This window comes from Oncorhynchus masou, chromosome 12, assembly GCF_036934945.1.
Source record: "Oncorhynchus masou masou isolate Uvic2021 chromosome 12, UVic_Omas_1.1, whole genome shotgun sequence".
NCBI lineage: Eukaryota > Metazoa > Chordata > Actinopteri > Salmoniformes > Salmonidae > Oncorhynchus > Oncorhynchus masou.
The window spans coordinates 536257-680435 of record NC_088223.1 but is presented as its reverse complement, the minus strand read 5'-3'; the positions used below and the strand labels follow the sequence as shown (position 1 = coordinate 680435).

At 43.5% G+C, this 144179-nt stretch overlaps 5 protein-coding genes across 12 annotated transcripts; 2 read left to right on the top strand and 3 right to left on the bottom strand.

The window, feature by feature from the left end:
- Nucleotides 1-35427: 35427 nt before the first annotated feature.
- Nucleotides 35428-57999, bottom strand: rnmt (RNA (guanine-7-) methyltransferase). 2 transcript variants are annotated; one of them, XM_064979433.1, is made up of 11 exons: nt 57909-57999; nt 56672-56931; nt 56442-56568; nt 55933-56055; nt 55580-55695; nt 55066-55247; nt 51337-51501; nt 49983-50100; nt 44160-44261; nt 43064-43097; nt 35428-36680 (listed from the first exon to the last, which is right to left on the bottom strand). In XM_064979433.1, exons 2-11 carry the CDS (start codon nt 56846-56848, stop codon nt 36643-36645), a joined length of 1182 nt encoding a protein of 393 aa, XP_064835505.1. In that variant the 5' UTR covers nt 56849-56931; nt 57909-57999; the 3' UTR covers nt 35428-36642. The 2 variants fall into 2 exon arrangements, with proteins under 2 accessions (XP_064835505.1, XP_064835502.1); XM_064979430.1 differs by lacking the exon at nt 57909-57999 and adding an exon at nt 57408-57623.
- fam210aa (family with sequence similarity 210 member Aa) lies at nt 57750-60959 on the top strand. 2 transcript variants are annotated; one of them, XM_064979434.1, is made up of 5 exons: nt 57750-57856; nt 58629-58666; nt 58876-59284; nt 59830-59941; nt 60100-60959. In XM_064979434.1, exons 3-5 carry the CDS (start codon nt 58905-58907, stop codon nt 60397-60399), a joined length of 792 nt encoding a protein of 263 aa, XP_064835506.1. In that variant the 5' UTR covers nt 57750-57856; nt 58629-58666; nt 58876-58904; the 3' UTR covers nt 60400-60959. The 2 variants fall into 2 exon arrangements, with proteins under 2 accessions (XP_064835506.1, XP_064835507.1); XM_064979435.1 differs by lacking the exon at nt 57750-57856 and adding an exon at nt 58309-58447.
- Nucleotides 60960-71456: 10497 nt separating this feature from the next.
- Nucleotides 71457-102922, bottom strand: seh1l (SEH1-like (S. cerevisiae)). 2 transcript variants are annotated; one of them, XM_064979428.1, is made up of 10 exons: nt 102847-102922; nt 101112-101224; nt 100890-100940; nt 97905-98051; nt 94148-94359; nt 93641-93739; nt 89259-89399; nt 88745-88905; nt 73894-74035; nt 71457-73356 (listed from the first exon to the last, which is right to left on the bottom strand). In XM_064979428.1, the coding sequence occupies exons 1-10, from the start codon at nt 102899-102901 to the stop codon at nt 73329-73331; spliced, it is 1149 nt and encodes a 382-aa protein (XP_064835500.1). In that variant the 5' UTR covers nt 102902-102922; the 3' UTR covers nt 71457-73328. The 2 variants fall into 2 exon arrangements, with proteins under 2 accessions (XP_064835500.1, XP_064835501.1); XM_064979429.1 differs by lacking the exon at nt 102847-102922 and adding an exon at nt 102726-102822.
- On the top strand, nt 101771-128509 carry ptpn2b (protein tyrosine phosphatase non-receptor type 2b). Of its 2 annotated transcripts, none has more exons than XM_064979426.1 (10): nt 101771-101975; nt 102941-103031; nt 103257-103357; nt 106403-106501; nt 107229-107366; nt 114547-114756; nt 117735-117896; nt 118187-118401; nt 119771-119878; nt 127826-128509. In XM_064979426.1, the coding sequence occupies exons 1-10, from the start codon at nt 101919-101921 to the stop codon at nt 127845-127847; spliced, it is 1203 nt and encodes a 400-aa protein (XP_064835498.1). In that variant the 5' UTR covers nt 101771-101918; the 3' UTR covers nt 127848-128509. The 2 variants fall into 2 exon arrangements, with proteins under 2 accessions (XP_064835498.1, XP_064835499.1); XM_064979427.1 differs by lacking the exon at nt 101771-101975 and adding an exon at nt 102456-102546.
- A 4724-nt stretch (nt 128510-133233) lies between these two features.
- Nucleotides 133234-140200, bottom strand: psmg2 (proteasome (prosome, macropain) assembly chaperone 2). 4 transcript variants are annotated; one of them, XM_064979421.1, is made up of 7 exons: nt 140025-140200; nt 139712-139883; nt 137639-137697; nt 135336-135454; nt 134955-135128; nt 134174-134306; nt 133234-133583 (listed from the first exon to the last, which is right to left on the bottom strand). In XM_064979421.1, the coding sequence occupies exons 1-7, from the start codon at nt 140082-140084 to the stop codon at nt 133503-133505; spliced, it is 798 nt and encodes a 265-aa protein (XP_064835493.1). In that variant the 5' UTR covers nt 140085-140200; the 3' UTR covers nt 133234-133502. The 4 variants fall into 4 exon arrangements, with proteins under 4 accessions (XP_064835493.1, XP_064835495.1, XP_064835496.1 ...); XM_064979423.1 differs by having other exon boundaries at nt 134186-134306; nt 140025-140199; XM_064979424.1 differs by lacking the exons at nt 133234-133583; nt 134174-134306 and adding an exon at nt 134330-134490.
- Between the last annotated feature and the right edge of the window lie 3979 nt (nt 140201-144179).

The window sequence follows — 144179 nt, the reverse complement described above, 5'->3', positions numbered from 1 at the left end:
AGAGCCCCAGTAAGCCAGTGACTCAGCCCCTGTAATAGGGTTAGAAGCAGAGAATCCCAGTGGAAAGAGGGGAACCGGCCAGGCAGAGACAGCAAGGGTGGTTCGTTGCTCCAGAGCCTTTCCGTTCACCTTCCCACTCCTGGGCCAGACTACACTCAATCATATGACCCACTGAAGAGATGAGTCTTCAGTAAAGACTTAAAGGTTGAGACCGAGTTTGCGTCTCTGACATGGGTAGGCAGACCGTTCCATAAAAATGGAGCTCTATAGGAGAAAGCCCTGCCTCCAGCTGTTTGCTTAGAAATTCTAGGGACAATTAGGAGGCCTGCGTCTTGTGACCGTAGCGTACGTGTAGGTATGTACGGCAGGACCAAATCAGAGAGATAGGTAGGAGCAAGCCCATGTAATGCTTTGTAGGTTAGCAGTAAAACCTTGAAATCAGCCCTTGCTTTGACAGGAAGCCAGTGGTTCTAGTCAGGATTCTAGCAGCCGTATTTAGCACTAACTGAAGTCCGTGTAGACCAATTTGGGTTTCCAATCTCTCCAAAAGAATGTGGTGATCGATGGTATCAAAAGCAGCACTAAGGTCTAAGAGCACGAGGACAGATGCAGAGCCTCGGTCCGATGCCATTAAAATGTCATTTACCACCTTCACAAGTGCCGTCTCAGTGCTATGATGGGGTCTAAAACCCGACTGAAGCATTTCGTATACATCGTTTGTCTTCAGGAAGGCAGTGAGTTGCTGTACAACAGCCTTTTCTAAGAATATTGAGAGGAATGGAAGATTCGATATAGGCCGATAGTTTTTTATATTTTCTGGGTCAAGGTTTGGCTTTTTCAAGAGAGGCTTTATTACTGCCACTTTTTGTGAGTTTGGTACACATCTGGTGGATAGAGAGCCGTTTATTATGTTCAACATAGGAAGGCCAAGCACAGGAAGCAGCTCTTTCAGTAGTAACACATATGGAATCATGTAGTAACCAAAAAAGTGTTAACAAATCAAAATATATTTTATATTTGAGCCACCCTTTGCCTCGATGACAGCTTTGCATACTCTTGGCATTCTCTCAACTAGCTTCATGAGGTAGTCGCCTGGAATGCATTTCAATTAACGGGTGTGCCTTCTTAAAAGTTAATTTGTGGAATTTCTTTCCTTCTAAATGTGTTTGAGTCAATCAGCTGTGTTGTGACAAGGTAGGGGTGGTATACAGAAGATAGCCCTATTTAGTAAAAGACCAAGTCCATATTATGGCAAGAACAGCTAAAATAAGCAAAGAGAACAGTTGGTTATCAATATACAGCTTATCTGTTATTTAGAATAACCATGAAGTAGTCTTGGTGTCTCGGAACAGCTGGTAATCAATGTACAGTTTATCGACTACGAGAGCTACACGTTTCCCTGTAGTGCATTCACTTTGAAAAGTGGGTCCAGAACTTTGCGTTGTTCTGCAATTTCCTTCGGGAACTGATCATTTATTCCTATTTTTGACCCCGTGAGTCTTTTACCCAGGCTTTTAAACATTATTTTACCCTTAAAGAATGCAAATTTGGCAACGATTGGGCGCTTGCATCGCTGTCCTCTCTGTCTGAAACAATGTTGGAGTTTGATTTTGTCGACAGTATCGCGTGGGATCTGTAGCGCTTTAACTAGGAAATCTTTCACCACTCTCTGGATCTTCAACCTCATTCTCTTTAATAACAGGTATGTACCAGATTTGCTCGCATAGTCTGTATTTCAAGTAAGGGTTCTCTAAGAAACATGTGCTCTTTTTTAAGTTCTTTAACATCCATTTGTATTTACTGTACCTTTTAGCTTTTTTGTTTCTTTCTCAATTGTCATGGATTTTTAGTCATTCATCTCGAGGCTCGCCTTCAACTCCTTTATTTGTTTACTGACTAGTTAAAGTTTGCTGAATTTATCATTTATCGACTTTAGCAAGTCAGTTTCTACACTTACCGTTCCAGGTGGTGAAAAGCATAAATCGTTTGTCAGTCAAGGTGTCTTGTTTTCTTTTGGGGATTGGTTCTCCATGCTTACTCTCCGACACGTTTTGGTGTTGATTGTATTGATATTGGTCAATACATTCCTCTAGCCTTATCATTAGTTTTGTGTTGTAATAATGATTGAAGGTTATTGCCCATGAGTGTATGAGTATGTGGAGTGAAGTGCTAATATTTAGTCAGATTTACAAATATTGAATTGAATATTATATGTTGAGGCAATCCACTGTCTTCAGTCCGCCATTGTTCCTGCTAGCCTTCCCAGGTAGGCTAAGAGTGTGCAAAGCTGTCATCAAGGCAAAGGGTGGCTATTTGATGAATCTCAAATATAAAATATATTTTGATTTGTTTAACACTTTTTGGATTGCTTTTTGGGTTACTACATGATATAAAATGTGTTATTTCATAGTTTTGATGTCTTCACAAATGTTCTACAATGTAGAAAATAGTAAAAATAAAGAAAAACCCTGGAGTAGGTGTTCTAAAACTTTTGACGAGTGTATATTACATTTTAAATCAAACAAAAGTAATAAAACAGGATTACTGCACATCATCATTCTATGCATAACTTCAGTCAGGGTTTGTTACATTACTTGAAAAGAGGAGGGTTAATATATCAGAGGCCACAAAAGTAAAATGTGTGCTTCATTCAGATGCATGGTTATCTCCAACTATAGAGTTGTGTTGTGAGCTGCAGGTAGTATATGTATTTGTATGTATAATGGATCCCCATTAGCTGCAGGTAGTATTTGTATTTGTTTGTATAATGGATCCCCATTAGCTGCAGCCAAGGCAGCAACTACTCTTCCTGGGGTCCAGCAAAATTAAGGCAGTTTATACTATTTTAAAAACATTACAATACATTCAGACTGTGTGCCCTCAGGCCCCTACTCCACCACTACCACATTTATACAGTACAAAATACATGTCTGTGTGTGTGTATTTTTACCTTTATTTTACTAGGCAAGTCAGTTAAGAACAAATTCTTATTTTCAATGACGGCCTAGGAACAGTGGGTTAACTGCCTGTTTAGGGGCAGAATGACAGATTTGTACCTTGTCAGCTCGGGGGTTTGAACTTGCAACCTTTCAGTTACTAGTCCAACGCTCTAACCACTAGGCTACCCTGCCGCCCCATGTATAGTGTGTCTGTTATCGTGTGTGTGTTTGCATGTGTCTGTGCCTATGTTTGTGTTGCTTAACATTCTCCGCTGTTCCATACGATATTTTTATCTGTTTTTTTAAATCTAATTTTACTGCTTGTGTCAGTTACTTAATGTGGAATAGAGTTCCATGTAGTCATGGCTCTATGTAGTACTGTGCTCCTTCCATAGTCTGTTCTGGACTTGGGGACGGTGAAGAGACCTCTGGTGGCATGTCTTGTGGGGTATGCATGGGTTTCTGAGCTGTTTGTTAGTAGTTCTTCAGGATTATGTACCTGTACAGGAACCAAATCAGCGGAAATTCCAGAGCGCCAACTAATTGTACTCGTTAAAACTCAAACTTTCATTAAAATTCACATGCATACTCAATTCAAGCCACACTCGTTGTGAATATAGCCAAATTGTCAGATTTGTAAAATGCTTTTTGGCGAAAGCATGAGAAGCTATTATCTGATAGCATGCAGCCCCCAGAAACACACAAAGGGGACGTAAACAAAGAAATTAGCGTCGCCGGCGCTACCCAAAATGCAGAAATAAAATATAAAACCTTCATTACCTTTGACGAGATTCTTTGTTGGCACTCCTATAAGTCCCATAAACATCACAATTGGGTCTTTTTTTCGATTAAATCGGTCCATATATACCCAAAATGTCCATTTATGAACACCGAGAAATCCATGGAAAAAGTCACGTTTCCGAACGCGACGTCATTTTATAAAATTCAAAAAGTTGCCTATAAACTTTGACAAAACACTTCAACCTACTTCTGTAATCCAAGTTTAGGTATTAGTAAACGTTAATAAACGATCAAATTGATCACGGAGAGATCTGTATTCAATAGCTAGAAGTTTACAAAACGAAGTCCAGTTCCTCACGGACATTTCTTTCAGTTGCGCACCTGAAGACCGGATGTGCTATTGACTAATCTGACCAAGGATAAAGGGCCCTGGTAATCACAACACTGGCGACATCGTGTGGAAGCTGTAGGAATTGCAAACACAGTTCCATCATTTATGGCAAGCCATAGACAATACAAAGACTGGCGGATGGATTTTTTCTTTGTAGATTTCGTGATCGGGTTTTCTTGCGATTTTGACAACGGAACTCGTTCTGTTATAGTCACAGACACCATTGAACCAGTTCTAGAAACTTCAGCGTGTTTTCTATGCACACATACTAAGTATATGCATATACTATATTCCTGGCATGAGTAGCAGGACATTGAAATGTTGCGCGATTTTTAATAGAATTTTGAAAAAAGTAGCTCGATCTCCAACAGTAGACAGCTCGGTGCATTCAACATGTCAATACCTCTCATAAATACAAGCAGTGATGAAGTCAATCTCTCCTCCACATTGAGCCAGGAGAGATTGACATGCATATTTTTAATATTAGCTCTCTGTGTACATCCAAGGGCCAGCCGTGCTGCCCTGTTCTGAACCAATTGCAATTTTCCTAAGTCCTCTTTGTGGCTCCTGACCACACGACTGAACAGTAGTCCAGGTGCAACAAAACTAGAGTCTGTAGGATCTGCCTTGTTGACAGAGCTGACAGTGTTCTCCCCCTTCCACTTTCCCCTCAAAAGCACCACAAGTGAAATAAGCTTGATTGTGTTATCCTTGATGATTTTCTTAAATTGTATGTGGAGGCACTTATAGTCGGAAGTTCACATACACTTAGGTTGGAGTCATTAAAACTCGTTTTTCAACCACTCCACAAATTTCTTGTTAACAAACTATAGTTTTGGCAAGTCAGTTAGGACATCTACTTTGTGCATGACACAAGTCATTTTTCAAAAAATTGTTTACAGACAGATTATTTGAGTTTGAGTTTATTTTATTTGTACAGGGACAGTGCACATTAATCAACGTTTCAGTAAAAGTGCCGGTTTTAGCCAGCCGGCTAATTTTCAACCGCAGTCCCTGGGAAGGTTATTAAAAACAATTACAATATAGACAATCATTGAGCAGTGAGCACACGCAGAGCAACATAGGGCAAGCAAGACATAGCATACAGACAGAGCAACATAGGACAAGCAAGACATAGCATACAGACAGAGCAACATAGGACAAGCAAGACAGCATACAGACAGAGCAACATAGGACAAGCAAGACATAGTATACAGACAGAACAAAAAGCAGCAAGACAAAATTCATAAATGCAACAAAGTGTTTCCACACCTCACAAGCTACAGACAACAGGCAACATGGAAAGCGGCAGTACACAGCTAGGGATTATGTTCACAAATCTGATTGACCTTTAGCCATGTCTTCATGTATTTTGTGAAAGTGTGATATGTGGTGCAGTTATGTGTGTCTGATGGCAGTGTATTCCAGACATGGGAAGCTCTCACAGAGAAAGTGGATTTACTAAAGGTGCTTTTCCTTAAGGGAACTATACAGTCACCTCTCATGGCAGACCTTGAGGATCTGCTGCCATATGTTTGGGTTTTCTGTTTAACAAAAATATTGAGTGGAGGGGGAGCCAGGCCATTTAGGATCTTGAATACAAGACATGCGTTGGTGTATTGCACAAGATTTTCCCAACTCAGGAGCTCATGCTTTCTGAGGATGTAACAGTGATGATGGCTATTGGGCTTCCTATCAAGCACTTTGACAGCCTGTTTGTAGACAGACTGAATAGGTTTTAATGTTGTACAGCAAGCTTGGGCCCAACTAGTCAAGCAGTATGTTAAGTGGGGGAGTATCATAGATTTGAAGTACAGTTTTGCTACCTCTGTGGTCAAACAATTTTGTATAAATCGGAAATGTGCTATGTTGAATTTGGTTATTTAAATTACCTTTTTCACATGCTTTAAAAAAAAGAGGTTGGAATCAAATATGATGCCAAGGTACTTAAAATAAGATACCACCTGGAGCTTCTCCCCTGACACGTAGACATCTGGAACAGCAGCATCTGTTGCCCTCTTTGTGAAGAAAATGCAAACAGTTTTTTTCTCATTGAGATGCAAACACGAGTCACTGAGCCTCTTTGTAACCTGGACCATTACAGTAGTGAATTCTTGTGCAGCTTGTTGTTTGCTCTTTGCACATATATCACTGTATGATCTGCATACATTTGAACTTCAGACCCAGTACAGACAGAAGGCAGATCATTAATGTACAGGCTGAACAGGAGGGGCCCCAGTATTGACCCTTGGGGCACGCACACATCATAGCTAAGAGTGGGCAACAGCTCATTGCTCACTCTGACACAATGAGTTCTGCTTTCAAGGTATGATTTCATTCATCTCAAGGCATTTGGGGAAAAGTTGAACTTGGACAATTTTGTGAAGAGAATCTCATGGTTAACAGTATCAAAAGCCATCCTTAGGCTATTTTTAGAGCATAATCTTGTTCTTTCATCAATTTCCAAATTTCTCCATTTAACCAAGGAAGAGTGCTCTTTTGGCCAGGTTTGGATTTGATTTTCTTTAGGAAACCATTTATTGTTGTCTGGATTGTGGATAGAAAAACCTGACTATCAGCTTCCACGTCTGTATAGGACAAGAGATCATTCCAGTTAATTCCCTTAATTTTGTTTTCAAAATAATTTAATTCACTCTTCGGTATTCTTAGTTGATCCAGCTTTCTAACAGTAGAGAGGTTAAACCTGCTCTTAGACAGCGTTCTGACTGTAAGTGTCAGATTATGATCAGATAGCCCAATAACCATATTGAATGATGTAGTCACTCTCTCTGGTTTATTACTGAACACCAAATCAATCTGTGTTTTAGAGCAACAAGTCACCCAGGTTGGCCCTTTAACTAGCTGTGTAAGGTCAAAGGTATTAGTGATCCGTTTGAGGGTTTTCCTACAAGACTTGTATTCATAATTAATGTGAAAATCTCCCATTAAGATGATCTCTTTCCCAAAATCACATTCCCTAAGCATGTTATTAAACTGATCAAAAAACACTTTTGGTGGAAGGGGGCCTATACATTCCAATAAGGGTAAAAGACATTTGGGGAGACAGTGTAACGTTCAGGCCGATACATTCTAGTTCATTATCACATGACCACTCAATTTGTTTACATCGGATATGTTCTTTAATGTAAATCATCAGACCCCCTCCTCTTCCTTCAATCCTGTCTCTCCTGAAAACATTGTAGCCAATCGCAATCAAAGCAGCTTAAGGAGAGTTTTTATGGAGCCGTGTCTCTGAAAGGCAGAGGAAGTAAGGTTGGAGTCTGTGAGTAGATGTTGAATTTGATCACTTTTTGGAATGACACTACGAATGTTCAAGTGCCCCCCTATTTGTCCCTTGGGCTTAGTTTGTGCGTCCCAGATGACTCGAGAGTGATTGACACATTGAAAAAAGTGACATTTTCTGTGTTTTCTGACGGTGGGGTTTAGGCCGTTTTGTTTAGTTTTGAGTAGGGTCAGTTCGGTAGCGCAATCAACAATCCCTCCCGCCTGCACTGGATGCGGGGAACTAATTAAAACAGCTTGCGTACCAGAAGCAGAGTCAGGGATCACATATAAAGACTTGGGTATGTTTGAAGAGTCAAAATCTATCCTGGAGCCGGGTGAGTCGAGAGAAATCATGGGACCATAGCATTCACCCACTTCCACAGTGGCGACGATCAGTGGACGAGGCCATCCACTGCTTTCCACACCGGTGAGTATCGCTGGCTCGGTGATGTTAGGCCCAGGGTTGAGTTGCACATCCCCGGAGAGAAGGAGGGTAGAGAACAGGTAGTTTACAATTCACCGTATCACAATTTCAGTTGGTCAGAAGTTTACAAACACAAAATTGACTGTGCCTTTAAACAACTTGGAAAATTCCAGAAATTTTATGTCATGGCTTTAGAAGCTTCTAATAATTAACATCATTTTGAGTCAATTGGAGGTGTACCTGTGGATGTATTTCAAGGCCTACCTTCAAACTCAGTGCCTAACATCATGGGAAAATCAAAAGAAATCAGCCAAGACCTCCACAAGTCTGATTTATCCTTGGGAGCCATTTCCAAATGCCTGAAGGTACCACGTTCGTCTGTACAAATAATAGTATGCAAGTATAAACACCATGGGACCACAAAGCCATAATACCGCTCAGGAAGGAGACTTGTTCTGTCTCCTAGAGATGAGCGTACTTTGGTGCGAAAAGTGCAAATCAATCCCAGAACAACAGCAGAGGTCCTTGTGAAAATGCTGGAGGAAATGTCGTGGAAAATCGGTTCAAATATAACGCTTACAAGGACTTGTGAAATCAATGGGCTTTTAATACAACGTATAGCAAGCCGGAGTGGTCCGCGGAACACACACCGCTTCCCAGAGCCCCGGCTCCTGTATTTATTCACATATAGCATATGGGTCCAACTCATATGCAGATGAACATACTTCCCCTAATTCTTCTGCCTACCATTATCTTTTTAGTTCAGGCTTCCTGCTTGTTCACGCCCAATAACGCCCATATCTGCTTTTCGTCAGATTATAATGGTGGCAAGACCCTTGCTTTGTAGGCTTGCTTTGTCCCTTCACTTAGCTTAATGCGTTCTTTTGTATGTGTGTTATCTAAGATCAGCAGACTATGTGTCTCCTCTGTTTTTAGCGTGTCCAGCTATACTAAAAATACTATACATTCCTCTATTTTATAGGCCTTTGCTTTAGCCCTGCACTTAGCTTAATGCGTTCTTTTGTATGTGTGTTATCTAGGATCAGCAGACTATGTGTCTCCTCTGTCTTTAGTGTGTCCAGTTGTCCTAGGTGCCTATGTGTCGCCTTCTCTTCGTGTGGTCTGTTTTTAATGTTCAGCTGTCCTATACTATCATGGCCTTACTCTGGCCTCCTGTCCTATACAATAGACAATGCATTTTACCAGAATGGCAAATGCACTCTAAGTGTATCTTTCTCTTGTGTTACAGTATTATGTTCCTCCCTATATGTACATCTTTCTCCCACAGAAACAGGTACAAAAGTATCTATATCCACAGTAAAACGAGTCCTATATCAACATAACCTGAAAGGCTGCTCAGCAAGGAAGAAGCCACTGCTCCAAAACCGCCATAAAAAAAGCCAGACAACGTTTTACAACTGCACAAGGGGACGAAGATCATACTTTTTGGAGAAGTGTCCTCTGGTCTGATGAAACAAAAATAGAACTGTTTGGCCATAATGACCATCGTTATGTTTGGAGGAAAAAGGTGGAGGCTTGCAAGTCAAAGAAAACCATCCCAACCGTGAAGCACGGGGTGGCAGCATCATGTTGTGGGGTGCTTTGTTTTAGGAGGGACTGGTGCACTTCACAAAATAGATGGCATCATGAGGAGGAAAATTAAGTGGATATATTGAAGCAACATCTCAAGACATCAGTCAGGAAGTTAAAGCTTAGTCGCAAATGGGTCTTCCAAATGGACAATGACCCCAAGCATACTTCCAAAGTTGTGGCAAAATGGGGCTTAAGGACAACAAAGTCAAGGTATTGGAGTGGCCATCACAAAGCCCTGACCTCAATCCTATAGAAAATTAGTTGGCAGAATTAAAAAGCGTCTGCGAGCAAGGAGGCCTACAAACCTGACTCAGTTACAACAGCTCTGTCAGGGGGAATGGGCCAAAATTCACCCAACCGATTGTGGGATGCTTGTGTAAGGCTGCCCAAAACGTTTGACCCAAGTTTAAAAAAAATGTAAAGGCAATGCTACCAAATACTAATTGAGTGTATGTAAACTTCTGACCCACTCGGAATGTCATGAAATAAATAAAAGCTGAAATAAATCATTCTCTACTATTATTCTGACATTTCAAATTCTTAAAATAAAGTGGTGATCGTAACTGGCCTAAAGCAGGGAATTTTTAGTAGGATTAAATGTCAGGAATTATGAAAAAGTTTAAATGTACTTGCCTAAGGTGTATGTAAACTTCCAACTTCCAGCTGTATGTATTTTACAAATTGTCAAACAAATTCAATCATTATTTATTATAATATTTAGTTGAGATTTAGGGTTTAGTGAATGATTTGTCCCAGATACAATGCTTTTAGTTTTAGAAATATTTAGGACGAATTGTGTCCTTGCCACCCTCTCTGAAACTAACTGCAACTCTTCGTTAAGTATTGTGGTAATTTCAGTCGCTGTAATAGCTGACATGTTTAGTGTTGAGTCATCCACATACATAGACACTCTGGCTTTTGCGGAATGACTTTTGCTTCCCTCCAAGCCTAGGGGCACACATTCTCATAGGCTTAAATTGAAAATATGGCAAACAGGAGTAGCAATATCGTCCACTATTATCCTCATTAATTTTCCATCCAAATTGTCAGACCTTGTCACTGTTGACAGACAACAATGATTGTTTCACCTCTTCCACACCAACTTTACGGAATTGAAAATCACAATGCTTGTTTTTCATAATTTGGTAAGATATACATGGATGTATAGTGTCAGCATTGTTTGCTGGCATGTTATGCAAAAGTTTGCTAATCTTGCCAATTAAAAAAATCATTAAAGTAGTTGGCAATATCAGTTGGTTTTGTGATGAATGAGCCGTCTGATTCAATGAATGATGGAGCTGAGTTTGCCTTTTTTCCCATTCTTTATTTTATTTATCTTTGTTTCATAGTGTAGTTTCTTCTACTTTTTTATTCAGTTTTGTCACATGATTTCTAAATTTGCAATAAGTTGAGTCGCCAGACTTATTTGCCATTCCTTTTGCCTCATCTCTCTCAAACATACCATTTTTCAATTCCTCATCAATCCACTGGGATTGAACCGTTTTTAGTAATTTTCTTAATGGGTGCATGTTTATTAGCAACTGGAATAAACAATTTCATTCAACAGAATTATGAGAACTAGTCTGTCACTATGAACATGGCCATGGACAAATCTAGTGTCAGGTCCTGACCTTAGTTCCTTTTTGATGTCTCTATTTTAGTTTGGTCAGGGCATGAGTTGGGGTGGGCATTCTATGTTTTGGTTCTGTGTGTTATATTTCTAGGTGTTTGGCCTGGTATGGTTCAGAGGCAGCTGTCAATTGTTGTCTCTGATTGAGAACCATACTTAGGCAGCCTGTTTTCCCACTATGAGTTGTGGGTAGTTGTTTTCCGTTTCAGTGTTTGCACCATACGGTACTGTTTCGGTTTTCATTTATTCTCTTGTTATTTTGTATTTAGTGTTCAGTTTATTCAAGGAAATATGAACACTGCGCTTTGGTCTACTCCTTCTTCTTCAGACGAACGTCGTTACATCTAGCTCACAACAGAATGATGCAAAGTACCAGAAACATTAGAAACAGACAGCTCCCTAAAACACATATTAACCTAATAAACAGTATTTGAAGAAAATAAAATGAGTGGCCAATTCAAAATACCCATATCAGTGTATTAAATAGTATGCAAAAAAATCATATTCAATAGTATGTAAATCTGATTAGCAGTAGTTGGCAAGCAAGTCAGAAAGAGGAGTGAATTCTACTAGATCAAATGCCGAAATGAGTATGCAGTTTAAGTATGTAGAACGCTAGTATGGGTATTCAGACACCGCCAGTGTGTGTTATACTATGAGTGTGTCTACAATATGTCTGCATGTGTAGTCTTGCAAAGATGTGTCTGTGTATGAGGGTGTGCTTAAAAACAATTAGATACCTGTGAGTGCAAACAGATGTGGGAGGCAAAGACAGTTGGCAAGAACAGGTCAGTGCGAGAAAAGTCTGCCCCTTCGCCCCCCTCAAGGTACCGTCACTGGTGTAGTGTTGGGGAAAAATCAGAATTAGTTGGTAACATAGGTAAGATGTTTTATATTCATCATATGTTTGTAAGTTACTTCTCATCAGAATGTTGTTTTTGTATAATACTGTGGCGGGGTTGCAGTATCTGTTCTATGTCAAGACTAAGATGCTTGGGCCGGAGAGAGGGGAGAGGTCAAGCGTGTATCTCTTGGCTCCACAATGTCTGTGTGCCAGTCAGTGTGTCTCTGTGATCTTGTCAAGATAGGATGAGTTTGATATATGCCTGTTGATATGGAGGATTGGTTTATGGTTCTGAGTTTGAGAAAGGAGACAAAGCTGAACAATGAATTATGCCGATGCTGTCTTATCCTGTGTGTGTCTTTGCTATAAAGGACCTCAGTTGAAATGTGGAAGGGACTCTCAGAGAATTCATTGATAGACACTGAATTGATCTGAGAGTCACAGGGTTGTGATAGAGCTCATATAATTAAAGATGGACTTTGATAACTAACTCTGACTTGTGTGTGGTTTGCTCTCATGATTTGGTAAATAGAGGAAATTTCCACGACAGTAGCGTCTCATTGCCAGACAGAGAAGTGGCATGCGAGGGCCACTCGGCCTCCTCAGACCAGGCATCCAGGATGAAGAAGACAAAGAGGTCATAGAACTTGGAGGATGTGGCCAAGTAGATCTTATGGGAGAAGATTATCTGCTTCCCCTATGGGACCAGGATGGCATTGAAACACAGAGGCTTCTCTAGAAGCATCCAGGATGCTGGAGGTGGGGGGAGCTGGCACAGATGACTGGAGTCCGGGGGCAGAAGTGCTTGATCTCAGGATACTAAATGGTCTTCACATGGTACAAGGAGTTGGGGTAGAAGATGGAGAGACACAGAACCACCACATCCGACTTACATTGAGGAGTGGGTTTACGGAGGGAGAGACATGGTCTTGCAGTGAGGAGTGGGGTTACGGAGGGTGAGAAATGGTCTTGCAGTGAGGAGTGGGGTTACGGAGGGAGAGAAATGGTCTTGCAGTGAGGAGTGGGGTTACGGAGGGAGAGAAATGGTCTTGCAGTGAGGAGTGGGGTTACGCAGGTTCAGGGAAGGCTAGAAGATGGAGGAGGCGGATGTTTCATTTGAAACTGATGAGTGCAGATTAGACAAGTGACCACTTAGTTTACATTTCCATGAGTAAAAAAGGTCAGCTGATCTCACCTTCAATATGCACAGCGTCCGTCCTTGTGATGGTCTCCGAACTTGTCTAATCTGCACTCATCAGTTTCAAATGAAACATCCGCCTCCTCCATCTTCTAGCCTTCCCTCTTCTTCTTCTTATTCTTCTGTGTTTTTTAAATGCTGGTTGGCAACCAAATGGTGCATTACAGCCACCAACTAGACAAGAGTGTACCGTAATTGCTGGACTATTAAGCACACCTGAATATAAACCGCACTCGCTGAATTATTTAAAAAATATGTATTTTGTACATAAATAAGCCGCACATGTCTATAAGCCGCAGGTGCCTACCGGTACATTGAAACAAATGAACTTTACACAGCCTTTAAACGAAACACGGCTTGTAACAAAAATTAAAGTGGCCTACCAAGAAAGTCATTGGTCACTATCTTCCTCCTGTGCACTGAAACCACTGAAGCCATCTCCTTCGGTGTCGGAGTTGAATAGCCTCAGAATTGCTTCATCCGATGTTGGATCGTTTTCATTGTCGCTCTCGTCACTTTCATCCGGAGGAAAATACCCCGCTGAGCTCATGCTGCCCCTTCAACACGCAGCAGTCCAGCCTATCAAAACTCGTTGACGATAGTGAATTTTTTGACAATACTCCACGCTGTCAGGACCCACTGGCAGACTTGACCATAAGTTGCTCTTCGCATGCGGCCCGTTTTAGTGAAGGATTTCTCCCCACTTTTCATCCAAGCCTCCCACTGAACAAGGAGCGCAACCTTAAATGCACGATTTACACTGATGTCGAGTGGCTGCAAATACTTTGGGCCATCTGCTTTTCTTCCCTCTGAAAGCTTTTGTTGTCTTTTTGCACTGAGTCAGTTCCTCACGCTGCTGTTTCCAACGTCTTATCATCGACTCATTAAGGCCAAGCTCCCGTGCAGCAGCTCTATTTCCTTTTCCAACAGCCTGCTGTCCAGAAGTTATTTTTGGTCATAAGAGACGGTATAGCAGCAACATTATGTACAAAATACACCACCGGTCAAAAGTTTTAGAACACTTACTCATTCAAGGGTTTTTCTTCATTTGACTATTTTCTACATTGTAGAATAATAGTGAAGACATCAAAACTATGAAATAACACATATGGAATCATGTAGTAACTAAACAAGTGTTAAACAAATCAAAATATATGTTATATTTGAGATTCTTCAAATAGACAGCTTTGCACACTCTTGGCATTCTCTCAACTAGCTTCACCTGGAATGCTTTCCAACAGCCTTGAAGGAGCTGCTTTTCCTTAACTCTGTGGTCTGACTCATCCCAAACAATTGAGGTCAGGTGATTGTGGAGGCCCAGTCATCTGATGCAGCACTCCACCACACTCCTTCTTGGTAAAATAGCCCTTACAGAGCCTGGAGGTGTATTGGGTTATTGTCCTGTTGAAAAACAAATGATAGTCCCACTAAGCCAAAACCAGATGGGATGACGTAGTGCAGAATGCTGTGGTAGCCATGTTGGTTAAGTGTGCCTTGACTTCTAAATAAATCACAGTGTCACCAGCAAAACACCCCCACATTATAACACCTTCTCCTCCATGCTTCACAGTGGGAAATACACATGCGGGGATCATTCGTTCACCACACGTGTCTGTTACTTGAACTCTGTGAAGCAGAGGCTGTTAACTCTAATGTACTTATCCTGTGCGGCAGAAGTAACTCTGGGTCTTCCATTCCTGTGGTGGTCCTCATGAGAGACAGTTTCATCATAGCACTTGATTGTTTTTGCGACTGCCCTTGAAGAAACTTTATAAGTTCTTGAAATTTTCCATATTGACTGACCTTCATGTCTTAAAGTAATGATGGACTGTCGTTTCTCTTTGCGTATTTGAGCTGTTCTTGCCATAATAATTGATCTTTTACCAAGAAGGGATATCTTCTGTATACCCTCCCTACCTTGTCACAACACAGCTGTTTGGCTCAAACGCATTAAGAAGGAAATAAATTCCACAAATTAACTTTAAGAAGGAACACCTCTTTTGGTTACTACATGAATCCATGTGTTATTTCATAGTTTTGATGTCTTCACTATTATTCTACAATGTAGAAAATAGTAAAAATGAAGAAAAACCCTTGAATGAGTAAATAAAACGTCAGCCACCCTCTTCGGCGCCATCTAAACCCCATATAGACACGCCTGTCAATATAAGGTCCCACAGTTGACAGTGCATGTTAGAGCAAAAACCAAGCCACGAGGTCGCAGGAATTGTCCGTAGAGCCCAGAGACAGAACTGTGGTTCAGTACGATGCCCTGCGTCACTGCTTCACTGCTCCAGACCACCACAAGGGGAAGTTAAAACACCAATTATGCCTTTGTGTCCCAAGGCGCTAATGTGTCTCTAACTGACAATGAATGGGCGACATAAACCAAATAGAAACTGATAATTGAAAAATGAATTCATTCAATGAATTGAATGATGAGGATGAAGAAGGTGAAGGAATTTAGAACAATAGTGTTAGAATTGCTATTCCTCTGTCCTGCACGCGTACACTGGGAAAAATACACTTATGTTTTTGTTACCTTCCCCAGTTTCTGTGTTGTTGTGGGTTTGTATATATGAGTATGTATTTCAGGAAATGGCTTCCTGGATTCCCACAAGATTGGTTGGCTCCAGGGCAGATTTGAGCTGACCCCGCCCTCTTGTTAAGGGATACAGCTGTCTACAATTGCAGACTCCTTCTCCAGCTGTATAAAAGCCAGTGTTCCTTTACTCAGAGAGAGAGCTGATTGGTGTGTCCTGTGTTAGTTGTTGCTCAGAGAGAGCTTATTGGTATGTCCTATGTTGCTCAGAGAGAGCTTATTGGTTTGTCCTGTGTTGGTTGTTGCTAGGAGGGAGCTTATTGGTATGTCCTGTGTTGGTTGTTTCTCAGACAGTTTAGTTAAATGTAGTAGCAGAATCAGAATTAGTTAGTTAACATTGATAAATAACATGTATTTATATAATATTGCTTATGTGAGATATTTGTCATTAGAATGTCTTCTTTTGGATAATACTGTTTGCAGTTATCCCTTCTCTGCCAGGGCTTAGTCACATTGGGCCCCAGAGAGGAGAGGGGTCAGGCCTGTCTTCTTATGGGAAAGTGTCTAACTATTTACATGTCCCCTCTGAGGTTGCCTTTATCTTGATTTAGTATATGACCTAGGAGGCTCACTGTCTTTTCCGATCTTGTCTAGGAGGGGGTGTATTTGATATATGCCATTGGATGAGAATGTTTTTGGTTCTAAGTGGTACCAAGAACGAGATAAGAACTTAGTTTAGGAGACCAAACTGAACAATAATTTATAGCCAATTCTGTCTAGCTATGTATGTCTTTGCTATAAAGGATCTCAGTTGCCAATATGTAAGGACTCTCAGAGAATTAATTTATGACACTGAATTGATCTGAGAGTCACAGGGCTATGGTGAAGCTCATATAATTACAGATGGACTTTATGATACCGGACTTGTGTGTGGTTTGCTCTCTCATAATTTGGTAATACAGGAAATTTCCACGACATGTTAAGTATTTTGTAGCTGCTGCATCTGAGGTATGTGTGTGCCAATAGGACGCAGTGTTTTTGATTATTGAAGTTGTTTACTTACATTTGTATTCTGTTTCATTTGTTCCCCGGGGGGAAGGGGAAGGCACCTTGGGAGTGCTTAGGCAAGAGGCCTGTGGGCATACATATACCCGTAGTATGTACTCTGTCTATGCACTAGGTAAGACCTGGGCGGACCATCCCCTGTATTTTGGTTAATGCTAGTAAGGTAAGTTGTGGGTAGGTAAGAGAGGGGACTCTAACTTTTACTTTCTTTACTTTGGTTCTGTCCAGACCTTTTCCCTGAATTACCGTGTGAAGGAATAAATTCCCTGTTAATGGTAAAATTCTCTGCCTTACCCACACCTGCAGTCACATACCTCTTTCACTCCATAGAACCCCATTATATTAATCAAATGAATTAAGCTAAATTTAAAATCAATCCCATACACTATGCTTACACAAAAAAAATGTTTTAAATTCTCTAGTACAGCCAATATTACAAAAAGTCAAATGCTTCTCAAAGATGCCTCTGGTGGTCAAACTAGCACTAATGGTAACAATGGCTGACAATTAAATAACAAGTCATAGAATTCTGCGGCAGCAGGCAAGGTGTGCTGCAGTATGACGCAACTTTTACAGGAAGAACCACTATGTTATCCCCCAGGCACATTCTTTCATTTGAGAAGCTGCAACATTTGTCAAGTGGGCAAACAGTATATGCTTGTTTAAGTACACAATAATTCCAACACAATCGGTAGCATTGAACGCTAGCTACGAGTCTTTCCAGAGAGCAAAATATTTTATCTGCACTGAGGAGCGGACATTCAACATGCTTCTGTAACAGTATAACTTTAGACCGTCCCCTCGTCCATACCCAGGCACGAACCAGGGACCCTCTGCACACATCAACAAAAGTCACCCACGAAGCATCGTTACCCATCGCTCCACAAAAGCCACGGCCCTTGCAGAGCAAGGGGAACCACTACTTCAAGTTCTCAGAGCAAGTGACGTCACCGATTGAAACACTATTTAGCGCGCATCGCTAACTAAGCTAGCTGTTTCACATCCGTTACACTCACCCCCCTTTTGACCTCCTCCTTTTCCGCAGCAACCAGTGATCCGGGTCACGGCACCAATGTAACCGTATAACTTTAGACCGTCCCCTCGCCCATGCCTGGGCGCGAACCAGGGACCCTCTGCACACATCGACAACAGTCACCCACGAAGCATCGTTACCCATCGCTCCACAAAAGCCACGGCCCTTGCAGAGCAAGGGGAACTACTACTTCAAGGTCTCAGAGCAAGTGACGTCACCGATTGAAACGCTATTTAGCGCACACCACTGCTAACTAAGCTAGCCATTTCATATCTGTTACACTTCTTCACATTGTCTTTCTCGTTCTTCTCTTTTTGTTGTAGTTATGATACTTGATGTTTATTACATGGGCCACATGTTATAACCTGAAGTTTATATTCAGACATTCTAAGCCTCTAATTGACATTTGTTAATATTTGTATTGCTTTGTAGAATGTTTAGTACTTGCAGTTCACTATTATACAACTTGATGTTAGATGGTTGCTCACCCTGAAAGTTGTCAATGGACTGTAATCAGTTTTCTTTTAAACAGCCACTACAAACTTCAACTAATCTTAGCCACCACAAGCTAACAATCAATGCATCCATAATGGTGCCGGAGGGGATGGCTACTATTTTACGGGCTACTAATCAACTGTGCTATTTTGTTTGTTTTTCGCATTGTTTGTAACTCATTTTGTAGATAATGTTGATGCTATCGTCTCTTATGATCGAAAAGAGCTTCTGGACATCAGAACAGCGATTATACCTCGAACTGGACAAAGATTTTTTTCTTTAATGAGTCCGATGCAAAGGATATCCTGCTTGGACAAGGCCCAAATCCCCATCATCAGCGTGAAGAAAAGGAAGAGGGCAGGGTGCCTTTAAAACTTTTTGCTGACTAGTGTTATTGGCCAATGTGCAATCATTGGAAAACAAACTGGATTATCTACGATTAAGACTCTCCAACCAACGGGACATTAACTGTAATATCTTGTGTTTCAGTGAGACATGTCTGAACGACGACACAGATCATATAGAGCTGGCTGACTTCTCTGTGCATCAGCAGGACAGAGCAGCTACGTCTGGACCAGGGGTGGGGGTGTGGGTGTGTGTCTTTTTGTCAATAACTGCTTGTGCGTGATGTCTAATATTAAAGAAATCTCAAGGTATTGCTCGCCTGAGGTAGAATACCTCATGATAAGCTGTACACCACACTATCTACCAAGAAAGTTCTCATATATATTGTTCATAGCCGTCTATTTACCACCACAAACCGATGCTGGCACTAAGACCGCACTCGTGCTGTGTAAGGCCATAAGCAAACAAGAAAATGCTCATCCATAAGCGGCGCTCCTAGTGGCCTGGGGACTTCAATGCAGGCAAACATATCCGTTTTAACTCATTTCTACCAGCATGCCACATGTGCAACTGAAAAAAAAACAACTCTAGATGACCTTTACTCCACACAAAGAGACACATACAAAGCTTTCCCTCACCCTCCATTTGGCAAATCTGACCAAATCAAATTTTATTTGTCACATACACATGGTTAGCAGATGTTAATGTGAGTGTAGCGAAATGCTTGTGCTTCTAGTTCCGACAATGTAGTAATAACCAACAAGTAATCTAACTAACAATTCCAAAACTACTGTCTTATACACAAGTGTAAGGGGATAAAGAATATGTACATAAAGATATATGAATGAGTGATGGTGCAGAGCAGCATAGGCAAAATACAGTAGATGGTATCAAGTACAGTATATACATATGAGATGAGTATGTAAACAAAGTGGCATAGTTAAAGTGGCTAGTGCTACATGTATTACATAAAGATGCAGTAGATGATATAGAGTACAGTATATACGTATACATATAAGATGAATAATGTAGGGTCTGTAAACATTATATTAGGTAGCATTGTTGAAAGTGGCTAGTGATATATTTTACATAATTTCCCATCAATTCCCATTATTAAAGTGGCTGGAGTTGAGTCAGTGTGTTGGCAGCAGCCACTCAATGTTAGTGGTTGCTGTTTAACAGTCTGATGGCCTTGAGATAGATGCACCTGTACTGACCTCGCCTTCTGGATGATAGCGGGGTGAACAGGCAGTGGCTCGGGTGGTTGTTGACCTTGATGATCTTTATGGCCTTCCTGTAACATCGGGTGGTGTAGGTGTCCTGGAGGGCAGGTAGTTTGCCCCTGGTGATGTGTTGTGCAGACCTCACTACCCTCTGGAGAGCCTTACGGTTGTGGGCGGAGCAGTTGCCGTACCAGGCGGTGATACAGCCCGCCAGGATGCTCTCGATTGTGCATCTGTAGAAGTTTGTGGGTGCTTTTGGTGACAAGCCAAATTTCTTCAGCCTCCTGAGGTTGAAGAGGCGCTGCTGCGCCTTCTTCACGATGCTGTCTGTGTGGGTGGACCAATTCAGTTTGTCTGTGATGTGTATGCCGAGGAACTTAAAACTTACTACCCTCTCCACTACTGTTCCATCGATGTGGATAGGGGGGTGTTCCCTCTGCTGTTTCCTGAAGTCCACAATCATCTCCTTAGTTTTGTTGAGTGTGAGGTTATTTTCCTGACACCACACTCCGAGGGCCCTCACCTCCTCCCTGTAGGCCGTCTCGTCGTTGTTGGTAATCAAGCCTACCACTGTTGTGTCGTCCGCAAACTTGATGATTGAGTTGGAGGCGTGCGTGGCCACGCAGTCATGGGTGAACAGGGAGTACAGGAGATGCCTCAGAACGCACCCTTGTGGGGCTCCAGTGTTGAGGATCAGCGGGGTGGAGATGTTGTTGCCTACCCTCACCACCCGGGGGATGGCCCGTCAGGAAGTCCAGTACCCAGTTGACGAGCTTGGAGGGTACTATGGTGTTAAATGCCGAGCTGTAGTCGATGAACAGCATTCTCACATAGATATTCCTCTTGTCCAGATGGGTTAAGGCAGTGTGCAGTGTGGTTGAGATTGCATCGTCTGTGGACCTATTTGGGCGGTAAGCAAATTGGAGTGGGTCTAGGGTGTCAGGTAGGGTGGAGGTGATACGGTCCTTGACTAGTCTCTCAAAGCACTTCATGATGACGGAGGTGAGTGTTACGGGGCAGTAGTCGTTTAGCTCAGTTACCTTAGCTTTCTTGGGAACAGGAACAATGGTGGCCCTCTTGAAGCATGTGGGAACAGTAGATTGAGATAGGGATTGATTGAATATGTCCGTAAACACACCAGCCAGCTGGTCTGCGCATGCTCTGAGGGCGCGGCTGCAGCCTTGCGAGGGTTAACACGTTTAAATGTTTTACTCACCTCGGCTGCAGTGAAGGAGAGTCCGCATGTTTGCGTTGCAGGCCTGTCAGTGGCACTGTATTGTCCTCAAAGTGGGCAAAAAAGTTATTTAGTCTGCCTGGGAGCAAGACATCCTGGTCCGTGACTGGGCTGGTTTTCTTTTTGTAGTCCGTGATTGACTGTAGACCCTGCCACATACCTCTTGTGTCTGAGCCGTTGAATTGAGATTCTACTTTGTCTCTATACTGACGCTTAGCTTGTTTGATAGCCTTGCGGAGGGAATAGCTGCACTGTTTGTAATCGGTCATGTTTCCAGTCACCTTGCCCTGATTAAAAGCAGTGGTTCGCACTTTCAGTTTCACGCGAATGCTGCCATCAATCCACGGTTTCTGGTTTTGGAATTTTTTAATCGTTGCTATGGGAACGACATCTTCAACGCACGTTCTAATGAACTCGCACACCGAATCAGCGTATTCGTCAATGTTGTTGTCTGACGCAATACGAAACATCTGTCTGTAGGCAGGGATCAACAAAATGGAGTTGTGGTCAGCTTTTCCGAAAGGAGGGCGGGGCAGGGCCTTATATGCGTCGCGGAAGTTAGAATAACAATGATCCAAGGTTTTGCAGCCCTGATTGCGCAATCGATATGCTGATACAATTTTTCAGATTAGCCTTGTTAAAATCCCGAGCTACAATGAATGCAGCCTCAGGATGTATGGATTCCAGTTTGCAAAGAGTTAAATAAAGTTCATTCAGAGCCATCGATGTGTCTGCTTGGGGGGGGATATATACGGCTGTGATTATAATCGAAGAGAATTATCTTGGTAGATAATGCGGTCGACATTTGATTGTGAGGAATTCTAAATCAGGTGAACAGAAGGATTTGAGTTCCTGTATGTTTCTGTGATCACACCACGTCTCGTTGGCCATAAGGCTTACGCCCCTGCCCCTCTTCTTACCAGAAATATGTTTGTTTCTGTCGGCGCGATGCGTGGAGAAACCCGCTGGCTGCACCGACTCCGATAGCGTCTCTCCAGTGAGCCATGTTTCCGTGAAGCAAAGAACGTTACAGTCTCTGATGTCCCTCTGGAATGCTACCCTTGCTCGGATTTCATCAACCTTGTTGTCAAGAGGCTGGACATTGGCAAGAAGAATGCTAGGGAGTGGTGCACGATGTGCCCGTCTCCGGAGTCTGACCAGAAGACCGCCTCGGTTCCCTCTTTTACGGAGTCGTTTTTTTGGGTCGCCGGCTGGGATCCATTCCGTTGTCCTGGGTGAAAGGCAGAACACAGGATCCGCTTCGCGAAAGTCATATTCTTGGTCGTACTGATGGTGAGTTGACGCTGCTCTTATATTCAGTAGTTCTTCTCGACTGTATGTAATGAAACCTAAGATGACCTGGGGTACTAATGTAAGAAATAACATGTAAAAAAAAACAAAAAACTGCATAGTTTCCTAGGAATGCGAAGCGAGGCGGCCATCTCTGTCGGTGCCAGAAACGTATATCCTCCTGATTCCTGTTTACAAGCAAAAATTTAAGCAGGAAGAAACAGTGACTCGGTCAAAAAAAAGTGGACAGATGAGGTAGATGCTAAGCTACAGGATTGTTTTGCTAGCACAGACTGGAATATGTTCTGGGATTTATCCAATGGAATTGAGTACACCACCTCGGCTCCATCAAGTGCATTGACAACATCGTTCCAAGAGACCATACGTACATTTCCCAACCAGAAACCATGAATACAGACAACATCCGCACCGAGCTAAAGGCTAGAGCTGCCGCTTTCAAAGAGCGGGACTAACCCGTAAGCTTATAAGAAATCCCGCTATGCCCTCCGACGAACCATCAAACAGGCAAAGAATTGTACTACACCGGCTCTGACGCTCGTCGGATGTGGCAGGGCTTGCAAACCATTATAGACTACAATGGGAAGCACAGCCAAGAGCTGCCCAGTGACACAGGCCTAGCAGACGAGCTAAACTACTCCTATACTCACTTTGAGGCAAAGAACACTGAAACATGTCATGTCTTGTTATGTCTGTTCCTGTCCTTTCTCTTCACTCTCTCTCTCTGCTGGTCTTTTTAGGTTACCTTCTCTGTCTCTCATTCTTCAGCTGTTCTACATCTCCTCTAACTAGCTCATTCACTCTTTCACACCTGTTCTCTCTTCCCCCTCTGATTAGGTCTCTATTTCTTTCTCTGTTCCTGCTACTTTCAGTGTCTGATTCTTGTTTGTGTTTTTTGATGCCAGAAGCAAGCTGTCGTCTCGTTTGCTTCCACCTTGTCCTGTCCTGTCGGAGTCTGCCTGGCAGGTGCATCCTGCACTATACTAACGTTCTTTTTGTTCCGCTGACAACGTTGGAAGAGGATTTATGCCATTCCTGTTTTTCATTAAAGAACTCTGTTTTCTGTTAAAACCGCTTTTGGGTCTTCACTCAAGTTCATAACAGAAGAATCAGACCAAGAATGGACCCAGCGGCTCCGGACCCTTTTCACTCCGCCGTCGAGATCCAGGGAGCGATGCTAGGCAGACACGAGGAGGAATTGTCTGCTGCTCGACATGCCGTTGAGACCCTGGCCGTCCAAGTCTCCGACCTCACAAGACAGGTTCACCAACTCCACCTCGATCCACCGCCCACTTCCGGGGTTTCCGAGTCTCCGGAGCCCAGGATCAACAACCCGCCGTGTTACTCTGGGGAGCCCACTGAGTGCCGCTCATTCCTCACTCAGTGTGATGTGGTGTTCTCTCTCCAGCCCAACACTTACTCCAGGAGCGCAGCCCGCATCGCCTACGTCATTTCTCTCCTTACCGGACGGGCGCGTGAGTGGGGCACGGCAGTCTGGGAGGCGAGGGCTGAGTGTATTAACCAGTATCAAGACTTTAAGGAGGAGATGATACGGGTTTTTGACCGTTCTGTTTTTGGGGAGGAGGCTTCCAGGGCCCTGTCTTCCCTATGTCAGGGGAATCGATCCATAACGGATTATTCTATTGAGTTTCGCACTCTCGCTGCCTCAAGTGACTGGAACGAGCCGGCTTTGCTCGCTCGTTTTCTGGAGGGTCTCCTCGTCGAGGTTAAGGACGAGATCCTCTCCCGGGAGGTTCCTTCCAGTCTGGACTCCTTAATAGCTCTCGCTATTCGCATAGAGCGACGGTTTGATCTTCGTCGCCGAGCTCGTGGAAAGGAGCTCGCGTTCTCCGCTGCTCCCCTCTCCACATCACTGCCACCTGCCGCATCACTGCCACCCTCCTCCGCCGGCTCGGATGCTGAGCCTATGCAGCTGGGGGGTATCCGCATCTCGGCCAAGGAGAAGGAACGGAGAATCACCAATCGCCTCTGTCTCTACTGCGGCTCCGCTGGTCATTTTGTCACCTCATGTCCAGTAAAAGCCAGAGCTCATCAGTAAGAGGAGGGCTACTGGTGAGCGCAACTACTCAGGCCTCTCCTTCTGGATCACGCACTACTTTTCCGGTCCATCTCCGCTGGCCCGGTTCATCTGCTTCCTGCAGTGCCTTGATAGACTCTGGGGCGGAGGGCTGTTTTATGGACGAGACCTGGGCTCGGGAACATGACATTCCTCTCAGACAGTTAGGGGAGCCCACGGCCTTGTTCGCTTTAGATGGTAGTTCTCTCCCCAAGATTCAGCGTGAGACGCTGCCTTTAACCCTCACTGTCTCTGGTAATCATAGCGAAACCATTTCTTTTTTAATTTTTCGTTCACCTTTTACACCTGTTGTTTTGGGTCATCCCTGGCTAGTGCGCCATAACCCTTCTATTAATTGGTCTAGTAATACTATCCTATCCTGGAATGTTTCTTGTCATGTAACCTGTTTAATGTCTGCTATCCCTCCTGTTTCCTCTGTCTCTACTTCACAGGAGGAGCCTGGCGATTTGACAGGGAGGAGTATCACGATCTGCGCACGGTGTTCAGTCGTTCCAAGGCCACTTCTCTCCCTCCACACCGGTCGTATGACTGTAGTATTGATCTCCTTCCGGGAACTACTCCCCCCCGGGGTAGATTATACTCTCTGTCGGCTCCCGAACGTAAGGCTCTCGAGGATTATTTGTCGGTTTCGCTCAACGCCGGTACCATTGTCTCCTCCTCCTCTCCCGCCGGAGCGGGGTTTTTTTTTGTTCAGAAGAAGGACGGGTCCCTGCGCCCATGCGTGGATTATCGAGGGCTGAATGACATAACAGTTAAGAATCGTTATCCGCTTCCTCTTATGTCTTCAGCCTTCGAGATCCTGCAGGGAGCCAGGTTTTTCACCAAATTGGACCTTCGTAACGCCTACCATCTCGTGCGCATCAGGGAGGGGGACGAGTGGAAGACGGCGTTTAACACTCCGTTAGGGCACTTTGAATACCGGGTTCTTCCTTTCGGCCTCGTTAACGCTCCAGCTGTCTTTCAGGCACTAGTTAACGACGTCCTGAGAGACATGCTGAACATTTTTGTTTTCGTTTACATGGACGATATCCTGATTTTTTCTCCGTCTCTCTCGATTCATGTTCAGCACGTGCGACGCGTCCTCCAGCGCCTTTTGGAGAACTGTCTTTATGTGAAGGCTGAGAAGTGCATTTTTCATGCCGCCTCTGTCCCTTTTCTCGGTTCCGTTATTTCCGCTGAGGGCATTAAGATGGATCCCGCTAAGGTCCAGGCTGTCATTGATTGGCCCGTTCCTAAGTCACGCGTCGAGCTGCAGCGCTTTCTGGGCTTCGCTAATTTCTATCGTCGTTTCATCCGTAATTTCGGTCAGGTGGCAGCTCCCCTCACAGCCCTTACTTCTGTTAAGACGTGCTTTAAGTGGTCCGTTTCCGCCCAGGGAGCTTTTGATCTTCTTAAGAATCGTTTTACATCCGCTCCTATTCTTGTTACACCTGACATCTCTAGCCAGTTTGTTGTTGAGGTTGACGCGTCAGAGGTGGGCGTGGGAGCCATTCTTTCTCAGCGCTCTCTCTCTGACGGCAAGGTCCATCCTTGCGCGTTTTTCTCTCATCGCTTATCGCCGTCAGAACGTAACTATGATGTTGGTAATCGCGAACTGCTCGCCATCCGCTTAGCCCTAGGCGAATGGCGACAGTGGTTGGAGGGGGCGACCGTTCCTTTTGTCGTTTGGACTGACCATAGGAACCTTGAGTACATCCGTTCAGCCAAACGACTTAATGCGCGTCAGGCTCGTTGGGCTCTGTTTTTCGCTCGTTTCGAGTTTGTTATTTCTTATCGTCCGGGCTCAAAAAACACCAAGCCTGATGCTTTATCTCATCTCTTCAGTTCTTCTGAGGTCTCCACCGACCCGGAGGGGATTCTCTCTGACGGGCGTGTTGTCGGGTTGACTGTCTGGGGAATTGAGAGGCAGGTAAAGCAAGCACTCGCTCACACTCCGTCGCCGCGAGCTTGTCCTAGGAACCTTCTGTTCGTTCCCGTTCCTACTCGTCCGGCCGTTCTTCAGTGGGCCCACTCTGCCAAGTTAGCCGGCCACCCCGGCGTTCGGGGTACGCTCGCTTCCATTCGCCAGCGTTTCTGGTGGCCCACTCGGGAACGTGACGCGCGTCGATTTGTCGCCGCTTGTTCGGTCTGCGCGCAGACTAAATCTGGGAACTCTCCTCCTGCCGGCCGTCTCAGACCGCTTCCCATTCCCTCTCGACCGTGGTCTCACATCGCTTTAGATTTTATCACCGGACTGCCTTCATCAGCGGGGAAGACAGTTATTCTTACGGTTGTCGATAGATTCTCTAAGGCGGCTCATTTCATTCCTCTCGATAAGCTCCCTTCTGCTAAGGAGACGGCTCAGATCATTATCGAGAATGTTTTCCGAATTCATGGCCTTCCGTCTGACGTCGTTTCCGACAGAGGCCCGCAGTTCACGTCTCAATTTTGGAGGGAGTTTTGCCGTTTGATTGGGGCTTCCGTCAGTCTCTCGTCCGGCTTTCATCCCCAGTCTAACGGTCAAGCCGAACGGGCCAATCAGACTGTTGGTCGCATTTTACGCAGTCTTTCTTTTCGTAACCCTGCGTCTTGGTCAGAACAGCTCCCCTGGGCAGAGTACGCCCACAACTCGCTTCCCTCGTCTGCTACCGGTCTATCCCCTTTTCAGTGTAGCCTCGGGTACCAGCCTCCGCTGTTCTCATCTCAGCTCGCCGAGTCCTGCGTCCCCTCCGCTCAGGCTTTTGTCCAGCGTTGCGAGCGCACCTGGAAGGGGGTCAGGTCGGCACTTTGCCGTAATAGGGCGCAGACTGTGAGGGCCGCTAATAAGCGTAGGACCAAGAGTCCTAGATATTGTTGCGGTCAGAGAGTATGGCTCTCCACTCAGAACCTTCCCCTTAAGACAGCTTCTCGCAAGTTGGCCCCGCGGTTCATTGGTCCGTTCCGTATTTCCCAGGTCATTAATCCTGTCGCAGTGCGACTTCTTCTCCCGCGCTATCTTCGTCGCGTTCACCCGGTCTTCCATGTCTCCTGTGTTAAGCCCGTTCTTCGCGCCCCCGCTCGTCCCCCCCCCATCCTTGTCGAGGGCGCACCCATCTACAGGGTTCGTAAGATTTTGGACATGCGCCCTCGGGGCCGTGGTCATCAGTACCTAGTGGATTGGGAGGGGTACGGTCCTGAGGAGAGGAGTTGGGTTCCCTCTCGGGACGTGCTGGACCGTTCGCTGATCGATGATTTCCTCCGTTGCCGCCAGGTTTCCTCCTCGAGTGCGCCAGGAGGCGCTCGGTGAGTGGGGGGGGGTACTGTCATGTCTTGTTATGTCTGTTCCTGTCCTTTCTCTTCACTCTCTCTCTCTGCTGGTCTTTTTAGGTTACCTTCTCTGTCTCTCATTCTTCAGCTGTTCTACATCTCCTCTAACTAGCTCATTCACTCTTTCACACCTGTTCTCTCTTCCCCTCTGATTAGGTCTCTATTTCTTTCTCTGTTCCTGCTACTTTCAGTGTCTGATTCTTGTTTGTGTTTTTTGATGCCAGAAGCAAGCTGTCGTCTCGTTTGCTTCCACCTTGTCCTGTCCTGTCGGAGTCTGCCTGGCAGGTGCATCCTGCACTATACTAACGTTCTTTTTGTTCCGCTGACAACGTTGGAAGAGGATTTATGCCATTCCTGTTTTTCATTAAAGAACTCTGTTTTCTGTTAAAACCGCTTTTGGGTCTTCACTCAAGTTCATAACAGAAACATGCATGAGCACCAGCTGTTCCAAGAAGACTGTGTGATCACGCTCTCCGCAGCTGATGTAAGACCTTTAAACAGGTTAACGTTCACAAGGCCGCAGGGCCAGACGGATTACCAGGACGTGTACTGCAAGCATGCGCTAACCAACTGGCAAGTGTCTTCACTGACATTTTCAACCTCTCCCTGCCCGAGTCTGTAATACCAACATGTTTTAAGCTGACCACCATAGTGCCTGTGCCAAAGAACACTAAGGTAACCTGCCTAAATGACTACCGACCCATAGCACTCGAAAGGCTGGTCATGGCTCACATCAACACCATTATCCCAGAAACCCTAGAACCACTCCAATTTGCACACCACCTCAATTTGCATACCACCCCAACAGATCCACAGATAATGCAACCCAGACTATTTGCATTGCCCCTCCCCTCCTCTTTTACGCCGCTGCTACTCTGTTATCATCTATGCAGTCATTTTAATAACTCTACCTACATGTGCATATTACCTCAACTGACCGGTTCTCCCGCACATTGACTCTGTACCGGTACACCCCTGTATATAGTTTCGCTATTGTTATTTTACTATTTTTAAACTGCATTTAAACTGCATTGTTGGTTAGGGGCTCGTAAGTAAGCATTTCACTGTAAGGTCTCCCTGTTGTATTCGGCGCATGTGACTAATTAACATTTGATTTGAAGGGGAAAATGAATATTTTTATGTTATCTATATAGATTATAAAAAAAGGCCGTTAGGAAGAGCTATCTAGATAAAATCTCCTTGTTCTTGAGGTTTATTCTGGAGTTTATTCATGAAAGTGCAACATGTTAGATAAAAATACTGGTAACTGCCAAAACAATGGAAACACTTAAGTAAATGAGGGAAACAACGTATATTGAAAGCAGACACTATGTTGGTGTTTCTTACATTTAGGCAATTACCTGTAGATCTCCACGTTATTGTCTACATCGTGCAGAATTGTCATCTCATTGTTACTTAGGGAGCTCATTCTATAATACAGACATGGGCGACATCTGTCCCAGGTAGTTGCAAAAATCTGGTAACTCTCCAGAAATTCCCTGGTTTCCCAGAAAACCCAGTTGGAATATTCCTGGAATCAGTAGGGAATAAGCAAGAAATCTGGAATCCTCCAACCAGGATGTCTGGAAAACCTGGAGACTTTGGGAAAGTTACTGGATTTTTGCAACCTTGCCCCAGGGGACGGAACTGTGTGCATGTTATTCCTGCCTAGCATCTCATTAAACTAATCATGGTCTTCCATTTAGTTGACTGATGTGTTAGAACTGGAACTCTCCTATTTAAAAATACCCTGGCAGTCTTGCAGTGGGGGTTGGTGGCATTTAAGATGAGGGAGGACAATACTTTTTTTTTTATGAGCATGGCCTTACTTCTATTACAGCATATTGGATGACATTCATATTCTATTCACCAGCTCAATGTAACATCAATAGGTTTATGCTACTACATGATCCTCGACTTTTCCCTGTACCCATCATGAGGTTGCTACAACCTGGCATAGGAATGACATTTTACAATGTAGGTGCACAGATCGAGAGAAAAATGTCAGTAATCAAGGTGACAGACAGTGACATTCAATACCACACTCTTGCCTGCATCTAGCTGATCTAGGATGTAATCATTAGTCCAACAGTTGCAAACGACAGGTTACCTGTTTCATACCATTTGCTGCTGTTTAAGAAATGCTTTTCAATACAATTGGCGGAATGAATATACCCTTGATCACACACAAACACAGTTCACTTTCATAGCAGCCACATACAAACAGTATGATCACTTGCTTGTTGTATAATTCCTTCTCGCATCTAACAACTCTGTCACATCAGATGTCTGTGACCAGGGAAAAAATAACTTTCCAAGCCAAACCATATCATAACCACTACACACAGCCTACATCTTTGTCGTCATATTAGCTAACATAGTCAACATAGCTATTAAGACTAATGTGTTAGTAAAACCACAGTACAGTGTAGTCAGCAAGCAGTTTAGCAGTTACACTGGCGGGCCCAGGAGGCAATAAATCAATAAAACCAAAAGCTTACCTTGACTTAGAAGAGTTCCAGTGTTGGAAGTGTTATTCAATGTGTTTCTCTGTTAGTAAATGCCAAAATGCAATGTTTTACACCTGAAGGGGCCCTAAAATTCTATATCAAATGCTAAATGATCATTAGTATGACCACCTTAATACAATTCCACATGTCAGTTCAGCACTTAGCTTGATAGAGCAGAGAGGACTTGGGCAATGGGTGATACATTTAAAAAAAAAATTTTTTTACATTCCAATGTATGCATATTATTTCATCACAGTTAGGTTGCTGTCATTTAAATGTATGTAAAACTGTATTATCTTATGTTTAAAAAAGTGGGTATTGTCAGGTTTGATAGTGCACCCTTGGTTGGTTTGGTCCAATTGTTTGGTAACTTGTTGCTTCACCTTTTATCGTCCTCTCTCATCTGCCTATCCCCGAGAGATGGTATGTTGTCATGTTGCTCCTCTATTTTTAACTGTGAAACATGTCAATATGTTTTTTTTAATATTCATTTTTATATTCATTTCATTTTCATTTTTTTTATTAATATATGTTGTAGTAATTGTCTTTGTATAGAATTATATTTGCCATGCACAAGAGCATTTTAAATCATTTATTTAGCTAGCTAGCTAGGTTAGCAGCGCAGCCTGTGGAGTATGGTGGTGCATTGTTTCCATGTACTTAGTGGTTTGCTGACAGCTGCGCCAGAGCATGTGCACAAGAGCTGACACTGCAATCTGTTTTTGTCAACTTTGCAGGTGGCAAATAAATCCCCACAAATTGATCCAGTTCTCAGTGACGTTATTTCAGACAGAAGAACTAAGAATGCTAAACGTTTATAAAAAAGTGTTACAAAATAAGAACTTTTTCATAGTTAAAATGTTAAGAACAGGCTAACTACCGTGGTAACTTAAACAAGCAGACTGTATCAACACAGAGTTTGATTCAAAAAAACCTATTAACGTCTCATGTCCTGGGTAAATACACGTGTATCAACCTATATACAGTGCATTCGGAAAGTATTCAGACCCCTTTACTTAGGGGTTAAGTTAAGAACAAATTCTTATTTTCAATGACTGCCTAGGAACAGTACGACAGATTTGTACCTTGTCAACTCGGGGGTTTGAACTTGCAACCTTCTGTTACTAGTCCAACGCTCTAACCACTAGGCTACCCTGCCGCCCCTATTCCTCATCAATCTACACACAATACCCCATAACGACAAAGCGAAAACAGGTTTGTAGACATTTTTGCAAATGTTTAAAAATAATAATTAAAAATAAATAAACGTAGTATTCAGACTTGAAATCGTGCTCAGGTGTATCCTGTTTCCATCGATCACCCTTGATGTTTCTACAACTTCATTGGAGTCCACCTGGGGTAAATTCAATTGATTGGACATGATTTGGAGCTCAACAGACTTCCTTCGATCTCATGGCTTGGTTTTTGCTCTGACATGCACTGTCAAATGTGGGATCTTATATAGACAGGTGTGTGCCTTTCCAAATCATGTCCAATCAGAACCCAATGGTCACTCTGCCAGAGCTCTAGACTTCCTATTCAAGGTCAAATTTTTGCAAAGAAACCACTACTAAACGAGACAAATAATAAGAAGAGACTTGCTTGGGCCAAGAAACACGAGCAATGGACATTAGTCTGGTGGAAATCTGTCCATTGGTCGATGAGTCCAAATTTGAGAATTTTGGTTCCAACCACTGTGTCCTTGTGAGACGCAGCGTAGGTGAATGGATGATCTCCAGATGTGTGGTTCCAACTCTGAAGTATGGCGGATGTGGTGTGATGGTGCTTTGCTGGTGACCCTGGCAGTGATTTATTCAGAATTCAAGGCACACTTACCACAGTATTCTGCAGCAATACGCCATCCCAATCTGCTTTGTGCTTAGTGGGACTATCATTTGTTTTTCAGCAGAACAATGATCCAACACACCTCAAGCTGTGTAAGGGCTATTTTACCAAGAAGGAGTGTGATGGAGTGCTGCATCAGATGACCTGGCCTCCACAATCACCCTACAACCCAATTGAGATGGTTTGGGATGAGTTTGACCGCAGACTGAAGGAAAAGCAGCCAACAAGTGCTCAGCATATGTGGGAACTCCTTCAAGACTGTCAGAAAAGCATTCAAGGTGGCAACCTCATGAAGCTGGTTGAGAGAATGCCAAGAGAGTGCAAAGCTATCATCAAGGCAAAGGGTGGCTACTTTGAAGAATCTGAAATAAAAAACATTTGTTAAACACTTTTTGAGTTACTACATGATTCCATATGTCAAAATAAAGAAACAACTTTGAATAAGTAGGTGTGTGTAAACTTTTGACTGGTACTGTGTATATATGTACAGTTGAAGTTGGAAGTTTACATACACCTTACATTTAAATTTCAAGCATTTCGCTACACTCGCATTACATCTGCTAACCATGTGTATGTGACAAATAAAAAATTTGATTTAAACATTTAAACTTAGTTTTTCACAATTCCTGACATTTAATCCTTGTAAAAAATTCCCCGTCTTGTTAGGATCACCACTTTATTTTAAGAATGTGAAATGTCAGAATAATAGTAGAGAAAATTATTTATTTAAGCTTTTATTTCATCACATTCCCAGTGGGTCAGAAGTTTGCATACAATCAATTAGTATTTGGTAGCATTGCCTTTAAAATTGTTTGACTTGGGTCAAACGTTTTGGGTAGCCTTACACAAGCTTCCCACAATAAGTTGGGTCAATTTTGGCCCATTCCCCCTGACAGAGCTGGTGTATACATGAGTCAGGTTTATAGGCTTCCTTGCTCGCACACACTTTTTCAGTTCTGCTCACAAATGTTCTATAGGATTGAGGTCAGGGCTTTGTGATGGCTACTCCAATACCTTGACTTTGTTGTCATTGTATGCTTGGGGTCATTGTCCATTTGGCCTCCAAACATAACAAATGGTCATTATGGCCAAACAGTTCTATTTTTGTTTCATCAGCCCAGAGGACATTTCTCCAAAAAGTACGATCTTCGTCCCCATGTGCAGTTGGCTTTTTTATGGCGGATTTGGAGCAGTAGCTTCTTCATTGCTGAGCGGCCTTTCAGGTAATGTCGATATAGGACTCGTTTTACTGTGGATATAGATACTTTGTACCCGTTTCCTCCAGCATCTTCACAAGGTCCTTCGCTGTTGTTCTGGGATTGATTTGCACTTTTCGCACCAAAGTACGTTCATCTCTAAGAGACAGAACACGTCTCCTTCCTGAGTGGTATGACGGCTGCATAGTCCCATGGTGTTTATACTTGTGTACTATTGTTTGTACAGATGAACGTGGTACCTTCAGGTGTTTGGAAATTGCTCCCAATGATGAACCAGACTTGTGGAGGTCTACAATATTTTTTCTGAGGTCTTGGCTGATTTCTTTTGATTTTCCCATGATGTCAAGCAAAGAGGCACTGAGTTTGAAGGTAGGCCTTGAAATACATCCACAGGTTCACCTCCAATTGACTCAAATGATGTCAATTAGCCTATCAGAAGGTTCAAAAGCCATCCGTTTCTGGAATTTTCCAAGCTGTTTAAAGGCACAGTCAATTTAGGGTATGTAAACATCTGACCCACAGTGAATTATAAGTGAAATAATCTGTCTGTAAACAATTGTTGGAAAAATGACTTGTGGCATCCACAAATTAGATGTCCTATCCAACTTGGCAAAACTATAGTTAGTTAACAAGAAATTTGTTGAGTGGTTTAAAAAAATATGTTTTATTGAGTCCAGAACAATCTGGCCTTAAATGACGGGGCGACAGGGTAGCCTAGTGGTTAGAGCGTTGGACTAGTAACCGGAAGGTTGTTAGTTCAAACCCCCGAGCTGACAAGGTACAAATCTGTCATTCTGCCCTTGAACAGGCAGTTAACCCACTCCCAGGCCGTCATTGAAACTCCCAGGCCGTCATTGAAAATATGAATTTGTTCTTAACTGACTTGCCTGGTTAAATAAAGGTAAAATAATAATCTCTACCCCTCATGGCCTGGTTCTTCTCTACATTTCTTCCTAGGTTCCTGCCTTTCTAGGTTGTTTTTCCTAGCCGCATTGCTTGCTGTTTGGGGTTTAGGCTGGGTTTCTGTACAGCACTTTGATAAATCACCTGATGTAAGAAGGGCTGTATAAATACATTTGATTGATTGAATTTTAGAGTCTCATAGCAATGTCTGAAAACTTGTTTTTATTAAAAAAATTCTAAAAACCTGTTTTCAGTTTGTCATTATGAGGAAATGTGTGTAGATTTAGGAACATCTTTTTATTAATCCAGTTTAGAATAATGCTGTAATGTAACAACATGTGGAAAAAGTCAAGGCGTCTGAATACTTTCCGAATGCACTGTAAATGTTTATGTCTATGTTTGAAGTAGATGAGGAATGCAGTGACTATTACAGAGGGCTTTCATGGTTGGTTCATGGATGCATGAAGAGCATTCAAGGAAACAGCCGTTTTCAATACCTCGCCGTGAGAGGATAACGGTCCTGAGCCTTTTTCTAAAGTGTTTTATATTGGAGAACACATTGGGAGGGATCTGAGACCATTCCTCTTTACAGACTCCTTCCAGGTCCTTGATGTCTTTCGTCAGTACTTATGGACTGCCCCCTTCAAATCAAACCACAGGTTTTTAATGGGGTTCAAGTCTGGAGACGAAGTTGTCCATTGCTGTTGATTTTGTGGCCAATTAACAATTTCTTTGTGTATTTTGTGAGCTTGAGGTTTTTGTCTTGCTGGAAGATCCTCTTGCGGCCAAGTTTCAGCCTCCTGACAGAGGCAACGAAGTTTTTTGGCTAAAATGTCCTTGTACTGGTAAAGTTCATGATGCTGTTCATTATATAGTTGATCTTAAAAAGGGCCCCAGGACCAGCAGAAGCAAAATAACCCCTTAAAATCAAAGATCCACCCCACCATATTTTCCAATAGGTATGGGATTATTTTCTGCTCATGCATTCTCATTTTGACGACAAACCCGCCATTAGTGTGTGTGGCCAATGTGCTCTATTTTCATGTCATCCAACAAATGCCTGGGGTTTGCTAAATCGCATAGGTACTTGCACTGGAACCAGTGCTTTGGTCAAATATTGACCACTAAATTAATATGATAACATGAATAGCGAACTCCTTTCACAATTTCAAATTCTGATGTCGTAATATACTGCATCATCAGGGGTAGACAACTAGATTTAGCCGCGGGCCCAAAAATACATTGTAATTGAACATGACAATCATTTCATACCCTGAGAGACGATCACATGTTACTTTATTTGTGGGAATACTTTGGAACAGGTTTCCTCAATTCAACTCATTTTAGGTAAATTCCTTGGGGGGGCCAATGGGCCCTGGTCAATAGTAGTGCACACGATAGAGAATAGACAGAAGGAACACATACACCAGGTAATCAACATAGGGTTACATAAAGGTTTGATGTGTTGATCAGGGTGATTACCTGAATCATAGTTGAGCCTTAAAATACCTCTACAAGGTTACTTCGAACTAGCATTGATCCACTGATCTAATCCTCTTGAAGAATCAATTCAGCAGTGAGACTGGACTGCAGAGAAACAGGCTTCTACCTGGAAATAGTCCAAATCTGGTAGAAATGTGTGTTGGAGCCAGTACCCAAAGCTGCCCATCATTTGCAATTCTGAAATGTATGACTACTTTGATGCCTGTGCTATGCATCCTTAAATGTAATTTAAGAGTAAGTAACACCCTATTTATTATTTAAGTGATAATGCCCTCAAAGGCGGTGTTTGGAGGATATATGGGTATGTTGTCTCAGGCCAGCAAACCTTGCCAATATACTTTCAAAACACCAGCTTTAAGGGCATTATCACTTAAATAATAAATAGGATGTTATTGAAACTCTTAAAGGACTGTTGAAAACTAAAAGTTAGTCTAAAAAAAGTAAGATAATGTCTAGTGGGGATCAAGGTTATAAATGGCCTGGCTGGGCTGATGAGACAGGATTGTGCAATCAGATGGAACGGAGTAAATAGGCATTTTAACGTCATAGATTTAGCCAGTGGTAACTTGTGGAATAGACACCGGCTGGAATGCGCTTTTAACCAATCAGCATTAGACCCACCCGTTGTATAATACACATCACTCCAGTTAAAAGACATCACTAGGCTAAATGACCAGGATAAAAGGTAAGGTAAAAACTGGACAGATATGAGCTACAGATGATGACAACAGTCTGGCTGTAGCTGATATAATAAGAACCAGAGGATAGATTGATGGATGGATAGGCAAGACAAGCTTACTCAAACCAATAATATTTCACAACAGGAAAACATTAAAACTACATTTTTTTTTACCATGCTCTGCAGTGGGCAGCAAGTCAGTTCTTAAAAAAAAGAATAATAATTTTTTACCCCCCCCCAAACATACCTAACAAAAAAACAGTGTAATATTGACGAGTCGACCTGTCAAACTGGGGTTCTCTTCTCTGGCATTCAGGACATTTTCTCAAATGCAAACACCAGGTATATGCCTTAGAGAGAGGAAGAGATGGAAGAAAGAGTTAAATTTAACAGGGTCCTCATTAGCTAGTGCAGGAAGAGTATTAAAGAGAGATATTAATCAAACATAATTAAAACAACTGATTAGCAGACAGGCCACTGCAGTGTCACAACCTCAATTCAGAGCAGAAGAATTTGGTCCAACCAAAAATATTGCCTTACATGTTCTTGATTAAAGGCCTAGTGCAGTCAAAAACATGATTTATCTGTGTTTTATTAGTGCATTCAGAAAGTATTCAGACTGCTTCACTTTTTCTACATTGTTACGTTACAGCTTTATTCTAAAATGGATTACATTGTTTTTCCCCCTCAATCTACACACAATACCCCATCATGACAAAGCAAAAACAGGTTTGTAGAAATGTTTGTAAATTGATTATTTTTTTATTTGTTTTTAAACGTAAGTATTATATTTACATAAGTATTCAGTACTTTGAAGTCTTCTTGGCTATGACACTACAAGCTTGGCAGACCTGTATTTTGGGAGTTTATCCTATTCTTCTCTCCTCTCAAGTTTTGTAGGGTTGGACACAGCTTTTTACAGGTCTCTCCAGAGATGTTCGATCGGGCTCAAGTCCGGGTTCTGGCTGGGCCACTCAAGGACATTCAGAGTCTTGTCCCGAAGCCACCCCTGCATTCTCTTGGTTGTGTGCTTAGTGTCATTGTCCTGTTGGAAAGTGAACCTTCAACCCAGTCTGAGGTCCTGAGCACTCTGGAGCAGGTTTCATCAATGACCTCTGTACTTTGCTCCATTCATCTTTCCCCCATCCTGACTAGTCTCCCAGTCCGTGCCACTGAAAAACATCCCCACTGCATAATGCCGCAACCATCATGAGTCACTGTAGGGATGGTATTGGCCAGGTGATGAGCGGTTCCTGGTTTCCTACAGACGTGACTCTTTGCATTCAGGCCAAAGAGTTAAAACTTGGTTTCATCAGACCAGAGAATCTGGTCTCTCATGGTCAGAGTCCTTTATGTGCCATTTGGCAAACTCCAAGCGTGCGGTCATTTTACTGAGGCGTGGCTTCAGTCTGGCCACTCAACCATGAAGGCCTGATTGATGGGAGTGCTGCAGAAATTGTCCTTCTGGAAGGTTCTCGCATCTCCACAGAGGACCTCTGTCACGATCGGGTTCCAAGACACATCCTTGGCCAATGCCGCAGACATTTTTTGTACCCTTCCCCAGATCTGTGCTTCGACACAATCATGTCTCGGAGCTCTACGGACAATTCCTTCAATCTCATGGCTTGGTTTTTGCTCTGACATGTACTGTCAACTGTGGAACCTCAGACAGGTGTCCCAAATCATGTCCAACCAATTTAATTTACCAAAGGTGGACTCCAATCAGGTTGTAGAAACATCTCATGAATGATCAATGGAAACAGGATGCACCTGAGCTCAATTTGGAGTCTCATAGCAACGGGTCTGAATACGTAAATAAGGTCTGTTTTTTTATTTGTAATACATTTGCAAAAATGTCCCAAAATCTGTTCTCGATTTTGTAATTATGGGGTAGTGTGTGTAGATTGATGAAGGAAAACCACGAATTTAATACATTTTAAAATAAGGCTGCAATGTAAGAAAGTGAAAAAAAAGTGAAGGGGTCTGAATCCTTTCCGATTGCACACCGAGGATGGAATAACACTGTGAAAATGATAAAGGCCCTTTTAGTTTAGGAGCTGTTTGAAAAGACTGCCTATGATTTCAGCCTGTTTTGGTGGGATGGAGTTTTGACCTGCCTGGTGCCATCACCTGGTGGTAAATTAGTTAATAGACCAATATGAGAGAGTTCCAAACCCCTCTGCCAATAACAGCTAGTTTTCAGTTCTCCTCCCCAGTCAGACCACTCCCAAACAATCCTAGCTAAATTCTTGCTTGAGAAATTTCTCTTTGCTAAGAAACTGTTTTGTTTTTATTCAAATGGCCATAAAGAAACAATCACAGTAAGGTTATGAGATGTTAACGTTTAACCGTTAATTGGTTAGCTGCTGAAAATACATTACACCGGTCAGTCTATCGTGACAATTTGCATAATTTAGTGGAATTAAATTGTCACGCGTGTATTTTCATTAGTCTTCATGATTCTTGTTTATCACACAGCATACACAGCCTAGTTTGAGGAGCACCTGTCAGACAGCGTGAGAGCAACTCCTCAAAATGCTGGTACTGGTGTTAAACATGTGCTTTTAAGCAGTCAATGCACAACAAATAATTCTAAATGTATGTTAACTGTTTTGATGATCATGATTTAAGAGGTACTATTTTTATTTCTCAAGCTCAACTCATAATTAAAGCAATTCATTTATAAAGACAATCCCAGCATTTATCTCCTGTTCTATTGGTTTTCATATCAACATACTTTCTTTGAGATCATAGTGGAAGAACACTCAAAGCCTCAAAGATTATCCAATTAACAAGCCAGTTAGCTACCACATACATGTATTGTCAAACTGTAAACAGAGTAGCAGAAACAAAACGTGTGAAGCCTTTACTACAGAAAATATTTTAAAAAACAGACCAATTTGGGAAATTGTTCATCTGACATGTGGTTGCTTGAGGCTTGATGCTCACAGAATCAGTAGGCTATTAAACACTCACTCAAACAGAAGCAGGTTGGGTCCTATTTCTGTAGATATGCAGTACCAGTCATCCTATGTCTGTAGATAGACAGTACCAGTCAAAAGTTTGGACACTCACCTCAATCAAGGCTTTTTATTTTTACTCTGTCCTACATCGTAGAATTTTAAAAAAGCAACAATATTAAAAAGGTTCATTGCAGCCGCTTTAATCTCAATAGCAAATCATTCTGGGTAACAATTAAGTACACTACATGATCAAAAGTATGTGGACATCTGCACATCGAACCTCTCATTCCAAGATCATGGGCATTGATGTGGAGTTGGTCCCCCCTTTGCTGCTCTAACAGCCTCCACTCTTCTGGGAAGGCTTTCCACTAGATGTTGGAACGTTGCTGCAGGGACTTGCTTCCATTCAACCACAAAAGCATTAGTGAGGTCTGGCACTGATGTTGGGCAATTAGGCCTGGCTCGCAGTCAGCCTTCCAATTCAACCCAAAGGTGTTCGATGGAGTTGAGGTCAGGGCTCTGTACAGGCCAGTCAAGTTCTTCCACACCGATCTCGACAAACCATTTCTGTATGGACCTCGTTTTGTGCATGGGGGTATTGTCATGCTGAAACAGGGAAGGGCCTTCCCCAAACTGTTGCCACAAAGCTGGTAGCACAGAATCGTCTATGTCATTGTATGCTGTAGCGTTGAGATTTCCCTTCACTTCACTGGAAGTGGCCAAGCCCGAACCATGAAAAACAGCCCCAAACAATTATTCCTCATCCACCAAACTTTACAGTTGGCACTATGCATTGGGTCAGGTAGCATTTTCCTGGCATCCGCCAAACCCAGCTTCATCCATTGGACTGCCAGATAGTGGAGCGTGATTTTTCACTCCAGAGAACGCGCTTCCACTGGTCCAGAGTGCAATGGCGGCGATGGCGGCGATGTCAGTTCTTGTGCTAACGTTGCTTCCAGAGGTTGTTTGGAACTCGGTAGTGAGTGTCGCAACCGAGGACAGACCATTTTTACGTTTCAACTTCACAATAACAGCACTTACAGATGACTATTCTACTGGCAATGTTTGTCTATGGAGATTGCATGGCTGTGAGCTCGATTTTATACACCTGTCAGTAACTGGTGTGGCTGAAATGGCAGAAACCACTAATGTGAAGGGGTGTCCACATACTTGTATATATAGTGTACATTACTGCGATTTTGACCAATTTAATTGAAAACAAAAATAGCTTTTTAGCAAGAGCAATTTCTCAAGCAAGAATTTTGCTATGACTGTCTGTTAGTGATCTGAGTGGGGAGGGGGAAAACCAAAAACTAGCTGTTATTGGCAGCGAGGTTTGGAACTCTTATTGGTCTATAAATTAATTTACCGGCTGGTTGATGTTACTGTTGGCTCGGCCCTAATTTAAGTGCTCTCGGTCACCTCTGGCCGCATGACGTTAGCCAACCTAGCTAATCAAAAATGTTCATTGATTAACCTCAGCTTGACTACCACCATATAGCTATAGCCTAGGTTTGTTTCATACACTTCTATTTGGGTTGAAAAGTTACACCTTTAAATGTTCTAAATGGAATGAAACCCCAGTGTTCTGTCTCTTATCGTATCCATCCAGGAATTGTCATTTCCTAGGTCTTTTGGCCTATTAGGCATCTCTTTTTTCATGCTTGGTCTTGTAAGTTAACCTAGGACCTATACTGAACATAAGCACAACACGCAACAATTAAAAAAATGTTACTGAGCTACACTTCATAAGCAAAAAAAGTCAATTGAAATAAATTCATTAGGCCCTAATCTATAGATTTCACATGACTGGGAAAACAGATATGAATCTGTTGGTCACAGACACCGTAAAAAAAAAGTAGGGGCATGGATCAGAAAACCAGTCAGTATCTGGTGTGACCTCCATTTGCCTCATGCAGCGTGACATCTCCACATAGCGAGTTGATCAGGCTGTTGATTGTGGCCTCTTGTACCCCTCTTTAATGTGCGAAAGGAACTGGAACAAGCGGTTTTACACGTCAATCCAGAGCATCCCAAACATGGGTGAGATGTCTGGTGAGAATGCAGGCCATGGAAGAACTGGGACATTTTCAGCTTCCAGGAATTGTGTACAGATCCTTGCGACATGGGACTATGCATTATCATGCTGAAACATGAGGTGATGGTGGCGGATGAATGGCCGGATCTCGTCACGGTGTCTGAGCATTCACTTTTCCACAATAAAATGCAAAGGTGTTTGTTGTCCGTATCTTATGCCTGCCCATAACACAACCCCACCGCCACCATGGGACACTATTCACAACGTTGACATCAGCAAACCGCTCGTCCACACAACGCCAATCACACTGTCTGTGGTTGTGAGGCCGGTTGAACATACTGCCAAATTCTTTAAAAAGACAGAGGCCGTTCATGGAAGAGAAATTAACCTTCCATTCTCTGGCAACAGCTCTGGTAGACAGTCCTGTAGTCAGCATGCCAATTGCACGCTCCCTCAAAATTGTGACATCTGTGGCATTGTGTTGTGACAAAACTGTATATTTTAGTGGCCTTTTGTCCCCAGTACAAGGTGCACTTGTGTAATAATCATTCTGTTTAATTAGGTGGATGGATTATCAAGAAGCTGACAGGTGTGTCATATCTTGGCAAAGGAGAAATGCTCACTAGCAGGGATGTAAATGAATTTGTGCACACAATGAGTGAAATCAGCTTTTTGTGCATATGGAACATTTCTGGGATAATTTATAATATATCCCATTTAGCAGACGCTTTTGTCCAAAGCGACTTACAAGTCGGCTGGGGCCACTACTTTTTTACATATGGGTGGCCCCGGCGGGAATCGAACCCACGACGCTTGGCGTTGCAAGCGCCATGCTCTACCGACTGAGCCATGCTCTACCGACTGAGCCATGAAACATGGGACCAACACTTTACATGTTGCGTTCATATTTTTGTTCAGTGTATATATATATATATATATATATATCTATAAATATGCTTTGTATGTGTATCCATTCATTTGACTAAGTTATTAAATAATACAAAGCTTTGATATTTGCTTCTCATGATCATTTCTTGATCTTTGTCGGCAAAAGCATAATACTTGAATGCGCATGGTTTTACTAGAATGTTAAATGGAATCAGATAGACTAATTATATTAATGGGATAGTCGATTCATGGGTCATATGTGAGTTATATAATATACACATATCAAAGATGACCCCACTACATCACCAGGCCAAAATGCCACCCCGCCAAAACAGGCTGAGATTTCAAGCAGTCTTTTCAAACAGCTCTTATACCATATACTTTTCACAACGTCACAGTATTACTCCAACCTCAGTGTGGACATATATATGAAAGTGACATTTTTGAGTGCACTGGGCCTTTAAAATGTTATATTGTCCTATACGAGATTCTGTAGAGAAATCATTATGGTACTATGCCTAATATCCACAACCAAGCCAACAATTAAATGACACCACTGCGTTGAGTCTCTAAACCAGAAAGACTATTGAAGTAAACATTATTTTACATTTACATTTAAGTCATTTGGCAGACGCTCTTATCCAGAGCGACTTACGTAATATACATTCATCTTTACATCTCTAGCTGTGAAACAATACATTTCAGCCTACAGACATTTATTACACTGTAAAATTAGATTAGAAACAGTAGATTAATACTTAGAATTATATTCTGAACTAATGACTAATACTGTTAGTAGAAGCAGTTAACATGACAGGTTAGAAACCAAACCCATGGTACATACTTGTTGCCTCCCACTCAGACTTGCTCAATGTTCCCTGTACAGAACAGACAAGAGGCAATACAGAATGGTCACACGGCTGTTTCTGAACATGATCAAGTATTGAATATTCAAATGTTTCTGAACATGGTCAAGTATTAGATAGTATAATGTTCATTTTAAAACACTGTCCTTAGGTACCATGAAAGACTCTTGATTAGAAATGCATCTATTAAATGTGTGTAAACTTTCCCTGAATGCATAATTAACATTTCTTTAAGGGGCAATCTGCACTTCCAACAACAACAAAGCCCATCCCTCCACTTGTTTTGGTAAAAAGATGAGGGATGGGGCTGGAGAAAAGTAACCACAAAAAGAGAGGTCTATGGATCCAAGGGCTGATCATCCATGAGATGAAAAGTATAGTTTTAACCAGGTTTGGGGGCTATAGAGAGTTTGTTGACAATTTCATTATTTACCTTAGAGAAAACAAGGCAGTATTTTGGGTTCTGATGGAGTAGGACAGTTGAACTAATCTCATGAGGCATTTATATGTTATATTCTTCAAGAATAAATGGTTATATCATTAATTTAACAGTCCAAATATGTATTTAAATAGCAGATTGCACCTTTAAATAAAGTAGTTTCACAAAAGCTAAAAAGTTCAAAGTGATATCTCATTGTATTCATCTCAGTGCTTCACTTAAGATTTCTTTTAGCAGCAGTGACATAGTTGGCGTGGGGGGGAGGGGGGCAATGGCATGGTTTTAGAGGCCCTCTTGGCTGCGGAGATGGAATTGTAATGTTTTAAAACAAATCTACTGCAATTGTACACATTTTGCAGTGTTCTTATGCTGTCTGAGTGACTCAAACATTTTCAATAAATCAATGGATGCCATGAAATGTGTTTTATAGACTCTCCCTGACTGTCTTTTTTTATTTTGGTGATTGTTAGTTCTTGAAGATGATCGTATTGAAAAATATATTGTTCCGTTATCTTTTCTACATACTTTGTTGGTTTAAGTTTACACTGAAAACACTGCATCTAAATATATCTATTGTAGTCATGGAGTTGTGCATGTCAATATGAAAACAGGTCTCCAGACATTCATTCTCTTACCAATGGCAGCCTGACATTAGGGCTGTCAGCCTTCTCCTTGGCGTGATCATAATCATCAAGGTTGTCTGAGGATGACTTGTTCTTGTTGTCTGTTGGGAAAGACTGTCACAAAACCATTACAGCAACTTCCAAGTTCTATTGAGCCAGGTTGAGTCACGTGTGGCCGTAGACTCAGCGGGTCTATAATACACTCCGGATACATAACGAGACTTGTCCTTGGTTACTGATGTTAAGAACACCTCTTTCTCTGTGGAGGTCCTAAACAGGGACATGATCAATTTGAAGGCTGTCGCTCCGGGCTAGTGAAGACTTGATCTTGTTTCCAGATGCTATACAGACACACGCTATCTGAAGAACAGACTAATCCTCATGTCAAAAGCTATGGGACATCATTGAAACAATTCCTGGTTCATCAAATCATAAAAGGTTTGCTTTAATAAATTAGTGTGACCTTTGTATTGCATTCACCTAAAGTACAGCTTTTCTGTCCAGATTGGAACTGTGTTACCTTCACTTCATATCATTAATAGAGGTACTGTGTCTGTACCAGAGAGTCCTATCATTAACAGAGGTACTGGTGTGTCTGTACCAGAGAGTCCTATCATTAATAGAGGTACTGGTGTGTCTGTACCAGAGAGTCCTATCATTAATAGAGGTACTGGTGTGTCTGTACCAGAGAGTCATATCATTAATAGAGGTACTGGTGTGTCTGTACCAGAGAGTCCTATCATTAATAGAGGTACTGTGTCTGTACCAGAGAGTCCTATCATTAATAGAGGTACTGGTGTGTCTGTACCAGAGAGTCATATCATTAATAGAGGTACTGGTGTGTCTGTACCAGAGAGTCCTATCATTAATAGAGGTACTGTGTCTGTACCAGAGAGTCATATCATTAATAGAGGTACTGGTGTGTCTGTACCAGAGAGTCATATCATTAATAGAGGTACTGGTGTGTCTGTACCAGAGAGTCCTATCATTAATAGAGGTACTGGTGTGTCTGTACCAGAGAGTCCTATCATTAATAGAGGTACTGGTGTGTCTGTACCAGAGAGTCATATCATTAATAGAGGTACTGGTGTGTCTGTACCAGAGAGTCATATCATTAATAGAGGTACTGGTGTGTCTGTAACAGAGAGTCATATCATTAATAGGAGGTACTGGTGTGTCTGTACCAGAGAGTCATATCATTAATAGAGGTACTGGTGTGTCTGTACCAGAGAGTCATATCATTAACAGAGGTACTGGTGTGTCTGTACCAGAGAGTCATATCATTAATAGAGGTACTGGTGTGTCTGTACCAGAGAGTCCTATCATTAACAGAGGTACTGGTGTGTCTATACCTGAGTCATATCATTAATAGAGGTACTGGTGTGTCTGTACCAGAGAGTCCTATCATTAATAGAGGTACTGGTGTGTCTGTACCAGAGAGTCCTATCATTAATAGAGGTACTGGTGTGTCTGTACCAGAGAGTCCTATCATTAATAGAGGTACTGGTGTGTCTGTACCAGAGAGTCATATCATTAATAGAGGTACTGGTGTGTCTGTACCAGAGAGTCATATCATTAATAGAGGTACTGGTGTGTCTGTACCAGAGAGTCCTATCATTAATAGAGGTACTGTGTCTGTACCAGAGAGTCATATCATTAATAGAGGTACTGGTGTGTCTGTACCAGAGAGTCATATCATTAATAGAGGTACTGTGTCTGTACCAGAGAGTCATATCATTAACAGAGGTACTGGTGTGTCTGTACCAGAGAGTCATATCATTAATAGAGGTACTGTGTCTGTACCAGAGAGTCATATCATTAACAGAGGTACTGGTGTGTCTGTACCAGAGAGTCATATTACATTTACATTTAAGTCATTTAGCAGACGCTCTTATCCAGAGCGACTTACAAATTGGTGAATTCACCTACTGACATCCAGTGGAACAGCCACTTTACAATAGTGCATCTAAATCATTAAGGGGGGGGGGGGTGAGAAGGATTACTTATCCTATCCTTGAGAGAATGCCAATAGAGGTACTGGTGTGTCTGTACCAGAGAGTCATATCATTAATAGAGGTACTGGTGTGTCTGTACCTGAGTCATATCATTAATAGAGGTACTGGTGTGTCTGTACCAGAGAGTCATATCATTAACAGAGGTACTGGTGTGTCTGTACCTGAGAGTCATATCATTAATAGAGGTACTGGTGTGTCTATACCAGAGAGTCATATCATTAATAGAGGTACTGGTGTGTCTGTACCAGAGAGTCATATCATTAATAGAGGTACTGTGTCTGTACCAGAGAGTCATATCATTAACAGAGGTACTGGTGTGTCTGTACCAGAGAGTCATATCATTAATAGAGGTACTGGTGTGTCTGTACCAGAGAGTCATATCATTAATAGAGGTACTGGTGTGTCTGTACCAGAGAGTCATATCATTAACAGAGGTACTGGTGTGTCTGTACCAGAGAGTCATATCATTAACAGAGGTACTGGTGTGTCTGTACCAGAGAGTCATATCATTAACAGAGGTACTGGTGTGTCTGTACCAGAGAGTCATATCATTAATAGAGGTACTGGTGTGTCTGTACCAGAGAGTCATATCATTAATAGAGGTACTGGTGTGTCTGTACCAGAGAGTCATATCATTAACAGAGGTACTGGTGTGTCTGTACCAGAGAGTCATATCATTAACAGAGGTACTGGTGTGTCTGTACCAGAGAGTCATATCATTAATAGAGGTACTGGTGTGTCTGTACCAGAGAGTCATATCATTAATAGAGGTACTGGTGTGTCTGTACCAGAGAGTCATATCATTAATAGAGGTACTGGTGTGTCTGTACCAGAGAGTCATATCATTAACAGAGGTACTGGTGTGTCTGTACCAGAGAGTCATATCATTAATAGAGGTACTGGTGTGTCTGTACCAGAGAGTCATATCATTAATAGAGGTACTGGTGTGTCTGTACCAGAGAGTCATATCATTAACAGAGGTACTGGTGTGTCTGTACCTGAGAGTCATATCATTAACAGAGGTACTGTGTCTGTACCAGAGAGTCATATCATTAATAGAGGTACTGGTGTGTCTGTACCAGAGAGTCATATCATTAATAGAGGTACTGGTGTGTCTGTACCAGAGAGTCATATCATTAACAGAGGTACTGGTGTGTCTGTACCAGAGAGTCATATCATTAATAGAGGTACTGGTGTGTCTGTACCAGAGAGTCATATCATTAACAGAGGTACTGGTGTGTCTGTACCTGAGAGTCATATCATTAATAGAGGTACTGGTGTGTCTGTACCAGAGAGTCATATCATTAATAGAGGTACTGTGTCTGTACCAGAGAGTCATATCATTAATAGAGGTACTGGTGTGTCTGTACCAGAGAGTCATATCATTAATAGAGGTACTGGTGTGTCTGTACCAGAGAGTCATATCATTAACAGAGGTACTGGTGTGTCTGTACCTGAGAGTCATATCATTAATAGAGGTACTGGTGTGTCTGTACCAGAGAGTCATATCATTAATAGAGGTACTGGTGTGTCTGTACCAGAGAGTCATATCATTAATAGAGGTACTGGTGTGTCTGTACCAGAGAGTCATATCATTAATAGAGGTACTGGTGTGTCTGTACCAGAGAGTCATATCATTAATAGAGGTACTGGTGTGTCTGTACCAGAGAGTCATATCATTAATAGAGGTACTGGTGTGTCTGTACCAGAGAGTCATATCATTAATAGAGGTACTGGTGTGTCTGTACCAGAGAGTCATATCATTAATAGAGGTACTGGTGTGTCTGTACCAGAGAGTCATATCATTAATAGAGGTACTGGTGTGTCTGTACCAGAGAGTCATATCATTAATAGAGGTACTGGTGTGTCTGTACCAGAGAGACATATCATTAATAGAGGTACTGGTGTGTCTGTACCAGAGAGTCATATCATTAACAGAGGTACTGGTGTGTCTGTACCAGAGAGTCCTATCATTAATAGAGGTACTGGTGTGTCTGTACCAGAGAGTCATATCATTAACAGAGGTACTGGTGTGTCTGTACCTGAGTCATATCATTAACAGAGGTACTGGTGTGTCTGTACCAGAGAGTCATATCATTAACAGAGGTACTGGTGTGTCTGTACCAGAGAGTCATATCATTAACAGAGGTACTGGTGTGTCTGTACCAGAGAGTCATATCATTAATAGAGGTACTGGTGTGTCTGTACCAGAGAGTCATATCATTAATAGAGGTACTGTGTCTGTACCAGAGAGTCATATCATTAACAGAGGTACTGGTGTGTCTGTACCAGAGAATCATATCATTAATAGAGGTACTGGTGTGTCTGTACCAGAGAGTCATATCATTAATAGAGGTACTGTGTCTGTACCAGAGAGTCATATCATTAACAGAGGTACTGGTGTGTCTGTACCTGAGAGTCATCATACATTTTATATTTGAGATTCTTCAAGGAGCCACCCTTTGTCTTGATAACTTTGCACACTCTTGGCATTCTCTCAAACAGCTTCATGAGGTAGTCACCTGAAATGCATTTCAATTAACAGGTCTGCCTTGGTAAAAGTTCATTTGTGGAATTTCTTTCCTTCTTAATGCGTTTGAGCCAATCAGTTGCGTTGTGACAAGGTAGGGATGGTATACAGAAGATAGGTCTATTTGGTAAAATATTATGACAAGATCAGCTCAAATAAGCAATGAGAAACTATAGTTCATCATTACTTTAGGACAAAGGTCAGTGAATCTGGAAAATGTCAAGAACTTTGCAAGGTTCTTCAAGTGCAGTCGCAAAAACCATCAAGCGCTATAATGAAACTGGTTCTCATGAGGACCACCACAGGAAAGGAAGACCCAGAGTTACCTCTGCTGCAGAGGATAAGTTCAGTAGAGTTAACTGCACATCAGATTGCATCCCAAATAAATGATTCACAGAGTTCAAGTAAGAGACACATCAACTGTTCAGAAGAGACCGCGTGAATCAGGCCTTCGTGGTCAAATTGCTGCAAAGAAACCAATACTAAAGGACAACAATAATAAGAAGAGACTTGCTTTGGCCAAGAAACACAAGCAATGGACATTAGACCGGTGGAAATCTGTCCTTTGGTCTGTTGAGTCCAAATTTTGGATTTGATTCCAACAGCCGTGTCTATGTGAGAAGCAGAGAAGTTGAAATTATTATCTCCACATGTGTGGTTCCCACCGTGAAGCATGGAGGAGGTGTGATGGTGCTTTGCCGGTGACACTGTCAGTCATTAATTTAGAATTCATGGCACACTAAACCAGCATGGCTACCACATCATTCTGCAGTGATACGCCATCCCATCTGGTTTGCGATTAGGGGGACTATCATTTGTTTTTCAACAGGACAATGACCCCAACACACCTCCAGGCTATTTTACCAAGATTTTACCAAGAAGGAGAGTGATGGAGTGCTACATCAGATGACCTGGCCTCCACAATCACCCTACAACCCAATTGAGATGGTTTGGGATGAGTTGGACCGCAGAGAAGGAAAAGCAGCCAACAAGTGCTCAGCATATGTGGGAACTCCTTTAAGACTATTAGAAAATAATTCCAGGTGAAGCTGGTTGAGAGAATGCCAAGAGTGTGCAAAGCTGTCAAGTGGCTACTTTGAAGAATCTCAAAATATTTCCATTTGTTTAACAGTTTTTTGGTTACTACATGATTCCATGAGTGCTATTTCATAGTTTTGATGTCTTCACTATTAATTTTACAATGTAGAAAATGGTAAAGAAAAAGTAAAGAAAAACCCTTGAATGACTAGGTGTCCAAACTTTAGACTGGTAATGTATATTGATCCCCACCTCCAGCGCTTGCATCCTCTGCATCAACATCTTGTGCTGGTCGTTCTTTATGTGCTCCTCAAAGAACTGGGAGAACGTTTTCTTAAACACCAGACGCATGTTGTACTTCTTGGCCATCCTGTCAATATAACACACTCGTTTAGCTCTCTGGTGATATAACAAAGTATATTTACAAGAACCTCAGACATTGTGACACTTGGGATCATAACATAGAACTACCACCAAATGTATTTACCATTGAATACAAAGACGTTATCAATGAAAGCATTCTGTTTGTGAGGTCACGTTTTGCAGGTGCATGACTGATTCCATGTCATACTTTGTCCACCATCTTCTAATATTACAATATGACTAAAATACCAAGTGAAGACAGTTCCCTGCCTTCCTACAAAATGTTAAAAACAAATGTTATGCCCAGGGGTTGGAACCGGTTACCAGTTCAGGGAACAGAACAGAAAACCGGAAAATAAAATGTTTAAGGAAGTGAAACAGAACATGGAATGAAAGTCATCCATATCGTGATTTTAAAAGCATGGGAACCTGTTAATACCAATATTTTAAAACCTAACCCCCCCCCCCCCCGAAGCCCAGGCTACTGTAGCTCCTCCCCCCTCTGAAGCCCAGGCTACTGTAGCTTCTCCCCCCTCTGAAGCCCAGGCTACTGTACTGACGTTACAAGCTTCATTATTAGCTAGATTATTAGCTAGAGTAGAATGGATTCACTTTTTCAATGTTAGTTAAAGATACTATAGGCCTAGTTCACATTTTATGTTGGATTATTAACTACAAAAAGGTAAGACGTGTTTTTAATTCTGGTGCCGCTCTGCACACACAAGCTTGTTAGATAGCTGTAGCTTGTTAGATAGCTGTAGCTTGTTAGATAGCTGTAGCTTGTTAGATAGCTGTAGCTTGTTAGATAGCTGTAGCTTGTTAGATAGCTGTAGCTTGTTAGATAGCTGTAGCTTGTTAGATAGCTGTAGCTTGTTAGATAGCTGTAGCTTGTTAGATAGCTGTAGCTTGTTAGATAGCTAGCTCAATGGACATTCAAAGTTCCTCCAAAGAATAATTCAGCTTGCCTTCTCTATCCACACTGATTGGTGAAGTAATTTAACAAGGTAAATGTAAAAAAAAAAAAAATTCACAGGTTAATATACACCAGTACTTTTTTGGGGGGTTCGAACCGGTCCAGAACTTTATTTTGCTGGTTGGAACAGTGTAATGGCCAAACCAAATGGTGGTTCTGTTCAGAATGAAACGATTGGAAATTAATTTCAGTTCCAACCCCTGGCAAAGACATCTACTTCAATTTTCACAAGCAGGTGGATTCACTTGACCAAAATGTCACAACACTTACTCTTCAAACAGAGGGAAGTAAACCAGGAACTCTGGGACATTGACCACCCCCTCCAGATTAAAGTCATACTGACAACCAAACAGAGGGTAGTCTCCCTTCTTCTGAAACGTCACACTGAACACCTCATTACCAAAGGAGTTGGAGTCTAAGGTCTCCACACGCTTCCTGAAGGGGAAAAGAACACAAGCCATCAAGTCTATAAATCATGTCATCAAGCCACTGACAGTAGCCAGCAGGTTGATACCATGTCATCAAGCCACTGACAGTAACCAGCAGGTTGATAGCATGTCATCAAGCCACTGACAGTAACCAGCAGGTTGATACCATGTCATCAAGCCACTGACAGTAACCAGCAGGTTGATACCATGTCATCAAGCCACTGACAGTAACCAGCAGGATGATACCATGTCATCAAGCCACTGACAGTAACCAGCAGGTTGATACCATGTCATCAAGCCACTAACAATAACCATTAGACCAGCAGGTAGATATCATGTCATCAAGCCACTGACAGTAACCAGCAGGTTGATACCATGTCATCAAGCCACTGACAGTAACCAGCAGGTTGATACCATGTCATCAAGCCACTGACAGTAACCAGCAGGTTGATACCATGTCATCAAGCCACTGACAGTAACCATCAGATTGATATCATGTCATCAAGCCACTGACAGTAACCAGCAGGTAGATACCATGTCATCAAGCCACTGACAGTAACCAGCAGGTTGATAGCATGTCATCAAGCCACTGACAGTAACCAGCAGGTAGATACCATGTCATCAAGCCACTGACAGTAACCAGCAGGTAGATACCATGTCATCAAGCCACTGACAGTAACCAGCAGGTTGATAGCATGTCATCAAGCCACTGACAGTAACCAGCAGGTAGATACCATGTCATCAAGCCACTGACAGTAACCAGCAGGTTGATAGCATGTCATCAAGCCACTGACAGTAACCAGCAGGTTGATAGCATGTCATCAAGCCACTGACAGTAACCAGCAGGTTGATACCATGTCATCAAGCCACTGACAGTAACCAGCAGGTTGATACCATGTCATCAAGCCACTGACAGTAACCAGCAGGTTGATACCATGTCATCAAGCCACTGACAGTAACCAGCAGGTTGATAGCATGTCATCAAGCCACTGACAGTAACCAGCAGGTTGATAGCATGTCATCAAGCCACTGACAGTAACCAGCAGGTTGATAGCATGTCATCAAGCCACTGACAGTAACCAGCAGGTTGATAGCATGTCATCAAGCCACTGACAGTAACCAGCAGGTTGATACCATGTCATCAAGCCACTGACAGTAACCAGCAGGTTGTTACCATGTCATCAAGCCACTGACAGTAACCAGCAGGTTGATACCATGTCATCAAGCCACTGACAGTAACCAGCAGGTTGATACCATGTCATCAAGCCACTGACAGTAACCAGCAGGTTGATAGCATGTCATCAAGCCACTGACAGTAACCAGCAGGTTGATAGCATGTCATCAAGCCACTGACAGTAACCAGCAGGTTGATACCATGTCATCAAGCCACTGACAGTAACCAGCAGGTTGATAGCATGTCATCAAGCCACTGACAGTAACCAGCAGGTTGATAGCATGTCATCAAGCCACTGACAGTAACCAGCAGGTTGATACCATGTCATCAAGCCACTGACAGTAACCAGCAGGTTGATAGCATGTCATCAAGCCACTGACAGTAACCAGCAGGTTGATAGCATGTCATCAAGCCACTGACAGTAACCAGCAGGTTGATAGCATGTCATCAAGCCACTGACAGTAACCAGCAGGTTGATACCATGTCATCAAGCCACTGACAGTAACCAGCAGGTTGATACCATGTCATCAAGCCACTGACAGTAGCCAGCAGGTTGATACCATGTCATCAAGCCACTGACAGTAACCAGCAGGTTGATACCATGTCATCAAGCCACTGACAGTAACCAGCAGGTTGATACCATGTCATCAAGCCACTGACAGTAACCAGCAGGTTGATACCATGTCATCAAGCCACTGACAGTAACCAGCAGGTTGATACCATGTCATCAAGCCACTGACAGTAACCAGCAGGTTGATACCATGTCATCAAGCCACTGACAGTAACCAGCAGGTTGATATCATGTCATCAAGCCACTGACAGTAACCAGCAGGTTGATACCATGTCATCAAGCCACTCACAGTAACCAGCAGGTTGATAGCATGTCATCAAGCCACTGACAGTAGCCAGCAGGTTGATACCATGTCATCAAGCCACTGACAGTAACCAGCAGGTTGTTACCATGTCATCAAGCCACTGACAGTAACCAGCAGGTTGATACCATGTCATCAAGCCACTGACAGTAACCAGCAGGTTGATACCATGTCATCAAGCCACTGACAGTAACCAGCAGGTTGATACCATGTCATCAAGCCACTGACAGTAACCAGCAGGTTGATACCATGTCATCAAGCCACTGACAGTAACCAGCAGGTTGATACCATGTCATCAAGCCACTGACAGTAACCAGCAGGTTGATATCATGTCATCAAGCCACTGACAGTAACCAGCAGGTTGATACCATGTCATCAAGCCACTGACAGTAACCAGCAGGTTGATAGCATGTCATCAAGCCACTGACAGTAGCCAGCAGGTTGATACCATGTCATCAAGCCACTGACAGTAACCAGCAGGTTGATACCATGTCATCAAGCCACTGACAGTAACCTCAGTCAAAGGCTGTGAGTATCACTATCACTACTATCACAACAGGAACACTAAAGTGGTTCCTGAGACATTAAACACTACTCAAGGCATTGAGAGATCTAATAATCTACGCAGAATGGCTCAATGGTGAACGTGCAAAACAATGTCAGAATTCAGATGCCATTGTTTTAGCACTACCCACCGGGTTCGTAAGCTACAGTGTGCGACATGGTTCAAATGTGCCAATAAATCAGCACAAGCTACCTTTTAGTTTTTTTCAAATTGCCGGCATCTTGAAGCTGAACTTGGTATCATGTATATGATGCAAATGCCCATACATTTAAAAATAAAAAAACACACCACTAACCAGGTTTCCACCAACCCTTGCGAGTAAAGTATGTTGGAAGAATAAAATGTCACGATAGGCCTCAGAAAGAGCATGTCGGTAAACTTTCCAAATGTCGACCAAACAAAATACACTTTTTGTCCGTAAAATGAATTATGCGAGAAATAGTGGTGGAACTGCCTTTACGGGCAAACATTGATAATAAGCATTTAATCGAACTTGGGAGTCACGGAATATGTTGTGTAGTCCTCCCACTATGACTCGTCAGGAAAACCATGCAGTTTACAAGGCTACAGATGAAATAAGTTGAGATGAACTTCACAGGGTGGTGAAAGTTCCTGTTGATGAGCTAGATGCTTCTTTCCAATAAATATTGAGGGTCTTATTCTGGTGACATGACGAGCGATGCTTGACTGCCGTTTGACTAATAAAAATGGCCATAATATCATGTAGGTATCCTTCCCAACCTCTGCCAGCCGTTGGCACACTTGCTATATAATCAAACCAAATTTGTGACAAAAGCAACAGTTGTCTCGATTTGAAAATGCAATGGAAACCCATTTAACATTTTTTTTTTCTTCTCGGTACTAAAATTAAACGTAAAAGTAATTTTTTATGTGCACTATGTCATCACGCACAGCCATTTCAAATATGTCTGGTGTGGTGCCTATGAAGTATCTACTTACACCAGTTCATATGCATCTGGTGTGGTGCCTATGAAGTATCCCCCTGGTCTCAGCCTCTCACAGGCGTTCTTCAACATCAGGTCCGCCTGCTGCTGAGTCTCAAAGGAGTAGTGGTACACAAACTGACAGCTGGTCACATCAAACTCCATCTTAGGATCCTTCAGCTTGTCTGTCAGCAGCTCCTGAAGAAAGAGGGGAAACAGATTAAATACCACCATGCAATGTTGGTGGTATCGAGAGGTTGGAAGAATGTTGTGAATGAATGGTGCCACACCGGGCAATGTGACACGGTGCCTCTACACCGGGCAATGTGACACGGTGCCTCTACACCGGGCAATGTGACACGGTGCCTCTACACCGGGCAATGTGACACGGTGCCTCTACACATAATGTATGAGTGAAAGTTACATTCATTTCTGCACACAGAACATTGTGATATTCTGATTTTCTAGTTTTTACTGACAAACAAATGACCACTTTGTGTTGTATGTGTAGAGAGAGGGTGTGTGTGTACCTTGGTACAGTCGGCTGTGATGAACTCTGCAGAGAAGATACGCTCGTTAGGATGACCCCTCTTCCTCATATACTCATAACGAACCTGGCACTGCTCCACCGACACTGCTGCTATGTCTGAGAACACAACATGAAAAATAAACAGTAGTTCACCGCAAGGCTTCTTTTCAACAGGCCTTCCCCCATTTCTCATGTCCTCTGTACCTACTGCTCAGAACACCAGCGAGGAGAGGACACAAGCAATCGAGGGAAGACTGAGAAAGATCCTAGATGTGGTTGGGAACAAGCTTTTTGTAATCATGCTGACTGTTCCTCAGACAGAAAAAAAATGTCTAAATATTGTCCTGTCCCTACCTGCACAGACCAACCGGCTAATGTGTCCTTTCCTCCACTTGAGCAGGTCTCCACCTTTCCCACATCCCAGATCCAGAACAGACAGCTCTCTGCGGCTCTGACGTACCGTGTCCAGGATCTCACCTGGGAGGATGGGAGGGACCACTAGATTACAAGATATCATGACCACAAAGATAAAGACTAACTGAGTGCAAACTCACCCTTTAAATTTATTTTACCTTTATTTTACTAGGCAAGTCAGTTAAGAGCAAATTCTTATTTTCAATGACGGCCTAGGAACAGTGGGTTAACTGCCTGTTCGGGGGCAGAACGACAGATTTGTACCTTGTCAGCTCGGGGATTCGAACTTGCAACCTTTCGGTAACTCGTCCAATGCTCTAACTACTAGGCTACCCTGCCTCCAATGCTCTAACCACTAGGCTACCCTGCCGCCCTGAGGAATCTTCTGTATTTAAATCAGCTAGCAGATGAACAGTGGAAACATTTTTAATAGTAACTTAGAATCTCACCAATTAGAACACTTTTAAGCCAGTTGTTGAAATTCCTCATGTAGAATATTCTGCTCTGGCTCCTGGCAGCGAGGCCCGTCTCCTGGAGCGTGTTGTAGTGGGTCGCCACCTTCTCTCCATGACCATGCTGGTACATGGGGGGAGAGAACGAGAGAGGGAGATGATTCACTGATATCTCATTCAATAATTATCTAATTAATCAGTTCCTTTCTAATTCATCCATTTCTTACCTGTTTCTTAGTTGGAGAGCAGTCATCCTCTTCCTCATCGTCATGCTTCCTCTTGGTGGTAGACTTCTGTCCTGTACTGGACCCACTGTTTCGGTCCGCACTGGAAGACAGATGCCCATTCCCACCCTCTCCTGTCTCTGTCTTGGACAGGTCCACAGCCTGATCAACCTCTGCCATCTCCACTGGTCAGAGAAGAGTCAACTTTGGCAGGAGTGTTTTGTCAAAATAATTGCAATGGCACGTTCAACTTCAGTAAATTTCTGCAAATAATTTGTAAAATCAATAGATGTTATTTACTTTCACAGAACAAGGTAGCTAACGTTATATGCTAGTGAAATGCATCTTCTAAGCTAACATTACTGGTACTTGGTTTTTCAAATGTATCCAAATGATTTAGCTAGTTCGACAGTATGAAAGTGCCAGTTGAAAGCTGTTTGTGTTCTGTTTGAGATGAGCAGCTTCTGAACTGGAAAAAGATCAATAACAACAATGTGTAACTTAGTTTGAGTGGAAGTAGCAGCAAGCTAACTGGCTAAGAATATTTCATCCTGGATAGCATCATTTGCACATATGAAAAACATACTTTTACAAGTCGCTTGGTGCAAAGAGCAAAGTACAATGTAATTATTTCAACGTGTTGAAAACATTATGGGAAAAAAAAGCTAGCTAACGAACGGCACTGTACATTTAGCTACAAGACCGCATAACATTGTTAAAAACCAGTGTTCACACTCACTTGAGTTTTCCGCCATTAAGCGTTTGCGACGGTCGTCATTTTGTAGTTTCCAACACCAAAATATACGGTATTCCGCCCCCTACTGGTCCGGAGTGCGATGGATGCTTTTCGATGACTGACTGCTGTTATGTAATATTACTTTTTCTCACATTATCTGGTAGCTATAGAGGAACACATTTTGTAATATGTGAAGAAAATCAACATGCTTTCATTGTGTTTTGTGTGATCAAGTGATGCTTTCAATTTTTGTAAAAAACGCAACAAACGTCAGTGGCGTGTTTGGTGGTGCAGAGCTGCCGGATGTCTGGGCTACTCTTCCCACAAATCCTTGCGGGCCTATCACTTGACGTAATATTTATGCAACGTGAGGATTTTCTGCTGAATGCCAGAAGGACAAATCGAAACTTTAGCCTGGGTTGAAAGAACGAAACACCATGTCGGATTGTCAAGTACGTTCATTTAAATATATGATGATAAATGTACGTTTTGTTGGTGGCTTACATTTTGTGTTGCTATCAACGTTGTGCGATGTTTGGGGCCTCCCGAGTGGCACAGCGGTCTAAGGTACTGCATCTCAGTGCTAGAGGCGTCACTTCAGATCCTGGTTCGATCCTGGGCTGTATCACAACCGACCGTGACCGGGACATAGCACAATTGGCCCAGCGTCGTCCGCGTTATGGGAGGGGTTGGCCCGGGTAGGCCTATATTGTAAATAATAATTAGTTCTTAACTGGCTTGCCTAGTTAAATAAAGGTTAAATGAAATTAAAATGTTGCTAATTAACCCCTAGCCAACGACGTGCGTACCTCGATCATTGAGTTTTGGTACACAAGTCCAATGGAACGCTGCGTTCGCCTTGCAGTATTGGGTTGCAGAAGCAATTGCAGTGCGTTCTGTGAAATCGGAAGTATGCATCCAATTGTAGGCGTAGACTTGAACAGAAATCGTAGAAAATGGTGAATGATGAACTGTTGTTGCACAAATATCCACGAACAAGTGGATTACATCATGGAAAAAGTTTGATTGCAGAATTCATCAAGGTGTTGCTGATCTTTCAACTATTAATGCAATCCATGCTTTGATTTGTGTAAGCGAGCTAGCTACATGAAATTGTGGTTCAATACCTAGATAGAAGTTCATTGAACATGAGTGAGTGATAGAACATTGAGTTGGATGGTTATCCTAGATAACTAGCTTAAGTTTGCTTGTCTTCCATTTCAGCCACTGGATCAACTTTACTGAACCGTTATTCAACTAAGGTAGCTATGGCATTGTTCTGTTTTACACATTCAACATGCACAAGTATCACACAAGTCGCGTTAATGTCATCCATTGTTGAGAAAAAATTTTAACTTTTCTGATCACATCAATAATGATTGGTTTTTAGCTATGTTGTTGAATAAAACGTGTGAATACAAAAACGCTCATTGGAACCAAGTGTCTAATATAGTGTTTTGTTTTGCTACAGAGGGTGGACTTGGCAGCAACAGTAAGAAGATGCAGCATCTCTTTAACCAGAGAGCGTTGTGGCAATCAGCTGCCCTGCGCTCCATGCTTCTGGGCCCAGTTACCTTGCAGCCGTCCACTATCTTGGGTCCACGGATGGCCTCCTACTTCCTCAGGAACTCTTGTCTTATCCCCAGCCCACGCTGGGTGAGCACATCAGGAGCAGTGTGGACCACAGCACCCCGTAAGTCCACCACAGAAGAAGGCCATAGCCAGGCTGACCCAGGCCAGGAGGATATCCTGGGGGACCGGTCCATTGGGCTGGTCCAGAGGTTCAGGAGGACTCTAAAGCAGTATGGGAAGGTCATGATTCCCCTTCACCTCATCACCTCCTCCATGTGGTTCGGGACGTTTTACTATGCTGCCATGCAGTAAGTTTGATTTAATCTTTATCTATGTAGGAAAGTCCCAATGTCTCTTTTGCAAGGGAGCTCTGTATCACAAAAATGCAGCATGAAATACAAAGTACATAATAAGGAACATGATATTATAACAAACAGTTCTATGCTACGCTGCCATGCAGAAAGTTACGAGTAATAAAGTTGTACAGCAATATCAAAATATTAGCGGTACTTTGCAAACTGAAATGAGAGGAAGGGACAAAGACAAACCCATAAACATTCATGTACAATGTGAGATGTTTCTCTGATGCGGTTTGTTACTCCTCTCCATTTGGGCATTAGTGATAATGGGCTTTTCTCCATCCCCCGGTCAACCTGAGGTCACTGGCTGACACAGGCACAGCTGAGTCTCATTTAGATAGACAACCCTGATTGTTTAATCAGAATAGTGTACGCCTGGCCTGCTTTATTTAGGCTCAGACGAGGCTGGGCCCAGTGATGGTCATTATTTTAGTTGTTGACACTTGACTGACTTGGTGTCATGGAAAATTAACCATATTAAATGAACCATTTAGGGGTATAAATGTGGTTCCGTTTCTGGAGTATGTTGGATTCCCGGAGAAGCTTGTTAAGCTGTTGGAGCATTCCCAGAGTGGCTATGCACTGACTGCGTATGCCATGTACAAGGTAAGAATGCTCATTTCATTACACGTTTGGACAGCATGTTGGACTGCATGTTGAACTATGGCAGTTCTTGAGTGTTGGCCCAGAGCTAAATCACCACATTCATCTCAACACATCATACAAATCACATTAACCACAATGTCCATGTTGTTTATTGCCAGATTGCCACCCCAGCCAGGTACACCGTGACATTAGGGGGGACATCCCTCTCGATCAGGTACCTCCGTAAACATGGCCACATGACCACCCCACCGCCTGTTAAGGAGTATCTGCAGGACAAGATGGAGGAGACCAGGGGACGCCTCTCTGAGAAGATGGAGGAGACCAAGGACAGGTTCTCTGAGAAGATGGAAGAGACCAGAGATCGTCTGTCGGGGAGGATTGGGGATAACAAGGACAAGTTGGCAGAGAAACTCCAAGAGACCAAAGACAAAGTGTCTTTCAGAAAGAAGCCGGAGTAGATACCATGTTAATTCCTGGATATAATTAAGTATATGTTCATATGGCCACTATAGCCCTTCAAAAGGATGGGTGGACACATCGCCCTAAACTGACTTCATCAGACACCACATGCACATAACATCTAAGCATTTCTCTTCTCACCTCCACGTCTGCTTGACTGCAAATAGTAGGCTGCTGCACCTGCTCAAATAGCAAAGGTTACAATGGATCTGGTAAGTAAGGAGAAAAATAGTTATATGATGTTAAAAGTAGGAAAAATACATGGGTAGGAAGTAGGAAAAGTAGGAAAAAAATGGGTGCTATATTTGGATGGAGTGATTCCAGAAGAACATGGTATGTGTGGTAGAGGAGTGGGCTTTGAATTGTTTCACTGCAGAAGTAGACTATTAAACACTTAATGTCCCCAGTCAGTCACAACCACAACATTCACACTGGCTCATGTTACAAAAAGGTTATTGTTGTTTTTACAATGTTATTGAGAGATGTATCTGAAATATTAAAAAGTACTTGTCGTCCATTGGCTTTCCAATTAAAACTGAACTGTTCACAGTAAGATGTGCTACATGGTTTTCTAGGTTTGATTTCAGCTGAAATACTCAAATATAGATGTGTTATTGGTACAGTCTTAACCATGTTGGAGACGTTTGGAGTAGGAAGCCTTAATGTCAAACTGATCTTTTCTTTTGCTTTTAGCACACCACCATTACATTCAAATCAAATATTATTTGTCACATGCTTCTTAAACAACAGATGTAGACTAACAGTGAAATGCCTACGGGCCTTTCCCAACAATGCAGAGAGAAATAATAAGGAATAAATATGCAATATACACGGGGTACCAGTACTGAGTCAATGATAACATGGCAATATACACTGTACCAGTACTGAGGCAATGATAACATGGCAGTATACACGGTGTACCAGTACTGAGTCAATGACAACATGGCTATATACACGGTGTACCAGTACTGAGTCAATGATAACATGGCTATGTACCAGTACTGAGTCAATGATAACATGGCTCTATATACGGGGTACCAGTAATGAGTCAATGATAACATGGCTCTATACACGTTGTACCAGTACTGAGTCAATGATAACATGGCTGTATACACTGTGTACCAGTACTGAGTCAATGATAACATGGCTATGTACCAGTACTGAGTCAATGATAACATGGCTGTATACACGGTGTACCAGTACTGAGTCAATGATAACATGGCTGTATACACGGTGTACCAGTACTGAGTCAATGATAACATGGCAATATACACTGTGTACCAGAACTGAGTCAATGATAACATGGCTGTATACACGGTGTACCAGTACTGAGTCAATGACAACATGGCTCTATACACGGTGTACCAGTACTGAGTCAATGATAACATGGCTATATACACTGTACCAGTACTGAGTCAATGATAACATGGCTGTATACACGGGGTACCAGTACTAAGTCAATGATAACATGGCTGTATACACAGTGTACCAGTACTAAGTCAATGATAACATGGCTATGTACCAGTACTGAGTCAATGACAACATGGCTCTATACACGGTGTACCAGTACTGAGTCAATGATAACATGGCTATGTACCAGTACTGAGTCAATGATAACATGGCTGTATACACGGTGTACCAGTACTGAGTCAATGATAACATGGCAATATACACTGTGTACCAGAACTGAGTCAATGATAACATGGCTGTATACACGGTGTACCAGTACTGAGTCAATGATAACATGGCTATGTACCAGTACTGAGTCAATGATAACATGGCTATATACACTGTACCAGTACTGAGTCAATGATAACATGGCAATATACACTGTGTACCAGTACTGAGTCAATGGTAACATGGCTGTATACACGGTGTACCAGTACTGAGTCAATGATAACATGGCTATATACACAGGGTACCAGTACTGAGTCAATGGTAACATGGCAATATACACTGTGTACCAGTACTGAGTCAATGGTAACATGGCAATATACACAGGGTACCAGTACTGAGTCAATGATAACATGGCAATATACACTGTGTACCAGTACTGAGTCAATGGTAACATGGCAATATACACTGTGTACCAGTACTGAGTCAATGGTAACATGGCAATATACACTGTGTACCAGTACTGAGTCAATGGTAACATGGCAATATACACTGTGTACCAGTACTGAGTCAATGATAACATGGCAATATACACTGTGTACCAGTACTGAGTCAATGGTAACATGGCTTATACACGGTGTACCAGTACTGAGTCAATGGTAACATGGCTGTATTCACTGTGTACCAGCACTGAGTCAATGGTAACATGGCAATATACACTGTGTACCAGTACTGAGTCAATGGTAACATGGCTCTATACACTGTGTACCAGTACTGAGTCAATGGTAACATCGCTATATACACGGTGTACCAATACTGAGTCAATGATAACATGGCTGTATACACGGTGTACCAGTACTGAGTCAATGATAACATGGCTGTATACACGGGTTACCAGTACTGAGTCAATGATAACATGGCTGTATACACGGGGTACCAGTACTGAGTCAATGATAACATGGCTGTATACACGGGGTACCAGTACTGAGTCAATGATAACATGGCTATGTACCAGTACTGAGTCAATGATAACATGGCTATATACACGGTGTACCAGTACTGAGTCAATGAGAACATGGCTATATACACGGTGTACCAGTACTGAGTCAATGATAACATGGCTATACACGGTGTACCGGTACTGAGGCAATGATAACATGGCTGTATACACGGTGTACCAGTACTGAGTCAATGAGAACATGGCTCTATACACGGTGTACCAGTACTGAGGCAATGATAACATGGCTATGTACCAGTACTGAGTCAATGATAACATGGCTATATACACGGTGTACCAGTACTGAGTCAATGAGAACATGGCTATATACACGGTGTACCAGTACTGAGTCAATGATAACATGGCTATATACACGGTGTACCGGTACTGAGGCAATGATAACATGGCTGTATACACGGTGTACCAGTACTGAGTCAATGAGAACATGGCTCTATACACGGTGTACCAGTACTGAGGCAATGATAACATGGCTATGTACCAGTACTGAGTCAATGATAACATGGCTATATACACGGTGTACCAGTACTGAGTCAATGAGAACATGGCTCTATACACGGTGTACCAGTACTGAGTCAATGATAACATGGCTATATACACAGTGTACCAGTACTGAGTCAATGATAACATGGCTGTGTACACGGTGTACCAGTACTGAGTCAATGATAACATGGCTGTGTACACGGTGTACCAGTACTGAGTCAATGATAACATGGCTGTATACACGGGGTACCAGTACTGAGTCAATGACAACATGGCTCTATACACGGTGTACCAGGACTGAGGCAATGACAACATGGCTCTATACACGGTGTACCAGTACTGAGGCAATGATAACATGGCTATGTACCAGTACTGAGGCAATGATAACATGGCTGTATACACGGGGTACCAGTACTGAGTCAATGATAACATGGCTGTATACACGGTGTACCAGTACTGAGTCAATGATAACATGGCTGTATACACGGGGTACCAGTACTGAGTCAATGATAACATGGCTGTATACACGGTGTACCAGTACTGAGTCAATGATAACATGGCTGTGTACACAGTGTACCAGTACTGAGTCAATGATAACATGGCTGTGTACACGGTGTACCAGTACTGAGTCAATGATAACATGGCTGTATACACGGGGTACCAGTACTGAGTCAATGATAACATGGCTGTGTACACGGTGTACCAGTACTGAGTCAATGATAACATGGCTGTATACACGGGGTACCAGTACTGAGTCAATGATAACATGGCTGTATACACGGTGTACCAGTACTGAGTCAATGATAACATGGCTGTGTACACACGGTACCAGTATTGAGTCGATTTGCAAGGGTACGAGGTAATTGAGGTAGATATGTACATATAGATAGGGATAAAGTGACTAGGCAACAGGATACATCATAACCAGTAACAGCAGCGTATGTGATGAGTCAAGAGTTAGTGCAAAAAGTATCAACACAAATGTATACACAACATGTGAAGTGTTGGTCCAATGTTTCATGAGCCGAAAAAAAATCCCAGAAATGTTCTATACACCCAAAAAGCTTATTTCTCTCAAATTTTGTGCACAAATATGTTTATATCCCTTTTAATTTGCATTTCTCTTTTTCCAAGATAATCAATCCACCTGACAGGGTTGGCATATCAAGAAGTTGATTAATTAAACTGCATGATCCTTACACAGCTGCACCTTGTGCTTGGGACAATAAAAGGCCACTCAAAATTGTAAGGATCTGTGCACAATTCCTGGAAGCTGAAACTGTCCCAGTTCTTTCATGGCCTGCATACTAACCTGTCATTTATAGCCAGCAGCATACCACTGCTGGCTTGCTTCTGAAGCTAATCAGGGTTGGTCCTGGTCAGTCCCTGGATGGGAGACCAGATGCTGCTGGAAGTGGTGTTGGAGGGCCAGTAGGAGGCACTCTTTCCTTTGGTCTAAAAAATATCCCAATACCCCAGGGCAGTGATTGGGGACACTGCTCTGTGTCGGGTGCTGTCTTTTGGATGGGATGTTAAATGGGTGTCCTGGCTCTTTAAAGATCCCATGGCACTTATTGTAAGAGTAGGAGTGTTAACCCTGGTGTCCTGGCTAAATTCTCAAACCATCATGGTCACCTAATCATCCCCAGTTTCCAATCGGCTCATTCATCCCCCTCCTGTAACTATTCCCCAGGTTGTTGCTGTAAATGAGAACGTGTTCTGTCAACTTACCTGGTAAAATAATGGATAAAAAATAAATAAAAAAGTCACCAATTGAGCATGTGTGTGATGCAATGGATTGACATGTACAACAGTTTGTTCCAGTTTACGCCAATATCCAGCAACTTTGCACAGCCACTGAAGAGTAGTGGGACAATAGGCCACAATCAACAGCCTGATCAACTCAATGTGAAGGCGATGTGTCATGCTGCAGGAGTTTCTACCTTCTCAACAACACTATCAACAAGCAGGTCCTACAGGCCCTAGTTTCTACCTTCTCAACAACACTATCAACAAGGCAGGTCCTACAGGCCCAAGTTTCTACCTTCTCAACATCACTATCAACAAGGCAGGACCTACATGCCCTAGTTTCTACCTTCTCAACAACATTATCAACAAGGCAGGTCCAAAAGGTCCTAGTTTCTACTTTCTAAACAACACTGTCAACAAGGCAGGTCCTACAGGCCCTAGTTTTGTTGCACCTGGACTACTGTTCAGTCATGTGGTCAGGTGCCACAAAAAAGGAATTAGGAAAATTGCAATTGTCTCAGAACAGGGCAGCACAGCTGGCCCTTGGATGTACACAGAGAGCTAATATTAATAATATCCAAGTCAATCTCTCATGGCTCAAAGTGGAGGAGAGATTGACTTCATCACTAGTTTTATTTATGAGAGGTATTTTCATGTTGAATGCACCGAGCTGTCTGTCTAAACTACTGGCACACAGCTCAAACACCCATGCATATCCCACAAGAGGTCTCTTCACAGTCCCCAAGTCCAGAACAGACTATGGAAGGCGCACAGTACTACATAGAGCCATGACTACATGAAACTCTATTCCACAGTACTACATAGAGCCATGACTACATGAAACTCTATTCCACAGTACTACATAGAGCCATGACTACATGAAACTATTCCACATCAAGTAACTGACGCAAGCAGTAAAATTAGATTTTAAAAAAGCAGATAAAAAAAGCACCTTATGGAACAGCGGGAACTGTGAAGCAACAAACACTGGCACAGACACATGCACACGATAACATACACATGGATTTAGTACTGTAGATATGTGGTAGCGGTGGAGTAGGGGCCTGAGGGCACACAGTGTGTTGTGAAATCTGTGAATGTATTGTAATGACCTGACTAGATCATAAATGAACAATTGTCCAGACAGAGGCTTGAGTTTGCGAATTGACGGTTTATTAAACCAACTTTACACAGGCTACTGTTTGGGCCGTAGCACACGCCAAAAAGATGACATAACCCACAAGCCAATCGTGACCTTCTCTTGGGAAGCCCAGACGTAAGAGAGAGAGAATAAAGGCTGAACCTGGTCTTAACTTCCAATGCCCACCCCCTGCCCAACCCCCCTCCACGCCACTCCGCCAACCACCAGGATGCCCGGCATCAGAACATTCCAGGCATTCCCGTGATTGGCAGATAGCAGGTTGATTGACATGTCGGAACCCGCGAACACCGGGTACTGGTCAGTACAACACAACCACCTCCTAGCCTAACACATAACACACAGCTGTCTGTGCGGGTCGCTACAGTATTGTAATGTTTTTAAAATTGTATAAACTGCCTTAATTTTGCTGGACCCCAGGAAGAGTAGGTGTTGCTTTGGCAGCAGCTAGTTTGGATCCAGAATAAGTACAAATGTTTGTTCAGTATGGATATTTAAGTAGTTAACTAATAGCTACCCAGACTAACTGTAGCAGTCTTATGGCTTGTGGGTAGAAGCTGGTCAGGGTCCTGTTGGTTCCAGACATTTACATTTTACATTTAAGTCATTTAGCAGACGCTCTTATCCAGAGCGACTTACAAATTGGTGAATTCACCTTCTGACATCCGTGCATTGGTACTGCTTGCTGTGTGGTAGCAGAGAGAACAGTCTATGGTTTGTGGGTAGAAGCTGGTCAGGGTCCTGTTGGTTCCAGACAAGGTGCATTGGTACTGCTTGCTGTGCGGTAGCAGAGAGAACGGGCTGTCTATTTATTAGTTCCACATAGTTCATTGTTGTATCTGAGGATCTACAATAGTTACTGCACATATATATTCAACCACAAAGGTGTACTAATGAGCTATGCGAGATAAAAAATAAAAATTAATCCAAATTGAGGACTACTGAAATTATATTATTTCAGTGTAGATAAGGGAAGGGTAGGTTACATGACAGCCAGACAAGGCAGTGTATGAATCAAACACATTTGCATATGAATGGAGTGGAGATTAGCTGTCTTCCTGATCTGTAAGGTAAGTAACAATAATGTGTCAAGCTGTTTTCTTTGCAATGTTTAAGACATAGATTTGATGTTGTAATGTCAACAAGTTACCCAGAAGTAGTTAGAAGAAGCCATGTTTAAATTTGATTAGCTAAACAAAACTTGTTTAAAACAGCGAAATTGTCACAGAAATCAGCCTTTTTTTGCATAGTGGGGATGAAAAGAATGAGCTCCAAAATTCAAGTCATTAGGTCATCACACCATTGATATAGCAATGGACGCTAATAGTTGATCAAATCCCATTGTGATGCGGGTGGGGACTTTTTGGCTGAGGGGCATTATTTGGAATGATAGGCCAAATCATAGTCTGGCTGTGTGTTGACGGGTGTGGAAGGTACACTGTATATACAAAAGTATGTGGACACCCCTTCAAATGAGTGGATTCAGCCATTTCAACCACATCTGTTGCTGACAGGTATATAAAATCGCGCACACACCCATGCAATCTCCATAGACAAACATTGCCAGTTATGGTGGTAAAAAAATAGACTTATGCACATGAGCCTTAAACCAGTACATTTCCACTTTGTGTTTTTCCTCTCTTGTTTCTGAGTAACTTAGTCACGTGGCTAAAGACAAAGGGTCGTCTGAGACCAGTTTTTGGCCCATCCTGTTCTTTTCGTTTCTTTCAGAAAAAGCTGTGTGGAAAAAAGAGAAGAGGCTAGCTTGAGCACCAGCGAGAATTCTATCAGCTGAAAGGAGTAACAAAACTGGCGTTATCACCTGTTTGTATGCTATGTTCCCATCATGATCTCACACATCTGCTAAACTGACATGTTGACAAAGGTTATAAAAGCTGAGACCCAACTCTGTTCGTTGGGCTCTTAGCGCTGCACTGTTGAGTGATTGTTCACCAGCTCCAGATTTGCACATCTTATAATAAAAAGTTGTTTTGAAGAATCTGCAATCTCTTCCTTTTGGATAGAATTTCTACACCACGGTAGAATGGCCTTACAGAAGAGCTCAGTGACTTTCAATTTGGTACTGTCATAGGATGCCACCTTTCCAACCAGTCAGTTTGTCAAATTTCTGCCCTGTTAGAGCTGCTCTGGTCAACTGTAAGAGCTTTTATTGTGAAGTGATAATGCCTCAGGCCAACAAAATCATCACTAACACTCACAACCAAGTTCCAACATCAGCACAAGAACTGTTCCTCAGGAGCTTCGTGAAATGGGTTTCCATGGCTGAGCAGCCACACACAAGCCTAAGATCACCATGTGCAATGCCAAGTGTCTTCTGGAGTGGTGTAAAGCTCGCCGCCATTGGACACTGGAGCAGTGGAAACACATTCTCTGATGTGATGAATCTTTCGTCACCATCTGGCAGTCCGATGGACGAATCATCTGGGTTTGGCGAACGCTACCTACCCCAATGCATAGTGCCAACTGTAAAGTTTGGTGGAGGAGGAATAATGGTCTGGGTCTGTTTTTCATGGTTCAGGCCCCTTAGTTCCAGTGAAGGGAAATCTTAACGCTACAGCATACAATGACATTCTAAATGATTCTGTGCTTCCAACTTTGTGGCAAAAGTTTGGGGAAGGCCCTTTCCTGTTTCAGCATGACAATGCCCCTGTGCACAAAGCGAGGTCCATACAGAAATGGTTTGTCGAGATCGGTATGGAAGAACTTGACTGGCCTGCACAGAGCCCTGACCTCAACTCCATCGAACACCTTTTGGATGAATTGAAAAGAAGACTGAGCCAGGCATAATTTCCCAACATCAGATATGGGAAGAGGGGGAAGGGTGAGGAAGAGACAGGTAAAGGGAGAGTGGGATGGAGAGAGAGAGAGAGAGAGAGAGAGAGAGAGAGAGAGAGAGAGAGAGAGAGAGAGAGAGAGAGAGAGAGAGAGAGAGAGAGAGAGAGAGAGAGAGAGAGAGAGAGAGGAGTCACAGTGTGGTGGTAGTCTTTACTGGGTCATAGTGCAGTCACAGTGTGGTGGTAGTCTACTGGGTCATAGTGCAGTCACAGTGTGGTGGTGGAGTCGACAGAGTCATAGTGCAGTCACAGTGTGGTGGTAGTCTACTGGGTCATAGTGCAGTCACAGTGTGGTGGTAGTCTACTGGGTCATAGAGCAGTCACAGTGTGGTGGTAGTCTACTGGGTCATAGTGCAGTCACAGTGTGGTGGTAGTCTACTGGGTCATAGTGCAGTCAGTGTGGTGCTAGTCTACTGGGTCATCATGCAGTCAGTGTGGTGGTGGAGTCGACAGAGTCATAGTGCAGTCAGTGTGGTGGTAGTCTTTACTGGGTCATAGTGCAGTCACAGTGTGGTGGTGGAGCCTACAGAGTCATAGTGCAGTCTCAGTGTGGTGGTGAATTCTACAGAGTCATAGTTCAGTCACAGTGTGGTGGTAGTCTAAAGAGTCGTAGTTCAGTCACAGTGTGGTGGTGGAGTCTACAGAGTCATAGTGCAGTCACAGTGTGGTGGTAGTCTACTGGGTCATAGTGCAGTCACAGTGTGGTGGTGGAGTCTACAGAGTCATAGTGCAGTCAGTGTGGTGGTAGTCTACAGAGTCATAGTGCAGTCACAGTGTGGTGGTAGTCTTTACTGGGTCATAGTGCAGTCACAGTGTGGTGGTAGTCTACTGGGTCATAGTGCAGTCACAGTGTGGTGCTAGTCTACTGGGTCATAGTGCAGTCACAGTGTGGTGGTGGAGTCTACAGAGTCATAGTTCAGTCACAGTGTGGTGGAGTCTACAGAGTCATAGTGCAGTCACAGTGTGGTGGTAGTCTTTACTGGGTCATAGTGCAGTCACAGTGTGGTGGTGGAGTCTACAGAGTCATAGTTCAGTCACAGTGTGGTGGTAGTCTTTACTGGGTCATAGTGCAGTCACAGTGTGGTGGTGGTAGTCTACAGAGTCATAGTGCAGTCAGTGTGGTGGTAGTCTACAGAGTCATAGTGCAGTCACAGTGTGGTGGTGGTCTTTACTAGCTCATAGTGCAGTCACAGTGTGGTGGTGGTCTTTACTGGGTCATAGTGCAGTCACAGTGTGGTGGTGGTCTTTACTAGCTCATAGTGCAGTCACAGTGTGGTGGTAGTCTTTACTGGGTCATCGTGCAGTCACAGTGTGGTGGTAGTCTTTACTGGGTCATAGTGCAGTCACAGTGTGGTGGTAGTCTACTGGGTCATAGTGCAGTCACAGTGTGGTGGTAGTCTACTGGGTCATAGTGCAGTCACATTGTGGTGCTAGTCTACTGGGTCATAGTGCAGTCACAGTGTGGTGGTGGAGTCTACAGAGTCATAGTTCAGTCACAGTGTGGTGGAGTCTACAGAGTCATAGTGCAGTCACAGTGTGGTGGAGTCTACAGAGTCATAGTGCAGTCACAGTGTGGTGGTGGTCTTTACTGGGTCATAGTGCAGTCACAGTGTGGTGGTAGTCTACTGGGTCATAGTGCAGTCACAGTGTGGTGGTAGTCTACTGGGTCATAGTGCAGTCACAGTGTGGTGGTAGTCTTTACTGGGTCATAGTGCAGTCACAGTGTGGTGGTGGTCTTTACTGGGTCATAGTGCAGTCACAGTGTGGTGGTGGTCTTTACTAGCTCATAGTGCAGTCACAGTGTGGTGGTAGTCTTTACTGGGTCATAGTGCAGTTTTACCTTGTATGGGGAACAAATCACATGATTGTGGGAGCACCTCCTCTAAGACTAATGAATTAGGCTGTTTGAGAAGGTTTGAAACCTAAGCAACCTGCCTACACATAGTTTGGTGTACATTAGATCAACATAGCTACTGTAGTAGGTCAAAGCTTCTGAAAAAAAAAAAAAAAAAAAGTTTGACCAATGCCCACTTCTCATGTTAAAAAAAAACATTGCTTTTTTTTTTAATAAAAAAGATTGAATGAATAGGTGAATGAAAAGTGAAATGCAAATGAGTATGAAACATCAGTGTACACTTGACCAACAACCCAGTTGAACACCATGCACCAAGAGACTGAAAACACTGGATTAAACAAACTTTATTATACAGAATTAATTGTTTTTCATAAATTATTCATCGCCCCAAAGATTTTAACGTCAGTCTCAGACGTCGTCTTCTCATCCACCAGTCAGCCAGGCAGAACCACCTCATCCACCAGGCAGAACCACCTCATCCACCAGTCAGTCAGCCAGGCAGAACCACCTCATCCACCAGTCAGTCAGCCAGGCAGAACCACCTCATCCACCAGTCAGTCAGCCAGGCAGAACCACCTCATCCACCAGTCAGTCAGCCAGGCAGAACCACCTCATCCACCAGGCAGAACCACCTCATCCACCAGTCAGTCAGCCAGGCAGAACCACCTCATCCACCAGTCAGTCAGCCAGGCAGAACCACCTCATCCACCAGTCAGAACCACCTCATCCACCAGTCAGTCAGCCAGGCAGAACCACCTCATCCACCAGTCAGAACCACCTCATCCACCAGTCAGAACCACCTCATCCACCAGTCAGTCAGCCAGGCAGAACCACCTCATCCACCAGTCAGAACCACCTCATCCACCAGTCAGAACCACCTCATCCACCAGTCAGTCAGCCAGGCAGAACCACCTCATCCACCAGTCAGTCAGAACCACCTCATCCAGCAGTTAGAACCACCTCATCCACCAGTCAGTCAGTCAGGCAGAACCACCTCATCCACCAGTCAGTAAGAACCACCTCATCCACCAGTCAGTCAGAACCACCTCATCCACCAGTCAGTCAGAACCACCTCATCCACCAGTCAGTCAGAACCACCTCATCCACCAGTCAGTCAGTCAGAACCACCTCATCCACCAGTCAGTCAGAACCACCTCATCCACCAGTCAGTCAGAACCACCTCATCCACCAGTCAGTCAGAACCACCTCATCCACCAGTCAGTCAGTCAGGCAGAACCACCTCATCCACCAGTCAGGCAGAACCACCTCATCCACCAGTCAGTCAGAACCACCTCATCCACCAGTCAGTCAGAACCACCTCATCCACCAGTCAGTCAGTCAGGCAGAACCACCTCATTCACCAGGCAGAACTACCTCATCCACCAGGCAGAACCACAGGGTAATTTACATTATGCAGAACCCTCCAAAATATTACCTAGAACTCACTAGAACCCACTTAAGGTTGCAAAACTCTGGGGTTGCAAGTTTCCTGGTTTTCAAGGAAAAAAAAGTTCTGGGATTTCCTGCTTATTCTCTCCTAATTCCAAGAATGTTCCAACCTGGATTTCTGGGAAACCGAGACATTTTTGTAAAGTTACTCTAAACCCACCCATTATGTCTTAGAACCCACCACAATGTCACCAGTTGTTCCCTCTTTCACCACACCTAAACCCACCCATGATGTCTTAGAACCCACAGCAATGTCACCAGTTGTTCCCTCTCTCACCACACCTAAACCCACCCATTATGTCTTAGAACCCACCACAATGTCACCAGTGGTTCCCTCTCTCACCACACCTAAACCCACCCATTATGTCTTAGAACCCACAGCAATGTCACCAGTGGTTCCCTCTCTCTCTCTCTCTCTCTCTCTCTCTCACCACACCTAAACCCATACTCCCATGTAGTTCTACAGCAAAATATCAGATAATGCCCCAACCAGTCGGATACACCCCAACAGGATACTTCATTCAGTAGCATAACAGTCAATATTGACATAAAACCCACCTTGGAACTTTGATCTAGAACCCTGATCTAGGAGTCAGTGTGGTTCTTGATTAGCATAAAAAAGGGTTCAGAGGTGTTTCTGGGAGGTTGGTCTGCAGGGTGAAGGAGTTCCCTTTACATTCCTCTGTGTGTGTGTGTGTGTGTGTGTGTGTGTGTGTTCATGCAACAAGCAGCAGCATCAAGCCACTCCGTTAGCCAGGTATCAGCTGAGCTTTCTTTCTGTTAAAGGAAACACAAGAAAAGCAAACCAATCATCTATCAGTCAGACATGGTTTTACACAGGAACGTCATGTTCTGACTCACAGGTATTTTACTAACAGAGATTAATTCCAAGTATTACTTTAACATGTCAATTAAAAATTAAACAATGAGAGTCTATAGTCAAAGAATTGACGCAACTAATGACCAGACACTTCACAGTTGTCTATTATCCAAACTAGACCTTCATAATTCATAGCTCTAGATCTATACACGGTACATTCCTCTACATACAAATGACTAACAACAGAGGAAACCAAACAGAATGCAAATGTCAGTTCTTGGAAAGCCTCAAGGACATCCTAGAATGCTCTGATCATTTATATAAATTATTAATTTATTACTGTTAATATTGTGTAACATGCTTGGATGAACCTAGAGGACCACAATGGAAATAACTCTTCCAGCTCTATTGTGTTTTTATCCTCCAGTATTTTTTTAAGCATGTGTTGTCTCAGGCTGGAGCAGCCTTCTCCAAATCAATCAATCAGACCCTACCTTCCAGCGGAGGACGCTTGCAGCAGGACATGTTGTGGTCCCCCTGCTGTGCTGGGGACTGCAGCCTGACTGGACGAGCCCGTCACTGGGCTACCATCTCCTCTCAGGATGGCTGTACATTTCCAGTTATCCATGTAGTTGGCTGGGGAGAGAGATAGACACGGAGATGACAAAGGACAGGGAGAAAGAGAGGAGAGAGCAGAGACAAAAGGATGGATAAGAAGGCTGACATCTTTGAGACTCCTACTGTATACTGTTTATATGAGAACTACTGTATACATGTGAACTACTGTATACATGAGAACTACTGTATACATGAGAACTACTGTATACATGAGAACTACTGTATACATGAGAACTACTGTATACATGAGAACTACTGTATACATGAGAACTACTGTATACTGTTTATATGAGAACTACTGTATATTGTGAATGTAAACTATTCACTTTTTTTCTCTTATATTATATATGGCATTAAGCAGACAATTTAATCCAAAGCAATGTAGTCATGTGGGCATACATTTTTCTTAAAGTATGGATGTTCCGAGGAATAAAACCCACGATTGTGTTGTTGCAAGTACCATGCTCTACCAACTGAGCTACACTTATATGAAATCTGCGCCCCCAGGGCTGTATCGACCCCGTGCCCCCAGACCTTTCCAGAGTCAGACACATCCGTCGTCCCCTGAGGCCAGCAGGGTGCTGCTGACGTTCCAGTCTATACTGACACTACACTAGATACATACTGACACTACACTAGGTGCATACTGACACTACACCAGGTGCATACTGACACTACACCAGGTACACACTGACACTACACTAGGTACACACTGACACTACACTAGGTACACACTGACACTACACTAGATACACACTGACACTACACTAGGTACACACTGACACTACACTAGGTGCATACTGACACTACACCAGGTGCATACTGACACTACGCCAGGTAGATACTGACACTACGCCAGGTAGATACTGACACTACGCCAGGTAGATACTGACACTAGACTAGATACACACTGACACTACACCAGGTAGATACTGACACTACACCAGGTAGATACTGACACTACACTAGGTACACACTGACACTACACTAGGTACACACTGACACTACGCTAGGTACACACTGACACTACGCTAGGTGCATACTGACACTACGCCAGGTAGATACTGACACTACGCCAGGTAGATACTGACACTACACTAGATACACACTGACACTACACTAGATACACACTGACACTACACTAGGTACACACTGACACTACACTAGGTACACACTGACACTACACTAGGTACACACTGACACTACACTAGATACACACTGACACTACACTAGATACACACTGACACTACACTAGGTACACACTGACACTACACTAGGTACACACTGACACTACACTAGGTACACACTGACACTACACTAGGTACACACTGACACTACACTAGATACACACTGACACTACACTAGGTACACACTGACACTACACTAGGTACACACTGACACTACACTAGGTACACACTGACACTACACTAGGTACACACTGACACTACACTAGGTACACACTGACACTACACTAGATACATACTGACACTACACTAGATACATACTGACACTACACTAGATACTCACTGACACTACACTAGGTACACACTGACACTACACTAGATACACACTGACACTACACTAGATACACACTGACACTACACTAGGTACACACTGACACTAGATACATACTGACACTACACTAGATACACACTGACACTACACTAGGTACACACTGACACTACACTAGATACACACTGACACTAGATACATACTGACACTACACTAGATACACACTGACACTACACTAGGTACACACTGACACTACACTAGATACACACTGACACTACACTAGGTACACACTGACACTACACTAGGTACACACTGACACTACACTAGGTACACACTGACACTACACTAGGTACACACTGACACTACACTAGGTACACACTGACACTACACTAGATACATACTGACACTACACTAGATACTCACTGACACTAGATACATACTGACACTACACTAGGTACACACTGACACTACACTAGGTACACACTGACACTACACTAGGTACACACTGACACTACACTAGGTACACACTGACACTACACTAGATACACACTGACACTACACTAGATACACACTGACACTACACTAGGTACACACTGACACTACACTAGGTACATACTGACACTACACTAGGTACACACTGACACTACACTAGGTACACACTGACACTACACTAGGTACATACTGACACTACACTAGGTACACACTGACACTACACTAGGTACATACTGACACTACACTAGGTACATACTGACACTACACTAGATACATACTGACACTACACTAGATACACACTGACACTAGATACACACTGACACTACACTAGGTACACACTGACACTACACTAGGTACACACTGACACTACACTAGGTACACACTGACACTACACTAGGTACACACTGACACTACACTAGGTACACACTGACACTACACTAGGTACATACTGACACTACACTAGGTACACACTGACACTACACTAGGTACACACTGACACTACACTAGATACATACTGACACTAGGTACATACTGACACTACACTAGGTACACACTGACACTACACTAGATACATACTGACACTAGATACATACTGACACTAGGTGCACACTGACACTACACTAGATACATACTGACACTAGATACATACTGACACTACACTAGATACATACTGACACTAGGTGCATACTGACACTACGCCAGGTGCATACTGACACTAGGTGCATACTGACACTAGGTGCATACTGACACTACGCCAGGTGCATACTGACACTAGGTGCATACTGACACTAGGTGCATACTGACACTACGCCAGGTGCATACTGACACTAGGTGCATACTGACACTAGGTGCATACTGACACTACACTAGGTGCATACTGACACTAGGTGCATACTGACACTACGCCAGGTGCATACTGACACTAGGTGCATACTGACACTAGGTGCATACTGACACTAGGTGCATACTGCCACTACGCCAGGTGCATACTGACACTAGGTGCATACTGACACTACGCCAGGTGCATACTGACACTAGGTGCATACTGACACTACACCAGGTGCATACTGACACTAGGTGCATACTGACACTAGGTGCATACTGCCACTACGCCAGGTGCATACTGACACTAGGTGCATACTGACACTACGCCAGGTGCATACTGACACTACGCCAGGTGCATACTGACACTAGGTGCATACTGACACTACGCCAGGTGCATACTGACACTACGCCAGGTGCATACTGACACTACGCCAGGTGCATACTGACACTACGCCAGGTGCATACTGACACTACGCCAGGTGCATACTGACACTACGCCAGGTGCATACTGACACTACGCCAGGTGCATACTGACACTACGCCAGGTGCATACTGACACTACGCCAGGTGCATACTGACACTACGCCAGGTGCATACTGACACTACGCCAGGTGCATACTGACACTACGCCAGGTGCATACTGACACTACGCCAGGTGCATACTGACACTACGCCAGGTGCATACTGACACTACGCCAGGTGCATACTGACACTACGCCAGGTGCATACTGACACTACGCCAGGTGCATACTGACACTACGCCAGGTGCATACTGACACTACACTAGATACATACTGACACTACGCCAGGTGCATACTGACAATAGGTGCATACTGACACTAGGTGCATACTGACACTAGGTACATACTGACACTACACTAGGTACATACTGACACTACACTAGATACATACTGACACTACACTAGATACATACTGACACTACACTAGATACATACTGACACTACGCCAGGTGCATACTGACAATAGGTGCATACTGACACTAGGTGCATACTGACACTAGGTACATACTGACACTACACTAGGTACATACTGACACTACACTAGATACATACTGACACTACACTAGATACATACTGACACTACACTAGATACATACTGACACTACGCCAGGTGCATACTGACACTAGGTACATACTGACACTACGCCAGGTGCATACTGACACTAGGTGCATACTGACACTACACTAGGTGCATACTGACACTACACTAGGTACATACTGACACTAGGTGCATACTGACACTACGCCAGGTACATACTGACACTACGCCAGGTGCATACTGACACTAGGTGCATACTGCCACTAGGTGCATACTGCCACTACGCCAGGTGCATACTGCCACTACGCCAGGTGCATACTGACACTAGGCCAGGTGCATACTGACACTAGGCCAGGTGCATACTGACACTACGCCAGGTGCATACTGCCACTACGCCAGGTGCATACTGACACTACGCCAGGTGCATACTGCCACTACGTGCATACTGACACTACGCCAGGTGCATACTGACACTAGGTGCATACTGACACTACACCAGGTGCATACTGATACTAGGTGCATACTGCCACTACGTGCATACTGCCACTACGCCAGGTGCATACTGCCACTACGCCAGGTGCATACTGACACTAGGTGCATACTGCCACTACGCCAGGTGCATACTGCCACTACGCCAGGTGCATACTGCCACTACGCCAGGTGCATACTGACACTACGCCAGGTGCATACTGACACTACGCCAGGTGCATACTGACACTAGGTGCATACTGACACTAGGTGCATACTGACACTACACCAGGTGCATACTGACACTAGGTGCATACTGACACTACGCCAGGTGCATACTGCCACTACGCCAGGTGCATACTGACACTAGGTGCATACTGACACTACGCCAGGTGCATACTGCCACTACGCCAGGTGCATACTGACACTAGGTGCATACTGACACTACACCAGGTGCATACTGATACTACGTGCATACTGCCACTACGCCAGGTGCATACTGCCACTACGCCAGGTGCATACTGCCACTAGGTGCATACTGCCACTACGCCAGGTGCATACTGCCACTACGCCAGGTGCATACTGACACTAGGTGCATACTGCCACTACGCCAGGTGCATACTGCCACTACGCCAGGTGCATACTGCCACTACGCCAGGTGCATACTGCCACTACGCCAGGTGCATACTGCCACTACGCCAGGTGCATACTGCCACTACGCCAGGTGCATACTGCCACTACCGCCAGGTGCATACTGCCACTACCGCCAGGTGCATACTGCCACTACCGCCAGGTGCATACTGCCACTACCGCCAGGTGCATACTGCCACTACCGCCAGGTGCATACTGCCACTACCACCAGGTGCATACTGCCACCAGGTGCATACTGCCACCAGGTGCATACTGCCACCAGGTGCATACTGCCACCAGGTGCATACTGCCACCAGGTGCATACTGCCACTACCACCAGGTGCATACTGCCACTACCACCAGGTGCATACTGCCACTACCACCAGGTGCATACTGCCACTACCACCAGGTGCATACTGCCACTACCACCAGGTGCATACTGCCACTACCACCAGGTGCATACTGCCACTACCACCAGGTGCATACTGCCACTACCACCAGGTGCATACTGCCACTACACCAGGTGCATACTGCCACTACACCAGGTGCATACTGACACTAGGTGCATACTGACACTACGCCAGGTGCATACTGCCACTACGCCAGGTGCATACTGACACTAGGTGCATACTGACACTACACCAGGTGCATACTGCCACTAGGTGCATACTGCCACTACGCCAGGTGCATACTGCCACTACGCCAGGTGCATACTGACACTAGGTGCATACTGCCACTACGCCAGGTGCATACTGCCACTACGCCAGGTGCATACTGCCACTACGCCAGGTGCATACTGCCACTACGCCAGGTGCATACTGCCACTACGCCAGGTGCATACTGCCACTACGCCAGGTGCATACTGCCACTACGCCAGGTGCATACTGCCACTACCGCCAGGTGCATACTGCCACTACCGCCAGGTGCATACTGCCACTACCGCCAGGTGCATACTGCCACTACCACCAGGTGCATACTGCCACTACCACCAGGTGCATACTGCCACTACCACCAGGTGCATACTGCCACCAGGTGCATACTGCCACCAGGTGCATACTGCCACCAGGTGCATACTGCCACCAGGTGCATACTGCCACTAGGTGCATACTGCCACTACCACCAGGTGCATACTGCCACTACCACCAGGTGCATACTGCCACTACCACCAGGTGCATACTGCCACTACCACCAGGTGCATACTGCCACTACCACCAGGTGCATACTGCCACTACCACCAGGTGCATACTGCCACTACACCAGGTGCATACTGCCACTACACCAGGTGCATACTGACACTAGGTACATACTGACACAGTTACTTCCGGCGTCGACAGAGATGGCCGCCTCGCTTCGCGTTCCTAGGAAACTATGCAGTTTTTTGTTTTTTTACGTGTTATTTCTTACATTAGTACCCCAGGTCATCTTAGGTTTCATTACATACAGTCGAGAAGAACTACTGTATATAAGATCAGCGTCAACTCACCATCAGTACGACCAAGAATATGTTTTTTGCGACGCGGATCCTGTGTTCTGCCTTACAAACAGGACAACGGAATGAATCGCATGCAGCGACCCAAAAAAACGACTACGAAAAAGAGGGAAACGAGGCGGTCTTCTGGTCAGACTCCGGAGACAGGCACAACGTGCACCACTCCCTAGCATTCTTCTTGCCAATGTCCAGTCTCTTGACAACAAGGTTGATGAAATCCGAGCAAGGGTAGCATTCCAGAGGGACATCAGAGACTGTAACGTTCTGTGCTTCACGGAAACATGGCTCACTGGAGAGACGCTATCCGATGCGGTGCAGCCAACGGGTTTCTCCACGCATCGCGCCGACAGTAACAAACACCTTTCTGGTAAGAAGAGGGGTGGGGGCGTATGCCTTATGGCTAACGAGACATGGTGCGATGAAAGAAACATACAGGAACTCAAATCCTTCTGTTCACCTGATTTAGAATTCCTCACAATCAAATGTAGACTGCATTATCTACCAAGAGAATTCTCTTCGATTATAATCACAGCCGTATATATATCCCCCCAAGCAGACACATCGATGGCTCTGAACGAACTTTATTTAACTCTTTGCAAACTGGAAACCATTTATCCGGAGGCTGCATTCATTGTTGCTGGGGATTTTAACAAGGCTAATCTGAAAACAAGACTCCCTAAATTTTATCAGCATATCGATTGCGCAACCAGGGGTGGAAAAACCTTGGATCACTGTTACTCTAACTTCCGCGACGCATATAAGGCCCTGCCCCGCCCCCCTTTCGGAAAAGCTGACCACGACTCCATTTTGCTGATACCTGCCTACAGACAAAAACTAAAACAAGAAGCTCCCATGCTGAGGTCTGTCCAACGCTGGTCCGACCAAGCTGACTCCACACTCCAAGACTGCTTCCATCACGTGGACTGGGACATGTTTCGTATTGCGTCAGATAACAACATTGACGAATACGCTGATTCGGTGTGCGAGTTCATTAGAACGTGCGTTGAAGATGTCGTTCCCATAGCAACGATTAAAACGTTCCCTAACCAGAAACCGTGGATTGATGGCAGCATTCGCGTGAAACTGAAAGCGCGAACCACTGCTTTTAATCAGGGCAAGGTGTCTGGTAACATGACCGAGTACAAACAGTGCAGCTATTCCCTCCGCAAGGCTATCAAACAAGCTAAGCGTCAGTATAGAGACAAAGTAGAATCTCAATTCAACGGCTCAGACACAAGAGGCATGTGGCAGGGTCTACAGTCAATCACGGACTACAGGAAGAAATCCAGCCCAGTCAAGGACCAGGATGTCTTGCTCCCAGGCAGACTAAATAACTTTTTTGCCCGCTTTGAGGACAATATAGTGCCACTGACACGGCCTGCAACGGAAACATGCGGTCTCTCCTTCACTGCAGCCGAGGTGAGTAAAACATTTAAACGTGTTAACCCTCGCAAGGCTGCAGGCCCAGACGGCATCCCCAGCCACGCCCTCAGAGCATGCGCAGACCAGCTGGCTGGTGTGTTTACGGACATATTCAATCAATCCCTATACCAGTCTGCTGTTCCCACATGCTTCAAGAGGGCCACCATTGTTCCTGTTCCCAAGAAAGCTAAGGTAACTGAGCTAAACGACTACCGCCCCCGTAGCACTCACTTCCGTCATCATGAAGTGTTTTGAGAGACTAGTCAAGGACCATATCACCTCCACCCTACCTGACACCCTAGACCCACTCCAATTTGCTTACCGCCCAAATAGGTCCACAGACGATGCAATCTCAACCACACTGCACACTGCCCTAACCCATCTGGACAAGAGGAATACCTATGTGAGAATGCTGTTCATCGACTTCAGCTCGGCATTCAACACCATAGTACCCTCCAAGCTCGTCATCAAGCTCGAGACCCTGGGTCTCGACCCTGCCCTGTGCAACTGGGTACTGGACTTCCTGATGGGCCGCCCCCAGGTGGCGAGGGTAGGTAACATCTCCTCCCCGCTGATCCTCAACACTGGGGCCCCACAAGGGTGCGTTCTGAGCCCTCTCCTGTACTCCCTGTTCACCCACGACTGCGTGGCCACGCACGCCTCCAACTCAATCATCAAGTTTGCGGACGACACAACAGTGGTAGGCTTGATTACCAACAACGACGAGACGGCCTCAAGGGAGGAGGTGAGGGCCCTCGGAGTGTGGTGTCAGGAAAATAACCTCACACTCAACGTCAACAAAACTAAGGAGATGATTGTGGACTTCAGGAAACAGCAGAGGGAACACCCCCCTATCCACATCGATGGAACAGTAGTGGAGAGAGTAGCAAGTTTTAAGTTCCTCGGCATACACATCACAGACAAACTGAATTGGTCCACTCACACAGACAGCATCGTGAAGAAGGCGCAGCAGCGCCTCTTCAACCTCAGGAGGCTGAAGAAATTCGGCTTGTCACCAAAAGCACTCACAAACTTCTACAGATGCACAATCGAGAGCATCCTGGCGGGCTGTATCACCGCCTGGTACGGAAACTGCTCCGCCCTCAACCGTAAGGCTCTCCAGAGGGTAGTGAGGTCTGCACAACGCATCACCGGGGCAAACTACCTGCCCTCCAGGACACCTACACCACCCGATGTTACAGGAAGGCCATAAAGATCATCAAGGACATCAACCACCCGAGCCACTGCCTGTTCACCCCGCTATCATCCAGAAGGCGAGGTCAGTACAGGTGCATCAAAGCTGGGACCGAGAGACTGAAAAACAGCTTCTATCTCAAGGCCATCAGACTGTTAAACAGCCACCACTAACATTGAGTGGCTGCTGCCAACACACTGACACTGACTCAACTCCAGCCACTTTAGGAATGGGAATTGATGGGAAATTATGTAAATATATCACTAGCCACTTTAAACAATGCTACCTTATATAATGTTACTTACCCTACATTATTCATCTCATATGCATACGTATATACTGTACTCTATATCATCGACTGCATCCTTATGTAATACATGTATCACTAGCCACTTTAACTATGCCACTTTGTTTACATACTCATCTCATATGTATATACTGTACTCGATACCATCTACTGTATCTTGCCTATGCTGCTCTGTACCATCACTCATTCATATATCCTTATGTACATATTCTTTATCCCCTTACACTGTGTATAAGACAGTAGTTTAGGAATTGTTAGTTAGATTACTTGTTGGTTATTACTGCATTGTCGGAACTAGAAGCACAAGCATTTCGCTACACTCGCATTAACATCTGCTAACGATGTGTATGTGACAAATAAAATTTGATTTGATTTACTGACACTAGGTACATACTGACATACTGTCTTAGCTGATTTCTTTTGATTTTCCCATGATGTCAAGCAGAGGCAATGAGTTTGAAGGTAGGCCTTGAAATACATCCACAGGTACACCTCCAATTGACTCAAATGATGTCAATTAGCCTATCAGAAGTTTCTAAAGCCATGACATAATTTTCTGGAATTTTCCAAACTGTTTAAAAGGCACAGTCAACTTAGTGTATGTAAACTTCTGATAAACTGGAATTGTGATACAGTGAATTATAAGTGAAATAATCTGTCTGTAAACAATTGTTGGAAAAACTGTCATGCACAAAGTAGATGTCCTAACAGACTTGCCAAAACTATAGTTTGATCACAAGAAATTTGTGGAGTGGTTGAAAAATGAGTTTCAATGACTCCAACATAAGTGTATGTAAACTTCAGACTTCAACTGTACACTACTAAGTATATAAAGTATTCATCCCCTTGGCGTTTTCCTTTTTGTTCCATTACAACCTGTAATTTAAATGTTTTTTAAATACTTATTTGGATTTCAAAACAAAACAGTTCAAATTCGTGAAGAAGTGAATTGAAAAAAAAAAGTAAAAACCCCCCCACAAAAAAACAGAAAAGTGGTGTGTGTATATGTACTCACCCCTTTGCTATGAAGCCCTTAAATAATATCTGGTGCAACCAATTGCCTTCAGATGTCACATAATTAGTTAAATAAAGTCAACTTGTGTGCAATCTAAGTGTCACATGATCTCAGTATATATATACACCCCCCCCCCACACACACACACACACACACACACACACACACACACACACCTGTTCAGTATATATACACACACACACCCCACGAGTCTGCAACACCACTAAGCAAGGGGCACCATGAAGACCAAGGAGCTCTGCAAACAAGTCAGGAATAAAGTTGTGGAGAAGTACAGATCAGGGTTGGGTTATAAAAAAAATATCAGAAAATATCAGCACCATTAAATTCATTTTTAAATGGAAAGAATATGGCACCTCAACAAACCTGCCAATAGAGGGCCGCCCACCAAAACTCACAGACCAGGCAAGGAGGGCATTAATCAGAGAGGCAACAAAGAGACCAAAGATAACCCTGAAGGAGCTGCAAAGCTCCACAGAGGAGATTGGAGTATCTGTCCATAGGACCACTTTAAGCCGTACACTCCACAGAGCTGGGCTTTACAGAAGAGAGGCCAGAAAAAAAGCCATTACATAAAGAAGAAAATAAGGAAACACGTTTGGTGTTCGCCAAAAGGCATGTGGGAGACTCCCCAAACATATGGAAGAAGGTACTCTGGTCAGATGAGACAAAAATTGAGATTTTTGGCCATTAAGGAAAAAAGCTATGTCTGGCAAAAACCCAACACCTCTTATCACCCCAAGAGCACCATCCCTGCTGTGGGGATGTTTTTCCGTCAGTAGGGACTGGGAAACTAGTCAGAATTGAAGGAATGATGGATGGCGCTAAATACAGGGAAAATCTTGAGGGAAACCAGTTTCAGTCATCAAGAGATTTGAGACTGGGACGGAGGTTCACCTTCCAGCAGGACAATGGCCCTAAGCATACTGCTAAAGCAACACTCGAGTGGTTTAAGGGGTTAACATTTAAATGTCTTGGAATGCCCAGTCAAAGCCCAGACCTCAATCCAATTGAGAATCTGTGGTATGACTTAAAGATTGCTGTACACCAGCAGAACCTACCCAACTTGAAGGAGCTGGAGCTGTTTTTCTTTGAAGAACGGGCATGGGCTAAGCTTATAGAAACATACCCAAAAGGCTTGCAGCTGTAATTGCTGCAAAAGGTGGCTCTACAAAGTATCGACTTTGGGGGAGTTTAAGTTATGCACGCTCAAGTTCTGTTTTTTTTTGTTTAATTTCTCATTTGTTTCACAAGAAAAATATTTTGCATCTTCAAAGTGGTAGGCATGTTGTGTAAATCAAATGATACAATCCCCCCAAAAATGCATTTTAATTCCAGGTTGTAAGGCAACAAAATAGGAAAAATGAAAGGGGGTGAACACTTTCGCAAGCCACTGCACTAATACTATTCTACTTTTCCAGAGCCTGACACATCAGTCATCCCCTGAGGAGCCCAGCAAGGTGCTCGATGGTAACAGATTTTGGCCTGCCTACGATCTGTGGACCGACCATGGTCCACTGTCACCCAGGAGCCTGTGTTCATGACATCAACTCTCTCCTGCCCACAGTTCTGGTCAACTACTCCAATATTGGACACCATTGTCACTCAATTAGGTTTTAACAACCTTCATTTTATGCAATCTGAGGGAGGACGACAAACATTTTTAAACACCCTCGCTAGCACAGCGAAAAATAAGGGGTTCGGAACGTTTCAGCTAACTCTTTGCCCTGACCGAGTAACCGAAGAAACTTTACAACGACAGGAAAGTCTCTTTTAGTGACAAAATTGATTTGCGGTGGGAGCAACCAGCACTTTTTAAGAGACAGGATACACCATAACCACAGGGGCTCCAGGACTATGTCCATCAACATCACAACTGTTTTAGAGATTGACAGACAGGGTCAGGTAGTGCTTCAGTGTCAGAATAACCAACAGAGGACTAATACCCTAATGTTTGTTCCTTTAACTCTTCCTTCTGGTGAGTCTATACAAACTGTCATCTCCTACCATTGTTCGATTCGGTCAGAAAATGTGGTTGTAACATGAATTATGTTTTTGTTATTCCGTTGGTTACATCTAGGCAGATGCCCCAGGGGCAGGGTGGCCCACACTGAATATTTTAAATATAATAAAACCTTTCCCGTGAATGAAATCATTGCTGAGCGCGAAGTTGATTTCATGTTTCTCACTGAAACATGGCTGTCTTCATACTGTAATGCCGCTCTTATTGAAGCCTCCCTCCAAACTACAGCTTTTCATACTCTTTCCAAACTTGATCAAAACAGGGAAAAGGATTGTGGCGGACAGACTATTTCTACTAATGCTCTCAGCTGTAAGGACAGTTTGTTTGGTGTCCTTGGGTCTTTTGAGCATCATGCTATGCTGTTTAAATGTCATCCACCAGTGCTGGCCATATCCCTGTATAGGCCACCAATGCACTGCCCCATTTTCTTGACTGATTTCTCTGAATTATTGTCTATTGTCCCTGAACTATGGTAAAATCATTGTGTTGGGTGATTTTAATATTCATGTTGACAAAGACTGACTCCAAGGCCATTTAATTTATGAATATTTTGAGCTCTATGGACTTTATCCAACATGTTCCTTGGCCCACCTATAACCACAGCCATACTCTGGACCTGGTTATAACCAAGGGGCTTTCTACTGGGCCCACCCATACTCTGGACCTGGTTATAACCAAGGGGCTTTCTACTGGGCCTGGTTATTACCAAGGGGCATTCTATTGACATATCCTCTATTGTTGATGTTGCTTTATCTGATCATCACTGTGGATGTTTTACTACCTTGTTGCCCTTAGCTCAGGGTAATACTGAACACACTATTAAGAAACACCATCTGACCTCTGAAGATTTTATTGAGTGTATGAACAACACTCCACCACCTATTCTGCCTTCCTCTTGTGATGATTTAGTTGATAACTAATATTAAATTAAGGGCAACCATTGATGCCATAACTCCAGTACGGTTGAAAAAGGACACATCCAAACAGAGAGCCCATTGGATGAGTGAGGAAACTAATCAATTAAAGAGAAATTGCAGAAAGGCAGAGCAGAAGTGGAGAAAGTCAAAGTTGCAGGTCCACTATGATATTCTTTTAGAGCAACATGAGCATGTCTGGCATTTCTACCTTCATTACTATTAAATCAGAATAATTAAGAGTGCTCTTCTTGACCATTCATGGCCTGATAAATCATACCCCCTCAAACATATGTAAACTTTACTCCACATTAAAATGTGATGAATTTGCGGCATATTTCAGAGATCAGATAACAAACATTAGGCTGTGTATCAGTCAAGCAAGACCTGATGAGAAGTTTGATATGTGCCCTAGCCTACCACACAAAGGCACTATGGATTTATTTTCCCTGGTTGACATGCTCAGGAAAGTGACATCACAACTTCTACCTGCCTTATTGATCATATCCCCACCACCTTCTGCAAAACAGTTTTTATTGCATATATGAAGCAGTGCAAACCATTGTTAATCCCTCCCGGTCCACAGGAATTTTCTGCACTAACAACTGCTATGGTGAAACTCCTGAAGAAAAGTAATCTAGATTCTTCAGCGCTTAGACATTTTTTATCTCCAACCTTTCATTCTTAAACAAAATTCTGGAGAAATTGGTGTTCTTTTAAAGTGCCACCTGTATATTAGAAACATTGCAAAATCAGTTTTACGTGCCCACCACAGCACAGAGACAGCCTTAGTTAAAGTGGTCAATTATTTGAGCCAACACAGATTCCAAACAGCTCTCTGTCCTTGTACTCTTGGATTAAGTCCTGCCTTTCACACAGTTGACCATAATGCCGTTCTGGACAGACTTGAGAAGTGAGTTGACCTATCCGGTCCAGTTCTAAATTGGTTTAGGACCAATTTAACAGGTCGAGAGTTTGTCACCCTTGCTGAACATTACTCAGAGAAAATACATATCACAAGTGGCGTTCCAAAAGGTTTGATTTTGGGTCCGGTTCTGTTCAGTTTATACATGTTACCCCTTGGCTGTGTTATCAGAAAGCACAGCATTAATTTACTGCTATGCAGACGATACACAACTTTAAAAATTTGTGTCGCCAGAGGATTGTAGCTCCACGGATAAATTGGTCTACACTAACACCAGTTCTACACCAGGTCTACACTAACACCAGGTCTACACTAACACCAGGTCTACACCAGGTCTACACTAACACCGGGTCTACACTAACACCGGGTCTACACTAACACCGGGTCTACACTAACACCGGGTCTACACTAACACCAGGTCTATCCACTCTACCTTTCCAGAGCCGGACACAGCCATCATCCCCCGAGGAGGCAAGCAGGGTGCTGCTGATGTTCCAGGAGACTCTCCACACCTGGGAGTTGTGGTTGTCAAACTGGGCCAGGATCTGAACCTGCAGCTTAGTGGGACCAGACGACCCCGCTGCAGACTCTTTCCTGTAGAAACACAGAGACCAGAAGGATAGGGTTAGAGGATAGGGTAAAACTGGGCCAAGAGATCCAGCTTAGTGGAATCGGAAGTTGCTGTGACCTCTCTCCTGTAGAACAGGGATGTGATCGGGACACCAGACAATCAAGTAGGATATTTGTTTAGGGGTGACAAAAGATATAATGGTCACTTCCGAAACATCAGATAAGAACTCACACCGAGTCAGCCTGGAAATGACTTGCACTGCAAACACTAACCAGCATGAAGATGCTCCACTGTGACCTGGCTGGTTGTGAATCCTGTCTTAGAAGAGATCTTGCTACTGGATGCGAGTAGGAGCATGTCCTTGAAATAAACTCACCTCAGTGGTATCAGCTTGAAGATGCGTACGTCTTTGGTGGCGATGGCGAGCACGTGAAAAGAGCGTCCCAAGTTGGGAGCAAAGGCAATGTCGTGGACTGGATCTGTCACCGTCATCATATTTTCTGCCTTAGCATACTTCCTGATAAAAGAGAATAATCAATAAAACATGGGATTCATATACTTCCTTTCTACAACAGACCTTAAGAAGAAGCTATTCAGACTCCATGTATTCAATCACAACATGGTGGCAGTCTGCCCTGAGACATGGCTCCTATAGTGGAGTCGAGGGTTGTTTATCCTGAGACATGGCTCCTATAGTGTAGTCCCGGGTTGTTTGCCCTGAGACATGGCTCCTATAGTGGAGTATAGGGTTGTTTGTCCTGAGACATGGCTCCTATAGTGGAGTCCTGGGTTGTTCATCCTGAGACATGGCTCCTATAGTGGAGTCCCGGGTTGTTTGAGACATGGCTCCTATGGTGGAGTCCCGGGTTGTTTGAGACATGGCTCCTATAGTGGATTCCCAGGTTGTTTGAGACATGGCTCCTATGGTGGATTCCCGGGTTGTTTGAGACATGGCTCCTATAGTGGATTCCCAGGTTGTTTGAGACATGGCTCCTATGGTGGAGTCCCGGGTTGTTTGAGACATGGCTCCTATAGTGGATTCCCAGGTTGTTTGAGACATGGCTCCTATAGTGGATTCCCGGGTTGTTTGAGACATGGCTCCTGTAGTGGAGTCTGGGGTTGTTTGAGACATGGCTCCTATAGTGGAGTCCCGGGTTGTTGATCCTGAGACATGGCTCCTATAGTGGAGTCCCGGGTTGTTGATCCTGAGACATGGCTCCTATAGTGGAGTCCCGGGTTGTTGATCCTGAGACATGGCTCCTATAGTGGAGTCCCATGTTGTTTATTCTGAGACATGGCTTCTACGGTGGAGTCTAGGGTTGTTTGTCCTGAGACATGGATCCTATAGTGGAGTCCCGGGTTGTTTGTCCTGAAACATGGCTCCTATAGTGGAGTCCCGGGTTGTTTGTCCTGAAACATGGCTCCTATAGTGGAGTCCCGGGTTGTTTGAGACATGGCTCCTACAGTGGAGTCCGGGTTGTTTGTCCTGAGACATGGATCCTATAGTGGAGTCTAGGGTTGACTCCACTATAGGAGCCATGTCTCAAACAACCCGGGAATCCACTATAGGAGCCATGTCTCAAACAACCCAGGACTCCACTATAGGAGCAATGTCATGTTTGAGACATGGCTCCTATAGTGGAGTCCCGGGTTGTTGATCCTGAGACATGGCTCCTATAGTGGAGTCCCGGGTTGTTGATCCTGAGACATGGCTCCTATAGTGGAGTCCCAGGTTGTTTATTCTGAGACATGGCTCCTACGGTGGAGTCTAGGGTTGTTTGTCCTGAGACATGGCTCCTATAGTGGAGTCACGGGTTGTTTGACCTGAAACATGGCTCCTATAGTGGAGTCCCGGGTTGTTTGTCCTGAGACATGGCTCCTATAGAGAAGTCCTGGTTTGTTTATCCTGAGACATGGCTCCGATAGTGGAGTCCCGGGTTGTTTGTCCTGAGACATGGCTCCTATAGTGGAGTCCCGGGTTGTTTGTCCTGAGACATGGCTCCTATAGTGGAGTCCCGGGTTGTTTGTCCTGAGACATGGCTCCTATAGTGTAGTCTTGGGTTGTTTGTCCTGAGACATGGCTCCTATAGTGTAGTCTTGGGTTGTTTGTCCTGAGACATGGCTCCTATAGTGGAGTGCCAGGTTGTTTGTCCTGAGATATGGCTCCTATAGAGGAGAACCAGGTTGTTTGTCCTGAGACTTGGCTCCTATAGTGGAGTCCCAGGTTGTTTGTCCTGAGACATGGCTCCTATAGTGGAGTCCCGGGTTGTTTGAGACATGGCTCCTATAGTGGAGTCTAGGGTTGTTTGTCCTGAGACATGGCTCCTATAGTGGAGTCCTGGGTTGTTTGAGACATGGCTCCCATAGTGGAGTCCCGGGTTGTTTGAGACATGGCTCCTATAGTGGAATCCCGGGTTGTTTATCCTGAGACATGGCTCCTATAGTGGAGTCTAGGGTTGTTTGTCCTGAGACATGGATCCTATAGTGTAGTCTTGGGTTGTTTGTCCTGAGACATGGCTCCTATAGTGGAGTCCCGGGTTGTTTGAGACATGGCTCCTATAGTGGAGTCCCGGGTTCTTTGTCCTGAGACATGGCTCCTATAGTGGAGTCTAGGGTTGTTTGCCCTGAGACATGGCTCCTATAGTGGAGTCTAGGGTTGTTTGTCCTGAGACATGGCTCCTATAGTGGAGTCTAGGGTTGTTTGCCCTGAGACATGGCTCCTATAGTGGAGTCCTGGGTTGTTTGAGACATGGCTCCTATAGTGGAGTCCTGGGTTGTTTACCTGAGACATGGCTCCCTATAGTGGAGTCCTGGTTTGTTTGTCCTGAGACATGGCTCCAATAGTGGAGTACCAGGTTGTTTGTACTGAGAAATGGCTCCTATAGTGGAGTCCTGGGTTGTTTGAGACATGGCTCCTATAGTGGAGTCCTGGGTTGTTTACCTGAGACATGGCTCCTATAAAGGGGTCCTGGGTTGTTTGTCCTGAGACATGGCTCCTATAGTGGAGTACCAGGTTGTTTGTCCTGAGAAATGGCTCCTATAGTGGAGTCTAGGGTTGTTTGAGACATTGCTCCTATAGTGGAGTCCCGGGTTGTTAATCCTGAGACATGGCTCCTATAGTGGAGTCCCGGGTTGTTTGAGACATTGCTCCTATAGTGGAGTCTAGGGTTGTTTGAGACATGGCTCCAAAAATGGAGTCCCGGGTTGTTTGAGACATGGCTCCTATAGTGGAGTCCTGGGTTGTTTGTCCTGAGAAATGGCTCCTATAGTGGAGTCCTGGGTTGTTTGAGACATGGCTCCTATAGTGGAGTCCTGGGTTGTTTACCTGAGACATGGCTCCCTATAGTGGAGTCCTGGTTTGTTTGTCCTGAGACATGGCTCCAATAGTGGAGTACCAGGTTGTTTGTACTGAGAAATGGCTCCTATAGTGGAGTCCTGGGTTGTTTGAGACATGGCTCCTATAGTGGAGTCCTGGGTTGTTTACCTGAGACATGGCTCCTATAAAGGGGTCCTGGGTTGTTTGTCCTGAGACATGGCTCCTATAGTAGAGTCCCTGGTTTTTTATCCTGAGACATGGCTCCAATAATGGATTCCCGGGTTGTTTGAGACATGGCTCCTATAGTGGAGTCCCAGGTTGTTTGTCCTGAGACATGGCTCCTATAAAGGGGTCCTGGGTTGTTTGTCCTGAGACATGGCTCCTATAGTAGAGTCCCTGGTTTTTTATCCTGAGACATGGCTCCAATAATGGATTCCCGGGTTGTTTGAGACATTGCTCCTATAGTGGAGTCCTGGGTTGTTTGTCCTGAGAAATGGCTCCTATAGTGGAGTCCCAGCTTGTTTGTCCTGAGACATGTCTCCTATAGTGGAATCCCGGGTTGTCCTGAGACATGTCTCCTATAGTGGAGTCCCGGGTTGTTAATCCTGAGACATGGCTCATATAGTGGAGTCCCAGGTTGTTTGCCCTGAGACATTGCTCCTATAGTGGAATCCCGGGTTGTCCTGAGACATGTCTCCTATAGTGGAGTCCCGGGTTGTTAATCCTGAGACATGGCTCCTATAGTGGAGTCCTGGGTTGTTTGAGACATTGCTCCTATAGTGGAGTCTAGGGTTGTTTGAGACATGGCTCCAAAAATGGAGTCCCGGGTTGTTTGAGACATGGCTCCTATAGTGGAGTCCTGGGTTGTTTGTCCTGAGAAATGGCTCCTATAGTGGAGTCCCAGCTTGTTTGTCCTGAGACATGTCTCCTATAGTGGAGTCCTGGGTTGTTTACCTGAGACATGGCTCCTATAGTGGAGTCCCGGGTTGTTTGTCCTGAGACATGGTTCCTATAGTGGAGTCTTGGGTTGTTTATCCTGAGACATGGCTCCTATAGTGGAGTCTAGGGTTGTTTGTCCTGAGACATGGCTCCTATAGTGGAGTCTAGGGTTTTTTGTCCTGAGACATGGCTCCTATAGTGGAGTCCCGGGTTGTTTGAGACATGGCTCCTATAGTGGAGTCTAGGGTTGTTTGTCCTGAGACATGGCTCCTATAGTGGAGTCTACGGTTGTTTACCTGAGACATGGCTCCTATAGTGGAGCACCAAATTGCACCCTGTTTAACCAGGGTCCATAGGGACACTAGGTGAAATTTGGGACACAGCCTAGGTCTCCAGCCAGGCATCAGGGCAAGGTGTATGTAGCTGTTAGATTGCAATGCCATTAGGTTAGGCACAGATGTGTGAAATGGGATGAGGAGAGGTGGTGCTAACATGATACAAACCTTGTGTTTTCAATGTATTCATAGATGTGAACTTTCCCGCTGTATGCTGTGTTGCTGTCATCAGAGCCCACTGCTATCATGGGGGCGTGGGCACGGGAGCTGCAAGTAGAATCATTGGATGATGATGATGTTCTAGGTACAGCAGGTTTGTCTCTTCCTTGTGTTTCAACATGCAGCCACACAGTTATACTCTACAAACTAACAATCACCTCTGATGATTGGCTCTAGCACTTTTGTGTTTCAACATGCTGCCACAATGGAGCCTGGGAGCTTCCACTCCTTCCTGCTTCTTAACATAGCAACAAGAAACAGAACTACTGTGGTGTTGACCACCACCTAGTGGTCAGAACAATGTTCTGTGCTCAGACCACTCACTACTGTCCTCATTTCCACACAGGTCTACACAGAGAGAAAATGGGTCTGTTGGGTCGGTACTGCCCATGTGTTGAATGCAAGTTAGTTCTGATAAATCTGAGTATGGTTTGCTAAATGATAGAAGGGCTCAACCTGGAGGGGCTCCAGGAGATACAGGAGCAGCTGAGTTTAGAGGAGATCTCCTGCTGCAGGGACCACTGGCTGAGGTTCATCACGTCTGGAGCCTCGTAGACCCTCATAACCCCATCTGCTGAGCACGTGGTCAGCATCAGACCCATGTGTTTAGGAGCAAACTTCACGTCAGTCACCGACGTTCTGCTGTCCACCAGAGTGGTCCTCTTGATCTGGAAAGAGACAGGAATGTGAGGGGGAGATGCACAGGGAGAGGGACAGCAGGGCTGGGTAAGGATTAGTTGCCCCCCGGGGCCGGGCCAGTCGACACTCTGGGCTGGGTTGTCTCTTAACTGATCTAGACTCTACCTCACCCGGTTACTGAGTCCTCTCTGTTCACTGAGCCAGACTCTCTCCTTCTCCACATTTCTCACCCAGTGACTGAGTCCTCTCTGTTAAAGGAGAAGTTGACCCAAAATCCAGAAACTCTTAAGTGGTTCCATACATTGAAACTAGTTCAGTGGAGTTTGCCCTCCCCCTCTAGTGCTGTACTGAAACAGCTGCTGTTGCTGGATGCAGGCCTCGCTCTGCTCCGTTGTCCACACTTCAGAATTCCCTGAAGTGTGGACAAATTGTTTTATTGAAAGGGTACAGCCGAATGAGCTATTTTTGTCAAAAAAATAAGAGAAGTACTATGAGTCAGAAAATGTGTACTTTCCCACCTAAAACATGTGTGATTATTTTATAGAAATGTTTTATGTAGCTGACAGCCACAGCAGTGGAGATGAGTAACAACTGCTAATGTGCAACCTCGGGGGGAATCCCTGCTACATAGAATCAGCACCTTATGCCCTTAAAAATCCTAGGCCTCTATGTTTACATGATATGGTGTAATGGTAATAACACAATAACACCACCAACATCAAGAACCAGGCGAGGCTACATACCTCCAACATCAAGAATCAGGCTGGGCAACATACCTCTGCAGTGTCCGCTTGCTTTGTTGCCATCTCAAGCAAACCTTTGAATTTTGGCACTGCTCCAGATCCAGACCTATAGTATCACTGCTCCAGATCAAGACCTATAGTATAACTGCTCCAGATCAAGACATATAGTATCACTGCTCCAGATCCAGACCTATAGTATCTCTGCTCCAGATCCAGACATATAGTATCACTGCTCCAGATCCAGACATATAGTATCACTGCTCCAGATCCAGACATATAGTACCACTGCTCCAGATCCAGACCTATAGTAACACTGGTCCAGATCCAGACATACAGTATCACTGGTCCAGATCCAGACATATAGTATCACTGGTCCAGATCCAGACATGGACATAAAGTAACACTGCTCCAGATCAAGACATATAGTATAACTGGTCCAGATCCAGTATTACTGCTCCAGATCAAGACATATAGTATCACTGCTCCAGATCCAGTATTACTGCTCCAGATCAAGACATATAGTATCACTGCTCCAGATCCAGTATCACTGCTCCAGATCAAGACATATAGTATCACTGCTCCAGATCCAGTATTACTGCTCCAGATCAAGACATATAGTATCACTGCTCCAGATCCAGTATTACTGCTCCAGATCAAGACATATAGTATCACTGCTCCAGATCCAGTATCACTGCTCCAGATCCAGTATCACTGCTCCAGATCCAGACATGGACACACAGTAGCAACAGCTGTATCTTTCAGTATCCTTTGTTTTTTGGTCATTTCAGATTGCATAACTCATTCATATGCCTCGTCGTTCAAGTGCTTGCTTCACACGCAGCGATGCAAGGTTGGCTGCAGGAGTATTTACATCATAATTACCATTTCTAATTGCTCCAAACCATCTTCTGCATCTCTGTGTATCTTTTATCGGAAAACAGTGCAATTCAGTGCCTTCTTCCCTCATTGTTCTGTATAAAGTGCAGCAAGGGACCAGAAAACTAGCTTGTTCTTACTGCCATCTCTTTCTCCACCACAGTATCTAACTTTACCTGCTCTATGCCTAACTATCTACTTTTGCACCCGCTCCTTCTCCCCCCAAAGATCTCCGCAACAGGCTTACCCCCACGAGGGTGCACATACACACTTGTCACCCATTTCTGCTACCGTAGCAGTTGGCTACATAAGATAATGATATCAAATAATCACAAATGTTTTAGGTGGAAAAATGCATATTTCCTGACTCAACACTGATAGTACTTTTGACAAAAATAGCTCATTCAGCCGTATGCTTTCAATAAAACAACAATTTGTCCACACTTCAGGGATTTCTGAATCATCAATTCACTGGCAACGGAGCAGAGCGAGGCCTGCATCCAGCAACAGCAGCTGTTTCAATACAGCACGACAGGGAGAGAGAGGGAAAACTCTGGTCATCCCCAAAGCAAACACCTCCTTTGGCCGCCTTTCCTTCCAGTTCTCTTCTGCCAATGACTGGAACGAATTGCAAAAAATAAATAAACTGAAACTGGAGACTTATAGCTCCCTCACTAACTTTAAGCATCAGCCGTGTTGGGGAATAATCAGAATTGGTTGGTAACATAGGTAAGATGTTTTATATTCATCATATGTTTGTAAGTTACTTCTCATCAGAATGTTATTTTTGTATAATACTGTGGCGGGGTTGCAGTATCTGTTCTATGTAAGGACTAAGTTGCTTGGGCCGCAGAGGTGGGAGAGGTCAAGGTGTCATCATGTGTAAACATATCTTTTGCTCCACTGTGTCTGTGTGCCAGTCACTCCCTACTTTTCCCATCGGGAGAGGAGGATGGCAGTGTCTGGAATCATTCTATGCTCCCTCTCTGTTGCCCCTATCTTAACTTATAGCCTCACTCTCCTCTCCGTGAGCTTGTCCAGGATTGGTTGTATCTAAATGACAATTTGATATATATCATAGGGTGGGGGTAATGTCTTGGTACCATTTTGTATCAAGGACGAAATAAGAGCTTTGTTTAGGAGACCAAACTGAACGATAATTTATAGCCAACTCGGTCTGGCTAGGGGAAACTCCTCTCTGAAGAAAAGTCTTTATTTGTGTAAGTTCCTGGGACCTGTGGATTGTCATGTCGTCTAGGGGGGGGTGGATTTTTGCTATTAAAGAATCTCAGTTTCAATGTAGAAGGGACTCAGAGAATTCATTGATAGACACTGAATTGATCTGAGAGTCACAGGGTTGTGATAGAGCTCATATAATTAAAGATGGACTTTGACAACTAACTCTGACTTGTGTGTGTGGTTTTCTCCCATGATTTGGTAAATAGAGGAAATTTCCACGACAGCCGTCAGAACAGCTTACCAATCAATGTTCACAGCCAATCTGTAAATAGCCAACCCAAATACCTCATCCCCATATTGTTATTTATTTATTTTGCTCTTTTTCACACCAGTATCTCTACTTGCACATATATCACTCCAGTGTTAATCCTAAATTGTAATTACTTTGCATTCACGGCCTATTTATTGCCTTACCTCCCTAATCTTACTACATTTGCACACACTGTAGTTACATTTTTCTATTGTGTTATTGACTATACGTTTGTTTATTCCATGTGTAACTCTTGTTTTTGTCGCACTGCTTTGCTTTCTATTGGCCAGGTCGCAGTTGTAAATGAGAACTTGTTTTCAACTGGCCGGATGGTTAAATAAAATAAAAAAATAAAAAGAGGGGGAAAACTCCACTTAAACTAGTTTAAATGTATGGAATCACTTTGCAGTTTCTGGACTTTGGGTAAACGTGTCCTCTAACTGGCTCTTTCCTTCTCAATTCTCACCCAGTGACTGAGTCCTCGCTGTTTGTCATTGGACTCCCCAACGATCTCCTCCCACACAGCAGCGGTCCTGTCAAAGGAGCAGGAGGCCAGCACCTGACCAAACTCTGGATGGGCCCAGGTCACCCTCCATACTGATCCACTATGGGTCTGGACAGAGAGAATAAAGATGTCATCAACAGCCCTGCCTCAACCACCTCCGCTTTGAACATACAATAAAGCAAAAGCATTTGTCTTTATGTCGTCTAATTAGTTCAGACTTTTCTTCAGCAGAAAAATTATACTGCGTTTGTCTCTTGTGAAATGTGTCCAATTTAGGGATGCATGATATAGTCGGTAAGCATATCGGAATCGGCCGATATTAACTAACAACGCCAAAATCGGCATCGGCTCCATGTATTCTTTAACGCCGATGTGCAAAACCAATGTTGAAGCTGACATGCATACCTGTATAACATAGGTAGATGACATAATGATGCTACACAGCATTCCTAACTTAGATCCATACAGCAGACATAGTGGGATATTTTGTTTGTTTCAAAGGAAGATAAAAAGGCCATATGCAACGTTTGTGCTGCTATTATTTCACGAGGGGAGAAAATAGAATCTTTCAATACCACAAACCTAATTACTCATTTGAAAGTGCATCCCATCCAGACATTCCGCAACTACTTATAACAAAAGCGCACACTTCCAACAACTAAACAAGTTCAAGTCGAGCAGTCATTTGAAAGCGTAAGAAAATTTCAGCAGGACAACTTTAAGGCAAAATCCATTAAACGCCAAGATTCATTGCCCTTGACAATCAACCGTTCTCTGTCGTGGATGATGTTGGCTTTCGCCGACTGGTTGAGCACCTCGGGCCCCGGTACACACTAACAAGTAGGCGCTATTTTTCAGATGTTACCCTACCGGAGTTACACAGTATTGTTGAAACGCACATCCATGAGCTACTTGCTATGGGCGTCACTGCTATTAGCTTAACGAATGACATTTGGACCAGCGATGTCAGCCCCATGAGCATTATGAGACTGACAGCACAGTGGGTCGACCAGGATTTCATACTGAGGAAAGCCGTATTGCTCAAGAATGTGCTTGGTTCTCATACCGCTGCTGCCATTTCAATGGCATTTGAGAACATGTTTAAAACTTGGAAAATCTTCAAGAACAAAGTACACTCTGTGCTATGTGATAATGCATGGAACATGACAAAGGCTTTGGAACAATGCGGAGTGGCTAGTTTGCCATGCATGACACACACATTGCAACTGGCTGTGAACGAAGGTGTTTTGGCCCAACGCAGCATATCTGACACAGTGGCAACAGGTAGGAAGATAGTGGGTCATTTTAAACACTCACAGCTTGCATACAGCCACTTGCAACCAATACAGGAGCAGCTTGGAGTGAAAACCAAAAGGCTTAAGCAAGACGTTTCCAACAGATGGAACAGTACTTTTTACATGGAGAGCCTGCTGGAACAAAAACGAGTGCTTGGCATTTACGCAGCCGACAATGAGTTACCTGCAACAATCAGCACAAACCAGTGGACTCTCATTGGAAACAGGAACACACACCTGGCTCCATTCGAACAACTGACTGGAGAAATAAGCTCATGAGCTGTGTCTGCAGTAGACGTGATGCCCTCGGTCATGGCATTGAAACGCCTGCTCAACAAAACTGCCCACACAGACCATGAGGTTAAAACTTGCAAAAGTACTGAAGGCTGTGAACAAGCGAGTTGGTGGCATTCTCTCTGAGCCTTTTTACTGGGTCGCCACCATGCTCGATGCTAGGTACAAGGACTGCTACTTTGATGCAGACAAGAAACAGGGTTTACCAGTACATGAAATGTTAGACATTGCTGGACAATATGGAAACGGACAGTGACATTTTTACTGGTAATGGGGACATGCATAAATGACCAACAAAATAACTTTTTGGTCCCTGTGTGTGTTTCAACTATTTAACTGTACGACAATGCTTAAAATGGGTCCTGTGTGGCTCAGTCGGTAGAGCATGGCGCTTGCAACGCCAAGCGTCGTGGGTTCGATTCCAGCTGGGACCACCCATATGTAAAAGTAGTGGCCCCAGCCGACTTGTAAGTCGCTTTGGACAAAAGCGTCTGCTAAATGGGATATATTATTATTATTATTATTATATTAAAAGGCCACACATTAAAAAAATACAAACAATTCTAAGAATTCAAATCGGTTATTGGTATCGTTTTTTTGGCAAGTAAAATAAAATATCGGTATCGGCCAAAATGTCATATTGGTGCATCCCTCGTCTAATAGTGATGGTCATACTGAAACTGAACATGAACAAAAGCGTTAGCTAGCTACCTTCCAACAGGCCGTGAAAGAGAATAGAAACATTACCTTCCAGCTGGCAGTGCAAGAGAATAGAAACATAACCTTCCAGCTGGCAGTGCAAGAGAATAGAAACATAACCTTCCAGCTGGCAGTGCAAGAGAATAGAAACATAACCTTCCAGCTGGCAGTGCAAGAGAATAGAAACATAACCTTCCAGCTGGCAGTGCAAGAGAATAGAAACATAACCTTCCAGCTGGCAGTGCAAGAGAATAGAAACATTACCTTCCAGCTGGCAGTGCAAGAGAATAGAAACATTACCTTCCAGCTGGCAGTGCAAGAGAATATAAACATTACCTTCCAGCTGGCAGTGCAAGAGAATATAAACATAACCTTCCAGCTGGCAGTGCAAGAGAATATAAACATAACCTTCCAGCTGGCAGTGCAAGAGAATATCAACATTACCTTCCAGCTGGCAGTGCAAGAGAATAGAAACATTACCTTCCAGCTGGCAGTGCAAGAGAATATAACATTACCTTCCAGCTGGCAGTGCAAGAGAATATAAACATTACCTTCCAGCTGGCAGTGCAAGAGAATATAAACATTACCTTCCAGCTGGTAGTGCAAGAGAATATAAACATTACCTTCCAGCTGGCAGTGCAAGAGAATATAACATTACCTTCCAGCTGGCAGTGCAGTTCCACTCTCCGTTGTCACTCTTGTCCCACACCTTAAATGATGGATAGAAGAGACAGGGTTATTTCAAACAGATGGCTTTGCCAGGAAGAACTAACTAGCTGGCTGGCTTGTTCTTATAAAGTACATGTAAGACCAGGGGATTCAAAATGATTGGTTTGTTGTTGTTAGTTGGCTAACTAGTTCAGAGCTTTCTTTACTTTACCTTGACACTTTGGTCACTAGAGCAAGTTGCCATTCTCCGGCCATGGAAATCATATGAAACATCATGAATAAGATCCTTGTGGTCCGCTGCAATACTTCGAGCGACAAACATTTCTGTTTGGGGAAAAGTCTGCTCGATAAATGTAGCAACAAATATACCACGTTACATGTGAGTTTACTATAAAATGGGACAGGTTGCAATGGTCGGCGCCATTTTTATAAAAAGTCGTTTCACTGCCAAGCTTTAGCTGAAATACGCCACCTATATCTTCATAATAGTTGACTGCCCAATTGTGCCGATGCAAACTATATCATAGTCCCAAACTATATTAATTAATTATTCTCTCGAAACCAGGTCGCAGTCACTATGTGCCTTAAAAGTTAGCATTTATTATCTCGAATGACAAAAAAAATCTTTGTTTTTGAAAGATACCGAAGGTTTCCTCTAGTTACCACAGCCACAAAGTCAATAACGTCAAAATGCATACAAATAAATATATTTCCGGTCTTAATTTCCGGTTAGGCATAATGTTAGCAGTTTGGTTTAGACTAGATTCAAAATCACAGTTTAAAATGAGAAGTTGTAGAAATAGGCGGAGTTTATGACTGACTGTGGTAAGGAGGGAAACCCGATACCGAAGGACCCTGTTTGGCGCACGCGCAAATTACGCCCGAATAAAACGTCAACTCTACTGACAAAGTCTGTAATCGTTTTTTTTTTTTGGGGGGGGGCGAATTTGTTTTAAAACAAGTAATGACTTAAATAGTTTATAGTTATCATCCATATTGATAAAAGAAAAGTTTAAAAATGGACCAGGACTTTAAGGACATGGATTCAGAGGGCCGGTGGCAGAACTTATACATAGTAAGTTAGCTAGCTGTTGGCCTGTCTGTTAGCTTAGCTGATGCAGCTAGCAGCACCAGTGTCAGCTGCTATTTACGCACGTAAATAGCAGCTATAGAAATACGCACAGATGTTTATTGCTTAGTTCTCTTGTTGCCTTTTACTTTGCTGTCTTTAGACATGTCTTTTCGGCGATGGCGCACAACAATACTCAGCCAGACTCCAAAGCCGAGTGCCAGCGGAGTTTTTAGCGTGCTCATACATGCGGTTACTGACGATATCCTCGCTAAGAGGTTTATCTAGCTAGCTATTTGGCTGACGGTTGTTCTCTTATCCATAGTAAGATTAGATTGACAGCTACAAACACATCGTTTGTCAACAGCTTCAAACCCTTGCTGGTGGTGCCAACTAGTTAGTGTTTATTTGGGGAATCGCAGATTACAACTATTTCCTGCATTTGTTGGTCAACGGGTTTAACCTTTTAAACATCCATTGGTTGCTGCCTAGTGTGGAAAATTGTTATCATGATTTGATAGCAACCGCTGTGTTTAATTTGTTTAAGGACACTCCTAAAGATGAAATGCCTTTCTCCGTAAGTTTGTTTCCCATCCTTGTTTCAGACCAGTCAGTTGTGCTAATGAAACCTGCCTTTATGTCATGATCATTTTTAGGGATGAAATTATTCCTGATCCATAAGGAATTTCTGCTCTTCTGTCATTCACTGTTCATAAACTACTAAAATAGTCCCCCAAACCTAAACCATTATCCTACCAGTAATACACAAGGCTCCATTGAGTTCCCACAGCATCCTCCATCCTATCAGCAAGTGTGACCAAAGGATATACAGTAGCTAAACATGGTCTGATTCTGTGAATATCTAAAGTAGTCTGACCTTGTGTGTCTTCAGAAACCACATGGTACAGTAGGTATATAGAGGACCAATTCATAGTCTATTAGTCCGTGATGACTAAACCGTTTGTTTGCAGGAAATACGGAATCAGTCCCATGAATGTCCTTTAAAAGTTGCTAAATATCCAGAAAATCGCAACCGGAACCGATACAGAGATGTCAGTCCATGTAAGTGACTTCATACTCCTTTATATCTTGTTCTTTAAAAGGTTTCGTTGTTGTTGTCTTGAACCGTACCACATTGACTGCAGTATGATACCAACTTCAGATTCAGACAACTTTGTCCTCGATGAGGCAGTTCATTTTGCAGCAATACAATACATACATGAACTTGTCTTTCACTTGGATATGTTGTTCATATATTACTTCTCTCCTCTGTTGTTGTCTGTGTAGTTGATCACAGCAGAGTTAAACTGGAGAACACAGAGAACGACTACATCAACGCCAGCCTGGTGGTCATGGAGGAGGCTCAGAGGAGCTACATTTTAACTCAGGTGACTTGTCCATTCTGTTGTTATTGTTGTCCGTTCTCTTCTTATTGTTGTCCGTTCAGTTTTTGCCTATTTTGTTTTTATTGCACCCATCTACAGCCCTCTAGTATGTTTTCCTCTTTGTATTGTTTCTTTCCAACTACGTCTGACTTCTATATCAGTTCTTGATGAACAGCACCAACACTTGATGAACAGCACCAACACTTGATGAACAGCACCAACACTTGATGAACAGCACCAACACTTGATGAACAGCACCAACACTTGATGAACAGCACCAACACTTGATGAACAGCACACTTGATTAATATAACTAAGACTGATTAACAGAATGGACACTAATTTACTGAACACTTGATGAACCCGAACTAACACTTGATGAACACAACAAACACTTGATGAACAGAATAATTGATTCTCAGATTACTTGATTAACAGAACAAGCACTTGATTAACAGAACGAGACCCTTTTTTTCAATTTTCCCATAAAATTACATACCCAAATCTAACTGCCTGTAGCTCAGGCCCTGAATCAAGGATATGCATATTCTTGGTACCATTTGAAAGGAAACACTGACGTTCATGGAAATGTGAAAGGAATGTAGTAGAATATAACACAATAGATCTGATAAAAGATAATACAAAGAAAAAATGAACCGTTCTTTTGTATTTTTTTGTACCATCATGTTTGAAATGCAAGAGAAAGGCCATAGTGTATTATACCAGCCCAGATGCAATTTAGATTCTGGCCACTAGATGGCATCCGTGTATGTGCAAAGTTTTAGACTGATCCAATGAATCATTGCATTTCTGTTCAAAAGTTTGTGTCAAGACTGCCCAAATGTGCCTAATTTGTTTATTAATAACTTTTTTTGTTCCAATTGGTGCACTCTCCTCAAACCATAGCATGGTATTATTTCACTGTAATAGCTACTGTAAATTGGACAGTGCAGTTAGGCTAACACACATTTAAGCTTTCTGCCAATATTAGATATGTCTATGTCCTGGGAAATGTTCTTGTTACTTACAACCTCATGCTAATCGCATTAGCCTAGGTTAGCTCAACTTTCCCATGGAAGGGACACTGGTCCCGAAGAATTTCAGAACTAACACTTGATTAACAGAATACTTGATTAATAATGTAACAATTAACAGAACACTTGAAAAATTGAACACATGATTAACAGAGCAAACACTTGATTCACCAATCTAACGATTAACAGAACACTTGGTTCTCAGAACACTTGATTAACAGAACACTTGATTAACAGAACCCTTGGTTAAAACCATTTTGGGATAAGGGGCAGCATTTTCACTTTTGGATGAATAGCATGCTCAAAGTGAACTGCCTCCTACTCTGTCCCAGATGCTAATATATGCATATTATTAGTAGTATTGGATAGAAAACACTCTGAAGTTTCTGAAACTGTTTGAATGATGTCTGTGAGTATAACAGAACTCATATGGCAGGTGAAAACCTGAGAAAAATCCAACCGGGAAGTGGGACATCTATGGTTTGTAGTTTTTCAAAGCTTGGCCTACCGAATACACATTGAGATATGGATAAAGTTGCACTTCCTATGGCTTCCACTAGATGTCAACCGTCTTTAGAAACTTGAATGAGGCTTCTACTATAAAGGAGGGGATCATGAGACCTCTTTGAGTCGGTGGTCTGGCAGTGCCTTGGGTCTCATGACGCGCGCTCCCGACAGTTACCTCTCGTTCCAGTGCTTTTTTTCAGACAAAGGAATTCTCCAGTTGGAACATTATTGATGTTTTATGTTAAAAACATCCTAAAGATTGATTCCATACATCGTTTGACATGTTTCTAAAGGACTAATGGAACTTTCCGAGTTTTTGTCTGGACGAAGTGCCTGCGCCTCATGAAGATGGATTACTGGGCTGAACACGCTAACAACAAGTGGCTATTTGGACAAAATTGATGGATTTTATGAAACTTTATGGAACAAATCAGTCATTTATTGTCGAACTGGGATCCCTGGGAGTGCCATCTGATGAAGATCATCAAAGGTAAGTTAATATTTATGGTGTAATTTCTAACTTTGTTGACTCCAAAATGGCGGATATTTCTCTGGCTGTTTTGGGTTCTGAGCCCCGTTCTCAGATTATGCTTTTGAAATCTGACACAGCAGGTGCATTCAAGAGAAGTCTCTTTAATTCTGTGAATAACAGTTGTATCTTTTATCAGTGTTTATTATGAGTATTTCTGCAAAATCACTGGATGTTTTGGAATCAAAACATTACTGCACGTAATGTGCCAATGTAAACTGAGATGTTTTGATATAAATATGCACATTATCGAACAAAACATACATGTATTGTGTAACATGATGTCCTATGACATGATGAGGATCATCAAAGGTTGGGGATTAATTTGATCTATAGTTCTGATTTTTGTGACTCCTCTCTTTGGCTGGAAAATGTCTGTGTGTGTTTTTGACTTGACTCTGACCTAACATAACATTTTAAATCGGACACAATGGGTAGATTAACATGATGTTTATCTTTCATTTGCTGTATTGGACTTGTTAATGTGTGAAAGTTACATATTTCTAAAAAATATTTTATAATTTTGCGTGCTGCCTTTCAGCGGAATGTTGTCGAGGGGTCCCGCTAGCAGAATGCCTGCCCTAGAAAGGTTAACAAAACACTGAACACTTTGTTAACAAAACACTTGATTAATAGAACACTTGATTAACAGTGAGTAAATCACAGAACACACACGTTAAGGTTCTGTTTAACCACAGCCACAGTGATGTTGTTACAGAGCAATGACTGGAAAAAAGGAAATGGATGAAGGGTTTGATGGGAGGAACTCAATGTTACCACATTGACTAAAACAATCTGTTTGCACTCTGACCTGGTGGTATGATATCATATGAATGATGTTTCTAAGCCTGAAAAGTTACAAATAGAACTGTTGATATCTTGTATTATTTATTACTTTACTAACCCCCAAATGCACTTACATTTCCCAATGTGTAATCTTGGTTAGCTAATGGGCTTGTGTCTGTGCGTCATCCACAGGGTCCTCTGAGGAACACCTGTGGTCACTTCTGGTTGATGATCTGGGAACAGAATACCAAGGCTGTCATCATGCTGAACAGAGTCATAGAGAAGGGATCAGTGAGTACATAACTACTATCTTCTAGTATTGCCTGCATGTGGTACACAGATCACACTATTTTTGTTAAGGTGGGGGAGTGAAAAGCCACTTTCTGTGGAGGGGTATTTCCGCCTACTCTGTGTGGTTTAGAGAGTGAATTCCTGGTCTGGTGATGCTTGGTGGTGGGAGGTGTTAAGATGGCAGTTAAGTCTGTACTACTGTAGGTCTGTGAGAGGGGACCTGACAGTTCCCCAAGCCACAGGCTTTATGCCTCAGATGCTACTTGAGCTGACCTCCCCTTCATGTCATCTTGTGTCAGAGTAGCAGCAGTAGGTGTTGGATCATGAGTTTAGTTTCCCTTCCTGGAAGAGGAGGAGCCAGGGGTGAATATTGGTGTCATGAGGTTCTATTCAGTGTTGTTATGGCCAACAGATGCCTTTTAATAGCATGACATTACGTAACCTGGTTGTCCATATTTTAGAAGGACTTGTAGAAAATGAATGATTAACTGTATCAAATTTAGTGAAACCTTGTAGCTTTAGTCTTTATAGGGACTGTCACTGCATTAAGTAGAATGCTGGGCTACACATACTTTGATAATATTAATCATAATAATAAAACATGGGACTGATAGTGCTTATTCAGAATATTATTAAGACTGGAAACACTTCTCTTTTCTGTCATAACTTCACTGTTCAACTAAGGTGGCTGGCTGACTGACTGTCTTCTGTATTTCCCGCCTGACAGGAAAAGTGTGCTCAGTATTGGCCAACGCAGGATGAGCATGAGATGTCTTTCAGAGATACACATTTCCTGATAACGCTGGTTTCAGAAGACGTCAAGTCCTACTACACAACCAGAGTGCTGGAGCTGCAAAATGATAAGGTGAGTCTCTTTCATGTGGTGGAAGTCTGAGTAATGCAGGAGTGTAATCTAGGATCAAATCACATTTATTTATATAGCCCTTCTTACATCAGCTGATATCTCTGTGCTGTACAGAAACCCAGCCTAAAATCCCAAACAGCAAGCAATGCAGGTGTAGAAGCACGGTGGCTAGGAAAAAGGTCAAAACCTAGGAAGAAAATAAAATAAAATAGTAAAATAAAGGTAAAATAAAAATAAAGAGGAACCAGGCTATGAGGGGTTCTGGCTGTGCCGGGATGGAGATTATAACAGAACATGGCCAAGATGTTCAAATGTTCATAAATGACCAGCAGGGTCAAATAATAATAAAAATCACAGTAGTTGTCGAGGGTGCAGCAAGTCAGCACCTCAGGAGTAAATGTCAGTTGGCTTTTCATAGCCGATCATTGAGAGTATCTCTACCACTCCTGCTGTCTCTAGAGAGTTGAAAACAGCAGGTCTGGGACAGGTAGCACGTCTGGTGAACAGGTCAGGGTTCCATAGCCGCAGGCAGAATAGTTGAAACTGGAGCAGCAGCACGGCCAGGTGGACTGGGGACAGCAAGGAGTCATCATGCCGGGTAGTCCTGAGGCATGGTCCTAGGGAGAGAGAGAAAGAAAGAGAATTAGCGAGAGCATACTTAAATTCACACAGGACACGGGATAAGACAGGAGAAATACTCCACATATAACAAACTGACCCTAGCCCCCCGACACATAAACTACTGCAGCATAAATACTGGAGGCTGAGACAGGAGGGGTCAGGAGACACTGTGGCCCATCCGATGATACCCCCGGACAGGGCCAAACAGGAAGGATATAACCCCACCCTACTTTGCCAAAGCACAGCCCCCACACCACTCAAGGGATATCTTCAACCACCAACTTACCATCCTGAGACAAGGCCGAGTATAGCCCGCAAAGATCTCCGCCACGGCACAACCCAAGGGGGAGCGCCAACCCAGACAGGAAGATCATGTAAGTGACACACCCCTCCTAGGGATGGCATGGAAGAGCACCAGTAAGCCAGTGACTCAGCCCCTGTAATAGGGTTAGAGGCGGAGAATCCCAGTGGAGAGAGGGGAACCGGCCAGGCAGAGACGGCGGTTCATTGCCAGACTACACTCAATCATATGACCTACTGAAGAGAAGTCTTCTGTAAAGACTTAAAGGTTGAGACTGCGTCTCTCACATGGGTAGGCAGACCATTCCATTAAAAATGGAGCCCTGCCTCCAGCTGTTTGCTTATAAATTCTAGGGACAATTAGGAGGCCTGCGTCTTGTGACCGTAGCGTACATGTAGGTATGTACGGCAGGACCAAATCAGAAAGATGGGTAGGAGCAAGCCCATGTAATGCTTTGTCTCAGGTCTCCTCTGTGATCTTATTCAGTGTGATTTAAAATTGATGCTTGATCAACGTGCTGGATTAGCAGAATGCTGACGAGCCATATATCTAAAATGGTGTGAATATGATGCATTAGAGATTATTTCCATACATCTCTATTAGAGCTGGGCGATATGGACAATAAGTAATATTGCGATAAAATACAGTCTTTTCCGTTTGTGGCAGGGCTCTAGACTGACAATTTTCCATGATTGATGTCCAAGTTTTTAGTATATTTTTTTTCAAGATGAGTGATAAGAGAATTGTCCAGTCCATTGGGTATCTCACTACACCCCCATATGCCACGTCTTGAAATATACAGACAGATGTATTAAAAGTACGTTTACGTTGTAAAACGTCTGACAGCCAACTTTCTAGCTCCGCCCATAACTTTGGGACTTTGTAGCATTCCCAGAAGGTATGAATTGAGTCATTTTTAGTTTTACACTTAAGACATGACTGCCATTGTGCTGTAGAATGTATGAATTTTGTCTCTTGTATAATACATTTAACGTACATTTTTCTTAACTGTAATTTGGTTAATTATTCTCCAACTTTCCCTCCATCTTGTCCAAACATCAGTTCTTTTTAAGTCTTGGCTCCAAGATTTTTTTCTAAAAGATTGTCAGTTGGATATGCTCTCTTCAAGTATTTGTATTTCTTCCCTATCATATGAACATCATTTTCTGATTCAAATAAGATTCCTTCGAGGATGCTCTGTCTAACATTATTTCAAATCCAAATTTAGGTGTATGTAACTTTTAAGTTGTTTGTATTTGAAACTATCATGGAAAGAAATCTGTTTTCCAATGTATCTGTGAATTCTGGAAAGCTATCCAAGGATTGTTCCATAAGGTTTTGTTTTTAGGGAGTGATATTGGTTCTTGTAGAATATGTTTATAGTGTTCTTAACTATGTAATTGTTAATGTTCTTTGCTTTATCTTTTGAAAATAGACACGGAAAAAGATTCTGGGGATGCGCATCTTGAATTATGTACCCATTCTTCCTATTTAGTACATTTAACTATATGTCACAAGTAAAAGCCTTGGGTAGTGAGTTGATACAATTACAATCTGGAAGGTTAAAACCACCCTCAGACTTAAGGAGGATGTTAAACTTTCCTTTTTATTCTATGAATTTTATTTGCCGATATAAAGTCTTATGACCAAGTAAACTTTTTTAAAGAATGTCTTTGTGGGGTAATTAGTAATAATGAAAATAAATACCAGGCGTTTAGCAGCAATGCCATTATAAATACATTTATTCTACCTGTAGATGTATGGGAAGATGATTCCATTTAATTAGATGTCTTTGTGGGGTAATTAGTAATACCGAAAATAAATACCAAAACTTTAGCAGCCATTCTAGAGGTTTATTGTACCTGTAAGATTTATGGGAAGATTATTCAATTTAGTTAGATCTGCTTTCATATTGTTGAGTAATGAAGTAAAGTTATCTGATATAATTGTTGTTTGTCACTTATTAAGCATCCTATGTAGTTCATATTTTTTGTGGTCTCCTGAAAGGATTGCTGTTTTTTCTGTATCCTGAGATTTGAGTATTCTGAAAATATTCTTAGCAAGGCATTGAGTTTTCAATATTTGTCAGGTATTTCAGGAGATCATCTGCAAATAAGTTTAGTTTATTTTCATGTTTACCAATACTGATACCTGTTACGTTTGTCCTGTCTAATTCTTTCTGCAAGCAGTTCAATTGCCAGTGGAAACAGGAAACAGGAAGGGGGAGAGAGGACATCCCTGTCTTGTCCCCCTTTCTAAAGCATTCATCATATAATATATTATTTGTGTATATTTTTCCTTTAGAACATTTATTCAATATGTTTTATTAAATGTATTATTTCAGCTGGAAAGTTGAAAGTGTCCAAAGTTTTGAATACAGAAGGCTATTCAAGACGATCAAAAGCCTTTATGGCATCAACAGCCATAATTGAATAATCTGTCTTGTTTTTTTGCATATTGTATTAAACTGAAACATTTGTTTGATATATAACAAGTCTGGTAAGACGTTTGCCATTCTATTGCTTATAAGCTTTGTTATAATTTTGTCACAATTTATTGAATTAGACTATAATCAGCAGGGGACTCTACAGATTTTCCTGGTTTCAATTTAACTGGAATAACTATTTGATACATGGAACTAGGAAGTACTGAATTGTGTGACGTGTGTGTTGTCATTTGTGCAAATAGGGGGGCTACATTGTCCCAAAATGTTGAATAGAATTCTTTGGGAAGCCATCCATTCCTGGTGATTTCCTCCATGCAAATGTTTTAACAGTATCTAATATTTCTTCTTGGGTGTTTTACGGTTTTAAGCTTTTTTTTTGTCTGCTGATATTTGCTTCGGACTTGTTGAGTCTAAGAAGGTTATAGGATCCGTCAAACTGTTAAATTCTGATTTATATACATTTTCATAGAAGCTTTTAAAATAGTAATTAATCACACTGTTTCTAATGACCACTTTTGTATCTTAGTTTTAAAATATATATAATTGGTTTACCATGTGTTCATTTTATGAGAGCTGTGAGATATTTACCAGGTTTATTTTCCATTAAGTAGTATGCTTTATTTGAGTTTAACCTGTAGTTGTTGGCTGTCTTCAAAAGTAAAAGATTGTATTCCTGCTTTAAGTTCAGAAATGGTATTTTCTTCTTTACCTTGTAAAGATTTATGGGCTTTTTCTAAGATATTGATTTGCTTTCATTTAAATTTCTATATCAGATTCAACCTTTGGCGAGTATGAAATGATCATTCCCCTAATGTACACCTTAAAAGCATCCCAAATTGTATCAGGGGTCTGCTTTTCTCTGTCTACATTTGTTTATCTATTTATACAATTTTGGGTCCAGAAGATTATTTTCTCCTGGTGTAATTAAGCACGATGCTAGAGAATGATCCAATATCACTATATCAGATTTTTTTTTTTATCCAGAAAATTGTTGAGTGAATTTTTGGAGAGGAAAAAATTTAGTCAATTCTTCAATAGCTTTTTTACCTTTTGAGAAAAGAATGAATAGTCTTTTGGAGTTGGGAATAGTAATCTCCATGTGTCCTATAAATTATTTGTAGAGATTACATGTTTTGCCTCTTTGGAGGCTCCCTAAATGTGCCTTTGTCATTGATACGTCTGCTAATCTTATCAAATGTATGATTTTAGGTCACCTGCTAAAATAATACTTCCTGTGTGGATGTGATCTAGATTTGCCCCTGATGGGATATACAATGAAATCAATGTGTATTTTGCACCGTGTAAAGTACAATTCAACATAAGAAGATTGCCTTCTTGGTTTATGTGCTGGGATATAAGGGGAAATGGCGTATTCTTATTTATCAGGATGCCTAATGTACACCTCTGCTGTTACTGGAGGTCGACCGATTATGATTTTTCAACACCGATACCGATTTATTGGAGGACCAACAAAATCCGATACCGATTAATCTGCCTATTTTTATATATATATTTGTAATAATGACAATTACAACAATACTGAATGAACACTTATTTTAACTTAATATAATACATCAAAATCTATTTAGTCTCAAATAAATCATTAAACATGTTCAATTTGGATTAAATAATGCAAAAACAAAGTGATGGAGATAAGTAAAAAGTGCAATATTTGCCATGTAAAAAAACTAACGTTTAAGTTCCTTGCTCAGAACATGAGAATGCTGGTGGTTCCTTTTATAACATGAGTCTTCAATAGTCCCATGTAAGAAGTTTTAGGTTGTAGTTATTATAGGACTATTTCTCTCTATACGATTTGTATTTCATATACCTTTGACTATTGGATGTTCTAATAGGTACTTTAATATTGCCAGTCTAATCTCAGGAGTTGATAGGCTTGAAGTCATAAACAGCGGAATGCTTGAATCACAGCGAAGAGCTGCTGGCAAGGAAGTGCTGTTTGAATGAATGCTTACGAGCCTGCTGCTGCCTACCACCGCCCAGTCAGACTGCGCTATCAAATCATAGACTTAATTATAATATAATAAAACAGAAATACGAGCCGTGGGTCATTAATATGGTCAAATCCGGAAACTGTCATTTTGAAAACATTTTTTCTTTCAGTGAAATACGGAACCGTTCCGGATTTTATCTAACGGGTGGCATCCCTAAGTCTAAATATTGCTGTTTATATTGCACAACCTTCAATGTTATGTCATAATTATGTACAATTCTGGCAAATGAATTAGTCTTTGTTTGGAAGAAATGGTCTTCACACAGTTCGCAACGAGCCAGGCGGCCCAAACTGCTGCATATACCCTGACTCTGCTTGCACTGAACGCAAAAGAAGTGACACAATTTCCCTAGCTAAAATAAATTCATGTTAGCAGGCAATATTAACCAAATATGCAGTTTTAAAAATGTATACTTGTGTATTGATTTTCAGAAAGACATTGATTTTTATGGTTAGGTACCCATTGGTGCAACGACAGTGCTTTTTTCGCGAATGCGCTTGTTAAATCACCCCCCGTTTGGCGAAGTAGGCTGTGATTCGATTATATGCAGCGCAAGACAAGCTAGATAAACTAGTAATATCATCAACCATGTGTAGTTAACTAGTGATTATGTTAAGATTGTTTTTTTTTTTATAAGATCAGTTTAATGCTAGCTAGGAACTTACCCTAAGTTAGCTATTTCATGTACCTGCCTGTTTCTGTGCATATTGCTGGCCAAGGCTATATACTACATAATTCACCAACGGGGGAAGTGAGAACTCATGTGTTTTGAGTTCCCACTTCCTCAGGTGGTGAATTGTGTAGCATATAGCTGTTGCTAAATAGCCATGCAATTAATCTAACAGTACATCTATTGTCCAACAAATAAACATATGGCTACACTTCGTACTGCTGGCGCATCATCTCAATTACATACTCAGTAAAGTGGTGTTATTTCCTTAACATTGAAAGTTGAGAAATTCTTTCTATACTCTCATAAAGCTGAGACTCTTCTTTTTTAACAACAGTAAATGCAGCCCTCCCTTCACTCCGTGTGCAAAGGGGGAGAGGGAGTGAGGGCAGATACTTTCAATGCAAGAAGCAGGTTTAGGGCAAATAATGGTTTTAGAACCAAAAATGTCTGCAGGAACGTTGTGTAGCCTAATCATCGAAATTACGGACGTCAGTAAAATTGCTTTGGTTAGAAGAGGGGAAGTGTCAGTGTCGGTAACTTTCAGTTTATTGTCCAAGCTTCAATCTCTTATCTATTATCCCCTCCCTTCCTCCCCAGGGAACGCATACAGTGTACTATCTCCAGGGTTAGGGTCAATGGGGCGGCAGCGTAGCCTAGTGGTTAGAGCGTTGGACTAGTAACCGGAAGGTTGCAAGTTCAAACCCCCGAGCTGACAAGGTACAAATCTGTCGTTCTGCCCCTGAACAGGCAGTTAACCCACTGTTCCTAGGCCGTCATTGAAAATAAGAATTTGTTCTTAACTGACTTGCCAAGTTAAATAAAGGTAAAATAAAATGCAGTGGTCCACTATCTATTATTTTCAAGGATGAGAATTGGAATTTCAGTTTGTTTCCTGAATTTAAATGGAATTGAGTCCAATCCTGCTCCTGTCCATTTGTACTGTAGGACCCAAATGGCACCCTATTCCATTTATGGTGCAGTTTAGACCGGGGCCCACGGGGCTCTGGTCAATAGTAATGCACTAGGGGATAAGGTGCCATTTGGGACAAAAAGTAATGTACTAGGGAATAGGGGTGCCATTTGGGACACAAGCAATGTGTTTTGTCCTCTCTTGTGTCTTCCAGACAGGGGAGAAGAGAGAGATCTATCACTTTCATTACACCACCTGGCCTGACTTTGGTGTCCCAGAATCGCCGGCGTCCTTCCTCAACTTCCTGTTCAAGGTGCGGGAGTCTGGCTCGTTGGGGGCGGACCACGGACCGGCGGTAGTGCACTGCAGCGCTGGAATTGGCCGCTCAGGGACCCTCTCATTGGTTGACACCTGTCTGGTCCTGGTAAGCCCTGCCCCCCCACACTTATAGTTGACACTATAAACCAATGATGTCAAACTTGTTTCCCCGTGGACCACATTCGGTCTTCACCAAGGTCCAGGTGTTCGGAAAGTATTCAGACCCTTCCCTTTTTCCACATTTTGTTACGTTACAGCCTTATCTTAATTTTTTTTTTGCATCAATCTACACACAATGCCCCATAATGGCAAAGTGAAAACAGCCTTACAGAAATGTTTGCACATTTATAAAAAATAAGCTGAAATACATTATTTACATAAGTAATCAGACCCTTTGCCATGAGACTCAAAATTGAGCTCCGGTGCATCATGTGTCCATTAATCATCATTGAGATGTTTCTACAACTTGATTGGAGTCCACCTGTGGTAAATTCAATAGCTTGGACATGATTTGGAAAAGTACACACCTGTCTATATAGGGTCCCAGAGTGACAGAACCTGTCAGAGCAAAAACCAAGCCGTGAGGTTGAAGGAATTGTCCGTAGAGCACCGAGACATGGTGTCAGGGCACAGGGGAAGATTACGGAAACATTTTTGCAGCATTGAAGGTCCCCAAGAACACAGTGGCCTCCATCGTTCTTAAATGGAAGAAGTTTGGAACTACCAAGACTCTTCCTAGAGCTGGCGCCCGGCCAAACTGAGCAATCAGGGGAGAAGGGCCTTGGACAGGGAGGTGACCAAGAGCCCAATGATGACTCTGACAGAGTCAAAGTTCCTCTGTGGAGATGGGAGAACCTTCCAGAAGGACAACCATCTCTACAGCACTTCACTAATCAGGCATATATGGTAGAGTGGTAAGACGGATGCCACTCCTCAGTAAAAGGCACATGACAGCCTGCTTGGAGTTTGCCAAAAGACACCTAAAGGACTCTGACCATGAGAAACAAGATTCTCTGGTCTGATGAAACCAAGATCTAACTCTTTGGCCTGAATGCCAAGCGTCACGCCTGGAGGAACCCTGGCACCATCTCTACTGTGAAGCATGGTGGTGGCAGCATCATGCTGTAGGGATGTTTTTCAGCAGCAGGGACTGGGAGACTAGTCAGGATCGAAGCAAAGATGAACGGAGCAAAGTACAGAGAGATCCTTGATGAAAACCTGCTCCAGAGCACTCAGGACCTCAGACTGGGGTGAAGGCTCACCTTCCAACAGGACAACGACCCTAAGCATACAGCCAAGACAATGCAGGAGTGGCTTCGGGACAAGTCTCTGAATGTCCGTGAGTGGCCCAGCCATAGCCCGGACTTGAACCTGATCAAACATCTGTGGAGAGACCCGAAAATTGCTGTGCAGTGACGCTCCCCATCCAACCTGACAGAGCTTGAGAGGATCAGCAGAGAACAATGGGAGAATCTCCCCAAATACAGGTGTGCCAAGCTTGTAGCGTCATACCCAAGAAGATTCAAGGCTGTAATCGCTGCCAAAGGTGCTTGAACAAAGTACTGAGTTAAGGGTCTGAATAATTATGTGAATGTGATATTTCATTTTTTTCCAAATTGTCTAAAAGCCTTTTTTTGCTTTGTCATTATGGGGTATTGTGTTTAGATTGTTGTTTTTTTTTCCTCTTTTTTCCTTTAATCCTCTATGCATCTCTTTTGGAATTTTAGTTACGATGACCGTTAGCTAGCTGTGGAGAGTGAAGAGATGACATGTAGGTCTGTTCGCTAGCTGGGGGGAGTGTAGGTCTGTTAGCTAGCTGGGGAGAGTGAGGAGATGACATGTAGGTCTGTTAGCTAGCTGGGGAGAGTGTAGGTCTGTTAGCTAGCTGGGGAGAGTGAAGAGACTACATGTAGTTCCATTAGCTAGCTGGGGAGAGTGTAGGTCCGTTAGCTAGCTGGGGAGAGTGGAGGTCCGTTAGCTAGCTGGGGAGAGTGAAGAGACTACATGTAGGTCTGTTAGCTAGCTGGGGAGTGTAGGTCCGTTAGCTAGCTGGGGAGTGTAGGTCCGTTAGCTAGCTGGGGAGTGTAGGTCCGTTAGCTAGCTGGGGAGAGTGTAGGTCCGTTAGCTAGCTGGGGAGAGTGTAGGTCCGTTAGCTAGCTGGGGAGAGTGTAGGTCCGTTAGCTAGCTGGGGAGAGTGTAGGTCCGTTAGCTAGCTGGGGAGAGTGTAGGTCCGTTAGCTAGCTGGGGAGAGTGTAGGTCCGTTAGCTAGCTGGGGAGAGTGGAGGTCCGTTAGCTAGCTGGGGAGAGTGAAGAGACTACATGTAGGTCTGTTAGCTAGCTGGGGAGTGTAGGTCTGTTAGCTAGCTGGGGAGAGTGAAGAGACTACATGTAGGTCTGTTAGCTAGCTGGGGAGAGTGTAGGTCTGTTAGCTAGCTGGGGAGAGTGGAGGTCTGTTAGCTAGCTGGGGAGAGTGAAGAGACTACATGGAGGTCCGTTAGCTAGCTGGGGAGAGTGGAGGTCCGTTAGCTAGCTGGGGAGAGTGGAGGTCCGTTAGCTAGCTGTGGAGAGTGGAGGTCCGTTAGCTAGCTAGCTGGGGAGAGTGGAGGTCCGTTAGCTAGCTAGCTGGGGAGAGTGGAGGTCCGTTAGCTAGCTAGCTGGGGAGAGTGGAGGTCCGTTAGCTAGCTAGCTGGGGAGAGTGGAGGTCCGTTAGCTAGCTAGCTGGGGAGAGTGGAGGTCCGTTAGCTAGCTAGCTGGGGAGAGTGGAGGTCTGTTAGCTAGCTAGCTGGGGAGAGTGAAGAGACGACATGTAGGTTCATTATAATTTCTACACATTTTCTTGTTTGACACCCATGCTATAAACACTATGTGAGAGTGATGTCTCTACTGTATTATATGGGGATATTTTTCTAACCTAAATTGCCTTTCTTAATTGCCAATTAGGGAATAAATAGTTGTATTGAATTATATTAAATGGAATAAGCATGATTAGCATTTTAAGCAAAAGGAATGTTCACAGCCAACAAATACGTCTTCAGCTCTCAACCCCTGAACCTGTGGTGTCTTTGTCTGTCTCTATGGTGTCAGATGGACAAGAGGAAAGATCCATCGTCTGTGGACATCAAAGCTGTGCTGCTGGACATGAGGAAGTACCGTATGGGTCTGATCCAGACTCCTGACCAGCTACGCTTCTCCTACAGGGCCGTCCTGGAGGGGGCCAAGTACATCATGGGGGACTGCTCTGTACAGGTAACAAAGCTAACCCCAACCACACACCTAGCTAACTGGAGGGAGCCAAGAACATCATGGGAGACTGCTATGTACAGGCGGCTAACGCACCGAGCTACAGGCGGCTAACGCACCTAGCTACAGGCGGCTAACGCACCTATCTAGCTGTAAGGAGCCAAGTACATCATGGGGGACTCCTCTGTAGTACAAGTAGAGCACCTGTGGGGCGGCTGGCTCAGAGTCCAAGTGATTTCATTAAAGTTATATTTGAGTTAATCTCTCTATCTCCCCTCTTTCTCTGTTTCCTCCAGAAAATGTGGCGTGAGCTATCTAAAGAGGACCAGGACCCCGTGTCTGATTCTGAATCCCTTCTTCCTACCCAGCCACCCTCCAAGTGTCCCCTGGAGAAATACAATGGCAGCCGGGTGTCCCTGGGGAAAGAGGGAGGGGACGCGGAGCTGGAGGAGAGAACGACGGGGACAGAGTCACCATATAAGGAACAGGATGTGGACGAGAGTACAGCTAAGTGAGTATTGGTGTAGTAGAGACAAACTGTCTGGTAGTGTGGAGACTGGTTGCCTGGTAGTGTGGAGACTGGTTGCCTGGTAGTGTGGAGACTGGTTGCCTGGTAGTGTGGGAGGCGGCCTGCCTGGTAGTGTGGGAGGCGGCCTGCCTGGTAGTGTGGGAGGCGGCCTGCCTGGTAGTGTGGGAGGCGGCCTGCCTGGTAGTGTGGGAGGCGGCCTGCCTGGTAGTGTGGGAGGCGGCCTGCCTGGTAGTGTGGGAGGCGGTCTGCCTGGTAGTGTGGGAGGCGGTCTGCCTGGTAGTGTGGGAGGCGGTCTGCCTGGTAGTGTGGGAGGCGGTCTGCCTGGTAGTGTGGGAGGCGGTCTGCCTGGTAGTGTGGGGACTGGTTGCCTGGTAGTGTGGGGACTGGTTGCCTGGTAGTGTGGGGACTGGTTGCCTGGTAGTGTGGGGACTGGTTGCCTGGTAGTGTGGGGACTGGTTGCCTGGTAGTGCGGGGGACTGGTTGCCCGGTAGTGCGGGAGACTGGTTGCCCGGTAGTGCGGGAGACTGGTTGCCCGGTAGTGCGGGAGACTGGTTGCCCGGTAGTGCGGGAGACTGGTTGCCCGGTAGTGCGGGAGACTGGTTGCCCGGTAGTGCGGGAGACTGGTTGCCCGGTAGTGCGGGAGACTGGTTGCCCGGTAGTGCGGGAGACTGGTTGCCCGGTAGTGCGGGGGAGGCGGGTTGCCCGGTAGTGCGGGGGGGAGGCGGGTTGCCCGGTAGTGCGGGGGGAGGCGGGCTGCCCGGTAGTGCGGGGGAGGCGGGCTGCCCGGTAGTGCGGGGGAGGCGGGCTGCCCGGTAGTGTGGGGGAGGCGGCGGGCTGCCCGGTAGTGGGGGGGGGGGGAGGCGGGCTGCCCGGTAGTGCGGGGGGGGAGCGGGCTGCCCGGTAGTGGGGATATAGTGGAGACAGACTGTCTGTCTGGTTGTGGGGGGCGGGCTGCCCGGTAGTGTGGGGGGCGGGCTGCCCGGTAGTGTGGGGGGGGGGGGGGCTTCCTGGTAGTGGGGATATAGTGGAGACAGACTGTCTATCTGGTTGTGGGGGGCGAGGTGCTGTAAGAGAAGAGACACTGCTACTTTTAGCTGGTTGTATTTGCAGTGTTTCTCTTCCCTAAGGGCTGGTTTCCTGGACACAGATTAAGTGTATTCCTTGACTAAAACATTCAATCATTTTTCAACATGAATTAATTTTTGATACTGGAAACTGTCCCAAAGAGTCTGGGGATGTAAGAAGAAGCTTCCTTTATTGATTGCCTCTATTCTGATCAGAGTGCTGGTGCTAAACTTAGTGGCAAAAAGGTTTGATTGACTTGCATCCATTTTTGCTGCTTTTGTCACAGTGCTCGCAAGAGACCGCGCGATGAGAGGGTGTCTAACTGGACCCCCAAGATCACAGACCCCAAGCAGACGAAGCCCAGCATAACAGACTCTGAAAAGAAGAGAAAAAGGTGAGGATTCATCTGTCCACTGCACCTTTAAAATACAGAATCATTACACTCACTGTACCATTAACTAAATGACCTTCATCACATCAAATAACCAGGATATTGTTTTGGATCCAAACATGTCTGTATTGAAAGGTGATTCATTCACAGGGACAATTTGTTTTATTGTTTTTCTATTTGCTAGGACTTCCTGTGTTAAAGGGTAATAGTTTGTGTGTAAAACACGTAGACTATATTTCTACTATCACCTCAACATAACGTAGCTGCTTGTTTGGGATAATAAATGTAATTTCTCTTGTCGTGTTTCCCAAACCTCTCCTCCAGTACCATGAGCCATCCCACATATCTGATCTATTTCTGGACGAGTATCACCTGATTTTAATTGGTCAACTAACTAACCATCAAGCACTTAGTAGTGGAATCAGGTGTGCTAGTTCTGGAATGGCTCCAACAAGCAGACTAGGTGCTGGAGAGATGAGATGGTAAAATACGGCTTCTTATTACTCTGTAAGCTGCTGCTTCATCTGATAGCTAAACAACCACCCACTTCTCCAGTTTCCCCCACGTACAGATCTAGGATCAGCTTCCCCTCCCCATATCCTAACCTTAACCATTAGTGGGGAAAATACAAAACTGACTGAAGTTCAGCATTTAGGGGGATCTTCACCCTACACCCCAGACAGACAGACAGACAGACAGACAGACACATGCCCATCTCCCCCTTTTGCCCTCAGAACAGTCGAAGCGCTCCACAGGGATGCTGACTCGTATTGACTCCAATGCTTCCCACAGTTGTCAAGTTGGCTGGATGTCCTTTGGGTGGTGGACCATTCTTGATACACATGGGAAACTGTTGAGCATGAGAAACCCAAGCAGTTTTGCAGTTTTTGACACTCAAACTGGTGCGCCTGGCACCTACTACCATACCCCGTTCAAAGGCACTTTTGTCTTGCCCATTCACCCTCTGTATATTGTGTATATGTGCCATTCAGTCGGGCAAAAAAGTATTTAGTCAGCCACCAATTGTGCAAGTTCTCCCACTTAAAAAGATGAGCGGCCTGTAATTTTCATCATAGGTACAATTCAACTATGACAGACAAAATGAGAAACAAAATCCAGAAAATCACATTGTAGGATTTTTAATGATTTTATTTGCAAATTATGGTGGAAATTAAGTATTTGGTCACCTACAAACAAGCAAGATTTCTTGCTCTCACAGACCTGTAACTTCTTCTTTAAGAGGCTCCTCTGTCCTCGTTACCTGTATTAATGGCACCTGTTTGAACTTGTTATCAGTATAAAAGACACCTGTCCACAACTGTTAGGAATAAATGGCTAAACAATATTCTCATTTTAAATAGAACTGTAACTAAGTAAACTTATACACTGTTTTATTATATCTGATTAACAATATGAGTTCATAAGGATTATGTGGCATGAACAAGGAGTAATTAAATATAACGAAAACCAAACTGAGCTCTGGGGTGTTTTAGATAAGGCAGTGAGTGCATTCCTAGGTTTTCTGACCTCTTGAAACTCTGGGGGCGCTATTTCATTTTTGGATGAAAAACGTTCCCGTTTTAAACAAGATATTTTGTCACAAAAAGATGCTCGACTATGCATATAATTGATAGCTTTGGAAAGAAAGATTTTTGAGGCTCTGTTTTCCATTGTCTCCTTATATGGCTGTGAATGCGACAGGAATGAGCCTGCCCTATCTATCGTTTCCCCAAGGTGTCTGCAGCATTGTGACGTATTTGTAGGCATATCATTGGAAGATTGACCATAAGAGACTACATTTTCCAGGTGTCCGCCCGGTGTCCTCCGTCGAAATTGGTGCGTCATTTTCAGCTGCTGGTATTTTTCCATGGGATTCTGAGGGGAAAGCAGGCTTCCACGAACGGCATATCAATGAGGAGATATGTGAAAAAACACCTTGAGGATTGATTCTAAACAACGTTTGCCATGTTTCAGTCGATATTATGGAGTTAATTCGGAAAAAGTTTGACGTTTTGGTGACTGAATTTTTGGTTCGTTTCGATAGCCAAATGTGATGTACAAAACGGAGCGATTTCTCCTACACAAAGATTCTTTCAGGAAAAACTGAACATTTGCTATGTAACTGAGAGTCTCCTCATTGAAAACATCCGAAGTTCTTCAAAGGTAAATTATTTTATTTATTTGGTTATCTGGTTTTTGTGAAAATGTTGCGTGCTAAATGCTGCGCAAAATGCTAAGCTAGCTTGCAATACTCTTACACAAATGCTTGATTTGCTATGGTTCAAAAGCATATTTTGAAAATCTGAGATGACAGTGTTGTTAAGAAAAGTCTAAGCTTGAGAGCTAGCACCATTTCATTTCATTTGCGATTTTCATAAATAGTTAACGTTACGTTATGCTAATGAGCTTGAGGCTATAAATAGAATCCCGGATCCGGGATTGCCCGACGCAAGAAGTTAATTAGAACTGTCAGCTAATTGGTGATCGATAATGGTGAGGGGTCAAGAGTTAATTCAGTTATGTTGTGTGACCTGTGAGTGTGTTAGTGAGTTGGAATGAACTTTTAAACTCACTTAATTCTAGGGCGGGAGGAGGGGATTCATTCCAGAAGCAATGAAATGACGTCATGTTATTGTATATAAACTGTTGCTCATGGTAATGTGGCAGCGCGCTCCGAGAATAAATTCTGTTACCTATTATTGATAAGACTGGTCTCCGTCTATTTTATGCAAACAAGAATCTTACAAATTCTCATAAAATAGATTAAGGGTTTTCAATTAATGAAAACATATTGGAATAACTAAATTACAGTAACAACAACCTCAAACAGTCACACTCCAAATTCCACTATGGCCAAGACCAAAGAGCTGTCAAGGGACACCAGAAACAAAATTGTAGACCTGCACCAGGCTGGGAAGACTGAATCTGCAATAGGTAAGCAGCTTGGTTTGAAGAAATCAACTGTGGGAGCAATTATTAGGAAATAGAAGACATACAAGACCACCGATAATCTCCCTCGATCTGGGGCTCCACGCAAGATTCATTATGGGGTCAAAATGATCACAAGAACGGTGAGCAAAAATCCCAGAACCACACGGGAGGACCTAGTGAATGACCTGCAGAGAGCTGGGACAAAAGTAACAAAGCCAACCATCAGTAACACACTACGCCGCCAGGGACTCAAATCCTGCAGTGCCAGACGTGTCCCCCTGCTTAAGCCAGTACATGTCCAGGCCCATCTGAAGTTTGCTAGAGAGCATTTGGATGATCCAGAAGAAGATTGGGAGAATGTCATATAGTCAGATGAAACCAAAATATAACTTTTTGGTAAAAACTTAACTCGTCGTGTTTGGAGGACAAAGAATGCTGAGTTGCTTCCAAAGAACACCATACCTACTGTGAAGCATGGGTGTGGAAACATCATGCTTTGGGGCTGTTTTTCTGCAAAGGGACCAGGATGACTGATCCGTGTAAAAGAAAGAATGAATGGGACCATGTATCATGAGATTTTGAGTGAAAACCTCCTTCCATCAGCAAGGGCATTGAAGATGAAACGTGGCTGTGTCTTTCAGCATGACAATGATCCCAAATACACCGCCCGGGCAATGAAGGAGTGGCTTCGTAAGAAGCATTTCAAGGTCCTGGAGTGGCCTCGCCAGTCTCCAGATCTCAACCCCATAGAAAATCTTTGGAGGGAGTTGAAAGTCAGTGTTGCCCAGCAACAGCCCCAAAACATCACTGATCTAGAGGAGATCTGAATGGAGGAATGGGCCAAAATACCAGCAACAGTGTGTGAAAACCTTGTCGAGACATTTACAGAAAAGGTTTGACCTCTGTCATTACCAACAAAGGGTATATAACAAAGTATTGAGAAACAAAGTATTGAGAAACTTTTGTTTTCCACCATAATTTGCGAATAGATTCATTAAAAATCCTACAATGTGATTTTCTGGATTTATCTGTCATAGTTGAAGTGATAAATTACAGGCCTCATCTTTTTAAGTGGGAGAACTTGCACAATTGGTGGCTGACTAAATACTTTTTTGCCCCACTGTACTGTACAGACATGAAGCCTCCAGTTTATTCCTGTTACTGGAACATAAATAAGATCCCTGGTTAAAAGGTGTAAATGTCTCTAGACAGCAGCTTCCTAGTGTTTGGTATTATGTCTCCAGACAGCAGCTTCCTAGTGTTTGGTATTATGTCTCCAGACACCCAAAATCAATGTTTTGTTCCCCGAGCCACTTAGTTATCACTTTTGCCTCATGGCAAGGTGCTCCATCATGCTGGAAAAGGCATTGTTCGTCACCAAACTGTTCCTGGATGTTGGTACCATTCTTCATTCATGGCTGTGTTCTTAGGCAAAAATGTGAGTGAGCCCACTCCCTTGGCTGAGAAGCAACCCCACACATGAATGGTCTCAGGATCCTTTACTGTTGGCATGACACAGGACTAATGGTAGCGCTCACCTTGTCTTCTCCGGACAAGCTTTCTTCCGGATTACCCAAACAATCGGAAAGGGGATTCATTCAAGGGGACTTTACCCCAGTCCTCAGCAGTCCAATCCCTATACCTTTTGCAGAATATCAGTCTGTGAATGATGATTTTCCTGGAGAGAAGTGGATTCATTGCTGCCCTTCTTGACACACCAGGCCATCCTCCAAAAGTATTTGCCTCACTGTACGTGCAGATGCACTCACACCTGCCTGCTGCCATTCCTGAGCAAGCTCTGTACTGCTGGTGCCCCGATCCCGCAGCTGAATCAACTTTATGAGACGGTCCTGACACTTGCTGGACTTTCTTGGGGCCCTGAAGCACTTAAATGCAATTCATCAGATCACTCTTCATAACATTCTGGAGTATATGCAAATTGCCATCATACCATCTGAGGCAGAAGACTATAATTAATATTTGTCATTCTCAAAACTTTTGGCCACGACTGTACAGTGTCTGACAGATTTCAGTGCCTTTGGAAAGTATTCAGTCCCCAGACCCCTGTTACACATTTTGTTACGTTACAGCCATATTGTAAAACTGATTCAATAGTTTTTTTTCCCCCTCAATCTACACACAATACACCGTAATGACAAATCAAAAAAAGTTTTTCAGAACATTTTTTGCATAAAACAATCTGAAATATCGCATTTACAGAAATATTCAGACCCTTTACTCAGTACTTTGTTGAAGCACCTTTGGCAGCGATTATAGCCTCAAGTCTTCTTGGGTATGGCACTACAAGCTTGGCACACCTGTATTTGGGGAGTTTATCCCATTCTTCTCTGCAGATCCTCTCAAGCGCTGTAGGGTTGTATGGGGAGAGTCGCTGCACAGCTATTTTCGGGTCTCTCCAGAGATGTTTCGATCGGGTTCAAGTCCGGGATCTGGCTGGGCCACTCACGGACATTCAGAGACTTGTCCCGAAGCCACTCCTGGGTTTTCTTGGCTGTGTGCTTAGAGTCGTTGTCCTGTTGGAAGGTGAGCCTTCGCCCCAGTGTGAGGCCCTGAGCGCTCTGGAGCAGGTTTTCATCAAGGATCACTCTGTACTTTGCGCCGTTCATTTTGCCTGGATCCTGACTCCCAGTCCCTGCTGCTGAGAAACATCCCCACAGCATGATGATGCTGCCACCACCATGCTTTACTGTAGAGATGGTGCCAGGTTTCCTCCAGACGTGACGCTTGGCATTCAGGCCAAAGAGTTAGATCTTGGTTTCATCAGACCAGAGAATCTTGTTTGTCATGGTCTGACAGTCCTTTAGGTGCCTTTTGGCAAACTCCAAGTGGGCTGTCATGTGCCTTTCACTGAGGAGTGGCTTCCATCTGGCCACTCTATCATAAAGGCCTGGTTGGTGGAGTGCTGCATAGATGGTTGTCCTTCTGGAAGGTTCTCCCATCTCCACAGAGGAGCTCTGTCTTTGTGACCATCAGTTTATTGGTCACCTCCCTGACCAAGGCCCTTCTCCCCCGATTGCTGGGCGGCCAGCTCTAGGAAGAGTCTTGATGGATCCAAACTTCTTCCATTTAAGAATGATGGGGACCGTCAATGCTGCAGAAATGTTTTGGTACCCTTCCCCAGATCTGTGCTTCAACACAATCCTGTCTCGGATTCCACTGACAATTCATTCGACCACATGGCTTTGTTTTTGCTCTGATATGCACTGTCAACTGTGGGACCTTATATAGACAGGTGTGTGCCTTTCCAAATCATGTCCAATCAATTGAATTTACCACAGGGGACTCCAATCAAGTTGTAGAAACATCTCAAGGATGATCAATGGAAACAGAATGAATCTCAATTTCGAGTCTCATGGCAAAGGGTCTGACTACTTATTTAAATGTTTATTTAAAAAACAAATGTACACATTTCTAAAGACCTGTTTTCATTTTGTCATTATGGGGTAGTGTGTGTAGATTGCTGAAGAATTTTTTTTTTTTTCAATGCATTTTAGAAAAAGGCTATAACGCAACAACGTGGAAATAATCAAGGGGTCTGAATACTTTCCCAAGGCACCGTATTTCCTTATGTCTGGCTCTGGCCTAAACCTCTATTGGACCGTTTTGGCTGCATTTGCTGTATATGACATCAAAGTGGTGCAGGCTGCTGCTGTGCTGGCCTGTTGGGGACGCTGTAACTGTCCTGTTGTAACAGCAACCCCCACTTCCGTACCTACCGATAAGATGATTCTATAACACAAAGAAGTTCACTACCAGATGTAAAAAGAACACCCCAACTTGTACGTCATTGTAAAGATCCCAGCTTGTGTCTGATCTGTTCAGGTCAGCAGTGCTGGTTTGGTTTTATGTAACATCAGGTTTCTGTGATTGCTTTTCTTGTGGAGTTTGTTTGTTTGCCGGTCTGTTGGTATGTCTTGTGGAGTTACCTCTCTGCATGCTGTGTCACTGTGTTTGTGCTTGTCAGTTGGTCTGCTGTTACTCCAGAGGTGGGCATGTGTCATCCTAGCCTGGTTCCAGATCTGTGCTCATCTACTCTTCCTAGTCTTCCTAGCCTGGTTCCAGATCTGTGCTCCTCTACTCTGTGTGACTGAGTGTAATGACTTGATTATAGAAAGAGACACTGCAATGTATCATCATGTGACTTCTTCCCTCAATGGCCTGCAGGTTTCTGTTCAGCGTCATGTGACTTCTTCCCTCAATGGCCTGCAGGTTTCTGTTGTTCAGCGTCATGTGACTTCTTCCCTCAATGGCCTGCAGGTTTCTGTTGTTCAGCGTCATGTGACTTCTTCCCTCAATGGCCTGCAGGTTTCTATTGTTCAGCGTCATGTGACTTCTTCCCTCAATGGCCTGCAGGTTTCTGTGGTTCAGCATGGATGTTGTCAGGATAAAGCCTGGTCATCATGTCTTACTCAACCTGTGTGCCGTTAGAACTTGTTACCGTTACAAACGTCAGCTACAAGTCCTTTGGGTAAAAAGGTAAAAAAGTATTGTTTTAGATCTGGAAATGTGGATAGACAAACAGACATCAGTTCCTTATCTGGGTCCCTATATCACCAAACCAGGCTACTCCAGACGGTAATACCTGCTTTTTAAACCATAACAGCTTCTTACTGCTCCCTGTTTCATCCATGATGATGATGATGATGATGACCGTAGACCTACACATGTACTTCCATTTCAAATCCCTCAAACTACTAGCCTGAGTGCCAGTCTGTTTGTGCTATCCCTCATTGTCACGCCAAGGACAGCGGTGGAGTTGGTAAGAGTACATCAACAGATCTGGAGCCAGGCTATAGAACTACTGTACCTGGTTGGTTGTGACAGAGCTCTCATTTCGATCCCAGTATTACATCACCTGTAAGCACAGCAGTCTGTGGTTGTGGAACTAAAGCAGGCACATTGGTTCTACATCCAGTACATCTGTTCTTGTGGTCTGTCAAATGGCATGTCCTTATACTGTGTTCTTCTGAAATCAACATCCTCTCTCTGTTGTGACAGGCCGAGAACCAGTGACCGCTAACTGACTCAACCGTGGCTCTAGCCTCCTCCTGATCTGGCTGCTGAGATGACGTTGACAGGAATCTCCCCCCCCCCCCCCACTATAGCTCCCCCGTCCCTCTCTCCCTCTATCCCCCCTCTATATACCTCCCCTCTCCCTCTATATCCCCCTCCCTCTCTATATCCCTCTCTATATCCCCTCTAAAACACCAGCTATGACAGCCTCCGCTACCCGGTAGTGGAATGGAGTCACAATAATGCATCAGCAGTTTGGTTGTTTTATAGTTTTAGCCTCTTCTTACGTTGTCCATTCTATTTTGCTTTGCATCCACGTTGAAAAGGCAGATCTGAGCTAGGCCTGCTATGCATTGCCAATCTGTAATGCTGTTCATCTGTTTTCAGAGGGCAAAATTAAATGTTATATTTTTTATAAGAAATGACTTGAAATGTCCTACCATGTGTGAGGACAGGAGTTGTAATGTTTCCATGATGTACATACTGTACTTTTTAAGAAGTGGAAAAATATTTTTCATTGTACAAAAATGGAAACAGGCATTGTATTTGGTTTAAACAACAAAACAAAATTTCATGACCAGTTTATTTTGAATGAAATTGTCAAGTATACAATTCCTTTATGTAAAAGTGTAATCTAAGAATAAACTGGTTTTATGTAGTTTCCTTAAATGGTTTAATAACCTTTGACTTTGTTTTAAGTTAAATTACTCTTGTATTGGCTACACTGCAACAAGCTTTTTTAAATGTCTATTTCAACCATCAGACTACACTCCAGGGTTCAAATGTTTCAGTAACGTTCACATCCATGACCAGAATCTGGGAAACACCTTGGCTTACCATGCATGCATCAGTGAATTCAAATGCTGTCTTTTCCCATAAACCCTGCAATCTAGGACTGTGTCGGGTTACAATGCTGCCCGGAACACAGTTGCAACTGGCCAAGCCCTTTTTCTTAACCCTTGTGTAGTCTTTTTGTTATTCACCCAATGTTCGCAGGTCTGATGGACCCACAACATTGTTTTTTTTAAACAATACAGCCATAACAATGTATGTAAAAATGCTTAGATCCGTTACAAGCAATATAGACAGCATACATAGTTAATACTTGCCATTTACCGTGGCTCGTGTTGTAAACAGAAATCAATTATAATCAAGACATGGGTGGAATAAATCATGTTTATCTTGAACAAATATAAATGAAACAAGGTTTTCATCTCTATTGATGTTTATTGCTTTGAACTGAACTGGACAGAGTTTACATACAGTATATTATGGAAATGATAAATGAGCCCCATTGAACACATTAAGGCTGGTCTTCACACCACATGAGGGACAGAGTTTTACTGTGTGTGTTGCAAATTTATTTCTTGCACTTGATGCATGTGCACTGTGTCTTCATGTCCTTCTTGGGTCCACACACATCGCAGTGCTTCTTCTTGTTGCTACTGGCTGCAATCTAGAATGATAAACAGTTCAGGAATTTTACTAACATCTCACTCACATAGTTTCATCAGGCCAAGGTAGGAGAGTCAGACACACACATGCAACACTACTCACACTTCCTGTATAGGAGTTGTTGGTCCTGTGGGTCGGGCAGATGGGGCACCAGCATCCTCCTGAACCCTCCTAATGATGGCTGTAGAAGCTGGGGTCCTTGGGATATGTTACCTCCTCTGGATTTGAGGTCTAACCAATGCCTTGTCCAGCTCCTCAAGAAAGAGCCGTCTCCTCTGGAGCTTCCCCCTGTTCCAATCTGGGTTCAAACGCGTTGTAGGCCAAGATGTTGAAGAATATCACAAGATGCCAGCGTAGGGTTCTTCTGCAGCTGTAACCAGTCACCAGCTTGTCTAAATTGTCCATCCATCCTTTTGAGGCATTACAATCCATGATGATATCTGTTTTTTGATGTTCCTGGCCACAGATTATCCCATCCCTATGCAGAGTACTCATGAGTACCACATTTTTGCCTCTAGGACACGAGACGTGTCGACCGTGAACACAAACTTAGAGGAATTGAGAGCTGTTTAATACACTGAACAGGCCTGAGGTAGGAGCTCTGGCTTGTTTTTTCATACTGTTCCTACTGCCGTCAGCCTCCTCTTGAGGAGCTCCTGTCCCAGCTTGTGTTTAGTAAAGAAGTTATTGAATGTGATGTTGTGGCAACGGAGTCCCTATGTCACATCCAGGACAACCCACATCCCTTGGAGGAGTCCCTGAGAAGAACCAACTGGTTTCCCCGTATACACTCGCAAGTTCCACACATATGATGAAGCAGCATCACAGGCAGCCCAGATCTTCATTCCATATTTTGCAGGTTTAGAGAGTAAGTACTACCTGAAGGGGCAGCGGCCCCTAAATGGCATAAACTGCTCATCAACAGTAACATTGTTAACGTTGGGCCCAGGGTTGTAAAACGGGCAGGCAGTCCACCGACTTGTCTGATTGCAGCTAGCTTGTGTCTGCACGGACCTGATAGCAGCTAGCTTGTCTCTCTGCACTGACCTGATTACAGCTAGCTCATCTCGCCGAGCTGGTGTCTTATCGAAGCGGATAATCTTGGAAATAATGTGGAAGTTTTTTTGCATAGAAAAGTTATGACAGTTTCTGCATCTCACAGGGATTCTGGAGATTACCCATTGGATGTGAAAACACCAGCAATGATAAGAACCCAAAAGTATGGTCCATCTCTCTCCAAAAACACCTTCCCTCCAAATTAGTCCAGAATGGTTTTCTGGATGGTGTCTGGGATGAACAGTTCAAAAGAAGACTGCCCTGCACACGAGTAACCACCATCTGCGTCGGTCCTGGTTGTATCCTTAACACATTGGCAGCCATGCGGGGTGGCTCATTCCTTTGGCAAGAAGACCAATTTCTTCATCTTCCAAAGTGGATGATGCTCCTTCCACAGTAGCGTCGCTCTGCAAAAAAATATTTCTAAGGCCCTCTGAGTAGAGATTATTTTTGCCATGATTGTGTGTGGTAAGGAGCTACACATGGAAAGCTATTTATTTGTTGTACATGGCTAGGGTAGTCTGGGAAAATACTGCTTTTTTTTTTTACCTATCAAAAAATGTATTGTAATAACATTGTGCAGGTTCCTGCAAGACATTGTGTAGTTTCACACACTGCAAAAGGGTAAAGAGTGGGAGACAAAAGGGAGATAGACAGGTTATTGGTGCTGTGTTGAAACAGCAGGCCCAGGGAGGAGGAAGACAGTGAAGGAACACAGCAAACCTTTGTTCCATTTGACTTGTTTTCACCCACACACAATATAAATGTGTAAATGTACACTCCATGAAAATGAACCAAGGCCAATGAATCTCTTTTTTTCAACCTAGTTGTATCATTTTTCATGGGTGTCAACACCAGCTTCACAAATGAACAAAGGATCTGTCCCAAATGGCACCCTATTCCCTATAGACCAGGTCAAAAGGCACCATATTCTCTATAGACCAGGTCAAATGGCACCATATTCTCTATAAACCAGGTCAAAAGGCACCATATTCCCTATAGACCAGGTCAAAAGGCACCATATTCCCTATAGACCAGGTCAAAAGGCACCATATTCTCTATAAACCAGGTCAAAAGGCACCTTATTCTCTATAGACCAGGTCAAAAGGCACCATATTCCCTATAGACCAGGTCAAAAGGCACCCTATTCCCTATAGACCAGGTCAAATGGCACCCTAGTCTCTATAAACCAGGTCAAAAGGCACCCTATTCCCTATAGACCAGGTCAAAAGGCACCTTATTCTCTATAGACCAGGTCAAAAGGCACCATATTCCCTATAGACCAGGTCAAAAGGCACCATATTCTCAATAAACCAGGTCAAAAGGCACCCTATTCCCTATAGACCAGGTCAAAAGGCACCCTATTCCCTATAGACCAGGTCAAATGGCACCCTAGTCTCTATAGACCAGGTCAAATGGCACCCTAGTCTCTATAGACCAGGTCAAAAGGCACCCTATTCCCTATAGACCAGGTCAAAAGGCACCTTATTCTCTATAGACCAGGTCAAAAGGCACCATATTCCCTATAGACCAGGTCAAAAGTAGTGCCCTACAGTGGGGCAAAAAAGTATTTAGTCAGCCACCAATTGTGCAAGTTCTCCCACTTAAAAAGATGAGGCCTGTAATTTTCATCATAGGTACTCTTCAACTATGACAGACAAAATGAGAAAAAAAATCCAGAAAATCACATTGTAGGATTTTTAATGAATTTATTTGCAAATTATGGTGGAAATTAAGTATTTGGTCACCTACAAACAAGCAAGATTTCTGGCTCTCACAGACCTGTAACTTCTTTAAGAGTCTCCTCTGTCCTCCACTTGTTACCTGTATTAATGGCACCTGTTTGAAGTTATCAGTATAAAAGACACCTGTCCACAACCTCAAACAGTCACACTAGTGAATGACCTGCAGAGAGCTGGGACCAAAGTAACAAAGCCTACCATCAGTAACACACTACGCCGCCAGGGACTCAAATCCTGCAGTGCCAGACGTGTCCAGGCCCGTCTGAAGTTTGCTAGAGAGCATTTGGATGATCCAGAAGAAGATTGTCATCTGACCATATGACATTCTCCCACCAAAATATAACTTTTGGTAAAAACTCAACTCGTCGTGTTTGGAGGACAAAGAATGCTGAGTGGCATCCAAAGAACACCATACCTACTGTGAAGCATGGGGGTGGAAACATCATGCTTTGGGGCTGTTTTTCTGCAAAGAGACCAGGATGACTGATCTGGGTAAAGAAAAGAATGAATGCGGCCATGTATCATGAGATTTTGAGTGAAAACCTCATTCCATCAGCAAGGGTATTGAAGATGAAACGTGGCTGGGTCTTTCAGCATAACAATGATCCCAAACACACCGCCCGGGCAACGAAGGAGTGGCTTCGTAAGAAGCATTTCAAGGTCCTGGAGTGGCCTAGCCAGTCTCCAGATCTCAACCCCATAGAAAATCTTTGGAGGAAGTTGAAAGGCCGTGTTGCCCAGCAACAGCCCCAAAACATCACTGCTCTAGAGGAGATCTGCATGGAGGAATGGGCCAAAATACCAGCAACAGTGTGTGAAAGCCGTGTGAAGACTTACAGAAAACATTTGACCTCAACATTTGATTTCCAACAAAGGGTATATAACGAAGTAGAGAATTTTCCACCATAATTTGCAAATAAATTCATAAAAAAATCCTACATTGTGATTTTCTGGATTTTTATTTTCTCATTGTCTGTCATAGTTGAAGTGTACCTATGATGAAAATTACAGGCCTCCCTCATCTTTTTAGGTGGGAGAACTTGCACTATTGCTGGCTGACTAAATAATTTTTTGCCCCACTGTATATAGGGGCTCACACATTCTCTACAAAGACTGCATTAACTGACACTGAACACCAGAGATTATTTAATACCTTTAATAACCGTAGAGTAAATATTGATTCTCATCACCAGGGTAGGTAATGATAACCACTAGGCACACTTCAGGACTATAAACCTGGACTCATAACACCAAAGATGCTGTCACCCATTTTCAAAACATTCAGACCAACCTATAATCTGGGTCGAGTCACCAATTTCTGGAGAGGGTGGGGGAGGGGTGTTGGGGCAGGGGAGATTCCACTGGGTGATTTAGGAGAGTTGGGGCAGGGGGTGATTCCACTAGGTGATTTAGAAGAGTGCAGGGGGGATGCCACTGCCAAAGAGAAGCCTCCATGATGCTGGTATCCTCCACTTTGGCTGCGTCTGGGCCTATGAAGGATGGAATAGGCATGTATAAACGGGACATGAATAACTAACATCCTGTGTTTCAGAGTCATGGCTGAACAACGACATGGATAATATACAGTTAGCTGTTTTTTCTGTGCCTTGGCAAAACAGAACAGCAGCCTCCGGTAAGATCAGAGAGGGGGTGGTGTGCATCTGTCAACAGCTGGTGCACAATCTCTAATATAAAGGGAGTCTCAAGGTTTTGCTCACCTGAGGTAGAGTACCTCACGATAAGCTGCAGACCATAATATTTACCAACAGCGTTCATCTAGATTCTTCGTAGCTGTCTATTTACCACCAACCAGCTGTATAATGCCGTAAGCAAACAAGAAAATGCTCACCCAGATGCGGCGCTCCTAGAGGCCGGGGACTTTAATTCAGGGAAACCTCAATTTTTATACGTAATTTCTACCAGCGTGTCACGTGCAACTAGAGGTTAGTGACTATTTCAAAGGGTGTACTTGTAATGAATGTGACATGTACTTGTTTTCCCTACTTAACTTAGTTGAATGCACTGGCTAAGTTGCTCTGGACAAGAGTGTCTTCTTAATAACTCAAATGTAAATACATACACAAGCACTTACAGGTGCGTCCACTAGGTGGAGCCAGGTGTTGAGGTGGTTGAGGAGAGTGAAGGCGTCTGGGATGTTGTCTCCTTCAGAGCAGAAGATCAGCACCACCACCAGAGGAATGTCCTCAGCACAGCTGGAACACAGAGACAACACCATGGAGAGGAATGTCCTCAGCACAGCTGGAACACAGAGACAACACCACGGAGAGGAATGTCCTCAGCACAGCTGGAACACAGAGACAACACCACGGAGAGGAATGTCCTCAGCACAGCTGGAACACAGAGACAACACCACGGAGAGGAATGTCCTCAGCACAGCTGGAACACAGAGACAACACCATGGAGAAAACCTTAAAGCCTCATTGAAAGCCAGTCTAAGACGCGGTACAGATCTCTATACTTCCCATTCTTAAATGTAGTTTTTGCATCTTTTACTTTCTGTTTGGTACACCAGCCTCAAACATCTGAAAATACAATATGGATATGGAAAAGCAATTTCACAGCGGTTTAGATGGTACAATGATTCTCTACACTGAATTTCAGTTTGTGTCAAAACACGCGAATAATGAGAACTATTAGAATTTTAGCAACCAGGAAATGGTGATTTCTGCATAGTGCACCTAAGTGAACTTTGTGTAAGGTAAGCATATTCCTCTTTATCAGATGTAGTGTTCAGCGTTCCACGCTGCATGTGTGAGGATGATATAGCCAGTAAAAACAAATATGATCCTGTATCAGTGTTCAGAGGTGACTTCTACCTACACCCCGTCAGTCTCCTGTACCTGTCAGTGAAGAGGCCTTTAGTGGCGCCCCCTCCAGGTATATAGAGGCGCTGCTCTGAGTCAGTAACCCCAGGGAAGGTAGATACTGTCTCCATCTCCTTCCACTCCATCTCCTTCAGCCGGTCACCAGTCACCTTCTGCATGGAGGGAGTCTGCAGGTAACGCAGGGGAGACCTGCGAGCAAGGAAGGGGTTCATCTGTCATCACGTTCATTGGTGGAATATCGGAACATGGACAATGATGGCGAAATACTTGTTATATATTTTATGTAGGATTTGTCAGTCAGAGCTCTCTGCCATGCACTCCATATATTCATGTGACAAATGGAATGGAAAAAAGTCTAGTTGAACATAGTAATTCTGTTAGATAGCAGTTATGTACCCCAGTAGCTGTTGGTCATCCCTCTGGTAAGCATGACTGCTGGACAGCACGACAGTCCTGGAGAAACCACTGGCTTTGATCCAAGACACCATCAGCTTACAGAACTTCTTGGACTTTGTCTGCAACAGAAAGGACCTATATGATAGTTCTCCTCTCCCAAGTTAAAAACCATAACAGCATAACCATATCCATGTGAAACCAATGTCAGTAAGCTGCAAACAGCTTCTCATGCCACTCGGTTCCCTTGAGGCTGCCACTCGGTTCCCTTGAGGCTGCCACTCGGTTCCCTTGAGGCTGCCACTCGGTTCCCTTGAGGCTGCCACTCGGTTCCCTTGAGGCTGCCACTCGGTTCCCTTGAGGCTGCCACTCGGTTCCCTTGAGGCTGCCACTCGGTTCCCTTGAGGCTGCCACTCGGTTCCCTTGAGGCTGATATACACTTTACGCAGCGTTGTTTACCTACTTTGGAGAGGACTGTATACGACGCTCCGTTGCTCTGTTTGCATAGGGTGTGGTCTCCAACCGGTGGCTGTCTAATCAAACACACATGACTACTCTCCTTGACAACTTACCAACCAGAACAAGCGTGGGATGGCCTGCTGCCATGCCTGACACAAAGCTCCAGAGGTCAGGAAAAGATTGGAAAATGTGTAATGCATTTGTATCAGACCTGGAACATTAATGCACTTCATTTTGACCAATGTCACTCAGCTACTTGACTACTAATGTCATTCGCCTACTTTACTTCAGAGATTACTAACCGATAACTAGCCCTACTTTACTAGCCCTAGACTACTAACCACTAGCCTTAATTTACATCAGACTACTAACCACTAGCCTTACGTCAGACTACTAACCACTAGCCTTATTTTACATCAGACTACTAACCACTAGCCTTATTTTACATCAGACTACTAACCGCTAGCCTTACTTTACATCAGACTACTAACCGCTAGCCTTACTTTACATCAGACTACTAACCACTAGCCCTGCTAGCCTTACTTTACATCAGACTATTAACCACTAGCCTTACTTTACATCAGACTACTAACCGCTAGCCTTACGTCAGACTACTAACCACTAGCCCTGCTAGCCTTACTTTACATCAGACTACTAACCACTAGCCTTACTTTACATCAGACTACTAACCGCTAGCCTTACTTTACGTCAGACTACTAACCACTAGCCCTGCTAGCCTTACTTTACATCAGACTACTAACCGCTAGCCTTACGTCAGACTACTAACCGCTAGCCTTACTTTACGTCAGACTACTAACCACTAGCCCTGCTAGCCTTACTTTACATCAGACTACTAACCACTAGCCTTACTTTACATCAGACTACTAACCGCTAGCCTTACTTTACATCAGACTACTAACCACTAGCCCTGCTAGCCTTACTTTACATCAGACTACTAACCGCTAGCCTTACGTCAGACTACTAACCGCTAGCCTTACTTTACGTCAGACTACTAACCACTAGCCCTGCTAGCCTTACTTTACATCAGACTACTAACCACTAGCCTTACTTTACATCAGACTACTAACCACTAGCCCTGCTAGCCTTACTTTACATCAGACTACTAACCACTAGCCTTACTTTACATCAGACTACTAACCACTAGCCCTGCTAGCCTTACTTTACATCAGACTACTAACCACTAGCCCTGCTAGCCTTACTTTACATCAGACAACTAACCGCTAGCCTTACTTTACATCAGACTACTAACCGCTAGCCTTACATCAGACTACTAACCGCTAACCTTACTTTGTCAGAATACTAACCGCTAGCCTTACTTTACATCAGACTACTAACCGCTAGTCTAGCTAGCTACCATCTTCGTTAACTTCCCTTCGTTCTGATTTCCTTTCTTGAAGACCCAGGGTAAGACGCGCCTTCGTCCCTCCTCCTATAATTATCCATTTTAGAACCATGAAGAGTTTTTACCAGATTACAGATTTATATGGAAGACTTTTGCACAAAAGTAGGTCTTTGTTTTTTTAAATAATTCTTACATTATACACATTTATTTGGCAATTCAATGCTGAGACACCAATCGTTATTTATGTAACAATAAATACACAGTATTCAAAGCATTTTAGGTGATTGTAGAAATTCAGCATGTTGATATAAAAATACAGAAATCTAAATACTCAAACAATGAACCTAAAAACGGTCTGGGGTACTGACAAACAGCCAGGCAAGTGTTACAAAGGGCCCAGAAGTGTTTTTGGGTGAGCTTCTCCTTTAAGGCTTAACTCGGTTACAAATAGAATGGGTTAAATGAAGCCGACCTCTTACATTACCTGGATAATTGGGGTTCTGATCTGAAGAACTGCCAACCTCAACTCTGGAGAAGAGTACACTGTTCAAGAGAGGAGAGAATCTCATTCCGTGTCAATGTGACTGAAGCGATGACTATTGTACATTATGATCATTAACAGAACAGTGTTACATAGACAACTACCCTATTTCACTACAAGACCAAAAGTATGTGGACACCAGCTTGTCGAACAAAATCATGGGCATTAACCTTTAATTTAACTAGGCAAGTCAGTTAAGAACAAATTCTTATTTATAATGACTGCCTACCCCAGCCAAACCTGGACAATGCTGGGCCAATTGTGCGCCGCCCTATGGGACTCCCAATCACAGCCGGTTGTGATACAGCCTGAAATCGAACCAGGATCTGTAGTAATGTCTCTAACACTGAGATGCAGTGCCTTAGACCGCTGCGCCACTCGGGAGCCCCAATATAGAGCTGGTCCACCCTTTGCGTCTATAACAGTCTCCACTCTTCTGGGAAGGCTTTCCACTACTTTGGAATATTGCTGCGGGGGCTTACTTTCACTCAGCCACAACAGCATTAGTGAGGTCGGGCACTGATGTTGGGCGATTAGGCCTGGCTCGCAGACATCATTCCAAGTCATCCCAAATATGTTTGATGGGGTTGAGGTCAGGGCTTTCTGTAGGTCAGTCAAGTTCTTCCACACCAATCTTGACAAACCAATTCTGTATGGACCTCGCTTTGTGCAAGAGGCATTGTCATGCTGAAACAGGAAAGGGCCTTCCCCAAACTGTTGCCACAAAGTTGGAAACACGTCATTGTATGCTGTAGGATTAAGATTTCCCTTCACTGGAACTAAGTGGCCAAGCACGAACAATGAAAAACAGCCCCAGACCATTATTTCCACCTTTACAGTTGGCACTCCGCCAAACCCAGATTCATCTGTCGGACTGCCAGATGGTGAAGTGTGATACATCACTCCAGAGAACATGTTTCCACTGCTCCAGAGTCCAATGGCGGCGAGCTTTACACCACTCCAGCCAACGCTTGGCATTGCGCATGGTGATCTTAGGCTTGTGTGCAGCTGCTTGGTCTTGGAAACCCATTTCAATAACTTTTCCTGATGAAAAGTTATTGTGCTGCCGTTGCTTTCAGAAGCAGTTTGGAACTCGGTAGGGAGGTTTGCAACCGATGAGACAATTTTTACACGCTTCACCACTCGGTGGAAGTTGTGGCCTACCACATTGCCACTAAGCCGTTGTTGCTCCTAGACAGTTCCACTCCACAGTAATAGCACTTTTTTATTTGTTTAACCCTCATTTTAGCAGGTAAGTTGACTGAGAACACATTTTCATTTACAGCAACAACCTGGGGAATAGTTACAGGGGAGAGGAGGGTGATGAATGAGCCAATTGTAAACTGGGGATGATAAGGTGGTTGTGATGGTATGAGGGCCAGATTGGGAATTTAGCCAGGACACCAGGCTCTTACAATAAGTGCGAAGGGATCTTTAGTGACCACAGAGTCAGGACACCCGTTTAACGTCCCATCCAAAAGAAAGCATCCTACACAGGGCAATGTCCCCAATCACTGCTCTGGGGCGTTGGGATATTTTTTTAGACCAGAGGAAAGGGTGCCTCCTACTGGCCCTCCAACACCACTTCCAGCAGCATCTGGTCTCCCATCCAGGGACTGACCAAGACCAACCCTGCTTAGCTTCAGAATTTAGCAAGCAGTGGGATGCAGTTAACCAGGGCAGAAATGTGATGAACTGACTTGTTGGAAAGGTGGCATCCTATGACGGTGTTTTCTATGGAGATTGCATGGCTGTGTGCCGATTTTATAGTGCCTGAAATAGCCAAATCCACTAACTTGAAGGGGTGTCCACATATTTTTGTATTAACAGAGGCTGGTGGGAGGAGCTATAGGAAGCCAGGCTCATTGTTATGGCTGGAATGGAATCAATGGAACAGAGTCAAACATGTGGTTTCCATGTTTGATATCTTTACATTTAATCCCTTCCAGCCATAACAATGAGCCTGTCTTCATATCTCCTCCCACCAGCCTCCACTGTTTTGTATATTTAGTGTACCTTCTGCATTGGTACTGAGGTCGTTGGCGTTCTCAGCGAATGTAGCATAAGGGTTGTTCCCTGCCATAGGGATGAGACAGTCAGTGTGGATGTATCCGACTCGACACATGTTGAGCGTAGAAACAATCAGGTCCACTGCCAGCTGCCCCACATTTCCAACAGAGATTACTGGCTGTAGACAGACAATGTGACATTTGGTTAGATACAAGACAGTAGAATAGACACTGTAGTAGAAGCGTGCAGCACACGTTGAAACCAATTGGACACAAAAATATAAAATAAAAATACAGAGTAAGCATGGCAGTTAACTCACCATAATCAGGGTAAAGTCTTTAAAAGACGTTGGGGTGGATTCTGCCGCGACAAACATCATGTGTGTTGAGAATTAAACAATTAAATTACTGTTCAATCAACCACTTTCAGAGTGTTTTGGTTGTAATAAATGTGCTTTCACTTCTTGCAAACTGGAAATGGGCCTTTAAGAACATCGATGTTGGTGCGTTATCAGATGCCTGAATAAAAATATTGTTGTACTGCCATAGAAGTCAACATTTTAAATATATTTATAAGATTTGAGAAAAATAAACTTCCATATTTAATTGTAACTACATTAAAAGTTCCAATAAAAGTCTTAAAATAAAAGAACGAGGGAGATATTTGTTGTGTCTGAAAGGGGACTCTAGCGGTCGCCTACTTTCAGCCGCGTAGCTAAAATGAACCTTTTTGCAAAAACAGATACACAACTCCCGCCAAGTACCGTCTTTAAAGTTATCAGTATCCTCCTCTCTTTGTCGTTTGCCATTATTCTTGGAAGAAAGATTTGTAATGTTTTAAAATGTTGCCCATCAACACACAACATGTCTTTAGCTTTCAGGCGTTACACTGCACGGGTAAAGTAATGTGTACTTAAATAATGTGTACTTTATTTGATAAAAGTGTATATGTCCTATGCTATATCATCAATTGTCATACTTGAGTAAAGATACCTTAATAGAAAGTTACTCAAATAAAAGTGAAAGTCAGCCAGTAAAATTCTACTTGAGTAAAAGTCTAAAAGTATTTGGTTTTAAATATACTTAAGTATCTTTTAGCAATTAAATTTACTGTTGATACTTAAGTATCAAAAGTAAAAGTATAAATGATTTAAAATATCTTATATTAAGCAAAGCAGACAGCACCATTTTTTGTTTTTGAAATTTGAGTAGAAGGTTAGGTTTAAGTGAAGAGGTCATCTTCAGTTAGGTTTCATTGATGCACTGAGCACAAACACACACACACACATACATACATACATACATACATACATACATACATACACACAAGTGGGCTAGCTGTGTGTAGACCTTGGTAGAGGTTAGGGTTAGGGTTCGGGGTCAGACCTTGTTAGAGGTTAGGGTTAGTGGGTTTGACCTTGGTAGAGGTTAGGGGTTAAACCTGGGCAGGGTTAGGGTTTAGACCTTTGTAGTGGTCAGTGTTAGGGGTTAGACCTTGGTAGAGTGTTAGGTTAGGGGACTGTACACTCAACATCCGTAGATGTCCAGCTGGCACAGCACACCGTACATATCATGACCCTCTCTTCAAAATTAAAACTCATCCCACAGTGGCTTGTGAAAGTATTCACCCGCTTGGCATTTTTCCTATTTTGTTGCCTTACAACCTGGAATTAAAATAGTTTTTTGGGGGGTTTGTATCATTTGATTTACACAACATGACTACCACTTTGAAGATGCAAAATATTTTATTGTGAAACAAACAAGAAATAAGACTAAAAAACTGAACTTGAGCATAACTATTCACCCCCCCAAAGTCAATACTTTGTAGAGCCACTTTTTTTTATCTTACCTTTATTTAACTAGGAAAGTAAGTTAAGAACAAATTCTTATTTTCAATGATGGCCTTTGAACAGTGGGTTAACTGCCTTGTTCAGGGGCTGAACCTTGTCAGCTCGGGATTTTATTTTGCAACCTTTGGGTTACCAGTCCAACGCTTTAACCACGCCCCAAGCAATTACAGCTGCATGTCTCATTGGGTTTGTCTCTATAAGCTTGGCACATCTAGCCGCTGTGATTTTTGCCCATTCTTCAAGGCAAAACTGCTCCAGCTCCTTCAAGTTGGATGGGTTCCGTTGATGTACAGCAATCTTTAAGTCATACCACAGATTCTCAATTGGATTGAGATCTGGGCTTTGACTAGGCCATTCCAAGACATTTAAATGTTTCCCCTCAAGTGTTTCTTTAGTAGTATGCTCAGGGTCAGTGTCCTGCTGGAAGGTGAACCCCTTGAAGACTGAAACAGGTTTCCCTCAAGAATTTCCCTGTATTTAGAGGCATCTAATTCTGACCGGTTTCCCAGTCTCTACCGGTGAAAAAATTCCCCACAGCATGATGCTGCCAGTGTAACAGATGTGAAAGGGCTAGCTTAGTTAGCGGTGCGCGCTAAATAGCGTTTCAATCGGTGACGTCACTTGCTCTGAGACCTTGAAGTAGTAGTTCCCCTTGCTCTGTTAGGGCCGCGGCTTTTGTGGAGCGATAGGTAATGCTGCTTCATGGGTGACTGTTGTTGATGTGTGCAGAGGGTCCCTGGTTCGCGCCCGGGTATGTGCGAGGGGATGGTCTAAAATTATACTGTTACACCACCACCATGCTTCACTTTGGGGATGTATTCTCAGGGTGATGAGAGGTGTTGGTTTTGCATCAGACATAGTGTTTTTCTTGATGGGCAACAAGCTCAATTTTAGTCTCATCTGACCAGAGTGACGTCTCCCACATACCTTTTGGCGAACACCAAACGTGTTTGCTTATTTTCTTCTTTAAGCAATGACTTTTTTTCTGGCCACTCTTCCGTAAAGCCCAGCTCTGTGGAGTGTACAGCTTCAAGTGGTCCTATGGACAGATATTCCAATCTCCGCTGTGGATCTTTGCAGCTCCTTCAGGGTTATCTTTGGTCTCTTTGTTGCCTCTCTGATTAATGCCCTCCTTGCCTGGTCTGTGAGTTTTGGTGGCGTCCCTCTCTTGGCAGATTTGTTGTGGTGCCATATTCTTTCCATTTTTTAATAATGGATTTATTGGTGCTCCCTGGGATGTTCAAAGTTTCTGATATTTTTTTTTTTTAACATTTTACTTCACCAATTTGGACTATTTTGTGTATGTCCATTTCATGAAATCCTAATAAAAATCTATTTAAATTACAGGTTGTAATGCATGAATACTTTTGCAAGGCACTGTACATATCATGAACATTCCTTCAAAATGAAATCTCATCCCACAGGTCACCATACATATCAGCACGTTGTGAAGGCTGATGAGTAGAGGGTTAGGTTTAAGGCTGATGAGTAGAGGGTTAGGTTTAAGGCTGATGAGTAGAGGGTTAGGTTTAAGGCTGATGAGTAGAGGGTTAGGTTTAAGACTGATGAGTAGAGGGTTAGGTTTAAGGCTGATGAGTAGAGGGTTAGGTTTAAGACTGATGAGGCTGATGAGTAGAGGGTTAGGTTTAAGGCTGATGAGTAGAGGGTTAGGTTTAAGGCTGATGAGTAGAGGGTTAGGTTTAAGGCTGATGAGTAGAGGGTTAGGTTTAAGGCTGATGAGTAGAGGGTTAGGTTTAAGACTGATGAGGCTGATGAGTAGAGGGTTAGGTTTAAGGCTGATGAGTAGAGGGTTAGGTTTAAGACTGATGAGGCTGATGAGTAGAGGGTTAGGTTTAAGACTGATGAGGCTGATGAGTAGAGGGTTAGGTTTAAGACTGATGAGGCTGATGAGTAGAGGGTTAGGTTTAAGACTGATGAGTAGAGGGTTAGGTTTAAGACTGATGAGTAGAGGGTTAGGTTTAAGGCTGATGAGTAGAGGGTTAGGTTTAAGGCTGATGAGTAGAGGGTTAGGTTTAAGGCTGATGAGTAGAGGGTTAGGTTTAAGACTGATGAGGCTGATGAGTAGAGGGTTAGGTTTAAGGCTGATGAGTAGAGGGTTAGGTTTAAGGCTGATGAGTAGAGGGTTAGGTTTAAGGCTGATGAGTAGAGGTTTAGGTTTAAGGCTGATGAGTAGAGGGTTAGGTTTAAGGCTGATGAGTAGAGGGTTAGGTTTAAGACTGATGAGGCTGATGAGTAGAGGGTTAGGTTTAAGACTGATGAGGCTGATGAGTAGAGGGTTAGGTTTAAGGCTGATGAGTAGAGGGTTAGGTTTAAGGCTGATGAGTAGAGGGTTAGGTTTAAGACTGATGAGTAGAGGGTTAGGTTTAAGGCTGATGAGTAGAGGGTTCGGTTTGAGGTTGATGAGTAGAGGGTTAGGTTTAAGACTGATGAGTAGAGGGTTAGGTTTAAGGCTGATGAGTAGAGGGTTAGGTTTAAGACTGATGAGGCTGATGAGTAGTGTGTTAGGTTTAAGACTGATGAGTAGAGGGTTAGGTTTAAGGCTGATGAGTAGAGGGTTAGGTTTGAGGCTGATGAGTAGAGGGTTAGGTTTGAGGCTGATGAGTA

Coding starts and splice junctions, on each gene's coding strand:
- rnmt (XM_064979433.1), bottom strand. CDS start 56,848: ATGGCAGAGGTTGATCAGGCTGTGGACCTGTCCAAGACAGAGACAGGA. Junction 55,696..55,932: donor TAGCCGGTTGGTCTGTGCAG/GTAGGGACAGGA, acceptor TTGTGTTCTCAG/ACATAGCAGCAGTGTCGGTG. Junction 50,101..51,336: donor TACTTCCCTCTGTTTGAAGA/GTAAGTGTTGTG, acceptor TTATATTGACAG/GATGGCCAAGAAGTACAACA.
- fam210aa (XM_064979434.1), top strand. CDS start 58,905: ATGCAGCATCTCTTTAACCAGAGAGCGTTGTGGCAATCAGCTGCCCTG. Junction 59,285..59,829: donor TTTTACTATGCTGCCATGCA/GTAAGTTTGATT, acceptor TGAACCATTTAG/GGGTATAAATGTGGTTCCGT. Junction 59,942..60,099: donor CTGCGTATGCCATGTACAAG/GTAAGAATGCTC, acceptor GTTTATTGCCAG/ATTGCCACCCCAGCCAGGTA.
- ptpn2b (XM_064979426.1), top strand. CDS start 101,919: ATGGACCAGGACTTTAAGGACATGGATTCAGAGGGCCGGTGGCAGAAC. Junction 106,502..107,228: donor GAGTCATAGAGAAGGGATCA/GTGAGTACATAA, acceptor CCCGCCTGACAG/GAAAAGTGTGCTCAGTATTG. Junction 117,897..118,186: donor TGGGGGACTGCTCTGTACAG/GTAACAAAGCTA, acceptor TGTTTCCTCCAG/AAAATGTGGCGTGAGCTATC.
- seh1l (XM_064979428.1), bottom strand. CDS start 102,901: ATGAATTGGTCCTCTATATACCTACTGTACCATGTGGTTTCTGAAGAC. Junction 98,052..100,889: donor ACTGCACTGCCAGCTGGAAG/GTAATGTTATAT, acceptor CTCTCTGTCCAG/ACCCATAGTGGATCAGTATG. Junction 74,036..88,744: donor CTGTGTCCGGCTCTGGAAAG/GTAGAGTGGATA, acceptor CTCTCTCCCCAG/CCAACTACATGGATAACTGG.
- psmg2 (XM_064979421.1), bottom strand. CDS start 140,084: ATGATGTTTGTCGCGGCAGAATCCACCCCAACGTCTTTTAAAGACTTT. Junction 135,129..135,335: donor GATGACCAACAGCTACTGGG/GTACATAACTGC, acceptor CCTTGCTCGCAG/GTCTCCCCTGCGTTACCTGC. Junction 134,307..134,954: donor AAAGGCCTCTTCACTGACAG/GTACAGGAGACT, acceptor TCTGTGTTCCAG/CTGTGCTGAGGACATTCCTC.